This window comes from Salmo salar, unplaced genomic scaffold, assembly GCF_905237065.1.
Source record: "Salmo salar unplaced genomic scaffold, Ssal_v3.1, whole genome shotgun sequence".
Lineage (NCBI taxonomy): Eukaryota > Metazoa > Chordata > Actinopteri > Salmoniformes > Salmonidae > Salmo > Salmo salar.
The window spans coordinates 1-115266 of NW_025547893.1; the positions used below are offsets into that span (position 1 = coordinate 1).

The 115266-nt window shown below is 44.3% G+C and overlaps 6 protein-coding genes and 1 non-coding gene across 14 annotated transcripts; 5 read left to right on the plus strand and 2 right to left on the minus strand.

Annotated features, from left to right (window-relative positions):
• Positions 1 to 1219: 1219 nt before the first annotated feature.
• LOC106575859 (indian hedgehog B protein) lies at positions 1220 to 5065 on the plus strand (the record flags this gene model as incomplete). The annotated part of the gene is given in 3 exon segments (XM_014152561.2): positions 1220 to 1481; positions 3608 to 3672; positions 3674 to 5065. Coding segments are annotated over 3 exon segments (984 nt in total), but the record flags the coding sequence as incomplete, so codon positions are not given.
• Positions 5066 to 5585: 520 nt separating this feature from the next.
• Positions 5586 to 50987, plus strand: bin1b (bridging integrator 1b). 6 transcript variants are annotated; one of them, XM_045711681.1, is made up of 19 exons: positions 5587 to 6102; positions 19240 to 19320; positions 19645 to 19699; positions 20978 to 21072; positions 21644 to 21739; positions 22652 to 22759; positions 23488 to 23580; positions 24095 to 24180; positions 24388 to 24463; positions 24564 to 24619; positions 27229 to 27267; positions 28991 to 29039; positions 30155 to 30346; positions 43588 to 43611; positions 47583 to 47981; positions 48368 to 48406; positions 48570 to 48623; positions 48845 to 48946; positions 49050 to 50987. In XM_045711681.1, exons 1-19 carry the CDS (start codon positions 6010 to 6012, stop codon positions 49149 to 49151), a joined length of 1839 nt encoding a protein of 612 aa, XP_045567637.1. In that variant the 5' UTR covers positions 5587 to 6009; the 3' UTR covers positions 49152 to 50987. The 6 variants fall into 6 exon arrangements, with proteins under 6 accessions (XP_045567638.1, XP_045567637.1, XP_045567640.1 ...); XM_045711682.1 differs by lacking the exon at positions 27229 to 27267 and having other exon boundaries at positions 5586 to 6102; XM_045711683.1 differs by lacking the exon at positions 23488 to 23580 and having other exon boundaries at positions 5593 to 6102.
• Positions 32327 to 32517, plus strand: LOC123732494 (U2 spliceosomal RNA). Its single transcript, XR_006763175.1, has one exon. It is a non-coding gene; the product is annotated as a U2 spliceosomal RNA (small nuclear RNA).
• Positions 50988 to 51958: 971 nt separating the features above from the next.
• On the plus strand, positions 51959 to 55954 carry LOC106573846 (tubulin alpha-1A chain). Its single transcript, XM_014149248.2, has 4 exons — positions 51959 to 52220; positions 52533 to 52755; positions 52854 to 53002; positions 54723 to 55954. The coding sequence occupies exons 1-4, from the start codon at positions 52218 to 52220 to the stop codon at positions 55701 to 55703; spliced, it is 1356 nt and encodes a 451-aa protein (XP_014004723.1). The 5' UTR covers positions 51959 to 52217; the 3' UTR covers positions 55704 to 55954.
• tba1a (Tubulin alpha-1A chain) lies at positions 51959 to 67921 on the plus strand. 3 transcript variants are annotated; one of them, XM_045711680.1, is made up of 5 exons: positions 51959 to 52220; positions 52533 to 52755; positions 52854 to 53002; positions 54723 to 55649; positions 67688 to 67921. In XM_045711680.1, exons 1-5 carry the CDS (start codon positions 52218 to 52220, stop codon positions 67736 to 67738), a joined length of 1353 nt encoding a protein of 450 aa, XP_045567636.1. In that variant the 5' UTR covers positions 51959 to 52217; the 3' UTR covers positions 67739 to 67921.
• A 1962-nt stretch (positions 67922 to 69883) lies between these two features.
• On the minus strand, positions 69884 to 109749 carry ptprnb (protein tyrosine phosphatase receptor type Nb). Its single transcript, NM_001173705.1, is given in 25 exon segments — positions 69884 to 70279; positions 70356 to 70728; positions 70906 to 70979; positions 71083 to 71147; positions 72276 to 72329; positions 73632 to 73798; positions 73875 to 73994; positions 74306 to 74383; positions 75032 to 75105; positions 76279 to 76426; positions 76874 to 77084; positions 77087 to 77154; positions 78528 to 78737; positions 81364 to 81428; positions 81661 to 81740; positions 86241 to 86440; positions 86442 to 86498; positions 86827 to 86861; positions 89380 to 89526; positions 93654 to 94008; positions 95443 to 95626; positions 97438 to 97543; positions 97922 to 98032; positions 101315 to 101365; positions 109468 to 109749. Coding segments are annotated over 24 exon segments (2808 nt in total). The 5' UTR covers positions 109544 to 109749; the 3' UTR covers positions 69884 to 70279; positions 70356 to 70656.
• A 1229-nt stretch (positions 109750 to 110978) lies between these two features.
• Positions 110979 to 114568, minus strand: dnpep (aspartyl aminopeptidase; the record flags this gene model as incomplete). Its single annotated transcript, NM_001139975.1, is given in 5 exon segments — positions 110979 to 111218; positions 111654 to 111821; positions 113319 to 113420; positions 113658 to 113697; positions 114406 to 114568. Coding segments are annotated over 5 exon segments (524 nt in total), but the record flags the coding sequence as incomplete, so codon positions are not given.
• Positions 114569 to 115266: the final 698 nt, after the last annotated feature.

Sequence of the window (115266 nt, forward strand, 5' to 3'; positions counted from 1 at the left end):
ATGTATACAGGGTGAAACAGTAAGGGCCTGTGTATATCACCGGCTTAGGGAAACTTGTGACCTAACGCACCCTTTCAGTCTGCAGAAGCTATATGTCACACTGTCTACATGTCCCTCAAATTGTAATCGGGACCAAGCCAGTTCTGTAGCTTTTTTTTTCATTCTTCCCCTCTAATCAGGGAATGATTTAGACCTGGGACACCAGGTGAGTGCAATTCATTATCAGGTAGAAGAGAGAACCAGCAGTAGTCTGGACCTCGTATAGGGTGAGATTTGAAAACCCCTGCTCTGTGTTTTCACAGTTATCACAATAAAGTAGTGTCATGTATCCTATTGTGAATGAGATGGTGACAAAAATAATGAGAAATTAAGCTTTAGGTGATCTGAGGGCAAGTGTGTGTGTGTGTGTGTGTGTGTGTGTGTGTGTGTGTGTGTGTGTGTGTGTGTGTGTGTGTGTGTGTGACACTAGGGAACGTCCAACACCCTCAGGGTCCTCAATAGGACCTCTCACCCTCTATTTGTTCACCCTCACCAGACCCAAGTTTGGGGAGAGGTGCATTGGCAGGCTGTTCATACCCACGTCTCCCTCTATCCTCCTGTCCAATACCCTCTAACTTCACACCACCCCTCTACCCCAATACCCCCCTAACCTCACCCCAACCTACCACTCCACCCTATCCCACCTACCTCTCCACCCTTTCTCCGGTCCCTAACTTAGACTCTCAGCCTCCTCTCTCACCACAGAGAGCAAACACCCAGGCTGATGAGACTGTAGGGGGGCATTGTGTGCAGGCCAGATGCGGGGGGGGGGGGCTGGTTTGTTGAACAGCCCCAGGCTTCTACATTGGTTGGATGGGGTGGATGACTGATGGATAGCTATAGCACCAGGGTTCTTTCTCAATTGGCTGTCATCGAATGCTTGTGTCTGGACTTTTTGATCTTCTCCTCCAAGGCCTTTTGAGCAGGAGGTGAGAAAAGAAGACATGAGGAATCAAAGAAAGACCATTGAGAAAGAGCTATGGACTACATTGAGATGGATGTGTAATCATTCTTTCAGCCATTTTAAGTCCATGAACTGTCATAAATGCACTTTGGATTACACACTGATGCATGAAGTATCACCCCACATCTCTAACACTCCTGTCTCTCTTGCCTCCCTCCCTTCCTTCCTCCCTCTCCTCCCTCCCATGACCCTTAAACCTTTACCCTTCCCGGGCAGCGCTGCAAGGACAAGCTGAACTCTCTGGCCATCTCGGTGATGAACCTGTGGCCGGGGGTGCGCCTCCGGGTCACAGAGGGCTGGGACGAGGACGGCCACCATTCTGAGGAGTCGCTCCACTACGAGGGACGGGCGGTCGACATCACGACCTCTGACCGCGACCGCAACAAGTACGCCATGTTGGCTCGACTGGCAGTTGAGGCCGGCTTCGACTGGGTCTACTACGAGTCCAAGGCCCACGTGCACTGCAGCGTGAAGTCGGGTGAGAGACGGAGAGAGAGGGGCAGGAAGGAGGGGAGGGAAAGAGGGCTGAAGGGGAGAGGGAGATTGAACAAGCATCAGAGAGAGACCGGAGGAAGGAGGAAGGAGGATGCAGCAGTAACACACTGTGCATGGACGTCTGTTTCACCTAACTGCCACTAACGAAAAAAAAACAACCTCTCACTCTTTCTCGGTACGTGATAATAGTGAAAATATGGATAGTGAATGATTTGATACACAGTGAATGATTTGAGAGGGGTTTTTGACTGCCTTCACCTTAACTGGACACACATTGGACACTTAGCAGAGGAGGGACAGCATCACCTCTACATTCCTTACTAAACATAACACTGAACCACTTGAAGACGTCCTTCAACTGTGGCCACCTCGTCACTATGGATCAAATCAAAACGGACGCCTGCTTTTTTTGGGGGGGTCACAGCTAGAGGGACATACAGCCGCTTTGGGGTGACTGACTTCTCAGCTTCTTCCCTAACCCCTTCTAACCCTCTTCACCGCAACTGTCTCTTGACCCATCTATGACCTGGCCTGTCCATTGTTGCTTAAAGCTTACATTTGGATCAGTAGAGTGACTCGCCATTAAGGGAGAGGTAGCTACTGCAACTTTATGTGGTCACTCACTCACTCACAACCCCCCTTTTGCTAGAAATTATTCCCTTATGTTACTGGCATGCTATGCTGCGGCAATATGTTGGTGCTCAGCGTTGCTTCAGTTAACTTTGTGTCTCTCTTCTGCTTCTTCTTCCTCCCTGATGTAGCCTCATTGATAAAGCCACAGATGTTAGTAGTGTAGCTAAGCGATGACCCTTGTTCAGGACTGATTTGGTTGTCAGGGGAACGGTATAGAACACAGAATAGAAAAACAGAGCAGAGACAGATCAAACTGTCTTCTCTTGTACTACGTGGTGCCTGAAATTATCTTTTCCCTCTGTCCTCTCTTTATTTATTTTCCCTCTATCCTCTCTTTATTTATTTTACCTCTGTTCCTTCTGTCTTTCCTACCCAGATCGGGTTGCGAGTCACCAGTCCTTGACTTGATCGGAAGACGGCACCAGGCGGCATTTTTATTTTTATTTTTTCAACTGAAACTTCAAACTGTGAAAAAGAAAAACCACTCAAGAAAGACATCTCTTCATAGACCAAGAAGTCTCATCTGCTGCTACAAGGGACATCATAATACCAAGCCTTCCTTGAAACTCCATTCTAACACTTACTGAGGGGCGGGGCAGTAGGTAGCCTAGTGGTTAGAGCGTTGGACTAGTAACCGAAAGGTTGCAAGATCGAATCCCTGAGCTGACAAGGTTCTGCCCCTGAACAAGGCTGTTCCTGGGCCGTCATTGAAACTAAGGATTTGTTCTTAACTGACTTGCCTAGTTAAATAAAGGTGTGGGGGACCCAAAAACTGACCCCAATACCAAGAGCACACAAGCGCTACCCAACCAGACCCCTACTAGATTCAGGACTGGAAAGGTGAATGAAGAAGAAGAAGAATGATTTACCAAGAAGGTGCCCCTAGATGCTGATCTTGGGTCAGTTTTGTATTTTCCCCACTAATGGTTAAGCTTATGATTGGGGGAACGGAAGCTGATCCTAGACCTGTGCCTAGAGGAAACTTCACCCCTGAACAACCAAGACTTACACCATACATTGGAGATGATGTGGAGTTTGAGGTTATGTTGGTGCAATGGGCGGAGTCTCGGTCCACAGATGATTAACCTCCACTTCCTGTTTCTCTGATCACTTGGCTGGACCTGGCCTTGGTCCTACCTTGCCCAGATATTTGTGTAGATAGACTTGAGACAGTCCCAACGTACCACATCAAGTTCAGCACCTTAAAAACACAAATGAACACAGACTTACACACACACAAACTGAGGGATGGAACACACACACACACATTCAAACAGCAGCTTTAATCTTTCAGCCAGCTTTAGTTTTTTCTGTGGAGTAGATGGAAATAAAGACGCTAATATTTACTGAAAGGGCGGAATATATTTGCTATGCGTAGACTTACTGTGTACCTACCCACCTCAGAGAATGCATTGTTTCACAACCTATTCTCTCTCTCTCTCTCTCTCTCTCTCTCTCTCTCTCTCTCTCTCTCAGAGCACTCCGTTGCCGCTAAATCAGGGGGGTGTTTTCCGGGAGGGGCGTGGGTGACCCTAGAGGATCGGGGGTCAAAGGTTGATCCAGGAGCTGCAGCCGGGTGAGCGAGTCCTCGCCTCTTCAGGGAGCGACGGCAGCGGAGAGCTCGTTTACAGCGAGGTCCTCACCTTCCTGGACCGCGACCCCGCAACCCGGAAGGAATTCTACACCATTAGGACAGAAGGCGGGGTTAGCCTGTCACTCACCGCTGCCCACCTGCTGTTCGTGTCCGAGGGAAACTGCTCTGAAGGGGCGGAGCCAACTCCTGGTAGTATGAGGACGGTATACGCCAGCGACGTGCGGCCGGGACAGTGTGTGCTAACCACAGTGTCTGGGGAGGGGGTTGGAAAGGGGGAGGAGGGGAGAAAAGGCGTGGGGCATCTCTCGCGCATCTCCCGGGTGAGTGTGCAGGAGGACAAGGGCGTGTTTGCACCCCTCACCCGCCATGGGACGCTGTCGGTGAACGGCATGGTGGCATCGTGCTACGCGGTGGTGGACGGGCATGACCTCGCCCACAGAGCCTTCGCCCCGCTGCGCCTGCTGCACCGTTGGACTGGCTCCGCTGGCGGACATTTTGGAGACACCGGGGTTCACTGGTACTCCCAGTTGCTGTACTGGATAGGCAGTCTGCTGCTGGACTCTGGACACTTCCATCCCTGGGGACTGGCTGACCCAGGGAGGTGAGACTCTAGATGGGGAAGGAGACTGGGAAGGAAATGAGGAAGTAATGTAACTGGCTTGGTTGGGAGATATGCAGACCAGATGACCCACTGGACTGATGCCCCATTGGACCTGACTATAAATGGGCGGGGCTTACCTTGTTCTCGAGTCTAGCACACTGATGCAGAGGGCGGACTCTCAGGAAAAGGGTGGGGCTTGACGACTGACCACCCTATTTCATTGGAGAGAGGAGATTGAGCCATGAATGAATCTGGACAGACAGACAATATGTGTTCTCTCACACCATAGTATACAAATCATTGTGACCCCTGAGGAAAAAATACAAATGGGTGTGTCCTCTTCACACAGATGGGACAGGTGGGCCTTGTCGTGTCTGTGCGTGAGACCATAGTTTCTAAAGGGGAGAGAGTTTGTTTTATTTAACATTGAGAAGTGTCTCATTGAAATCAAGCTACCATTATGAGGAAAATCTAAAGCATTTTCTTTTTTGATCTATTTTGATCGTTTCATAGTAAGATGTCCGTAACACAACAGTCGGCACACAACTATGATGTCGCAACTTGGCAACTGAACGAAAGTATAGGCTTCATGAATAGAACATATCTAGAGGTATGATATTTTAAGGCAACATTTACTGTATTTTATTAAAGCGATGTCTGAAATATTTATGATTTTAATATTATGTATAATGAGATATTTAAAGATTTATTTTTTGAAATTAAATATTATGGAAATGCTGCTGGTTTTGTTGCCTATTATAAATCGCAACACTGCAACTATCTTAGCTGTAGATATGGACCCAAGCAACAACTTTAAAGGCTGAAGCCATAAAAGTTATATGAAGGCTTCATAAAGCATTTAATTAGATTGTTTCTTAAGTCTTGGCACAGCTTCTCTTACTGCCATCTACTGGTAGACAATGATACTCTACGAGGGTGATAGAGAATTCCACGCGATAATACGCTTCTATGATCTCAATTTAACTTCGCTGCATCGGTGAATCCCATTCAAACCAAGATGCAGAATACACATATGATAACGATGACATTTTGTGGCCACAATGACATGTAACAAAATGTAGCCTACAGATGGCCTACTTTCTCTCAGACTATATAACTGTTTTAAATCATAGATGGTAGACTGTTAAAAATACTTCATATGATTCAAGGAAATCATAAAGTAGAAGTCTATTCGCAGCAGCAACACCAGTTGCAGCCATAACAGTTGGCGAGTCGGCTAAAAGGTGTTAACTACTGTGCCTTTAAGAGGGTTGACGAGCAGAGGGGAAATGTAATCGCTCCATAACGGGCCAAAGGCTCATCAATTGACTGACGAGCAAGAAGGGACGATTTTCGGATCTTTGCTGCATCAATTCGCATCTTGCAGCGTCAATTGCCAAAAAGTTACTTTTTGTCTTTGTTTTTACACGTGGGACTATGTTGTTAGACTACCTGAGTTGATTAGATTACGTGTTGCACCTTTAAGAAGCAGTCATCGGGATTACAATTACGCGGTACCCACACCGTTATCGAGGGCTTTTACGCAGCACGGAGTCCTGGGGAGTCCCTCGCATCCGCCCATACCCTCCCTCCTGTTCGACAAGTTCTGGCCCGTTCTTTCATCACACCAGTTTACATCCCATATCTGTTTATTGGGGATTCGGAGCAGTAAAGAACGGTACAATGGCTGAGGAGCAGGGAAAAACGGGGAAAGGGATCAACACTGGGAAACTGGCCACCAACATGCAGAAAAGACTTAGTAGAGCGCAAGAAAAGGTAAGCAGGTAGACTGACGTGAACTGTTACCCACTTTCACACTACGGTTTTTTCTCCATTGAAACCGCACAGAGTGCATTCAACTGGGTACTGTGGCTGTCCAGTTCTACACCCAGCTTTCCATCTAAATGTCAAGCCCGCTCCGCTATTTCTATTTGCGTTCTCGGCCTCATTTGTGAATCTAACCCGTTAGTTTTGACAGGCAGCAGGGGGTTGGGTTATTGCAGGAAGAGCCGAATGCGCAGACAAATTCAATTGCAGACACACGCATGCTTATTTTTCTAACCGGTTGTCTTTGTTCTGTCCAAATAACTACTTTGTTACAATGCAGTGTTACAGTATGATGTTACAATGTAGACTAGCCTATCCAGTGCTCGCAGCGAAGTGCAGGCTATTGCTAAAATTGCTGTTTTATTTGACCTTTTATTTTTACTTTTATGTGTCTAGTCCTGGAAATGTCCTCACTGATTGAACTTTGAAATTGTGTGCACGATTATTAATTATGAGTAATTACATGATAGTGTCAGAATAACATTTTCAACGAGACTTTCTGCTTTCCAAAGCCGAAGTTCTCCCAAGTGAAGCAGGCAGGAAATGTTGTCTAGTCGGATGACTCTTTGCCTAAACCCTGGGGCATTAACGACCATAACAACACCAGACTCTGGCATACAACAGGAAGCTCAGTCAACTGCAAGGGGGGAAATAAACCATGGAGCAGACAGACCTAGCCTCGTCTTCTCTTCAGCTCTAGTTTACCACAGTGGGACACCTCGGTTTCGGTTGGAGAACAGGCTTGTCTACAAATCCAGATGGTCACTTCCTGTCATGTCCTCATTATAGGAATGGTAATCCCACTCCTGTCTATTTGGCTTGGAATGAGAATCTATGGATAGATGCTTGGCCCCTAGGATGGGGAGGGGAGTAGGGATGGAAAAAGACTGGCTGAGTGTGACTTGGCATTCTTCAGTGTTCTTGTGTGTTTGTCCGTCTGATAATGTGTATACGTACAGTACATAGTGTGTTTGAGAGAGTGCTTGCCAGCCCTCCTGGTTTGACCTTTGACCTGGAGTCTTCTGGCATTAACCTTCATCCCCAAGTCAGCAGTAGAGCTATTTCAGGAGTTTGAATCAATGCCTGAATGAAATCGATAACTTGAAACGTAAACAAAAAGGTAAAAGGAGTTTTGTTATAGGGAATGAGTTCTCCTGGAATGAGCTCGGTTTGAGTTGACGCGTCTCAAGAGGGGAAGCAACATTTGAATCACTTCCTTGTCACTCTCACCTGAAAAACTTGAATATGTTTCTGTCCCCACCCTCATTAACCATCTCACTCCTCAACATCATAGACACTATTCTTGTTACCATACAGTCAAGTCTCATCCATTGCATCGGCTATTAGAGTGAGAAAGACAAATGTATTTTCCCCTTCTGCCTTACCCCTTCACCCTGCCACCAGCTGTCTTCTCTGACCAGTAACTCTGTCTGCATGGCTGGTGGGTGGTGGTCACATTTAGATTCCACTTGGTAGTTTTTGGCTTGCTATTGGCTCACCCCTCCCTAGTGACTGACCTAAAGTTTCACCAGTGGACGGAGTGGAGGAATCTAGAGGACGCTGTCACTGGGAGCCCATCGTGGTTGTCATAGTGATGTCATGCCAGCCCGCGCCCTCTGAGGGTAGACACAACGAGCAGCCCAATAATGACCCATGCAGTAAAGCATGATGGGAGAATTCCTCCTGGGGAATCCGGATGTGTCTGATCGGTCATGTGGTGGTGGTGTCCGTTTGAAACCTGACGGCCACCCTGTCTCATTCAGAAGTCCGACACCCATGCACTTTGAATACACTGACCTCTGCACCTCTGCCACCCCAGTTATGACCCTATGCTATTCACGTAGTGACAAAACCTCCCAGACCTCCGGAGCCCACCCTCATGTCCCTGAGGCTCAAAGCTTCCCTCCCTCCCTCCCTCCCTCCACCACAGCTCTGCCTGCACACCTGTCCATGCCCTGAAAACCTCTCTGCTGGACTGGGGGGGGGGGGGTGTGTGTGTGTGTGTATCTATGAATAGCAGTAGCTCACAAGGCCTCCATCTTCTGTCTAATGTGTGTGTGTGTGTGTGTGTGTGTGTGTGTGTGTGTGTGTGTGTGTGTGTGTGTGTGTGTGTGTGTGTGTGTGAGTGAGAGAGACAGGGGTGGTGGTTGGCACTGGCATCCCAGTCAGGCCTGAGGGGGTATTTTGGGTCTGAAATTGAACACCGGTCAGCAGCAGCAGGCATGTCTCAGGCTTCTGTCAACACCTAGTAGAGCAGAAGGAGAGGAACACACCTTTACACACCAGATCCACTTCTGCAGCACACACACACAGTAAACCTGTTTGGCTCCTGGTAAATCTCTCTCTTAAGACCCAGAGAGGCCTAATGGAGTGTGTCTGGGTGTGTGGCACTGCAGCGGAGATTCCCTCTCCATGGATTCCTCTCTACTGGGTAAGGAGAGAGATATAGTAGAGCTGAGAGGGGTGGAGAGAGGGAGAAACAGAGAGTTGGGGAAGGAGAGGTGTGAGAGAGATGGGGTTGAGAGAGAGAGAGAGAGAGGGGGGAGGGGAGATAAGTGACGGTACACACAGAAAAATACATCACACACAGTCCCTCTTATCACACACACATACACACAGTAAACCCGTTTGGCTCCTGGTAAATCTCTCTTAAGACCCAGAGAGGGGCCTGATGGGGTGTGTGAGTGGGAGAGAGAGAGACTGTGTGAGGGAGAGAGAGAGAGACTGTGATGTGTATTTTTCTGTGTGTTCCGTTACTTCTGGTAGTTGGTGGTGGAAAGTAGCACATCTCTTTGCACGCCACGTGGGGTCGGGCTGTTACACTCTGACCTGGGGACTAAAATGTCAACCTTCGGTCAGTGAAGTCAACTGGTTGATTCAGGGCAGCTACAGTAAAACATTCTATCCAGTTTGGCCTGTCAACAACTCCTGTGGTGAATTACCACACTGACAGATCTAGAGGCTATACAGTTCAACCTGACGGAATATGGAACGGCGTCCAGACTCTGGATGAGTCTTGTGGTGCTTGGTTGGTGCTTGGTTGAATCAGTCCACAGCAAGGAGAAATGAGTGTGTAACATTCTTTTTGAATTAGTCAGAACATCACCTCAGGGGGGCTTGGTTGACACGTGGAGAGTAGAATGTGCTGGTCAGTACTCGAGATGTTGTCGGGAGGGAGAATATCACTGGAAATAGTGATACCGTTGCTTTAGGACCTTTAGTTTCAACCTTGCCACAGCAGGTGCTGCAGACAGTCTAGAACGTATAAGAATAGACCTCGGGACTTCCCCATCCTCTTAACATATGGAATTTCTGACCACAGAAGTAGTGACTCACTCAGTGTTGAATGAGACCCCGAACTCACGACAACTACGAGCTAAGAGTCTGTGATGAAATGTACTCCTGAAATGTACTCCCGGGACTCATGATCTGTACAGCTTACAGTAAGGCCCCATGCCTGGTGTTTAATCACTGCCGGAGTTCTTTGAAGTCCTTGGCAGTCTTCTACTGTACAGCCCCTCCCCTTCCTGCTATTTCCCCTTCCTCTCTGCACTCCCCCTGACAGACTGCTGCTCATCTTGTTTAACGGGATTGTTCACTTCTTGCTTTAAAAAAAAAAGTACATTATTTTCGACATACCTAGACACCCCAACTATTTGTAGGTTCTTTAGTATGTTTTTAGCATTTGGAGAATGCAGCAATTCTAGTGGAAATTGATTGTCTCAGTTAGCGGTTTCAGGCCAAAAAGTAAACTATCCCTTTAAGACTCAAGTCCTCCTTATGGTGGGGGTCATGGATAGAGTTTCTTCCTGCTGCACCCACCCATTAGACATTCCACCAAAAGGTTGTAACTTCTGATCTCAGGGGCATGGTGTTAGACAGCATGGCAGTTGGCCAAGGGGGCAACTTTACAGGAGTTTTCATGGGCTAAATATGGGGGATGATGACACGGTATAAAGGTATCACAGGATCCCTGAGGTCAAACAAACCATCTGGTAGTTATCTGGTTGTGTTGATGGCATTGGGTCAGGCTAACCTCACTCACAGAAGATAAGACGTCTGTCTATGCCACTACAGTAAACCAGCCCACAAGGCTGCTGTTCCACTACAGTAGACACTACAGTAAACCAGCCCACAAGGCTGCTGTTCCACTACAGTAGACACTACAGTAAACCAGCCCACAAGGCTGCTGTTCCACTACAGTAGACACTACAGTAAACCAGGCCCCAAGGCTGCTGTACCACTACAGTAGACACTACAGTAGACACTACAGTAAACCAGGCCCCAAGGCTGCTGTTCCACTACAGTAGACACTACAGTAAACCAGGCCCCAAGGCTGCTGTTCCACTACAGTAGACACTACAGTAGACACTACAGTAAACCAGGCCCCAAGGCTGCTGTTCCACTACAGTAGACACTACAGTAAACCAGGCCCCAAGGCTGCTGTTCCACTACAGTAGACACTACAGTAAACCAGCCCACAAGGCTGCTGTTCCACTACAGTAGACACTACAGTAAACTAGGCCCCAAGGCTGCTGTTCCACTACAGTAGACACTACAGTAAACCAGGCCAAGGCTGCTATACCACTACAGTAGACACTACAGTAGACACTACAGTAAACCAGGCCACAAGGCTGCTGTTCCACTACAGTAGACACTACAGTAAACCAGGCCCCAAGGCTGCTGTACCACTACAGTAGACACTACAGTAAACCAGGCCCCAAGGCTGCTGTTCCACTACAGTAGAAACTACAGTAGACACTACAGTAAACCAGCCCACAAGGCTGCTGTTCCACTACAGTAGACACTACAGTAAACCAGCCCACAAGGCTGCTGTTCCACTACAGTAGACACTACAGTAAACCAGCCCACAAGGCTGCTGTTCCACTACAGTAGACACTACAGTAAACCAGGCCCCAAGGCTGCAGTACCACTACAGTAGATACTACAGTAAACCAGGCCCCAAGGCTGCTGTACCACTACAGTAGATACTACAGTAGACACTACAGTAAACCATGCCCCAAGGCTGCTGTTCCACTACAGTAGACACTACAGTAGACACTACAGTAAACCAGGCCAAGGCTGCTGTACCACTACAGTAGACACTACAGTAGACACTACAGTAAACCAGGCCCCAAGGCTGCTGTTCCACTACAGTAGACACTACAGTAAACCAGCCCACAAGGCTGCTGTTCCACTACAGTAGACACTACAGTAGACACTACAGTAAACCAGGCCAAGGCTGCTATACCACTACAGTAGACACTACAGTAGACACTACAGTAAACCAGGCCACAAGGCTGCTGTTCCACTACAGTAGACACTACAGTAAACCAGGCCCCAAGGCTGCTGTACCACTACAGTAGAAACTACAGTAGACACTACAGTAAACCAGGCCCCAAGGCTGCTGTACCACTACAGTAGACACTACAGTAAACCAGCCCACAAGGCTGCTGTACCACTACAGTAGACACTACAGTAAACCAGCCCACAAGGCTGATGTTCCACTACAGTAGACACTACAGTAAACCAGGCCCCAAGGCTGCTGTTCCACTACAGTAGACACTACAGTAAACCAGGCCCCAAGGCTGCTGTTCCACTACAGTAGACACTACAGTAAACCAGGCCCCAAGGCTGCTGTTCCACTACAGTAGACACTACAGTAAACCAGGCCCCAAGGCTGCTGTTCCACTACAGTAGACACTACAGTAAACCAGGCCCCAAGGCTGCTGTTCTACTACAGTAGACACAACAGTAAACCAGGCCCCAAGGCTGCTGTACCACTACAGTAGACACTACAGTAAACCAGGCCCCAAGACTGCTGTACCACTACAGTAGACACTACAGTAAACCAGGCCCCAAGGCTGCTGTTCTACTACAGTAGACACAACAGTAAACCAGGCCCCAAGGCTGCTGTACCACTACAGTAGACACTACAGTAAACCAGGCCCCAAGACTGCTGTACCACTACAGTAGACACTACAGTAGACACTACAGTAAACCAGGCCAAGGCTGCTGTACCACTACAGTAGATACTACAGTAAACCAGACCCAAGGCTGCTGTACCACTACAGTAGACACTACAGTAAACCAGGCCCCAAGGCTGCTGTACCACTACAGTAGACACTACAGTAGACACTACAGTAAACCAGGCCAAGGCTGCTATACCACTACAGTAGACACTATAGTAGACACTACAGTAAACCAGGCCACAAGGCTGCTGTTCCACTACAGTAGACACTACAGTAAACCAGGCCCCAAGGCTGCTGTACCACTACAGTAGACACTACAGTAAACCAGCCCACAAGGCTGATGTTCCACTACAGTAGACACTACAGTAAACCAGGCCCCAAGGCTGCTGTTCCACTACAGTAGACACTACAGTAAACCAGGCCCCAAGGCTGCTGTTCCACTACAGTAGACACTACAGTAAACCAGGCCCCAAGGCTGCTGTTCTACTACAGTAGACACAACAGTAAACCAGGCCCCAAGGCTGCTGTACCACTACAGTAGACACTACAGTAAACCAGGCCCCAAGACTGCTGTACCACTACAGTAGACACTACAGTAAACCAGGCCCCAAGGCTGCTGTTCTACTACAGTAGACACAACAGTAAACCAGGCCCCAAGGCTGCTGTACCACTACAGTAGACACTACAGTAAACCAGGCCCCAAGACTGCTGTACCACTACAGTAGACACTACAGTAGACACTACAGTAAACCAGGCCCCAAGGCTGCTGTACCACTACAGTAGACACTACAGTAAACCAGGCCCCAAGGCTGCTGTTCCACTACAGTAGACACTACAGTAAACCAGGCCCCAAGGCTGCTGTTCCACTACAGTAGACACTACAGTAGACACTACAGTAAACCAGGCCCCAAGGCTGCTGTTCCACTACAGTAGACACTACAGTAAACCAGGCCCCAAGGCTGCTGTTCCACTACAATAGACACTACAGTAAACCAGCCCACAAGGCTGCTGTACCACTACAGTAGACACTACAGTAAACCAGGCCCCAAGGCTGCTGTTCCACTACAGTAGACACTACAGTAAACCAGGCCCCAAGGCTGCTGTACCACTACAGTAGACACTACAGTAGACACTACAGTAAACCAGGCCCCAAGGCTGCTGTTCCACTACAGTAGACACTACAGTAAACCAGGCCCCAAGGCTGCTGTTCCACTACAGTAGACACTACAGTAGACACTACAGTAAACCAGGCCCCAAGGCTGCTGTACCACTACAGTAGACACTACAGTAAACCAGCCCACAAGGCTGTTTCTTACTGTTTAACCGATGAAGGCTAAGCGGCGCGCTAATAGCGTTTCAATCAGTGAGTCACTCGCTCTGAGACTTGAAGTACCTTGCGTTGCAAGGGCCACGGCTTGTGGCGCGAGAACGATGCTTCGTGGGGTGTCAGTTGTTAATGTGTGCAAGGGTCCCTGGTTCGAGCCCGGGTTGGGGCGCAGAGAGGGACGGAACCTACACTGTTACAGAAGCACCACTGTTATTCATTCTGTGGTGCAGGAAGTGCCACTGTTGCTTGTGTCCTAGACGAGAGGAAAGCCCTGTGCCATCAGGAAATGCCACTCTTGCTCAATGTGTCCTAGACTAGAGGAAAGCCCTGTGCCATCAGGAAGTGCCACTGTCTCTGGCCTGGGTCATTTTCATTTTCTGACAACTATGGTGTTGCCCCTACTCTTCTGGTTTTTCAGATCTGAGAGGATTGGACAGGCTAAATCAAAATGGCGGAGGCTACAACATACCCTTTGGGAGAACCAGGCAACGGCATTGACACAGAGTGATTGATTATACCTACCCAGTCTTTTCAGATCTGTCAATACTGTCACGGTCTTCTTCAGTGATAAAGCCAAAGTGTCAGGGCAGGGGTAGTGTTCAATAGGGCACACCGTAGCAAAAAATGCAACAAGCGTTTCCGATTGGACAAGTTCAGATAGTACCTTGATGTTTCAAAACGTTTTTTATTTTTCCTGTTTTGTGCCTACTGGACACAACCAGGCTCTATGGCAAGAGGCTAGGGAGTGAAATGGAACCTGGTCCATAACTGTGATGTCCAGGAAGTGGTGATCATCATCCCCTGGTCCCGTGTGGGCCAGTCCTGGGCCAGAATTAGGCAGCCAGGTGGCTGGGGTTAGTTATAGCTGTGTGGTGGGAGGAGTCAACTGACCAGATTAGCTGGTGACCTTGGCAACATCCTCTGTTGACACAATGACGAGCCAAAGAGCTCGCTCTGACGCTCTCTCAGGTCCACAACAATTTCAGTCCTCTCTTTCAAATTCAAAGGGGCTTTATTGGCATGGGAAACATGTTTACATTGCCAAAGCAAGTGGAGTAAACAAAAGTGAGAAGACGCAAAACAAACTATTAAAATTGAACAGTAGATATTGAACTCAAACGTTTAAAAAAAAAGAGAATTTCAAGTGTTATCAGTTCTCTCTCTCTCACAAAATTACATTTAAAATGTCTTTATTGGCATGACAATGTACAGTACCAGTCAAATTTGGACACCTACTTATTCAAGGGTTTTTCTTTATTTTTACTATTTTATACATTGTAAGATAATAGTGAAGACATCAAAACGATGAAATAATGTAACCAAAAGTGTTAAATAAATCAATAACTTTTCTATTTGAGATTCTTCAAAGTAGCCACCCTTTGCACACTCTTGACATTCTCTCAACCAGCTTCATGAGGATGACATGCATTGCAATTAACAGGTGTGCCTTGTTAAAAGTTAATTTGTAATTTCTTTCCTTCTTATTGTGTTTGAAAAGTGGCTCTCATGAGGATCGCCACAGGAATGGAAGACCCAGAGTTCCCTCTGCTGCAGAGGATAAGTTCATTAGAGTTACCAGCCTCAGAAATTGCAGCCCAAATAAATGCTTCACAGATTAAGTTAAGACACATCTCAACATCAACTGTTCGGAGGGGGCTGCGTATCATAATGACATGCATCACCAATGCAGCCATATGTCTACAGTATGATGTCATTACTGGCCTAATGGACATGTGCCCCTTGACATCATACATCTGAAGCAGAGAATAGCTAAACTCACACATCATTTACATAGTGATGAACTAGCTATATATGTTCTCAATTTAAACTGATGCACTAGATCATGTATATGAGGCTAACCATAAGATGTTCTACATGATGTTTCTGACATGAAATTGTTTAGTGCAAATCCAACCCTTTGATTCTAGGTACAGGACTGTACATGGAAATAAGGAGCTGGCAATTTGTGGGGGAATTAAAAATGTCAACGGAAAATAATGTGTTGTGCGTTGGGGGGAGCGTTGTAATTCTACCTCGTTTATTTTCTGAGAATGATTTTAGACTACAGAGACAAAATCAGAAGGTCAATGGCATGGAGGAGGATTGCAGAGATGTTGATAGGGAGAGAGATTTGCACAATGTTTGCAAGTGAAAGCCACAATGTCCTTTACCCAAAGTATCCATTCATGTCCATGTAGGCCAATGTATTTTACAGGAAGTGAGTTATAATCATCAGTGCCACGACACAAGTATAATGAAAGAGCCATAACCATAATCCAGTTGGTAGCATATTACATAGGAAATTCATGCTTAAATGTGCTGCATGGTCATTCAGACGTCTGCATAGGCTTTGCACCATTTACGGTGATGGGGCCTCTGCAGAAGTAAGGGCATTTATACTTCTTACTCTTCGCAGAGCAGTACAGAGCTGTTGTGGAAGAAGTTGTCAAGGAAGTCAGTTTGTTTATACAGGACCTCCCGCCCCCACCTACCGTCAACCAGTCATGTCAATGCGGAGCTATACGGAGCCATCCGCATTGTTACTAAATTTGAGTGGCGGAGCTTGATTTGACCTCTGCGTGCCTCCGGAGGCGTCACACCATCCGTACAACATTCACGGATCAAGCATAAATTGGCTCTTAGTTTATCATTTATAATGTGTGTTACTGGTGATTTCTATCCTTTGGTGGGCAAATTTCACAATTGAATTGACTCAACACATTCACAAATGGTGGCTTCGATCACAGTTTTGCGATCGAAGCCGTGTGGCTCAGTTGGTAGAGCATGGTGTGTGCAACGCCAGGGTTGTGGGTTTGATTCCCACGGGGGACCAGTACGGAGAGAACAAAAAAAGAATGAAATGTATGCATTCACTACTGTAAGTTGCTCTGGATAAGAGCGTCTGCTAAATGACAAATGTAAATGTAATATAGGTTGCTTGAGGTTCATAGCTAACAAGCAGCACAAACAAACATTGTTGTGCAAATCTCTCCTCACCCAACACCAAAAATCAATGCAATTGTCCTTCATACCTTATGATTTTGTCTCTGTATTCTGGGAAATCCTATAGAATTAGAAATCCAGACACAGCAACAATTTGGCTTTCCTCCATCTTTTTTTGGTTTGCCCGGAAATAATGACAGAAGGAACTATGTTTCATGAAGGGAAGACTTTCAAGCAAACATCTGCTCCTCACCTGATTTTTCAACGACAGCGGTGGCCGCGTGTAATTTGCATAAAGTAGAGCTGAACTTTTTCTATCGCTCCGCTAGCAGGGTTCATGCCGCTAACCTTCCCAAATCCCCTGCGCATTGCTCCGCGTGCTCCCTTTGAAAATGAATGGGGCGGAACTTCGTCTGGCGAATTCGGAAGTAGTGGAAACGGTACGTTACTTCTGCCTCATGCACCAAGTCATGTTACTCCTATGAGCAGAGAAAGTGAAATGTTCTTCTATATTAAAGAAGACAAGCCGCAAATAATAACACAAGCTTAACGAAATGCGCATTTTATGGCTTATAAACCTGTTGAACAAAGTGTTGACAGTGCTGAATAACAACTTAAACACGAACTTATAAAAACTGTAGCTCTTTGTTGTTTTCGGAGAGTCTCTCGTAGTCATGGTTTTAAAAGTTTAAAATCTTTGTTTGAGGCTTCTTTAAACAGTCGAGGCGCAAGGAAACTGTGCATATACGGTGATCTGAGCTATCTGATTGGCTAGCGGTAGGCCTGTAGGTGCACTTGATTTACTATTTGGTCCTGCCTGGTAGGCAGAATTCTACCTTCAGACATGAAATGGTTCAAAATGGGAACACTGCCTTCCCGGAAAAAAATAGGACACAAGGCATTATTGTTGTGTTTTTCAACATTTTCGATCAGTAACCATGGTGAAATAGTTTGCCATGGTGTACTGTCGATTTTAGGGCCATGTAACACTGCAGTTTGCTTTATGCTTGTGTTTCCCAATAGGTAATGTAGTTTTGTTTTGACTGTTGTAATTAGGTTTATTCTGATTGATTGGTTGTTCTGGTCCTGAGACTTCTTTCAGTGTGTTAGTGAACTCAGCCCCAGGATCAGCTGGATGAGGGGACTTTTTTCTCTTCCTTTACCTTGCATATTTTCCTCTATTTCCTTTCACTGCCCTCTAACCTCTACATTTGTACATCCATCTCCCCTAGTCATCAGCTCTTCATTGCCCCATCACTCCCCAAGTCATCAGCTCTTCATTGCCCAATCGCTCCCTCCTTTTCACTTCAATGTAATGCTTACTTTTCTATTCTTCTCCTCTTTCCCCCTCTTCCTTCTTTTAATGATGAAAGCTCTTCTAAAAGCTGACGTCTGCTGTTTTCGTTTTCTATTGTTTGAATGAGTCAGAGGTTATAATGTTAAAGAATGTAGAAGTGAAACTTTAAGGTTTCAGTTTCTCAGAATCCTGGACTTTCAATGGAGATTTTCTCTTGAATGGTTTTTAGTGAAGGACTATGCTCAATCTGGGTTTGGGAAACTGACCCTGAACAGAAGACACTTAAGCCTTGTTCACACTGCAGGCCTTAATGCTGAAATCTGTTTTGTTTTTCAAATCTGTTTTGGAATACTGACTGTCCAAACAGCAAGTGACCAAATCAGATTTGTTTGTGTTCAGACAGCAGTTATTTGTTGACATGGCTATGCTAGTTGCCATAGTAATGACGGGTGTGTGCGCAGTGGTGTAGTCTGATTGGTGGTGCTTGTGCTTCCTATCACTCAGAAGTTATGTAACAAGTTGTGACAACAATAGCTCCCAGTTGTTTTGAATGTTCAAATTCATAGTGGAAGAACGCTTAAAGCCTCAGAATAAGATGATCCAACTTTCAAAACAAGTGGTTTTTGGCTTTCCTCCTTTTTTTGGTTTGGCAGTCAGCGAGCTAGCTAGCCACAGCAGTCAGCAAGCTAGCTATGTAGCTGTTTAGCTTTCTAGCACATTCATTTGTCTGTAAACAGTTAACAAGCTAGTTAGCTACAATGTCATGTTCTTGTCAAACTGTCAACAAAGTAGCTAGCAAGCAACAAGATATGCCAAATAAATCTAAAAGCAACGTGAGGGCAAATAAATCTGATTTGACCGTTAAAGACAAGTCGCATTGCCTACGAAGGTGGTTTGAAATGTGGCTTGAAGTATCCGATTCCATGTGGCTTTTGGCTGTTCAGACTGGAGGAAAAAAAACAGATTCAAATCAGATATGCAAAAAAAATTGTATTTGAGTAACTTCAAACTGCCAATGTGAACAAGGCTACAGTAATCCCCTCCACAAATGAATTATTTTCCTGTGAGATGAAAAATGACATTTCACAAGCCCTGTTTTGAAACTGAAATGTGCTTTATCAGGGTAGTATACAATATTTAGTGTCATTTAGAAAATTCCACCAGAGCGAGTCAGAGTTGAACAGCTTAACGCTTCAAAGTTCTCCATGTTGAACTAGGAGACGGACACACAGAGCCTTTGGTGTGCTTGTCAGCTGGTCTCTGCCAGAGACAGAGGAGACACATGGCTTTGACAGCCTGCCTAAAAATAGACAAGTGTATTACCAGTTATATACTGTTCCTCCAAATCAATTGGAAAGATATCATTCATTTTTGTAGGTCAGTAGATGTATTATTTTACATTTATTTAAGCAGGGCGTCGCCATTAAGACTAGGGTCTCTTTAAGTAAAGTATTACTGTGTATGATTATTGACTGTGCTCTCCCAGGTCCTGCAGTAGCCCTGTAGTGCTCATGTATTCACCCAGGGATGTTTTGTCTTTCTGGCAGGTCCTTCAGAAGCTGGGTAAAGCTGATGAGACCAGGGACACAGCGTTCGAGGAGGGTGTGGCTAACTTCAACAAGCAGATGGTGAGAGTCCCGCCTCTTCCAACTCTTTCTCCTCCCGCTCTCATTGAGATGGTGAACCCACTGTTGTGGCCCAATGTTCCCTCCCCTTCCAGCCTACACACGCACACACACACACACACACACACAAACGGATCCATGACTGACCTGAACCGTACTGGGCTGGTTAAGATAGTCTTTTCACAATATCCTTTCCGGTATGGTCCCAGCAACTAGGTTGTATGTGTAACCAGGGCAGCACAGTACAGCTTGGCTCCGTTTGGTTCAGTAATGTGAAAATGGCATCATGCTCACAATCCCAGTCCAACCCATTGTTGTATTTTCCAGGCCGAGGGCACCAAACTGCAGAAAGACTTGAGGGCCTACCTGGCAGCAGTTAAAAGTAAGAAGCATGTCTTTCTGTGGTGTGTGTGTGTGTGTTTTTAAAAATATATATATATATTTCACCTTTATTTATTAACCAGGTAGGCTAGTTGAGAACAAGTTCTCATTTACAACTGCGACCTGGCCAAGATAAAGTACAGCAGTTCGACACATACAACAACACAGAGTTACACATGGAATAAACAAACATACAGTAGAAAAAAGAAAAATCTATATAAAGTGAGTGCAAATGAGGTAAGATAAATAAATAGGCCATGGTGGCGAAGTAATTACAATACAGCAATTAGACACTGGAATGGTAGATGTGCAGAAGATTAATGTGCAAGTAGAGATACTGGGGTGCAAAGGAGCAAGATAAATAAATACATACAGTATGGGGACGAGGTAGTTGGATGGGCTGTTTACAGATGGGCTATGTGCAGTGATCTGTGAGCTGCTCTGACAGCTGGTGCTTAAAGCTAGTGAGGGAGCTTCAGTGATTTTTGCAGTTCGTTCCAGTCATTGGCAGCAGAGAACTGGAAGGAAAGGCGGCCAAAGGAGGAATTGGCTTTGGGGGTGACCAGTGAGATATACCTGCTGGAGCGCGTGCTGCTATGGTGACCAGTGAGCTGAGATAAGGCGGGGTTTTACCTAGCATAGACTTATAAACGGGGAATGGCACCTCCGTACCTTCAGGCTCTGATCAGGCCCTACACCCAAACAAGGGCACTGCGTTCATCCACCTCTGGCCTGCTGGCCCCCCTACCTCTGCGGAAGCACAGTTCTTGCTCAGCCCAGTCAAAACTGTTCGCTGCTCTGGCACCCCAATGGTGGAACAAGCTCCCTCACGACGCCAGGACAGCGGAGTCAATCACCACCTTCCGTAGACACCTGAAACCCCACCTCTTTAAGGAATACCTGGGATAGGATAAAGTAATCCTTCTAACCCCCCACCCAAAAAAAGATATAGATGTACAATTGTAAAGTGGTTGTTCCACTGGATATCATAAGGTGAATGCACCAATTTGTAAGTCGCTCTGGATAAGAGCGTCTGCTAAATGACGTAAATGTTAAAAAAATGGAAATGTATAAATGTGTGTGCAGGTATCCTGTAACTTTATTATTAGGTATTACAGTAATATCTGTCAGTTTCGGTCTTGTCTATTTTGGGAGCGACACAGTTGTAGTGTTCACACACACATTAATACACACAGACCTCTTCCTGTTGTAGGTCCAGTTTCATTTGTTTTTGGTCTGTCTGTCTGTCTGTCTGTCTGTCTGGCCTGTCTGTCCTCAGCCATGCATGATGCGTCCAAGCGTCTGCAGGACTGTCTGGCGGATATGTACGAGCCAGAGTGGTTTGGCAAGGAGGAAGTGGATACCATCGCAGAGGTGAGAGAGACTAGCACGGTTGGTGTGTGTGTGAGATCTATGGGAATTCAGGATGAAAGACTACCTGTTCCTCTGTGAAAGAGGTGTACAAAACTTCAGAGGTTGAATTAAATGTATAATTGAAAATGCAGAAAGAACATGAGAACTTCAGATTAATTCTATTGGTTGTTTGAGTAAAAAGAGAATAGAAAAGGGAACCAGTGTCTAGTTTCCTCCCTCCATTTCATCACTGTCACATTCACTTCTTCTCCCTGCAACACATACTCCTCTCTCTCTCACTGCATGTCTCTTTCCCTCCATCCTTCCGTCTGTAGGAGATGATAGAGAAGGAGATGGACTATTGCATGGAGGTAAAGGACAGCTCATTCATGACTGTGTAGACTGGTGATGAATGAGGACTAGTGGGAATAGCTGTGGCCTACACTAGATCTATAGCTAGAAGACATGGCACTAGTTTCAGACTAGCTCTGAACTGCACTGTTAGTGGAGCTGTTATTGGGGTGGGGGTGGGTGTATGCGTGAGTGTTTGCATTTGTGAGTGTGTTGTTTGACTCAGCTGTCTGTATTGTAGGAGACAGACATCCTGTGGTCAGATTACCACGACAAGCTTGTGGACAATTCCATGATCGCCATGGATACCTATCTGGCCCAGTTCCCTGACGTTAAGGTGTGTGTCACTGCAGTCAGGTGCTCAGTGTGAGGGTGTGTGTTTGGCCCTTTTGTGAAAAATGAAGCTCCATAATAAATAAAAATAAATATGTTTTTATAAAAAATTTATAGATTTTTCACATTAACAAACAGAACAGACTACACATACTGGTACCGAGGGCTCTAACAGGCTACACATACTGGTACCGAGGGCTCTAACAGAACAGGCTACACATACTGGTACCGAGGGCTCTAACAGAACAGGCTACGCATACTGGTACCGAGGGCTCTAACAGAACAGGCTACGCATACTGGTACCGAGGGCTCTAACAGAACAGGCTACGCATACTGGTACCGAGGGCTCTAACAGAACAGGCTACGCATACTGGTACCGAGGGCTCTAACAGAACAGGCTACGCATACTGGTACCGAGGGCTCTAACAGAACAGGCTACGCATACTGGTACCGAGGGCTCTAACAGAACAGACTACGCATACTGGTACCGAGGGCTCTAACAGAACAGACTACGCATACTGGTACCGAGGGCTCTAACAGAACAGGCTACGCATACTGGTACCGAGGGCTCTAACAGAACAGACTACGCATACTGGGCTCTATACAATCCATATGGTGGAAGTTCAGAGTTACAGCGTGATTTAAAATGTAATGGTAATGTTCCTCTGTTTGCGGAGACTGCATTCATGGTAAACACTGCATATGTCTGCTCAATAGGAAATCACCTTTACATTTCTGGTGCGCAATCTTTAACGTTTCAGCGATCCTGATTTAAATGGAGCCCTGAAACAGCTCAGTTCCCTGACCAGTTAGAGGATACATCAATACATACATTTGATTAATTGGTTCTCAAGAAGCTGCAGCCTTCTATCTATCAGTGACTCTGTGGGTATGTTTGTCTGGTGTCTCTGACCAGGCACGCATCGCTAAGCGGGACAGGAAGATGACCGACTACGACAGTGCGAGGCATCACTTTGGCTCCCTACAGAAGGGCAAGAAGCAGGACCAGGCCAAGATTGCCAAGGTAAGATGGTCGCCCACTGCATCGTTTCCTGGGTTCATTACGGTATCACACTGCTGAGCCAAACCAAGTGAGCCAAACCAAGCTGAGCCAGCTGTACTGGGATGGCCTGGTTTTGCATCCACCATCGTTTAAAATAACAAATAATATATGCCATTTATCAGATGCTTTTATCCAAAGCAACTTAGTCATGGATGCCTACATGTTACGTACGGGTGGTCCCGGGAATCAAACTCACAATCCTGGCGTTGTAAGCGCCATGCTCTACCAACTACAGAGGGCCAGCATTTCTGGAACCTTCTTGGAAGGAACAGAACAATGTAAAGAGAAAATATCCAGGCCAGTTCAGGTCGGCTCTATAATGTGACTCAGTCATGACTCTATAAAGGCCTTAACAAAGCTAATGCAAATACCCCCATTATGATGTCTGATGTCAGTAAGCAACATTCTGTGTTGCAATTTTGGCACGGCACGTTTTGCTATGCTTGCCACATGCTCCCATGGGCTTAGGCTATACAAGTTGAAATAAGCAACCAATCAACCTACTGGGGAAAAAAGTCTCATTAACCTGTTTTTCATGTGTGTGTGTTTGATTGGGTGTTAGTTAATGTACAATATGGAAATACTCTTGCCCTATTTCAAAACTCTCTCAAACCTGCCTGTCTGAATGCTAACCTGCCTGTCAAACTATTTGTCTTGCCTTCTCTCTGTCCGTCCGTGTGCATGGCTAGCCGATGTCTCTTGTGGAGAAGGCTGCCCCAGGTTGGGCCCAGGGGATTCTGTCTGCTCATCAAATAGCTCAAACTAACCTGACCAGAAACCAGGTGACAGATGTCTAATTAACCCCTGTCACACTTCACCCTGACCCCGCCATGCCTTCAACACTCACTTGTCAATCACCCATTCTGAGTTCTAATTCCTAATTCTATGCCACCATGCCCTAACATTCTTGTCTGCATTCCATGTCATTCTTTAGTTTGATTGTAGATAATGCGCTTTCTTTTGAGTAACATATACTAACAAACATGATACTGTAGAATTGTTCAACCTCTGTGGATGTGTGATGGTGTCTGTACAGGCAGATACTAACATTGTTTAACCTCTGTGGATGTGTGATGGTGTCTGTACAGGCAGATACTAACATTGTTTAACCTCTGTGGATGTGTGATGGTGTCTGTACAGGCAGATACTAACATTGTTTAACCTCTGTGGATGTGTGATGGTGTCTGTACAGGCAGATACTAACATTGTTTAACCTCTGTGGATGTGTGATGGTGTCTGTACAGGCATATACTAACACTGTTTAACCTCTGTGGATGTGTGATGGTGTCTGTACAGGCAGAGGAGGAGTTAGGGAGAGCTCAGAAAGTATTTGAGGAGATCAACGTAGATCTGCAGGATGAGCTTCCACAGCTGTGGAACAGGTGAGACTTCTCCACCCTCTCACTGATGCTACCAGGCTGACACAATCTCCTTCCCTCTGTCTTTCTGAAGAGCCACCCACTTACAGCCACTGTTATCACGTTCTCTCTTCCACATGTCATCACAGATAGTCAGACACACATACACGCACAGTGTTGCCAGCCACCATGTTAACATGTTCTCTCTCTCTCTCTACTCTATCTCTCTAGTCGTGTTGGCTTCTATGTTAACACATTCCAGAGTATGGCTGGATATCAGCAGAGGTTCCACAAAGACATGGGAAAGGTGAGAGGGAGAGCTGGGTGCCTACCGTCAGTACATGGGACTGATTGATAATACATGTCTAGATTGATTCATTTACCTCCTCCAATCTTTCTGTTTGCAGCTGAACCAGGACCTGAATGATGTCATGACCAAACTGGATGAGCAGAGGCTGGCCAAGTGAGTGAGACTTTGACATAATACCAGTGTTGCGAATACCAGTGGAGTATTGTACATATGATAGTGTTCATCTGTGGCATAGCTGTCCACTTTGCCCCACTGTTATATGTACCTGTAAAATCTACCTCTGTCTGGTGCATCTTTTAGGAACTTTATGGTAATTCTAGAGAAATGAGGTCCAATGCATACACAGGGTTGGGGAGTAACGGATTACATGATGTCGTGTCTTTGGCATCATTAAATTGAAGATGAATCTTTATAAAAAATTCTCTAATTATTATTACGTGATTAAACTACTTAATCATGTAACTGTAATTAACTAGGAAGTCGGGGCACCAAGGAAAATATTCAGATTACAAAGTTATAATTTTCCTAATATAACTTTCAGATATTTTAATATCTGATCACTTAGTCTTCTGATTAAGGAATTATTCTTTACCTCACGTTAGTCTCATTCCAAACGTCATAAATTGTTGGTTATCTGCACGAGCCCAGTCTTCACTATGAGTCATCCATACATCAATTGTCTTAAAATCATTTATTTACTAAGTACTCACAGAAATGCATAACAAACAGTAGATATGGTTAAAAATTAATTATAGGGGAATATGCCCTAGTGGTCTAAACCGGCATGGCGGCTTGTTAGACAGAGGGACTGATAAGAGCGCGAAAGATAAGAGACACTACAAAGTTGATAATTATAACAATTGAAGTGCTAAGCCTTTGCATGTGAACGCTCACTCATTCGGGAATAACTGCAATCAATATATATATTTACGCTCAGGGTGTCGTCGGGATCTCTGTTGAAAAGTTTGTTTCTGTTGGAGAGTTTGTCCGCCCTCTCTCTCTCTCTGTGTCTCTCTGTGTCTGTCTGTCTGTCTTGGTTAGAATGGATAGTTCAGAGTGAAATTCATTCATGTCGTTATAGGATAGATGTTTCGGCGGTTGTCGGTCTTCGCGTTCAATGATACCGAATTCCTAGCTGCAGACTAGTAATTAATATCAATGACTTATTCTGTCGGTATCGATAGTCTAAGAGTTTAACCACGTGGGATGGTTAAAAGATTCAGCAATCTACTTAAACCTTATTTCCCTCTATGATAGAGGTACTGGTCTCGTCTCAACCCTTAGCCCTCTCATAATTGAGGTAAGCTGGTCTGGTGATAGAAAACCCAGGTGGGGGTTTTATTCGGAACATAGAAAAGGCTGTCTCATGACGCCAGGTCCTGTCTGTGTCCCTGGGGGCGTGCCAAGGACTTAGTGAAACTTTAAACAGAAATACAATTCTCTCACATTAACATCATTACATAGCACCACATCATTTCACAAACAGTATCATCCCCACTCATTCACTCCATACAACAATTAGATGTAAGCCTCATAACTGAGGCTATTGTATAAACAGCGTTATGGTAATGTGGCCGTATTGCTCTCATGAGTTTCACAAAATTGTACCAAACGGACCAGTTCGTAGCTAGATTCTTCACCCATCTTTTATACATTCTCTAGAACATGAATATTGTTCGGACCTCCAGTTCTGTGAGGTGGAAGAAATTCCTTTGTTCTCTCTATGAAACTCACTCTCTCTATACTGTCTGGCCCTGAGGCAGGATTCTCCTCCAGGAATTTACGACCTCTCTGACCACAGCAGCCTGAGTGTAACAGGGAGAGAGGTAGGGGCATGGTGCAGAGAGGGGGAATAGTGCTCGCTGTACCCAAAGAGGGCAACGTCATGACGATGACGACACACCAAATGTGTTTGATGGATTGCGGGAAAAGAGCAGGAATAGGTTTTTGTAGGCTACAGTCCAAGCTATGTCTTCCGATGGTGTGACTGCTGTCGGCATCCAAAGATTATCCAACTTGAAAAAACGCTTGGAGGTAAGGATGACAGCAGTGGTGTAGTCTAATTTGATATGGATATCACTTATTATTGGTCAAAGCATGCCATTCCATGAGCGCAGCATTTATTTTTCAACTCGAATCAATGAGCCCAATCAGTCCGCCATGACAACACAATCATAAACAACAGAGTAGGGCTGGCTAATAAGTCCTTAGTTTTGGTGCGCATATAAAACAATTTGGCTAATCTATACTTCCATATTTTCAAGTCCTATTCTTTGAGATCAAGAGGTATAACATTGATTGGAATGACTGGAATTCTGATAGAATTTGGTTTATAATGTAAGGATATAATTGAATCTTATTATTATATGTAGTAGAAAGTGATGGGTTAGAAGAAGCCTACATAACCAACCAATAAAGTAAAATGAAACATCCATATATGGCCAGTTATGTAAACTTTTACAATGATTTATCCTGAAATAGATGTCGTTCAATTGGCAACATACATTTTTGTCTTTTTGTAATGCCTCTTAAGGGGAAATTAATCGAAAAGTAACGGAATGTAATCGGATTACGTTACTGAGTTTGGGGTATTCCAAAAGTTCTGTTACTGATTACACTTTTGGACAGGTAACTAATAACTGTAACAGATTACATTTACAAAGTAACTTATCCAACCCTGTGCTTACACATTCTAGTGAGGAAGTGAAATGACTGGCTGAATATAGAATACTGTAGAGTAAATTACACCCCCCTCCCCACAGAAAGGCAGGTAAAGACTGGAAGCCTGGACCCAAGAAGAGGTAATGGACCTGACTGGGAGTGACCAGTGTGACAGTTTATATGTGCCTGTGTGTGTCCTTCTGCATGGTGCAGTTAGATACTGACTGAGAATAAAGGACTTGTTGGAAACTACAACTCCCTACTAATGCAATTAGATGATTGGTTATGTTGTGGAGATAAACTCCTACTACATCACGATTGGATAAAGAGCTTTTGGAGACTACAACTCCCTACTACATCACACAGTTCAGCATGATCTGGTTTATAAAGAGCTTGTTGGAGACTACAACTCCCTACTACATCACGGATTGGTAAAGAGTTGTTGGAAACTACAACTCCCTACTACATCACACAGTTCGGCAGCACTATGTGCACAATGAACTCAGAGAAAAAAAATAAAAAAATAAATGGAATTCAAATAATTGAACTGAAGTTGTTGAATTAGTTGTTTAAAAACCAAAAAATAACCGGCATTCCGGTTAATTGCACAGCACTAGTCTCTCTGCATGGTGCAGTTAGATACTGAGTGAGAATAAAGGATTGGAGGACTCAACACAGGATATATACAGACCTTTAGTTGTCCAAGTGAACCGTCATCTGTCAAGTAGTGCATGGAGTTCTGCTGTGTGCTTGGACATTCATGGTGTTCTTCTAGTTCTCAGTCTGAGTGTCCGTGTGTTTCAGGTCAGGCACTCCTCTGCATGACCGCAGCATGACGTTTGAGGAAGCCTTGTGTTGTGAGTTGGTGTCTCATGCCGCAGCAACGTCCTCAAATAGTTTTTGCTCTGAGCTGTGTATTTGTGGAGTACTACGCACGGTCTTGTTATATATTAATAATAAAGAATGGTTTGTTTGGCATATGCTCATTCTCCCTGCTAAAATGAGGCTGTATACACAGATCATTAAATATACTTCTCAGCCCCCTGCTCCCATCTTGTGGTCTTGGTGGATGGTGCAGACTGTTGACTACACACAAATACATCTAGGTTGTGTTCAGTAGGGCACACCGTAACAAAATGTTTTGTGACAAAAATAACGAACGTCTGTGTTCTTATCGGACAAGTTCAATGGTAGTACCAACGCATTTCACTCAGTTTCAAAATGTTTTCTCTTACGCACACCAGTTGACCCTGTTCTGCTTTCCCATGGTGATACAGGGGGACAGTGTGTGCTAAAAAAACTAATCGGGGCAGCCGCCACCAGATAGTCAGACCTTCACCACTGTGGATGACTGAAACTGATAAGCTGCTACATCTTTGCCCGTTGTACTATCATCTTAGTGAATCGCCCGCACGTTGCTCCAACACAACTGAGGTCACTGTCCCCCCTCTTGTTCTCTCTCTCCTCCTCTTCCCTCTCTCGTTCTCTCCTCCTCTTCCCTCTCTCGTTCTCTCCTCTGCCCCTCTCTCGTTCTCTCTCTCCTCTGCCCCTGTCTCGTTCTCTCTCTCTCCTCTGCCCCCTCTCTTGTTCTCTCTCTCTCCTCTGCCCCCTCTCTCGTTCTCTCTCTCTCCTCTGCCCCCTCTCTCGTTCTCTCTCTCTCCTCTGCCCCTCTCGTTCTCTCTCCTCCTCTGCCCCCTCTCTCGTTATCTCCTCCTCCTCTGGCCTCTTTATTTTCTACTTTCTCCTTCCTAGAAAAATAAATACAGTAAAATGTTCTCTCTCTACTGAACACAACCAGGACATCTTCATCATGGCATGACACGGGAGTCAGTCAGTAATTCTCGCTTTCTCTCTCTTTCCCAGTGAGGCAGTTGCCACCAACCACAGCGTTACCCCAGACGCTGCACCCAAGGTAAGGTTCCCTCATACAGGGGCTGTAACGTGTCTGACTGTCTCTGTGTTTGTCTTGAGTGACTGGGGTTTGTGCGTTGATGAATGAGGTCATTTTCAGAAGCGTGGGTCAGAAGCGTGTGTGTGGAAAATCTTGAGTTTAGGGTCTGTTTTAAGGTCTGTAACCCTCAGGAGTATTTTTAAGGTGTTGAATTCAAAAGGGTGGAAAAAGGAGAGGACGGTACAATTGCGAGCACACACACAGTCACTAACATTCTCTTCAGGAAAACTCTCAAAGCGAGAGATGAAACTAACCCAGAGCATGTTGATTGGAGAGTTTCTCTCCATTGGTTTGATAGAAATGGGCTTTTCTAACATAGACACCGCTTACAGACTAGGGCTGGATCCAATCCATGGCGTGTTATAGAGCAGCACATTGCCTTACAGACTAGGGCTGGATCCAATCCATGGTGCGTTATAGAGCAGCACATTGCCTTACAGACTAGGGCTGGATCCAATCCATGGTGCGTTATAGAGCAGCACATTGCCTTACAGACTAGGGCTGGATCCAATCCATGGCATGTTATAGAGCAGCGCATTGCCTTACAGACTAGGGCTGGATCCAATCCATGGTGCGTTATAGAGCAGCGCATTGCCTTACAGACTAGGGCTGGATCCAATCCATGGCATGTTATTAGAGCAGCGCATTGCCTTACAGACTAGGGCTGGATCCAATCCATGGTGCGTTATAGAGCAGCACATTGCCTTACAGACTAGGGCTGGATCCAATCCATGGCATGTTATAGAGCAGCACATTGCCTTACAGACTAGGGCTGGATCCAATCCATGGCGCGTTATAAAGCAGCGCATTGCACTTGATTTCTAAAGGTAATTTACGCTTGAGCCAACATGCGCAGCGTTTACCGTAAACACAATCTCCAGGAATGTCAGGGAAATTGCCTTGAAATGGCGCATTGTCGTCTGTCCAGAACTGCTCCATGACAAGCCTTGGATTGGATACCGGCCTAGGTAACAGTAACCTACTATTACTAGTGTGCTGGTGTGTTTTACTAACCTGTGTGCTGTGTCTCCCTCACTACTGTTGCATGTGTGTACATACTTCCGTGGACCCTCCAGACGAGGCCGGCGCCCCCTGGACCCGCCCCTGTACGCCCGCCCCCCAGCCCCAGACCCTCGTTGACTCCAGCTCCAGACACGCAACAGGACATAATCTCGTTCGATGGCGAAGCCCTGGTGCCCGACGCTAACACAACCGCACCATCACAGGCAACCGCACCGTCACAGGCAACCACTGCATCACAGCCGCAGGTCAGAGGATGTCATAATGTCCCCTCAGGCTTCCATCAACATCATACCCTCAGTGTCAACTCAGACGGCTCATAGGTTCTAGCCTAGGGATGGTCTGGTCTCCCACCTCCTCTTCCCCCTTGTTTTCCTAGGGATGGTCTGGTCTCCCACCTCCTTGTTTTTGGTTTCATTCTCTGGTCAGTCCTTCACCCTCTTCATCCATCCTCTCCTCACCCTCTTCATCCATCCTCCACCTACTTGTTCACCTGCCTATCCATATCTCTGCAACTATTACAACTGGTAACACCACACCAGTCATCTCCAGGACCTTCCCAGTAAAATGTCCCAGTAATCCCAGTGCTTGTCTTCCTCCTCGTGTGTGTGGCAGTGTTTGGCCCCAGCAGGGTTTATTAACCTGCTCCATATGGACCTGGATGTACTATTGCAGGCCGCTCTCCGGCACTCAAAGTTGGTGTGTCTCCCCATTGGTCAGGCAGCAAGGTGTCCGGATTCAGGGGTCAGTCAGACACAGGCTTGTGGTCTTGGTGGTTTAAACTCTTCCCCTCGTTCAGTGCACAGTCTTTGCATGCTATGCATGGATTCACTCAATGCATGCAAGGGACGAACTGACAGCCTTCCTCACATGGCAGTAAGACTGACAGACCGGGGACAGACAGACACACTGACAGGGTACAGACAGACTGACAGACAGAGTACCTCAGATTTAAAGCTGCAATATGTAACTTTTTGGGCGACCTGACCAAATTCACATATAAATAAGTTATAGATCTTTCATTGAAAGCGAGTCTAAGAAGTGGTAGATTTGTTCTATGTGTGCTATTTCTATGCTTCCCGTTAAGTTCAGTCCAACCACCAAATGTGGTTAATGTAGGGCTCATTAAATGCGGTTAATTTAGGGCTCATTAAATGTGGTTGGTTAATGTCTCATCAGGCTCAGGTAGCATCAGGTTGGAATTTTCATGCTGATCAAAGCTCTAATCAAATCCAGATATTTATATGCTTTATGATGCTATATGAATGTCACTTTCGGTTTCCTGGCGGGAAATACCCCAGAGAAAACATATTTATTCTCGGTTAATAGCGGGTTACCCGGGAGAAAAGTGATTTATTCTCGGGAGGAACATTTGTAAGATACCGGGATAATATTCAACCCTAATGCACATACAGGTTGATTCACAAGACACCAACCAAATAACTTACATATACAGTATTTTCATTAGGCCTAATGGGATATAACATTTGTTGTAGTGACTGAGTAAGCTTAATTGTAAAAGTAACCCTAAAAAGTGCCATGTTTTGTACAGTTTATTATGTGGAGGACACATTTAGGTAGCCAGGACCATATGCCAAGACCGCTCCTGCAGTCCAGTGCCGTCGTTGAAGTTTGGTCTCTAGTAATTTAGTTATCATACAAGGCTTTACAGACAGATATAAAAAAACAGACTATTTTAATTGTTCACATTATTTGCATTGATTGTATTGAAGTCAAGTGGTTCAACATTCAAATGCAGTTTCGTGCACCACACAGGACAGCTTGGAAAAAGCGACGGTCGGTGGAACTCTGTCGCCACCAAGTGGACAGTTTCTTCAGTTCCGTTGTGGCAGCAACGCTACCAGAGATATTTGATACAAGATCAAATGTTATGTCACTATTATTATTAATCTCCAAATTGTTTCCCCCCACCCGTGATATATTATTACTCAAATTTAGCTGTTAATCTGGTTTTATTTTAACAACGCTTTCTCTCATTTCCGATTGGAGGGCGGATGACCACGTGACTTTGATTTTACCAATTTGTTACGTTGTAACAGTCAAACGTGGCTATTCCTGACTTTGATTATCTCCCAATCCATGCCACCATTTCTTTTAAAGCATTATCTTTGATATTTGGTGGAAAGTTTACAGAGCTCATTTTGTTGTAATCATAGTCGAATTTGACGTGTCGGAGAACGGCACCTTCCTCCCGAAAGCATTGCGGTATCGCTTCTCGGCCTTTTGGCTAAGATCAAGTGTAGTATCTGTTCTTATCAGTTTAATATCTGATACGTCCCCTATCTGGGGACCATATATTAAATTGATTTTTGGAACAGGGAGATGGAATAGGGGCTTGCTCCGTCCACTCCACGCATCGACCTGGTATTGCAGTACCTCCAGGAACGGTGCACCCCTGTCATTGTAAAGATAAATCAAGTAGAGGTAACGGAGTTGCTTAGGTTTAATTCGTTAGGATCATGATGTTTTTCACATTTGCGAAAGTTGACTGATAGCTGAGGTGAGTGCTGCGTTAATCTTCTAATCAAAGTTTATTCTTCATGTGTATGGATAAACGGTACAGTGAAATGCTTACTTGCAAGCTCTCCTCAACAGACGCATTATCAAAAATATACTAGCTAAGTAATAAAGTAGTAAAAAAAAAGACAATTGTTATGATTGGAAATATATACATATAAACTATGAAATGTGCTAAAGTCATGCACTGGTAACATGGACTGCCTCACATACCAGTAAAACATATTTATTGGGCCTAATAAAGAAGTCAATTAAATGGTATTTCAAAAAAATAAAAAGTGGCATAAACACAACCAGTCATGATATTTTCATCTGATTTGTCAAACAAATCACTTCAAAATGTAGGCTACTTTTGTGCATGTTCTTCCACTCCAAAATGATTTCAGCATGTGAACTGCACGTATAACCTATTATTATTTAACTAGGCAAGTCAGTTAAGAACACATTCTTAATCACAATGACGGCCTACCAAAAGGCCTCCTGCGGGGGCTGGGATTAAAAATATAGGACAAAACACATGATAAGAGACAACACAACACTACATAAAGAGAGACCTAAGACAACAACATAGCATGGCACAACAAAATAGCAAACTAGTGCCATTTGTTGAATGTAAATAGACATGTGTAACAGAACACCAAAAAATTTGCCTAATGAGGTTCAGCAATTGCCATTGATTGGGTCTACATTAATTGATGCGCCTTGCTGACAAATTGACCTTTTCTGTAGCCTGAAAAGTCCTAATGTGTCTATGTCATGTATGTAGCCTATTGGATAAGGGCGAAATCATTTAGGCTTATTAAATGTGGTTAATGTAGGGCTCATTAAATGTATTTAATGTCTCATCAGGCTCAGGTAGCATCAGGTTGGAATTTATGCTGATCAAAGCTCTAATCAAATCCAGATATTTATATTGTTAGGTTCTAAATAAAGAGTAAAAACTCAGTAAAATTCAAACCGTTTATTCACCCAATGGGTCAGACTGCTGAACGGAGCAAGACATGTTCCCACCAGCACACATGTTATGGATGTATGTAATGTAATGTTATATATACCCACCCCAATTTAGGTGAAGGCTCCTCCTACTCTTTAAGCATTAACTTCTGATAGATAGATGTAAGTGATGTGGGTAATAAACTGTTCCTTCTCCCTTAATGTGACCTGACCTGGGCCCCCATTCCTCACTAATCCACAGCTCTTCACCCTTATCAGTGATTGCCTTTAATTTACTCAGTAACAGTCTAAGCCCCTGGCTCATATCCAACCTTAATTGACTCTACCATATACATTCCTCCTACAGATACCCATTAGCTTCTGGTGTAGAAACCAGACTGTGGCCCTTCTCATTTCCATAGGATACCTGATGATGAACAATATTTCAAGTTTAGAAGTCAGAACCCTTTTGAACATTACCTTCACACTGTTCATCATTTATATAAACTTGGAAATTACTTAATGAACAATGATAATAAAACATGATTTAACATTCACAGTTGATTATGTTTACAAATCCAAGACTTGTGGCCTCTGTTCTATAAATCACACTATGCACACTCTTATTTCCATCTCTCGTCAGATAACAGAATGACATTTTGACTTTCTCCATTTTAGCTTCTGGTTCCTAAGAGAGTTATAGCATAAGACTTGAAAAGCAAAAAGAAATACAAAACATAACAGTATTAATGTGTTAAGCTATGCATAATTATATATGCAAAGAAAAACCAAAGTTTGATAACATGACAATTCCCACTCTCTCTTCACCTGACTCTATGCCTTCAAGATACTTTTCTGCTGGGTTCCACAAAAATAAAGGCCCTAAAAAACCTCCTCATGCTTTCACCCAGTCTTCCCCCGTCTGGCCACAGGTTCCAAGAGGTGTTCTCAAGCCATGTCATTTTCACTTTGCTCCCCATATCCTTCCTCCATGGCCATCATAACATTTGATCTTGATCAGTCGGTGGAACTCTGGCGCCACCAAGTGGACAAAATCTTCAGTTACGTTGTGGCAGCAATGATACCAGAGATATTTGATACAAGATCAAATGTCTCATTATTATTAACTCCAAATTGTTTCCCCCCACCCGTGATATTATTATTCAAATTTCTGTTAATCTGGTTTTAATGTAACACTCATTTCCGATTGGAGGGCGGATGACCCATGTGACTTTGAACCTAGCAACTTTGTAACAGTCAAGTGGTTACTGCCGACGTTGATCAAATCTATGCCACGATTTTTAAAAAGCATAATCTTTGATATTTGGCAGAAAGTTTACAGATATCATTTTGGTGTAATCGAATTTGACGTGTCTGAGAATGGCACCTTTCGATAGCATTGCGGTATCGCTTCTCCGCCTTTTGGCTAAGATCAAGATAAAGATCGAGTGCAGTACCCAAGGGATCCTCAAGGTGGTGCGATGGCGTCGTCGGCCACATCAGTCAGCGGCCGCTGGACTGAAGAACATGCTGCGGTTTCAAGGGACTGGAGAAGAGAATTTGATGGAAAGAGTTCGTTTTGGTAAGGAAGTTCTTTTTGGACCTCTGTCTGACAGCAGAAGATGTGCACTGTCTGCAACAGAACACACCCGAGAAGTTTTATGATGTGTCGTTCTACACCATCACCCGGCTGGAGGAGGTGAGAGAGGGCTCTTCCGTGCGAACGCGACAGCACCCGCCCCAGTGCTTTTCAAGTTGAGTCCCTATGCAGGCACACTATGAGGGTGCTAACGGTGCACATGTTCAACCCCTGGGTCACCGAAGAAACATTAGTGTGCTACCTCAGCCGGTACGTGACCATCTTGCCAGGAGTGAGAAATATTAAGGACGCCCTAGGCATCTGGACAGGGAAGAGGCAGTTCCGTGTGCTGCTGAGGGAAGACGAGAGCGGCCATGATGGCTACCGCCATCCTCCTGCCTCTTTTACTATCGGTGCAGACAGGGGCTACCTCATGTATGCTGGACAGCCTCGTTTCTGCAGGAAGTGCAGCACGTATGGGCACCTCAGCCGATGCCAGAAACTGTGGGACTCTCGGTCATGTAATGAGGGATTGCACCGTGCCCAAACGCTGCAGTCTGTGCAACTCAGAGGACCACCTGTTCCGTCACTGCCCGAAGGCAGCCCCCTCTTACGCCAGAGCGGAGAGCGGGAAAAGAGAGGTGAGCGGGAAAAGAGCGGAGAGCGGGAAAGATTAGGGAGAAGGCATGGAACTACGCGCCATTGAGGAGGTTGTGGATGAGATAGTGATGGAGAGAGAACGGCGGGAGTCTGAGGAGAGCGGGAGTAAGGCGCCATCATCTCCCGAGGAGAGCGGAGAGGCGGACAGGAGTTGGAACAAGCAAGTGGAGGAGGCTAAGGGAGAGACCACCGCGCCCTCTGCTCCAGAGAGCTGGACAACGGTGGGAGAGAGGAGGAAGTGCTCTGTCAAAAGGAAGCAGATGAGCCCTGTTTCCCCACTCGTTCGCATGGAGGCGACGGAGAAGTCCGCCATGGGGGGGAATCGCTTCAGTTGTTTTGCGAGCGGGAAGTCGGAGGAGAAAAGCGAGGGAAACCCGGGCAGCGCAGAGGAGACTCTGCTTTCCCAGTCAGGCAGCTCCATCGGCAGCAGCGGTCTTGCACCCAGCGGTGTCCCAGCACCCACACAGACGGAGGGGGAGCAGTCTGAGGAGGGCAGTGTATTCCCGACCCCTATCTTTGAGGACAGTCCTCCCGCCGGGGACCATCGGTTCCCAGACAGGCCTCCTAATGAGGAACTGTACTTGAAGTGAGTCTTGAATATAATGTCATATTTAGATAGTTGTCCGTTTCCCTCCTTATCCCATGTCGTCCATTTTTAACCTAGCTAGCATTAATGTTAGAGGGCTTAGGAACCCAGTTAAAAGGGCGACTGTTTTTTCCCATTTGTCCTCCATTTGCTTTTCTGTGTGTTTTTTACAAGAAGTACTGTAACAACCCTGGGTTTATAAGCGCGGAAATCGACACTGCCGCTCGAGCATGCTTTTGCGGCACAGTCGATAGCGCGCCGGACTTCGGGCTTGAAGGTCGAGGGTTCGAGACCTGCTCCTTGCTGTTTCATTACATTGGTGTCGGAAGTGATCGGACCTTGCATCCACGACAGTGCGCGTGCTCGGCCGGTGAGCGCGTCCCTGTAAGACGTTGAGTCGCAAGCTAGCGCGAGGACGCGCTCTTTGAAAGGAGGGAGTAGTGTAACGACCCTGGGTTTATAAGCGCGGAAATCGACTGCCGCTCGAGCATGCTTTTGCGGCACAGTCGATAGCGCGCCGGACTTCGGGCTTGAAAGTCGAGGGTTCGAGACCTGCTCCTTGCTGTTTCATTACAGTACATTTAAAAGATCAAAATGATGTGGAGAGGTTTACGCGGGAATGGGTTCAGGGAGAGTCGAGGTGGAGTGTCGGCGGGGTGCACTCTACAGGGGTCGGGGTGCTATGTGGGAACAGGAAGTTAAAAATAGTAGGAAGTTTTTCGGCAGTACACGGGAGGGTTTTAGTAGTAGATATAGATTGGAGGGGTAAATGTTTTCGATGTATTAATGTATATGCACCACCGACACCCAAGGAAAGGAGGGAAATGCTTAACGACCTAGACGCTATTTTTATGACAAACAGACAGGTGTTTATGGGGGGAGATTTTAATGTGTCATATGACCGAGGTAATCTAGGAGGACATCTTGTAAAAAGACTAATAGAGAAATATAATTTGGTTGATTCTTATAGAGTGGCGCATGCAGATGATCCCGGTTTCACCTGGGGAAACAGCTGGGGCGCGAGGAGCCGCATAGATTATATGTTTGTTCCGCGTGGACTCGGTGTGTCCTCTGCGCGCGTCACTCCGGTATTTTATTCAGACCACAGTTGCTTGTCTGTGACAGTAGAATTAAAAACAATTGAATTTGGAACAGGGTATTGGAAAATTAATAACGACATTTTACATGACAAAACGTTTGACACAAGATTTAGGTATTTAAGGGCTGTGTAACAATGAAATATGTTTATTCTACTGTCATAGAGTGGTGGGAGAGCACAAAATTAAGAATCAAGAATTTTATTCAGAATTTTTGCAAAGATAAAGTACGTAATAACCACATGAATTGTATAAGTTGCAGAAGGAACTAGAAAATCTGCACATCCAAGGCAACTTGAATGGTGGTGGTTTAGATAAAGACACATTGTGTATCCTGCAGAAAAAGCAGCATGCCTTTTTTGAAAAGAAAGCTCGAGATTTCATTTTTAATAGTCAGCAAGATAAATGGGAAATGATGAGAAGTGCTCTGCATATTTATTTAAACAAATTAAATCACGGGGAAAGAGGAGGACTATTTCTGCTTTATTGGACCAAGATGGGGAGATGGTTGAGGATGGAGATGGCATGCTTGGTGTCGCTACACACCACTTTTCTCAGCTATTTCAAAAACAAACAATTGATTATGAGAAGGGGACTAAATGCTTGGATGTGCAGATACCTTTTGATATTAGAGACCAATTAGAAGGGGAATTGAAATTAGATGAAATGTATATGGCACTGAAGAGCATGAAAGATAAAGTACCAGGTGTGGATGGGCTCTCTAAAGAGTTTTACATCGTTTTTGGGGATTTAATTGGATGTCATCTGTTGGAAGTGTTTAGAGTTATATTTGGTTTGGAGCATATGGGAGGTTCGATGTGTGAGGGGGTAATCTCTCTACTTTACAAAAAGGGAGACCCCAAGGCACTAGCAAATTGGAGACCTTTAACAATGTTGTGTGTTGACTATAAATTATTAAGCAAAGCCATAACTAATCGCCTATCTTCTGCCATGGCATATGTTGTTGGTTTAGACCAAACATGCGGGGTGGTGGGGAGAAAAATAACCTGGAACTTGCAATTGACAGAGACGTTCAAGCATATTTAGAGGAAAGGCACCTGCCAGCTATTACTGTGAATTTGGACCAGGAAAAAGCTTTTGACATGGTAAACCATGGGTTTTTATTTAGAGTTCCAGAAAAATTGGGATTTGGAAATAATTTTGTGAAATGGGTAAAAATTCTTTATAGTAATGAGGGTAGCTGGGTAAATATTAATGGGAATATTGGAAATGTTATCAAGCAATTACGAGGTGTCAGACAGGGGGACCCTCTATCTGCTCTATTGTATGTTTTATATATTGAACCGTTCGCATGCGCAATTAGGACAAATTACAACATCAAAGGCATAAAATTACCTGGAGGGGGTATTCTAAAAATGTCGCAATATGCGGACGACACAGTTTTATATTTACAAGATAGCCTCTTTCAAGCTCAGGTCATCAAAGTCATTGATGAATTCTCTGTTGCCTTTGGGTCGAAGACAAACAAGAATAAAACATATGGGACAGTGGAAATGGAGAACTGATAGGTTATGTGGTTTGACTGTGTGCACAGGACCAATGGTAGTGCTCGGGATATCTTTCGGAAATGAAATTAAAGATGACATGTTTAATTGGGACTGTGGAAAGTGAGGCGACTATCATTTAGTGGAAAGGTGTTAGTGCTGAAGGCGGACATTCTGCCTTCATTACTTCACCTTGCCTATGTGTTTCCCATGCCGGTGTCTCTAAGAAAAACTTTCATACGGGTACTGTTTAATTTCTTTTGGGGGGGGAAATGAGTACATCCGTAGAGATCGGATGTACCAGCCTATAGAGGCTGGTGGAAGGGATTTCCCTCATATTCCTCTCAAGCTAGATGCGTTGTTCTACTCAAACGTTTGTTGTCTTTTGTACACAAATGTCAAATTTTAATCAAATTCTGGCTGTCCGTACCGTTAAGGTTCATGGTGGAGTGGGATAATAGTAAGCCAAAAGCTGAAATTATCCCATTACATTTTAAGAAAATTGTGGAATGGGCAAGGAAAACCCCTGTCTGCAAGGTAAAAGAAAATGTAATCAACCACAGATTGCTATACGCGAAATTGATAGAAAATTGTCGTCCTAGAGACCGATTACCAATATCGCCTTCCACAGCAGGGGCGCAAGGAGCCACATAGATTGTGTTTGTTCTGCATGGACTCGGTGTGTCCTCTGCACGCTTCAATCCGGTCTTCTATAATTCTGACCACAGTTGCCTGACTGACAGTAGAATTAAAAATAATTGAATTTGGAAAAGGATACTGGAAAATGAATCACGGCATTTTACATGACAACACATTTGAGACAAGATTTAGGTATTTTTTCCAGGGCTTTTTAATGATGAAATCCTTTTATTCTACAGCCATGGAGTGGTGGGAGAGCACAAAATTACAAATCAAGATTTTACTGCAAAATTATTGCCAAGATAAAGTTTATAATAAATAAATATTTGTATAAGTTGCAGAATGAACTAGAAGATTTGCACATCCAAGGTAATTTGAATGTTGGTGGTTTAGATAGACACATTGTGTATCCTGCAGAAAAAGCAGCAGTCCTTTTTGAAAAGAAAGCCCAAGACTATGTTCAAAAGTCAGCAAGATAAATCGGATAATGATGAGGTGCTCTGCATATTTGTTCAAAAAAATTAAATCACTGGGGAAAGAGGACTATTTCGGCTTTATTGGACCAAGATGGGGAGACGGTTGAGGAAGGAGATGGCATGCTTGGTGTCGCCACCCAGCACTTTTCTCAGCTATTCCAAAAACAACATGTATGAGAAAGGGGCGACTTAAAAATGTGTGGATGTGCAAATACCTTTTAGATATTAGAGACCAATTAGAAGGGGAATTGAAATTAGATGAAATGTTTATGGTACTGAAGAGCATGAAAGATAAAAGTATGAGGAGTGGATGGACTCTCTAAAGAGTTAAGTCGTTTTTGGGGATTTAATTGGATCTCATATTTTGTAAGTATTTAGAGTTTTGTTTTTGGTTTGGAGCATATGGGAGGTTTGATGTGTGAGAGTTAAGATCACTACTTTAAAAAAAAAAGAGACCAAGACACTAGCAAATTGGAGACCTTTAACAATGTGTGTGTAGACTAGAAATTATCATATTCCTTTCAAAGTAGGTGCGTTGTTCTACTCAAACATTTGTCTTCTGTACACAAATGTAAAATTCTGTCTGTCCGTACCGTTAAGGTTCATGGTGGAGTGGGATAATTAGTAAGCTGAAATTATCCTATTACATTTTAAGAAAATAGTTGACTGGGCAAGAAAACCCTGTCTGCAAAGTAAAATAAAATGTACTCAACATTCTATATGTGAAAGTGATAAAAAATTGGCATCCTAAAGACAATTACCAATAGCACCTTCCACCTGGCTACGTACACAATTAAAAGGTTTAGACAACAGACAAATATTTTAATTGGCTTTTTTTTCTTTTTTACACGTCTTCCGGTCCATTCAACATTATGATCATAATTTGACCCTGAAACATTTTGTCCCAGGGACAATTGTTTCGCAATTAAAACTATTCCCCATGTTTTATGGGAATGTTCTTTTGCCCAATTAGTTAGAATTCTTTTAATTTTTTTAATAGATTGATATTTTAAATAAAAATATTATGAAGGTGTAGCCAAATTTGAACCAGAAAAGGTGCAATTATTAGAATGAGTGACTCTGGTGTCCCTTATCAAGACCAAACTTGGGAGGCCAGATGTCGTGCGGTCAAAGACACCCACAAGTGGTCACAGACAGGATTTGTTAAATTTATAAAACAAGAAATTGTGGGGAAAAGAAATACAATTAGAAATAGTTAAGTGGGGCATCACATCCGTTAAACATAGCTGGAAAGGGATATACCCTTCATTGTAAACGTTTTTTTATAATAGCGTATATCTAAAATTGTATTCTGTAATTTACATTGAAATGCAGGCTAAGCCTTTGTAAATATTTGATATACACTGGTTTATTCAGAGTTCACTTTGGTAGATGTGATGTTTTGTATTGAGTAGTTTTGTATTTGCAGCTTTTCGGAGATTGTTAGGAGGCAATGTACTGGTCTCTTGAATGTAGGCTATAAGCTAGTAGGTTTTGCAGAACACAATTTTTGAGGTATTTGTTACAGTTAAGGTGCGGTTTGATACTGTTTTTATAAATCCATGTTATGTACAAAGTTATGCACTGAATGTGTACTTGAATGTGAAATGAAATATTACCCCCCAAAAAAAATCTGTTATCAGTTCAATATCTGATGCGTACCATATATTAAATAGATTTTTGGAATAGGGGCTTGCTCCGTCCACTCCACGCATCGACCTGGTATTGCAGTACCTCCAAGAACGGTCCACCCCCTGTCACTGTAAAGATAAATCAGGCAGAGGCAACAGTTGATTAGTTTTAATTTGTTAGGATCATGATGTATATTGTATTTTCACATTTGAACAAGTTCATCTCAATGATGGCTAGATAGTGCTGGTCAAGTCGGTTTTCTAATCAAAGTTTGTCACGTGCATGGGATACAGGGTGTAAACGGCACAGTGAAATGCTTACTTGCAAGCTCTCAGTGCTATACGCATTATCAAAAATATACACATACCGAAGTAATAAAGTTGTTAAAACAAACAATTGTTTTGATTGGAAATATATACACAAGAAGAATGAATATACAGATAAACTATTAAATGTGCTAAAGTCATGTACTGGAAACATGGACTGCCTCACATACCGGTAACGTTGTCTGATGTCATTATTTGAAAGGCCTGCTATTTCCATAAGACTCAAATATATGCGATTGAAATGTATACAAGGTTTGTAACTCATCTGCCTGTGTTAAAGTAACTATGTCTGTTTATTCTATTTCTATGATTTCACACTGCACTTTTTCAAGTGACAAACTTGAAATAGTGTACCAAGAGTTATTCCTTCGCTTACGGCATATATACACAATACAGTCATTGGCTTACGCCGAGTCTCGGAAGCTAAGCAGGGTCGGGCCTGGTTAGTACTTGGATGGTACACTGCCTGGGAACACCAGGTGCTGTAAGCATTTCTGTCCAGCATGGTGTACTCTTGTACTATTTAATCAGGGAGCAACTGTCTTTACGTATTACAGTTTCTCTCAATCGCCTACAATAATTTTTTTGGAACAATGTCGATTTTCAAAACCGTCAACAAGCAACAGAACTTTTGAAAAACAGTAAATGCTTTTTCAAAATGTAGTTGTCTTAAAACAAAAACATTCCTAAAAATATATATATATACCGGCAAAATTACAAATGCATTCATCAAAAGAACGACTGCCTGTCAAAATATTAACTATACTTTTCTCTTGAGTCCAAGAAGACAAGACAAATAGTTAGTCTGTCTTTTAAATATCCCAGTAGATCCGTGTGTGTGTGTGTGTGTGTGTGTGTGTATATATATATGAAATTTGTAGTCACTAAATCATTATGATCAAAACTGGAAGTACAACTATCCAAAGGTGCAGAATTATGGGTAATTACTAACCTTTTTATGCATATATCACCAAACAATTTCAAACATCAAATTTGATTCCTGATAAATTAAATAAAATAAGCACATTGTGTGCATGATTCATTCATGGTATCACAATCCAATTCCATGTATTCAATACATGGAATTCAATACAAATTTGCTCATAGTTTTGTAGACTTTCCATTGGTGTACAGAAACGCAATCCACAATAGAAATCAGTAAAGCTGAATACAATGGGGCAACACAACTGATATGAATGTATAATCCTCAATCCACACCAAAGCAAAGCTCTATAATGGAAGGTCACATGTAGGAGATGACATAGGAGTCAGCCAAAGTTACTTAGAAGTAGCCCAACTTCATTCTCTACATCTCTGAAAGTGATATTGTCAGGACGGAGCATTTGTAAAATAACAGGAAAATATTCCACCCTAGTCTGGTGGTTAAAGGTGTTTAGCTGAAACCTTTATATAAAGTTTATAAAGATCTTCCCTAGTGTAGTTCCTAGTTGACAGTTGCCATGTTTACACAGCATTTTCTTAACTCGTCTGGTCTCATCTATTATTGCCTCACGGAAGGCGGCTTCCTGGGACTCATGGGAGGTAAGCACTTCCTGTATTTTTCCTCTCCAGCCCTCCTGATTGCTCTCCCATGTTTGGGAAGAATATACGGTGGTAGGTTGGACGTGGAAGGAAGGCATTACGCGAGGGCTGCGACCTGTAAAGTGGCCAGTTCGAATCCAAGTTGAAACTTTTGTTTTGCAACTATACCCAACATTCTTAAATAATCACATTTATAGTAAACTGACTGACTGAACAAAAAAGCTTTAAATATGTGACAAAACAATTCTGGTGCTTCCCTCCCTAGTGACACAGTAGACTAGGCACTGGGATATAAACCAGAAGGTCACAGGTTCTAATCTGGGCAATACCATTTGGCAACTTCTTATAACAAGCATAACTTTGTCTTACAGGATTGTTCCCCGTTTCTGTTTTTAAAATCTCCAACATTAGTGAATCATAACATATTAATATAATTGTATAGAAGAGGAAGTCGAGGGTCTGAATAACAGCTCCATCAAAATTAGCAGAATACTTATGGTTCTATTCAATCTTTACAGATAGTGTAACCAACTTCACATAGCCCCCCTGAAGAAGGCACATGGACACGTCAGGGTGACTCGGTTTTTATCTGAAGTAAAACGTTCACTGCTCTCAGAATATCTCTCTGACTCAATCCACAAAGTGATCGTATAGTATACATGCGTTGTGTTTAGAAAATAACAAAAATACAGAAAAGTGACACATGCCCTCAATGTGAAGTGCTATTAATCTATAAATACAGAGCACAAGTACAACCCTTTTTATATAAAAATGTTAAGGTAGTAAGAAAATAAACATAATATTTCAATAAGTCACCTGCTAGCAAATCACCTGCTGGCAATAGCTAGCGTGACATTCTACTGCAGTGTCCAACGGTGCTAGTTAGCTCGTCTTTAACATGGCTAGCTAAGCCAGCAAAAACTTGGTTAACTTGCTGAAATAGGCCTTCAATACATTAACGGCAAAATAAATATATACATAGCCACATTCGCTATTGACTTTAGGATATATGAACCAGTTTTCCAAAAACACTATTGTGTTATACAGTTTTTATATAGAGAGAAAAGAGACACGAACCTGCTCAGAATCTCTCTCTCAGACTGAGGAGCAGGCAGACCAACTTCCCAAATAGGGGAGAAGCACTCAAAACCCACTAGTTGTTCTTTCAAAGAAAATAATACAAAAACGGTAAGTCCGAAGACCTCTCATATTACCAACCTTACTACAATGGCAGCAAATATTTTTATGAATTCAGTAACACATAATGAAAGGAAGCTATTTATATCACCCTTTTCCTGAAGTAAATGGTTTCACCCACTACTCTACCGCGAACTGCGGCGTTCTTTGATGTCTACATTGCCGTGAGGTTGATGGAACCTCTACATTTTCAATTTGTTACAATAGCAGGCTTGAAATGTAAAGGTGATTTCCATTTGAGCCGATATCATCAGCGTTCACCGTGAATGCAGTCTCCGCTAACGCGGGACATTGCCTTTAAATTTCAATCATGCTGTAAAGCAAGGTCGACCGATTAATCGGCAGGGCCGATTAATTAGGGGCGATTTGAAGTTTTCATAACAATCGGTAATCTGCCTTTTTGGATGCTGATTATGGCCGATTACATTGCAATCCAAGAGGAAACTGCGTGGCAGGCTGACCACCTGTTACACGAGTGCATCGTCAAAAGGGCCTTGTGGCTGCAATGAGCCAAGATAAGTTGCTAGCTAGCATTAAACGTATCTTATAAAAAACAATCTTCACATAATCACTAGTTAACCTAGTAATATCATCAACCATGTGTAGGATACTAGCAATTTTTTCGAGGTAAGCTGAAGTTCGGAGCCGAAGTCTACACCCCTTCGTCGGTCATTGGTCAAGAGTAGGGATTCTTCAATGAAGTGTTTGCTATTCAACGACTTGTTTTCACATGTTTTTTCACTTGAGAAATGCTGCACCAAACATCATAGTTAGTACACAATATTGTGACACTAAGATCTCCTCGGCAAAAATGTAAAAATTAATGACAGATTTGAGTTCTTAAATTAATTCTGACTACTTTGAGGAAGTGTATACTGGCTACGGAGTCTCAAGATGGACAAACAGTACTATTGCCGCCTTTTGTAGTTTTTCATGCGAAGGTCTTTTTAAGGGAGTATGCAAACACTCGTTCAGTTTGCCTAGCTAAGTTCGGCTAACCGCCAGCCGAAACCGTAGCATGCGGAAGCCTTTAGCGGCAAGCGGACGAGCAATATCCACTGTTGTAGTATGGATGAAGCCTCAGATGGAATAACAATTTATTGAACTTTCATAGCGCTATTCATTACATAAAAGAATCTCAAAGCGCTTTAAAGCAACACAAAAAAATACAAGCAATTTAGAAAACCTAATTCATGAGACGGTTGGAAAGTTCATGGCTTGAGTGATCAAAGGGGGAGAGTAAGCAAAGAGTGCTCCTGAGTGGCGCAGCGGTCTAAGGCACTGCATCTCAGTGCTTGAGGCATCACTACAGATACACCTGGATTCGAACCAGGGTATCACAACCGGCCATGATTGGGAGTCCCATAGGGTGGCACACAATTGGCCCAGTGTCGTCCGAGTTTGGCCCGTGTAGGCCGTCATTGTTATTAAGAATTTGTTCACTGACTTGCCTAGTTAAATATATATATATTTTTAAAGATGGTCTCGGCCGCAAGGTGTCATCAAGGTGTCTCGCCGTCCGTGTGGCTTCTCCAGTTCATGGACTCCGTAGTAGCTGTAGCTAGGTTTCACTACTACCAAGATGACACACGCACTTGGGTGAAGCTACGTCAGTCACGTGGCGCCAGAAAGCACACAGCATTTCAATGATAATTCAAGAGTAGCCTTGTAACTTAGTCCGCCTTAGATCCTCATCACTGCACACCTCAGCTGTCTTGCTTCTCTCCATCCTCAACCTCCGGACAAAACGGCTGGCATTCAAATCAGAACAATTGCCAGCTGACATTAGCTAGCTAGCTGACAGTTAGCTAGCTTGCCCAGCAAACAAATGACTTGCCAGCTTCAGTCTTGAAACTCTGTGGTTGATTCTAATGATATTGAACTATATTAATTGTTAAAACAAAAAGTGTGCATGGAAAAAGGCCATAAATGTATTAATTATACAGATATTTACCAAATGTACAGTAGCGCTCTGCCTAGGCGACCTCCCTGTGCCATGGAAACCACGGAATGTATAGCTAACTCAATCTGGCTAGCTTTAGAAAACCCTGAGTAGGTCTAGCTTGCTTCATAGGATATAAAGATTGTAGAGAAATTGTTATTTGCATCTAAAGGAAAAAGTCTCAAGACTCTCGAAAACCAAACTATTCTTAGACTGCCTCTGCTCAGGTTGATACACTGATTGGGATCAGGTGTGACAGCAGTAGGGTGAAAGTCCTGCCTTTGGTGTCAAGGGAAGTTAGGTCTGATTGGCTACTTAGGTGGATTAATCAAGGAGTGACCTGGGGCGCGTTCACAAGGACGAAATGTTTTGGGACGTTCAGATAGCATGTTTCTATGTAGAACAAGTAGAATAAAGGAATCACGTCGGCTCCATTCATTGCATTTATATCTACAACGTTCGAATACTGAATGTGGCCCTGGGCATTTGGGATAATTGTTTTTAATTTGTACTTTTATTCAATGTTCTAGGATATTTCCTTTCAAGCATTTTCTTTGAAACTATTAATAGCAATAGGAATGTTCTTGGTTAGCTGGGTACCATATTCTGCGGACACTTGAATGGCGAGCTGGTCTCTGGCAGCACTCACAGATCTCTCTCTTGGTCTGTTATCCCTTATCCTACAATTCCTGCTTGGACCCATGACCCCTTTATGCACTGTGGCTTTTTGTCATCAAACCGTCGGTCCCATTCCAAATTCTCTGTTGCCCCACCCACGTGCACCTTGGCCACCCCTCTACCTGCCATACTGCCTCGCCCCTTCCCTCCTCAGCCTGAACCCGAGCAGCCCCCTGCAGCGGAGGAGCCCCAGCAGAACGACGACAAAGAGTCCCAGGAGGCCAAGGCCGGCTGGGAGGAAGACGAGCCTGCAGCCAACCAGGGTGGCTGGGGCGATGATGAGACTGGGGCCGCCCCGAGCTGGGATACTGAAGGGACACCGCAGGCTTCTCAGGCAGGCTGGGACCAGGATGTGACCCAGACTGGGCATTCTCAGGGTGGCTGGGGCGATAACGGGGCCCTAGGGGAAGAGGCTGCAGATGATGCCACTGATGGACAGGCAGGCTGGGGTGATGTGGGTGCCCAGGCTGGGTGGGCAGAGGAGCCAGCTGCAGACGGAGAGGTGGGCTGGGCTGACTCTGGGCAGACTGGCTGGGCTGACTCAGAGCAGAGCGTGAGTAGGCGGGGAACGAGGAAGTACCGTAGGGGAGTGTAGATGTGCTATAGGTAGTGCTGGTAGATGGACAGGAGGTTCATTACAGTAGTGATGGGAGACCAAGGCTTCAGAAACACGATGGACAGCTGGGTGTTGATCGCTGACTGGGACAAACAAACACCCTGTGAGTACCCCATCTGACAGGAGGTTGATCAAGTTTCAGTCTCCCATCTTTAGGATCCGTAGATAGATGGCATGGCTGTTGTGGCGGTCTGATGGTGGCACATGTTGACAGATTGTGCCCAGGGAGAGAGTCTTTGTGCCTGTGTGTATGTATTTCTCTGTGGGATGGGAGAGATGCATGTCCATTGGGAATTCTCACCTCCCCTTTCGCTCCCTTTCAGACTGACACTGCTGTGGCAGCCGCTGCAGGGGCTGCAACCGTAAGTACTGGAGTAAATGAGCCATTCATATACAGTGCAAACATTGGGTCCCTGGCATATCACTCACTCTACAGTGTGATGTAACCATTGTAGAATTGATTGACCACTTAATACATTTCTCAGTATCAAATGAAGCCTTTTCTCTGCTTATTTCTGAATCCAGACTGCGGTGACCAATGGGTCTTCTGAGGTGCTGCCGGCTGGAGTCATTTACAAGGTGAGCCCTTCGCTTGTCTTGTTTCTAGAGGACCATAGAGACAGCTACTGAAAAGGGGTTGTTTGCACACCTAGTTCCAGGTTCATGGAGGAAGAAAACTCCAGCACACTAGTATTTTTCCAATATTCTGCCAACAATGGATCTTGGTTGTTGTGGTCAGTATATCTTAAATCAGGTAGCAATATCGCTGTGTGTGATGTCAACAACAACAAAAAATTCAGGTCAAAGCCATGCATGACTATGCTGCCACCGATGGAGACGAGCTGGAGATGAAAGCAGGAGATGTTGTGCTGGTCCTGGCCTGGGAGAATCCTGATGAGCAGGTCAGTAGCCAGCCGCATTCTACCCCCATTGAGAACTATAACACGTTTTCACAAGTGATTGGGTTACATCCTCTGATAACCATGCTGTTTGTTGTGTGTGCAGGATGACGGCTGGCTCATGGGCGTGAAGGAATCTCATTGGCTGGAGAACAAAGACCTCTTGGCAAAAGGAGTCTTCCCTGAAAACTTTACCCAGAAGTTGTGAGCCGGACATCCCATCCAACCTGCACTCCCACTTCCCCTCTCATCCCCCTTCCCCTCTCCCGTCCTTTGGGACATCTGCCAGGATAGAAACAAACCAAAACCACATCATCTCAATCCTTGACCCATGTATCAAATGTGCTGGTATATTTTAGCAGATTCGCACGATTATTGTTTTGATTTGTTACATTTGACTACGTAATGTATGTGTTTTTGCTAATGCGGTCAGTAATGTATTTATGCTAAGCTAATGTGGCCAGTAGAAACAAAGAGTATGCTAGTTTCAATGAAAAAAGTAATGGATGTCAGACTGCTTGAACACCTTTTGACATGTCATGTAAAAAAAAAAACATTAAGAGTTGCATGATCATTATACTGTAGTCATTTACTTTGTAACAACATCACACCCCTAGACAGAGATTGGGACTGCTCTGGTATCAGCTCTCAGTCCTTCAGTTCTGACTGTGATGAGATGAATAATGTACTGGTACTGGACCAGAACCTTGGGGTACACCGCACCAGATTAAAGCAATGTGACCTGGGTCATGTTTGGAAGGGTACTCTACAGTAAAACGTTTTGCAACGGGAAAACATAAAAATCTCTGTTCTTATTGGACAGTTCAGGTAGTATACCTCCACATTCACCCTACTGGCTCTGTTGTCGTTAACTCTTAAGTCTATACTTTATGTCTGTATCAAACTTCAAGTCACTATTATTCTATTTTGCCCAATGAAATGCAAAAAGACCCAGTAGCTGTTCTGAAACCATGTGACCTGTTTAATGTACCATTTGCCCCTGAGAAGTGGGCTCCCTAGGCTGTCGCTCTGCTAAGATGAATGTTTTATCTATTGTACTGTCCCTCTCGCCACCTTTGTATTGTACTGTCCCACTTGCCACCTTTATGTATTGTACTGTCCCTCTCTCCTAAGCAGTAGTTGAAGGGAAATAAAGGAAACCCAGCCTTTGCTCTCTCCCTTTGAGAGAAATCCCTCAGAGATGTGGTCAGGAGTCAGGACACACATCAGAAACAGGCTGCCTGGATCTGTGTATTTTTCTATCAGTCCCTCTCCTGTGAAAGAGATTCCTGGGACATGTGTTAGGGAATGGTGTGCAGAAGCCCTGCAGGGTTGCAACCATATACATGGAATCCATAGAAAGGGCTTTGAAGTTGAAACCTCTAGCCCGGGCAATTTGACTGGTAAACTCATGTGTGCAATGGCTGCCAGTCCACCCACTATGCCATCATTGACTTGAATGAGGAAGCCTGTTCTATGGATTCTATTTCTATGGTTGCGACAACTTTTGTGAAACACTGGATAACTAAAGCAAGAGCATAATATGCCCTCAACTCTGTGGTATTGGTTTCATTAGAACTCAGGTTATGGCCTGGCTCTGAGTGGAGTGAAGCCTGTCGATAATGGCTCAATCATAAAATCTACACCTAACTGTCTGTACTACAATATGTTGATAAGTGCTGGAGGCGAGGGCTAATTAACAAACCGCATGTTCAGAAGATTTTTAGAACTGTGGTCAACGTTCTGGTCAAAAGTAAGGCAACTATTTATGGGTGTCATACAATGTTAATGTAACAAACCATACAAGTATCAAAGAGCCCTGAAACAAATAATCTCAATGTCCACCATGTGCCCTGCTGAAAACCAAAGTTAAACTCAGTCAAATTAAGCCTATGGGATGTACTGTGTTCAACTCCTAGATATAGCTGAAAATCAACACCTGTGTGAACACACTGACTGTATGTTAAAAATGTCTCTCAGTGGAAAGTGATCAAGCCTGTAACCGACAGTCTTCTTTACAACATTAAAGATGGGTTCAACACCAGACACTGTGGCCTTCATTGTTTCACCTGCTTTACACCTGGGGGTTTGAACACCTCTGCATGCAGGCTTGTATGGTGATAACCTAAACAACATTTTCACACCCTACTGATCACACAGCAGAAGACCAATCAGACAGCTGCCCCTCACTCAGGGACTACACCTACATAGTAATGGTCTGTGCTACTTTATTATAACACCAGGAGGCAGTGTGACTTGCCAGGCCTTTACGGCAAAGCATTGTAATGGCGGCCAATAGCAGGACTTGCTTAGTCACATTCCTCTCATGACATCATTGCTGCTTCTGTGGTGAATATACAGTATACTCTGTTAGCAGGTGCATGCGATGGAGATGCTTCCAGGACTCAGACTGGCTCCCCTTTCAAGCCATGCCTCAAACAATCACTACGGATTCAGTGACATAAATACATATTTCTTAACTCCCAAATAAGTATAGGAGCATCCCCATGAATTCATTCATTTATCATATGAAATGGATAAACAAGTCAAATGTTTTAAAACTTGATAATTTTGTAAACAAACTAATTATAAATGATTCCCTGTGCCAATGAAGGAGTCTGAGTTAGAAGGTCACCTTGGTGTAGCCGTTACCTATGGTGCCGTTGTTACCATGGGATACAGTCAACGAAGCATGAAACACAACAGAACCCTGCCAGGCCACAGGGACAAGGGGAGGGAGTGAGGGCGGGGAAGGCAGCAACTTTGAATAACAAATGGCTCAAACAGCAGGGGCTATGGGGGAGGGGATCAACCATCTTAAAGTGCCTAATTCCTAAATTCCTTTGTTAACGTACCCATGGTACTGCCACTAACATAGTATGTGTATTTTCTCAAACATTTGTTGTGGTACAGGTTGTTCTTTAATGTTTAGGGATTAAATTACAGTCCCCTTAGGAACCTTTTGTCCTATGTAAGGTGGGGCTGGTCGGTCGGTTGGTCAGAGTTACACATTATCATCCTGGGTAGATGGGGAGGAGTTATTGATGTGCGGCAGGGCTTGTATGCAGTGTCTCCTCTCGAGCTGAATGATTGGCTTTCCTCTTCCCAGCCCAGAACTCCGATCGACCAAACACATTTAACCCCTTTGTTACCAACAACAAAGCTTGTTACCAAGGTGTTCGCTAATCCTATAAATACAGACGAGCCGCCACCAGGGCACACGAGCGAGATTTCTGACGCAGATCCTTAACGTCGGCCTGAAGAAACTGCAACAATGGTAAGCATCTGAATATTATGTCTCCTGCTCCCTTCATGCAGCGCTCCCATCCTTTGTTTCTTCACTACGACTCATGTCTCTTAAAACAGATCTGCTTCTTGTTTCATTGCCTTGATAGATCAAATATATATGGTTAGAGATATAATTGAATATTGATACTGATAATGTTACTGAGCAAATTTAGAGAGACGTTTAGCTGTAACATTAGAAATGTTATTTAATTGGTTGACCTAAATCCTCCCAAAAACCGTAACCTAAAGATGTGAACATTTTATTATGGCTAATGGTTTCAATTCTGTCCTTTCTCTGCAGCGTGAATGCATCTCTGTCCACGTCGGCCAGGCAGGTGTCCAGATGGGCAATGCATGCTGGGAACTGTACTGCCTGGAACATGGGATCCAGCCTGATGGACAGATGCCCAGTGATAAGACAATCGGAGGGGGAGATGACTCCTTCAACACCTTCTTCAGTGAGACTGGGGCTGGTAAACATGTTCCTCGTGCAGTCTTTGTAGACCTGGAGCCAACCGTCATCGGTAAGTTGACAAACAATTTACCTAATGACATTCACAATCTCCATATATTTACAGGTTAAAGCTACAGATATTAAAATGTCAATTCCCCATGTCCACAGACGAGGTCCGCACAGGTACCTACCGTCAGCTGTTCCACCCTGAGCAGCTGATCACAGGCAAGGAGGACGCTGCCAACAACTATGCCCGTGGTCACTACACCATTGGCAAGGAGATCATCGACCTGGTACTCGATAGGACTCGCAAACTGGTAAGACCCAACCTAGTCATCTTTCTAGGTGGATGTACCGTCCATCTTTGATACAAATATATACGGTTTGTAACGCATTCCTCCCTGTTTCTTTCAGGTAAGAAAGAACTGGTGAGACTCATACCATTTTAAAGCAAGGCCTTGTGTTGACACTAAATGTGGAAATGCTAATAAATACTAGTGGAGTGGATCAATACTTCTATATGATATCAATAACGTTTGATATCGATGTGAGCAAGGCCTATCGTGATATCGGTTTATCCTTATTAAGCAATAAGGCCCAAGGGGGTGTGGTATGTGGCCAATATACCACGACTAAGAGCTGTTCTCCTGCACGACGCAACGCGGAGTGCCTGGACACAGCCCTTAGCCGTGGTATATTGGCCATATATCACAAACACCCCGAGGTGCCTTATTGCTATTGTGAACTGATTACCAACGTAATTAGAGCAGTAAAAATAAATGTTTTGTCATACCCCTGGTCTGATATAGTACGTCTGTCAGCCAATCAGCATTCAGGGCTCGAACCACCCAGTTTATAATTGCTGTTAACCTAGATTATTATGTAAAAGGGCATACATGACTGTTGCTGCAGACACAAAACCCGCTCACAGGTTCAACTTAGCTGGAGTGCGTCTGAGTATGCTATTTGAGAACTTTCTCTGTTGTAAAACATCCCACGTATAAATACGGTAATGTACACACACTTGAGGGTAAAACATTATTTTTGAGCAAAATAGTGTTTTTTTTAAACAAGTGCAAACTTCATGGAGCAGGCCATTCAAAGAGTTGGTTTGATGGTACCCTCTGATGTCCTCCCCCTGTGCTTGCGGGAACAATAGAGAACAAATGAGGAAAGCACCACCACGCCACTTGTGCCATGTCATGAGGATACCTGGACCACCTATTGAGATGTGCCTTTTGTTAAAGGCGTAATATACAGAAATCACTCTGTCATTTCCTGGTTGCAAAGATAATAGTTTGTCACATAAACTGATATTAGGCAAGCAATGTACCATATAAACCGACATGAAATACATTTTCAATAACCAGCTGTTTGAAGCTGTTTTTCAAAACCGTAAGATGCAAAAACTAAAACTTAAATGGGAAGCATAGAAATAGCGCACATAGAACAGATCTACCGCTTCTTAGTCTTGCTTTCAATGAAAATGACAGGCAGGTATCCTAGTGGTTAGAGCGTTGGACTTGTAACTGAAAGGTTGCAAGATCGAATCCCCGAGCTGACAAGGTAAAATCTGTCGTTCTGCCGCTGAACAAGGCGGTTAACCCACCGTTCCTAGGCCGTCATTGAAAATAGGAATTTGTTCTTAACTGACTTGCCTTGTTAAATAAAAGTAAAAAAAACATTTGTATATGAATTTAGTCGGGTCGCCCAAAAAGTGACATTTTGCAGCTTTAATTCAATCATGTAATAAGTGGGGTGGAGAGGAGACTTCAACGGGCTGCCCATTCTATTCAAACTGGTTGTGTAGGATGATTAGGACTCCTGGACATTCACACCTGGCCCAATAGGCAACCAGCGAGCAGTCTGAACTTCACAAAGCCGCGGAAATGTATTCCACACAGTTGCAATGTTATTCAGTCAAACTAATATGATATCGGTTCGAAAACGTTCAACTGATATGGATATTGATTTTCCATATCAGTGCCCATCACTAATAAATACATTTCTTACATTTCTACCTTCTGTTTCTTTCAGGCTGACCAGTGCACTGGTCTCCAGGGCTTCCTGATCTTCCACAGCTTTGGAGGCGGCACCGGTTCTGGGTTCACCTCCCTGTTGATGGAACGTCTCTCTGTCGACTATGGGAAGAAGTCCAAGCTTGAGTTTGCCATCTATCCAGCTCCCCAGGTGTCCACTGCTGTGGTGGAGCCTTACAACTCCATCCTGACCACCCACACCACCCTGGAGCACTCGGACTGTGCCTTCATGGTGGACAATGAGGCCATCTATGATATCTGCCGCAGGAACCTGGACATTGAGCGCCCCACCTACACCAACCTCAACAGGCTGATTGGTCAGATCGTCTCCTCCATCACCGCCTCCCTGCGTTTCGATGGGGCCCTCAATGTGGACCTGACAGAGTTCCAGACCAACTTGGTGCCCTACCCCCGTATCCACTTCCCTCTGGCCACCTATGCTCCAGTCATCTCTGCTGAGAAGGCCTATCACGAGATGCTATCAGTGGCTGAGATCACCAACGCCTGCTTTGAGCCAGCCAATCAGATGGTGAAATGTGACCCACGTCACGGCAAGTACATGGCCTGCTGCCTGCTCTACCGTGGTGACGTTGTGCCCAAAGATGTCAACTCTGCCATCGCCACAATCAAGACCAAGCGCACCATCCAGTTTGTGGACTGGTGTCCCACTGGCTTCAAGGTCGGTATCAACTACCAGCCACCCACAGTGGTCCCTGGAGGAGATCTGGCCAAGGTCCAGAGAGCTGTGTGCATGCTGAGCAACACCACCGCCATCGCTGAGGCCTGGGCCAGGCTTGACCACAAGTTTGATCTGATGTACGCAAAGAGAGCTTTTGTGCACTGGTATGTGGGAGAGGGCATGGAGGAGGGAGAGTTCTCAGAGGCCAGAGAGGACATGGCAGCCCTGGAGAAAGATTATGAAGAGGTGGGTACTGACAGTGTAGGGGACGAGGGGGAGGAGGAGGGAGAGGAATATTAAAAAGTAGTCAAATGGTAAAGAACATCTGAAGAACAACAGGGAACGAAGAGGAGGATATGGGGGAGGAAGAGTAGGATGTTAGGATCTATAGTCTCAGCTTTACAACATGAATGTTGAAACTACACAAGTCTTATTGTCAGCCAGACACAGTTTTGACCAAATTGAGAATAATAATAATTTTTAACCATCTATTTCTTTGGATATGAATCCTTCCTGTGAAAAAATAAAGCATTCATTGTCAACACCCAAAATATTTCTCTGTGTCATGCTTGCTCAAAACCAATTTTTCTGTAATGTCAATATATAAACCCCCTACCCTGTCTCATTCCACAGCTGTTGTTGTGCAAGAGGTTCTGCCTTGAGGGTAGTCAGTCATACGGTATCAAACAATGATCTATTTGAGGTGGTAGTGCACCATCAACCGCCACACACTGGTGTTAATGGTGTCCTCTGTCTTTCCTGAACTTCGGCTTAACTTCTCCATCCAGTCCTGCTCCAGCTGTGGGAGTGTTTGGTTAAGGCTGTTGAGTGCTGTAAACACACCACTTTTGGTGAAATGTAGTCAGCTCACACTGAAGCCATCCAACTCTCAGGTCTCTACTTCTTATGAAACAAAGCGCCAAGCTCAGCTGACACACAGCTGTAAAACACTGACTCCTGAGAAGAAGAAGAAAAAAATTGGCAACTAAGACAACCAAATGAAAACGTAGATACTCATTGATGAAAAGTCAGCTGTGGCTACAGTATCTGTGGTTATACATTGCCCAACACTTGCTTACATCCAGTGTATTTAACTTCTTGCATCTAGGCGTTCCGCCAGCGGGACCCCTAGCCAACAGCCAATGGAACAGCAGGGCGCGAAATTGAAAACATCAAAAATCTAATAATTTCAATTTCTCAAACATATGGCTATTTTACACCATTTTAAAGATACACTTCTCCTGAATCCAACCACGTTGTCCGATTTCAAAAAGGCTTTCCAGCGAAAGCGAAACATTAGATTATGTTAGGACACCACCTAAACAAGAAAAGCCACACATCTCCTTGTTAGGAAAATGGCTGTGTCACAAAAACCCCAAAATCCAACTAAAATGAAGCACTAACCTTTGATGATCTTCATCAGATGACACTCCTAGGACAGCATGTTACACAATACATGTATGTTTTGTTCGATCAAGTTCATATTTATATCCAAAAACAGCATTTTACATTGGCGCGTGATGTTCAGAAAATGATTTGCCTCCAAAACTTCCGGTGAATGTGCACATTCATTTACAGAAATACTCATCATAAACGTTGACAAAATAAATAACAATTATTTAAAGAATTATAGATATACTACCTCTTAATGCAACCGCTGTGTCAGATTTCAAAATAACTTTACGGAGAAAGCACATTGTTCAATATTCTGAGTACAGAGCTCCGCCATCAATGCAAGCTATACAGTTAGCCGTCAAGCCACGGCGTCATCAAAACTCTAAAATACTGTTATAAATATTTTCTTACCTTTGCTGATCTTCGGCAAAATGCACTCGGAAGGACTCCCACAAGAAATGTTCATTTGTTTGATAAAGTCCATAATTTATGTCCAAATACCTCCATTTTGTTGGCGTGTCCAGAACACTATTCCAAAGGCACGAGACGGGGGCGCAAATCAATAGACGAAAAGCTCAAAAGTTCCATTACCATTTGTAGAAACATGTCAAACACTGTTTACAATCAAACCTTAAGGGTGTTTTTAACATAAACAATTGATAATATTCCAACCGGACAATAGCGCATTCATTACAGAAGAAAAATTAAAAATGCTATCCATGCGTGAATGCGCATGAAGTAACTACATGACCTCAGACGGTCCACTGCTTGAACCGGCTGTTATTCGGTCAAAATTCACCATAGAAGACTCAAACAACTTTGTAAAGACTGTTGACATCTAGTGGAAGCCTTAGGAAGTGCAAGTTGACCCCACAGACACTGTAGTTTCAATAGAAAATGGTCTGAAAGACTACAAGTCTCAGACTTCCCACTTCCTGGTTGGATTTTTCTCAGGTTTTTGCCTGCCATTTGAGTTCTGTTATACTCACAGACAACATTCAAACAGTTGTAGAAACTTAAGAGTGTTTTCTATCCAAATCTATTAATAATATGCAAATATTTCACTCTGGGCCCGAGTACTAGGCCGTTTCATTTGGGTACGTTTTTCATCCGGCCGTGAAAATACTGCCCCCTATAGCGAAGAGGTTTTAACAGCTAACAAAACCTTAGTGGTAGAACCATAATAATTTTCACCACACTCAAAAGTAAAACAAATACTGCTGCGGTAATGCCTTAGAGCTGTGAATTTGACAGCATGAATTGTAAAACTACACAATATTGATGACAAGAATAAAGAATTTAGTTGATATATAATATGCTCTTTTAATAGACAAGCATTTTTATAAATATTACATATAGTTAGCCGATCCTTTGAAAGGAAATACTGCTTCCCTGGCAAACAATGAAGACTTCTGACCACACACACACCAGATAAACTAAGAACAAAAGCACATGGTTTCAAAAAGAACAACTTGGGTGAAGCCAGCTGTTCACATTCTGTTATAGACAATAGGACTATAGACAGAGCTCTCAAATGACACCTGCTTTACGGAAGACAGACGCTGAGGTTTTCCCTAGGCGCCCGCTCACCTGAGGACATTTGCATTGTAAATGAATCTCTACTACCATGGTGACCATAATGATCTCCTGTAACAACAGCCTATTCAGGTCACCATGGGGAGGTATCCATTTTCTTTCCTCAGGGCAATGGGACAACATGACCTTAACAAAATGGATCCTCTTTAGTTGGAAAGAGTTTGAGCAGTAAATGTGTACAGTGTCCTCTAAGGTAATAAATTAGTGAAAACCATTCAAACAAGAACACAAAATATCTTGAAACAGACTTTGTTCAGAGTGCAAAATACATTTTAAAATAGTTATTTTTCTTTATAACTTAACAGGTTACATTTTACTTGTGAAATGTAACGTCTATATGAGGGGGGCAAGGCAAGTAAATGTAATAAATATAGGTCTTATTTCACAAATACTGGACAGGTCAAGGTTACTGTTCACCCATCCTAGACTTAGGGTAGCAATTAATATTATTTGTCTTTGTCCCTGTTTCAGTTAAGAATCAAAGATGGTATCAGCTTATCCGAGTTCTCCAGTTACTACAACAATACACCATTGTTGCCTAGCAATCCAGCACGGTTAAAAAGTTGCTCCATAAGCCTTTACATGACAATATAAAAGATTCCCCGAGTAGGCAACTGCATCAAGAGAGTCCGAGAGTCTGAAACATGGTGAGAGCGTTTTCTAAAATCGAATGTATGCTTGCAATTTAAAAAGTTAAAATATTTAAAAGACAAATATTAATTTTGTAAAAGATTATGATTTTAGTAGTATTTTCATGTTACGTTTGTCATCGTGAGGCAATTAACTATAGACTTATCATTAAAAAAAACTCACCAGGCCATAGCAACCTTTATATGAAATAATTCAATCAAGAAACAGAAACTAGTTTTCCTCAAATTAGTCCAGCAATAGTTCAGCTGTTTCCACCACAACTTGTTTTAAAAAATCATCTTCTGTAAGTGGCATGTGACTTGAGTGATTATTTTCTCTCTCTCCAGGGTGAATGTATCTCTGTCCACATTGGCCAAGCTGGGGCTCCAATTGGAAATGCATGCTGGGAGCTCTATTGCCTGGAGCATGGGATCCAGCTGGATGGACAGATGCGAAGTGAGGGGGAGATGACTCCTTCAACACCTTCTTCAGTGAGACTGGGGCTGGCAAACATGTTCCCCGTGCAGTCTTTGTAGACCTGGAGCCAACTGTCATTGGTAAACAGGAGGCTTTTATTAACAGCTGATGGAATTTGACAAAAAGCATACGTCAATAGTAGTTTTATAAATGTATTGTTGTCTCCCAATAGATGAGGTACGCACAGGTACCTACCGCCAGCTGTTCCACCCTGAGCAGCTGATCACAGGCAAGGAGGACGCTGCCAACAACTATGCCCGTGGTCACTACACCATTGGCAAGGAGATCATCGACCTGGTACTCGATAGGACTCGCAAGCTGGTAAGACCCAACCTAGTCATCTTTCTAGGTGGATGTACCTTCTATCTTTGGTAAAAAAATATATGGTTTGTGACACATTCCTCCGTGGTTCTTTCAGGCTGACCAAGGCACTGGACTCCAGGGCTTCTTGATCTTCCACAGCTTTGGAGGAGGCACCGGTTCTGGGTTCACCTCCCTGTTGATGGAACGTCTCTCTGTCGACTATGGGAAGAAGTCCAAGCTTGAATTTGCTGTTTACCCTGCTCCCCAAGTTTCTACTGCTGTGGTGGAGCCTTACAACTCCATCCTGACCACCCACACCACACTGGAGCACTCTGACTGTGCCTTCATGGTGGACAATGAGGCCATCTATGATATCTGCCGCAGGAACCTGGACATTGAGCGCCCCACCTACACCAACCTCAACAGGCTGATTGGTCAGATCGTCTCCTCCATCACCGCCTCCCTGCGCTTTGATGGGGCCCTCAATGTGGACCTGACAGAGTTCCAGACCAACTTGGTGCCCTATCCACTTCCCTCTGGCCACCTATGCTCCAGTCATCTCTGCTGAGAAGGCCTATCACGAGATGCTATCAGTGGCTGAGATCACCAATGCCTGCTTTGAGCCAGCCAATCAGGTGGTGAAATGTGACCCACGTCACAGCAGTACATGGCCTGCTGCCTGCTCTACCGTGGTGACGTTGTGCCCAAAGATGTCAACTCTGCCATCGCCACAATCAAGACCAAGCGCACCATCCAGTTTGTGGACTGGTGTCCCACTGGCTTCAAGGTCGGTATCAACTACCAGCCACCCACAGTGGTCCCTGGAGGAGATCTGGCCAAGGTCCAGAGAGCTGTGTGCATGCTGAGCAACACCACCGCCATCGCTGAGGCCTGGGCCAGGCTTGACCACAAGTTTGATCTGATGTACGCAAAGAGAGCCTTTGTGCACTGGTATGTGGGAGAGGGCATGGAGGAGGGAGAGTTCTCAGAGGCCAGAGAAGACATGGCAGCCCTGGAGAAGGATTATGAAGAGGTGGGTACTGACAGTGTAGGGGATGAGGTGGAGGAGGGAGAGGAATATTAACCTGTTGGGGATAGGGGGCAGTATTTGCACGGCCGGATAAAAAAACGTACCCGATTTAATCTGGTTACTACTCCTGCCCAGTAACTAGAATATGCATATAATTGTTTGATTTGGATAGAAAACACCCTAAAGTTTCTAAAACTGTTTGAATGGTGTCTGCGAGTATAACAGAACTCATATGGCAGGCCAAAACCTGAGAAGATTCCAAACAGGAAGCGCCCTCTCTGACCATTTCTTGGCCTTCTTTGTCATCTCTATCCAAAACAAAGGATCTCTGCTGTAACGTGACATTTTCTAAGGCTCCCATAGGCTCTCAGAAGGCGCCAGAACGTTGAATGATGACTCTGCAGTTACTCTCTGAAAAACAGTAGCGCATTTGGTAAGTGGTCGATCTGAGAACAATGAGACGGGTGCGTGCGTGCACGTGAAGAGTCCATTTTACTTTCTCAGTCTTTGAACGAAAACAACGACTCCCGGTCAGAATATTATCGCTATTTTACGAGAAAAATCGCATAAAATTTGATTTTAAACAGCGTTTGACATGCTTCGAAGTACGGTAATGGAATATTTTGAAATATTTTGTCACGAAACGCGCCGGGCACGTCACCCTTCGTTACCCTTCGGATAGTGTCTTGAACGCACGAACAAAACGCCGCTATTTGGATATAACGATGGATTATTTTGACCAAACCAACATTTGTTGTTTAGGTAGAAGTCCTGGGAGTGCATTCTGACGAAGAACAGCAAAGGTAATCCAATTTTTCTTATAGTAAACCTGAGTTTGGTGAGTACCAAACTTGGTGGGTGTCAAAATAGCTAGCCTGTGATGGCCGGGCTATCTACTCAGAATATTGCAAAATGTGCTTTTACCGAAAAGCTATTTTAAAATCAGACACCGCGGTTGCATAAAGGAGTTCTGTATCTATAATTCTTAAAATAATTGTTATGTTTTTTGTGAACGTTTATCGTGAGTAATTTAGTAAATTCACCGGAAGTGTTCGGTGGGAATGCTAGTCACATGCTAATGTAAAAAGCTGTTTTTTGATATAAATATGAACTTGATTGAACAAAACATGCACGTATTGTATAACATAATGTCCTAGGAGTGTCATCTGATGAAGATCATCAAAGGTTAGTGCTGCATTTAGCTGTGGTTTTGGTTTTTGTGACATTATATGCTAGCTTGAAAAATGGGTGTCTGATTATTTCTGGCTGGGTACTCTGCTGACATAATCTAATGTTTTGCTTTCGTTGTAAAGCCTTTTTGAAATCGGACAGTGTGGTTAGATTAATGAGAGTCTTGTCTTTAAAATGGTGTAAAATAGTCATATGTTTGAGAAATTGAAGTAATAGCATTTCTAAGGTATTTGAATATCGCGCCACGGGATTCCACTGGCTGTTGACTAGGCCCAGAGAGGTTAAAAAGTAGAGTAGTCAAGCCCGAAAAAAAACCCATCTGTAAAGAACACCATCCCATCTGTAAAGAACACCATCCTATCTGTAAAGTAATTTAATTTCAGGAATACATCAAGCCCTACTACAAATACATTATGAATTTACATTCAAATAAACCATGCATTTTCATGAGACTCCGTTTCTACTCTGAATAGTATTTTCCAATAGCACAAAGCTAGCGTACTTTGTTGGTGACCAACACAGCGCTCAATAGTTTGCAAATGTGGAAACAATCCATTCATGAACGCATCTCTCCCTCTCCTCTTCATAATTTGCATGTTTTGAATTGCACAAGCCATGTCTTGAATAAAACACCATTGTCTTATAGTGTGAATGATAATCAGCATTGTTCTCCATTCACTCATCACCATATGAATGCGACTTGTATTAAAAAAGTAGAGCTACTCTTACACTAGGCTATCGCCTGATCATCACAAGATAACTTGTTTTATAATGTGAACAGACAAGAGGAAATCCAGAGGCTGACGATCAGTCAAACAGAAGCTATTCATCACAGCCCTATGCTACAAAATTCATCACTATGAGTGGCTTCAACAAGTTACTAAAACAACATTAACTGTCATTCAATAAATTCTCGCAAACTAGGTAGGGAAGCTACAAATGGTATTTTACATTTTATTTTTCAATCTTGCATAGTCCTAAAACTGACTGAAAATAGTTGAATCCTTTCCATCTAACAACAACCCTTATCACTGTATTTAAAGTTCAATGAAACACCTCATCCACCCACAACATGTATTAAAAAGTTACCCCTCACATCACAAAGTTTGATCAAAATCTAGTAAAATACACAGTGTACAAAACATTAGGAACACCTGCTCTTTCCATGACAGACTGACCAGGTGAATGCTATGATCCCTTATTGGGGTCACCTGTTAAATCCACTTCAAATCAGTGCAGAGGGCAGGAGACAGGCTAAAGAAGGATTTTTAAACCTTGAGACAATTGAAACATGGATTGTGTATGTGTCATTTAGAGGGTGAATGGGCAAGACAAAATATTTAAGTGCCTTTGAGCGGGGTATAGTAGTAGGTGCCAGGTGTACAAGTTTGTGTGTGTCAAGAACTGCAAATCTGCTGGGTTTTTCACACTCAACAGTTTCCCACGTGTATCAAGAATGGTCCACCACCCAAAGGATATTCAGCCAACTTGACACAACTGTGGGAAGCATTGGAGTCAACATGGGCCAGCATCCCTGTGGAACGCTTGACACCTTGTAGAGTCCATGCCCTGACGAATTGAGGCTGTTATGAGGCAAAATGGGGTGCAACACAATATTAGGAAGGTGTTCCTAATGTTTTGTACAATCAGTGTATGTGATTGAGTTGAAATGTAACTAGGCTCGTCTTCCAAATGTTTAGTTGGGGCAAAAAACAAATAGCTAATTCCACAGCAGTTCAGTCTTTGTAAATCTGACCTTACAATTGTGTTCTCTACAAAACCAGGTTAACAGGGTACTTAAAAAGATGCCATCTCCAATATTTACTATCATTTAAATTAATGATATAGGCCTACACATCGATTCTTAAGTGTTACCAATATAACTTTAAAATGCCCCTTGAGCATGAATGAAAAAATACATTTAGGATTGTGACAAATATTTCTTACTTTAAAAAGATTACTTTCGGTTTAGGCTACTTCTCAGCTCTTTTGTTCCCAGTAGCAGGTATTATATGCAAAGTTGCAAGCCCCTCCCCTGTGTTTTGAGTAGTTTCTTTCCCTTCCAGTAGAGCCAACTTCCATTCCCTGTTCTCTACATTAAATATTATATTAGTGATAGTGATTATGAAAGATATTAGTCATCCCACTATGTAACATCTGCTTGTCAACCTTTTTTTGCCCGAGGAGCATTCCTTTGGGTTATAGAGTCTGTGTGTGAAGTGTGGACTGCGCTTTGAAAGCAGAACTACAGCTCTGACTCTGTCCCTGAAAAAGATTAGCAGCTTGCAGAGGAGCCGCCCCTTTTTTTGTGCTAACAGTCGCTCCCGCCAAGAGAAAATAATACAGCTTCCTGCATCCCCCCTCCACCAGACAGTATAAAAACCCCACCTTGGCCCCCTCCCCCATTACAGCCTTCATTCTCCGAATCCTCAACGTCGGCCGAAGGAAAGAAATCTGTCAAAATGGTGAGTGCCGAGTACTGCAGTTGATTCTGAAAAAAAATAACTACATTTTAGACAAACAGTGAGAGAAGTAAAAATGTCCTTGGATTGAACATTTGTACATTTTCGGTCAAATATATAGGGGTATATTTATTTCTAGTTTGTTAGTGTTTGATAGCTATACACTATCATTGGCTAATGTTACAGGGTTTTTTTATCTTATAGATAGCATTAAAAGCCACGCTGCCGTTGTTGGATAGGCTGTGGGTTTGGGTGCAGTGGAGGAGACGGACTCAGCACTGTGACGAAGGGGACTCAGAGCATGTGGGGCTGACGCCAGAGAACTGGCACGGTTTCCTCCACCAGCGGGAGGAAAGCACACTACAGTCAGAAGCACTTGCCTCAATTTGATGTAGAAATGAATTTTCAAGAACAATTATTCCATTTGTTTGGGTGGAGGGGTATTTACAAAATTGTTTACGTGACCATTTGTTTTGGCTAAATGCCATTTTTTTGTACTTTCCTTCTCGAGTAATAACAGGGGAGGGGATATTTGTATCTGGGTTGAGCAGTTATGAAGAAAAAAAGAGGTTTGAGTATGTTCTAGAGGACACAATCAGATATCCTGTCTGTGCGTTACACAAAGCAGCGCGCTTTGGCACTGAGGGCAGAGTGGGGAGTGGCCTGCCGGGCTATGGATTTGCCCCCTGTAGCACTGGGAGTTCATAACTGCACTGCTGGTTTCATTGGAGAACGACTGCCCCCTCTCATTGAAGACAGGGTTAGTTCAAGACCGACCGCAGTACTACAGGCATTGTTAGCAGAAAACAGGATTCCCCCATTATAATGAATGGAACAAACTGCAATCATCCTGGTCAATCTTCCTGTAAATAAATGTTTTTTTGGAAAGACAATCACGGTACCAATAATTGGGGTTCACACAGCTCAGTCTCTGTGGGGCTGCAGTAATAACCCTCATATGACTCAGCATTCAGCTGCTCAAAGCTTCACAGCCTACAGAGGAGCAACCCCACCCTTTAACCAGCTGTCGTTGGGCTAATATAAGATTTAAAGATGGGACAGGTGTTAGACACAGTAAAATGCCAACTTTCACTATTGATTTATAATAATTTGTATCCTAACAATAGGACTACTGATTTGCAGTTGGTAAGGATGGTGCTTGTTGCCAAGCAGCAATGACATTGAATCCCTGGCCTATGATCGATTCAGATATCTAAACTGGGACAGTGAGAGAGTATCATTGGAAACTGTGGGCTATATGCATGTGACCAGTCTGCAGCCAGGAATCTAAAACGGAAAACAAAGGAAAGGACCAGAAATAGAAGGTCCTACCTTCATCATGAATAGGATTCACAGATGACAGGGCTGATTTAATTGTATGTATCATTTTCAGATTTTCTTCCACAGCCAGTTCCATGAATAACACTTGCTCTTATTCATCCAACAGAGCTCTTCAGAGTTTGTGGAGGTGTAAGCGGTTTCTTGGCCACAAACAGTTTGGCCTGTGCCTAGAGCCATTCATGAATTGTAGTGTCAACATTTGTCTTTTGTGTTTGATTGAATAACACTAACAGATAGGATATCCATGAAAATTCATCAGTTGAGGGATGACGTTTTCTTGACCTTGAGCTTCATGAAGGCCATAAGTTGACATCTCTGTTTCTCTGCAGCGTGAGTGTATTTCTATGCATGTCGGTCAGGCCGGAGCCCAGATGGGTAATGCATGCTGGGAATTGTACTGCCTAGAGCATGGGATCCAGCCTGACGGACAGATGCCCAGTGATAAGACAATCGGAGGGGGAGATGACTCCTTCAACACCTTCTTCAGTGAGACTGGGGCTGGTAAACATGTTCCTCGTGCAGTCTTTGTAGACCTGGAGCCAACCGTTATCGGTAATGCACCTATCCTCAATCACAAAATGTAAAACATGCCTAGTAATATTTTTAGTTTGTTATTTTTTTAGCCAGTATTTATACTTTAATTCTAACTGGCTTTCATCCTGTCGTTCCACAGATGAGGTACGCACAGGTACCTACCGCCAGCTGTTCCACCCTGAGCAGCTGATCACAGGCAAGGAGGACGCTGCCAACAACTATGCCCGTGGTCACTACACCATTGGCAAGGAGATCATTGACCTGGTACTCGATAGGACTCGCAAACTGGTAAGATCCATTTCAAAGCTAGGCCTTGTGTTGACCTTGTACTAAAACCAAAAGGTATACATTTGAATGAAGGGTACATTTCTTAATTTTCTTCCCTTTGTTTCTTTCAGGCTGACCAGTGCACTGGTCTCCAGGGCTTCCTGATCTTCCACAGCTTTGGAGGAGGCACCGGTTCTGGGTTCACCTCCCTGTTGATGGAACGTCTCTCTGTCGACTATGGGAAGAAGTCCAAGCTTGAATTTGCTGTTTACCCTGCTCCCCAAGTTTCTACTGCTGTGGTGGAGCCTTACAACTCCATCCTGACCACCCACACCACCCTGGAGCACTCGGACTGTGCCTTCATGGTGGACAATGAGGCCATCTATGATATCTGCCGCAGGAACCTGGACATTGAGCGCCCCACCTACACCAACCTCAACAGGCTGATTGGTCAGATCGTCTCCTCCATCACCGCCTCCCTGCGTTTCGACGGGGCCCTCAATGTGGACCTGACAGAGTTCCAGACCAACTTGGTGCCTTACCCCCGTATCCACTTCCCTCTGGCCACCTATGCTCCAGTCATCTCTGCTGAGAAGGCCTACCATGAGCAGCTGTCTGTTGCTGACATCACCAACGCCTGCTTTGAGCCAGCCAATCAGATGGTGAAATGTGACCCACGTCACGGCAAGTACATGGCCTGCTGCCTGCTCTACCGTGGTGACGTTGTGCCCAAAGATGTCAACTCTGCCATCGCCACAATCAAGACCAAGCGCACCATCCAGTTTGTGGACTGGTGTCCCACTGGCTTCAAGGTCGGTATCAACTACCAGCCACCCACAGTGGTCCCTGGAGGAGATCTGGCCAAGGTCCAGAGAGCTGTGTGCATGCTGAGCAACACCACCGCCATCGCTGAGGCCTGGGCCAGGCTTGACCACAAGTTTGATCTGATGTACGCAAAGAGAGCTTTTGTGCACTGGTATGTGGGAGAGGGCATGGAGGAGGGAGAGTTCTCAGAGGCCAGAGAGGACATGGCAGCCCTGGAGAAGGACTATGAAGAGGTGGGTACTGACAGCATCGGAGAAGAGGATGAAGAAGGAGAGGAGTACTAAAGGGAGTAACTCCTGATCTGCTGATGTTCCATTAATATAGTGTGCAAGTAGTAAGAAAACAACAAAACGGGTGTAACAGACTAATATTGGAAATCATTCCATAGAGTAAGCACATTCCACCCAGCTACAAGAAGAACCTTCCTGCCTCACATCAGCCAGTTTGAATAAAATATGAAAATAAAATTAGTGTCTTGTGTTTATTGGATGAAACCTCTTGGTATGTCAACATGAAGTAGCAGATCTTTCTGACGCGTTGATCACAACGACAGCGTAATTTCGCAAAATAATATGCAGCATCATCAGGATGTGTGGAACAAAAGTTCAACATTCCCCTTCTGCTACCATTTCTGTCAAGTCGTCTATGTATACAGTTTGAAACATATGTTCAATAAACCCAACGTATGCACCACACAGAACGCACTGCAACTGCCTCTGCAACGCAATGCTGCAAGGCAAATGCAGCGTTCCATGGGAAATGAATGTACTTCTGGTGTACCAAAAAATATAATGACGCTGTCGGTGTGATCGAGGCGTGAGGTGATGTGCCAAGCTGAGAAAAAGATTCAGCATACAACTGTAGGACATTTTAAAGTGAGCAGTTTCTAAAGTAGGTGGTAGGCCAAGCTATACGGAGCTGCAAAACTTACAAGTTAGACATTTAGAGAGGTTTACTAAACCAGATTTGATCAAACACTAACCCTCTCGCATCTCCCCAGATGTTTTCTGACCATACAACCTTATGCTACTGCATGCTATAGTACAGCTCCTGTACATCAAAATGCACTCAAGTTATAATACTGTATGCTTGAAATGTATGGAATTCACATTCATTGGTAAACAATCTCCACTTTGAAAAACAACCCAATCCTCTTACTGAGCTCTTCACTGCCTTGCTAGCAGTGAAGAGATTAAACATGCATTAGGGCCTAAATGTAAACAGCCTTTCCCTTCTATGGTTGATTGAAGTGATGGTTATGCTGCATCCTCATGTTAAATCCCACTTTGTTAGACCCTCAAAGTCAAAATATTGCTGTCTACCAAACCCAGTATCAATAAGAGGACTTAAAGTATAGGCATATATCAGAGAAAACAATAACCCATTGTTTTCGCGGATTCTGTGATTATCTACCTTATGGCATACACTCTACACATTTTCTAATAGTGCTTTCGTGACAACTGGTGCCGTTCAAAAACAACTGGGAACTCCCAACTGGGACCAACTGGGAACTCTCTGACATCTGACTTCAGGGCGTTCAAAACAACTGGGAACTAGGGGGGAAAAAACGAGCTCCGACTGGGGAAAATCGAACTTGGGTAGTCTTTCTGGAGCTCCGACTTTACCGACCTAAATATAACTGACGTCATGATTTGACCTCGTATTTTTCCCAGAGTTCCCAGTTGTTTTGAACGCGGCATTGGGAACTGGGGACAAAAACGAGTTCAAATCATGACGTCGGTGATATTTACGACGGAGTTCAAGAAAGATGCCCGATTTGGAATTACGAGCTGGATGACCGCTCAAAACCGTTTTCTGAACCGAAGCTAGTTTCCCCACCTCTTGCTATCAGATTATAGTCGAACGTAAACTAGACTGGACAATAAAATACATTTGAGTTGCATTGGTTTTTTTTCACCAAAGGACAATACGACTACCATGAAATTCGTCAGGAGACAATCTTAAAAGTACACATTTTCGCTAATTCTTTTTGTATGAAGGGGATGCTATGCCTGAAGTTAGCTAGCTCTTCTAGCTAACAGCAGAGGTGTGGCCTCCCTGGCGCGCGATATGCCTTCATGGCTGGCCAAAACTTTTATTTTAAATTGAATCAAAGGACTTCGTGGTTGAAAGCACATTTATATTACTGTAACGTTATTAATGTTCATAACACTTGGATTGGATGACTTTGTCAGCATATTGGGATGAAACCTTACCTCACACTAGCTCTCGTTGGCAGGTGCCACCCTCGTGATAGGAGAAGTCAGACAGTTTGCGCGGCAAATAGGACACGTGCATGTTTGAAACCAATTTGACCCCATGAACGATTGTGATTGGTAGGACTTGAATGTCCAAATGACCCAAAAATTCAATTCTGAACAATAAATAAGTAAACATTGAAAAAATTAGAGAAAACAGCACTCAGTCTATTAAGCATTTGCAACACACACATCAACGTTTATTAGTTACCACACAAAGTTACAAAATAGGCATTTTTCATATTTTAACATTTTTTGTTTATTTTTTCTGGTTTGCTTGAGGTAAACAACAACAATTGAACAAATCATTTACAACAATCTATATGGCACAGGAAGAGAAGAGGGAAGTAATGGTTAGTCATTTTACCCAAAGGGTTAGTAAAACACGAGAACATGGAATGTTAATGAGCAGGGTTTGAGATTTGGGTAAATTGTAAACAAATACACTCTGAGGAGCAGGGAGAATCGGAGAGTGACAGCTGGCAACCCTTCTTGACTCACATCCATCCTCAATCACCAACCACAGCCGAAACATTTGTGATGACACTCTCTGAAAAGGACATAGTTCTTTGATGTAAAACATTAAAATATTATGATTTTTATCGACCTTTGAGAGAGAGAACAATAAGCCATCTCAGCTCACCCCAATAACCTGGAAACCGTTGACAAGGGGACTCGTCAGAGGACATGTATAGAAGATGACAGAAACACCCTCTTCCTCATCCCCACCACCACCAAAGAGAATAGCAAGAAATCGAAGGCATCATTCAAACAGGAGAGAAAGCACAAAGAACAGCTTGGTCATTCTACACCATATTGTAGAGAAAAGGTGAGGTAAGACACAGTTGATGATTGAAGATATAATTCCATGGCGCAAGGGAAGGATCATTGAGTGGGGGGGGTCTGTGGTACAGGCATGTAGGCAGGTCTGAATCGAGTTGGTTTCACTGGGGCAGGGCTTTCAGGATGGCATTCACCTCCTCCGCCACAGCGGTCAGGGCAAACTCAAACTGCTCCTGTAGGGAAAATTATCATTATGTGATTTAAATTGAACAGTGAATATATAGGTTATAGTCCAACCTTCAATTGTGGATGTGCATTATGGTCTGATGACACAATGCATGTCATGTTTGGGAATTTATCCACCATAGATGATATACTATACATACACAAGGTTGTGTTTATGACAGTACCTTGGTGCGCACCATCCCTGGTCTCTGGTCACGGACGTGTTCCAGGGTAGCAGCAATGTCAATCTCCTTCACTCCTGAAATAAAAATTCAACTTTAAGCCAAAAATGCATGCAGAAAACACTCCTATACCAAAATCATACACATACATACACGGAAATGGACAGGTAATATGCTTACCCTTGGCCATGCGGTTCAGAACCATGTCAATCAGGATGTAGGTGCCAGTCCGGCCTGTACCATCACTGTGTAGGAAAACATGAACATCTTAACATTAATAATAGACCAAACCACTGACTGAACAATAAACATATCAACTTACAACTGTTGTTTGCTGAGGAGGCTGGTGGGAGGAGCTATAGGAGGAAGGGCTCATTGTAATGGCTGGAATGGAATCAATGGAACAGAGTCAAACACGTTGTTTCCATGTGTTTGGTACCGTTCCATTGATTCCATTCTAGCCATTACAATGAGCCCGTCCTCCTACAGCTCCTCCCACCAGCCCCCTCTGGTTGTTTGTTTCCTGCTGTGTTTTGTGTATGTAATGTGCAAGCTGTGCCAAGATTTCTCGCTTGTTGGACAATAAATGTCAATCTATATTGCATGCATGATTTAGTCATAACACCACCATAGATAATGGAGTGTATTCAGAGAGGAAGAGGCGAAGTGAGAGGGAGAACTCGGCCCAAAATCTCTGTTCCCCAGCAGGTGGCGTTTTTTCATTTTTTTCCGCTCACCAAGCAAGGAGTTTTTGTATGGCGGTCAATGAATGTCGAATCTGGTCAACAAAAAATGTAATGGTTCATTTGATCGAATATAAGTGTTGTAATTCTTAGGTTGTTGCGCGTGTATTGATATAAGTAGAACATGTGACATCCAGGCAACTTTATATCGAAGTTGTGCCTGTGCTTTGCGGGATCTTTAACCGTTTTACACTTCAACGGGATAGGGACATCCCAAGGATCCCAGCTAGCAAATACCATTGCGGTTGTTCACACGCGTATCTGCCCTCTCATTTGCTAGAATTACATTTTTACGTGTTAGTCATTTAGCAGACACTATTATCCAGAGCGATTTACAGCAGTGAGTGCATACTGTTTTTGTAACCCTGGTGTTGCAAGCGCCACAATCTACCAACTGAGCCACAGGGGTCAGAAGGGTCCCACCTGTCTTGCCTCGTCCCGACTGTCTTCCATTTTTTAAGACATTTATTTTCATTGTTAGGGCGGCCAATAGAGCATCTGGGTCAATATAGTGGAACATCTGTGCTACATTTCCACTCTCTCCGACACCTGAGCCAAGCAGCATCTGAAAGAGAATGGCGAGGTTCTGCCACCGTGTGGACAAAAGTTGTGTTGCAAATGTTGGTTTACCTGCAGTGTACAATGATCGGACAAGATCTGCCTCTGTAGCACTTATTCACCTTTCTGTGGAGATGCAGAGAGAGAGGGGGATCAAATATAAGTGAATACTGAATGAATAGTGAACACTGATGGAGAACATATAATCATGCTTGACATTGGCAAGTCATACAAACGTCAGACAAGCTAAAATGAGGACGACAACACAAATCCTAACTCGATTGCAGCCGTGTCCTAATTAATAAAAATGTTGTTTACATTGCAGATGTTGCATTGCATCAACCAATGGTTGCGTGCCAGGTCATCCGACTGTGCAGTTGGGCATCAGACTGCGTAATCATACGATGTGGCTCGCTGATCTTTTTTAAAGACCTATGCAAGCATTAGATCTGGCAGCAATATAGTCACACTGGAACGCAGCCTAGCGGTTCTAAACAAGCAGTCAGTGTGTATTCAATATGGAGGAAAACAGCCCTGTTTGAAGCTCCACTCCAGTTTAACAATCATTATAGGATGAAAATAACTTTTAGATAAAGAGGAGCGTTCGCAGCATAGTGATGAGGAGGAGAGTCAAAAGGGTGAGAGAAATGTAGACAGAGAGAGTATAAAAAAGGGAGAGAGACGAGGGAGCAAAGGGGTTAGGCGATGGACCTCCTGCTGCAGCCACACCTGTCCATGATCATTTTTGTGACTATGCAACTGGACCCAGACTACTAGCTGCAAATCACAAAGATGACACGGACAGATATGTAAAATATCATGAGCCCGCTGACCTCCATCGCAAGATAGATGTGTGAGAGCAAAGAAGAGGAGGGACAGAGGGAGTGTCCAAGGGAGAGATGTGAGGAGGGATTGAAAGGGAAAGAGAAAGGCTAATTAAGTAAAGACAACACACACACACACACACACACACGAGAGAGACAGAGCGAGACAGAGAGAGGGTAAAAGGAAAGAGAGCAGGATGGATGAGTGAAATGACACATGTTTTATATGTTTTGGTCATCCCATCATCTAGTAGGGATCAGATGAGTAAAATGGATTGAGGATTATAAGGAGTTGTGGACAGAGAAAAGTCTGTGAAACTGACACTGTTGACGAGTGACAAAGGAATTTGAGACCAAACAAGATAGGAGCATGGTCTGGCAAAACCATAGGATGCATCATATAATAAAATCCCTTCCAAACCTTAAAATGTCAGACATTCTGTTGTCCTGTATATCTGGGTTGTGTTCATTATAGCATGCAATATTTTAAAGTGTTTTTGAAACGGAAAACGAAAATGAGCAGTAGTCAAACTCCCTGTTTCAATCAATTTTTCCCCCATTTCATGCCTAGTAAACAACCCTGCGTTCAGTGTCCATGCGGTACCTGCGGAAGTCCAGTAGGGTGCGTGTGGAGGTGGGGATGCCCTGGGCAGGCCAGCTCAGGAAGTGGAACTGGGTGAGTGTACGGGTCTCCTGGGTCTGGACGTTCTTCAGGTAGAAACTACGAACCAGGAAGTCATTGCACCAGATGTGCTCCGAAACCAGGTTCACCTGATGGACACACAGACCATTGTTACAGATCAGGACAGACAGACAGACACACACACACACCGAGTCTCACACACACCTCATAGATGTGGTAGAGGGAGGATCCCTCGTCAGGCCAGTAGCGATCACACTGTTTCTCTCCGTCCTCAACCAGGGCTGTCATCATCACTATCACCGTGCAGCCATTCTCCCAAACCATCTATAGAGGAACACCATCACACACACACACACACACTAGAACATGTAAACATAGAGCTTGGAGACCAATAACATCATAATGTAGTCCATAGTGTAATCTTCTTTCATCATCACATCGGCATGTGTTTTGAGTGTTGATTTATGTGAACAAATGTTTGTACACATTATATGGTTCAAGTTAGGGTACATTCTTAAAACATTTAGATTAAAGCAGCAGCAGCAACAAATTGTCATTCTTAAGGGACAATAAAGTTTTGCATTTGAATTGTATTCATATTACGCACATATGAATACTCATCCGGAGTGACTGACCTGCCAGAAGTCGGAGATGGTGTGAGACAGGGGCCCTTGGGTGGCGATGTATGTTGGCATCCGGGGGTCATGCTCGATCTAGGGGTCACAGAGGGGATAGGTCATCATGGGTCACCTCCTGGCGTCCACAATAGAGGACACTATGGACACTGGTGGTCACCGTGGCGATGGTTCCATTCACTGACCAGTGGCATTTACTGGGCGGGTGAGTGGATCTGCTTCCCAAATGGCACCCTATTCCCTATAGAGTGCACTTCTTTTGAGCAGGGCTCATAGCGCGTCAAAAGTAGTGCACTGGGTAGGGGACAGAGTACCATTTGGGAAGCATTATGGGAGAGATTCCACAACTAGTGTTCCAGTTTGATCAATGGAGGGTGGGTGTCGGAGACGGCTATAGGGCCATAGGTGGGACCAGGGCCGTATTCAGAAAGAGTCTCAGAGTAGGAGTCCTGATATAGGATCAGTCTTTTAGATCAAAATGACAGATCATATGGATCCTAGATCAGCACTTCTACCCTGAGGCACTTTTCTAATACAGATCAGAGTGATATATAGAGAAGGCTTTGGGTGGGGATCTATCCCTATGAGCACAAGATGTTGAAAATACATATTTTTGGTTGCAAAGACGTTGAAAAGATGTCTTTCAACCAATTTTGCTCACTGGGATGGATTTGAGTTAACCAGACAGGTACCATGGTGACAGCGGGGATCAGGATTACTTCTTACTATGGTGCTGGCGTTGATGTAGTCAGTCCTGGAGGGGTTGTTCTCCGCCTTCATCTTCACCCTGGAGTGATCATCTGCAGCGCAAAGACACAAAACACAAACCTAGGATCATGGAGGCCACCTGGGTGGTTTAACCTAGGATCACGGTGGCCACCTGGGTGGTTTAACCTAGGATCACGTTGGCCACCTGGGTGTTTTAACCTAGGATCACGTTGGCCACCTGGGTGGTTTAACCTAGGATCACGGAGGCCACCTGGGTGGTTTAACCTAGGATCATGGAGGCCGCCTGGGTGGTTTAACCTAGAATCACGGAGGCCACCTGGGTGGTTTAACCTAGGATCACGGAGGCCGCCTGGGTGGTTTAACCTAGAATCACGGAGGCCGCCTGGGTGGTTTAACCTAGGATCACGGAGGCCACCTGGGTGTTTTAACCTAGGATCACGGAGGCCACCTGGGTGGTTTAACCTAGGATCACGGAGGCCACCTGGGTGGTTTAACCTAGGATCACGGAGGCCACCTGGGTGGTTTAACCTAGGATCACGGAGGCCACCTGGGTGGTTTAACCTAGGATCATGGAGGTCGCCTGGGTGGTTTAACCTAGAATCACGGAGGCCACCTGGGTGGTTTAACCTAGGATCATGGAGGCCGCCTGGGTGGTTTAACCTAGAATCACGGAGGCCACCTGGGTGGTTTAACCTAGGATCATGGAGGCCGCCTGGGTGGTTTAACCTAGGATCACGGAGGCCGCCTGGGTGGTTTAACCTAGAATCACGGAGGCCGCCTGGGTGTTTTAACCTAGAATCACGGAGGCCGCCTGGGTGTTTTAACCTAGAATCACGGAGGCCGCCTGGGTGGTTTAACCTAGAATCACGGAGGCCGCCTGGGTGGTTTAACCTAGGATTATGGAGGCCAGGCCACCTGGGTGGTCTAGCTGGTGATGCCACCGGTGACCCTCAGCATACAGTCTGTGTGGGTTTAATCTGACCCACTGTCATTTTGACTGGATCTCCTCCTAACTTTCCTGTCTGTCCACTTTCCTAGCCTGGTCTCAGATCTGTTGACATGACATGTTTGGTGAGAGATTGACAAGGAGCAAAACATCCCAAACAGCTCTGGGACCCAGGCTATCACTTTCTGTTCAACAAAAATCACCCAAGAAAATACAAAGGGGAAATAAATCAAGGAGGAGATGTGGAAGAAAGGAGGGAAGAAGAAGGAGGAGGATGAGGGGAAGAAGAAGAACTTACAGGGCACAGAGTCAGGGCAGCGGTTCTTCTTCAGGTTGGTGTCACTCTGGGCCACAGACATGGTGCTGGGTTCAGCCTGGTAGGAACACAGGGCCTCCCACTCCTTCAGCAGACGGTCCTTGTTCTTCAGGTGGTCCTCCATGTAAGCCTGTGGGTTAGGAGGACAGAGGGGGCTCTCAGTACTAGGATGACTCTTACTTATATAATACACTACACTTTTCCTCTGTCAATGACTTCAACTGGATGAATTGTCTTTTAGAGTCTGATGGTTAATGTGTATTTAATTGTCAGTACTACTGGGACCTGGATTCAAATAGCATTTGTTATATTTAAAATATTTTTAGGGTTTGATTGAGCCTACCTGCAGTGCCAGGTGGGTAAGATTTGCACTTTTGGGACTAGTCCATTGGTTCCATTGCGCAAAGCAGCTAGGCAAGTTCAATCAAGCGCAGCAAAAGTATTTGATGGAAAACAATAACTATTTTAACCCAGGTGTTAGTCCGAACAGCGGTAGAGATCTGAGGCTGAGTAGGAATAAATGAATGAATGAATAAATGAATGAATGAATAGAGTAAATGTTCAGAGTGACACTGACCAGGATCATGTGACCGGTGGAGATGTCCATGTTGGTCTGCGCTGGTTCCTCACACCAGGAAGAGGTGCTGCTGTGGGAGCTCGGGCTGGGCTGGGGTGCGTCGCTGGGCTGGGGCGCGTCGCTGAACTGGGACGACACACTGCTCACCCTGGACGTGTCCGTACCTCCTCCTCCACCAACACCTCCTCCACCTCCTCCACTAGCACCCCCACCCCCGCTGCTCCTGCCCCCTCCTGACGCTCGAAGAGTCCCCTGGATCCCATGTGCTGACGACACAGGTCCTGACAGAAGGAGATGGGGACCATGACAGTCAATGGGCTTTCTATGGACACAATGTATTACTAAATCAGGGATCAATGTCCCGTGGATACAGTCACACTGGTAGTCCTGGGATCAATGTCCCGTGGATACAGTCACACTGGTAGTCCAGGGATCAATGTCCCGTGGATACAGTCACACTGGTAGTCCTGGGATCAATGTCCCGTGGATACAGTCACACTGGTAGTCCTGGGATCAATGTCCCGTGGATACAGTCACACTGGTAGTCCTGGGATCAATGTCCCGTGGATACAGTCACACTGGTAGTCCTGGGATCAATGTCCCGTGGATACAGTCACACTGGTAGTCCTGGGATCAATGTCCCGTGGATACAGTCACACTGGTAGTCCTGGGATCAATGTCCCGTGGATACAGTCACACTGGTAGTCCTGGGATCATTGTCCCGTGGATACAGTCACACTGGTAGTCCTGGGATCATTGTCCCGTGGATACAGTCACACTGGTAGTCCTGGGATCAATGTCCCGTGGATACAGTCGACCTGGTAGTCCTGGGATCAATGTCCCGTGGATACAGTCACACTGGTAGTCCTGGGATCAATGTCCCGTGGATACAGTCACACTGGTAGTCCTGGTATCAATGTCCCGTGGATACAGTCACACTGGTAGTCCTGGGATCAATGTCCCGTGGATACAGTCACACTGGTAGTCCTGGGATCAATGCCCCGTGGATACAGTCACACTGGTAGTCCTGGGATCAATGTCCCGTGGATACAGTCACACTGGTAGTCCTGGGATCAATGTCCCGTGGATACAGTCACACTGGTAGTCCTGGGATCAATGCCCCGTGGATACAGTCACACTGGTAGTCCTGGGATCAATGTCCCGTGGATACAGTCACACTGGTAGTCCTGGGATCAATGTCCCGTGGATACAGTCACACTGGTAGTCCTGGGATCAATGTCCCGTGGATACAGTCACACTGGTAGTCCTGGGAAGTTGGGGTCTGCAGCATGCACAGGTTTCTTTCAATACATCTCATGTCTCAGACTAGTGAATGCTTGTGCAGGTTGAAAACTAAAGAGTGAATGTGTTCATGTTGGACTGTTTGTGAGTTGTCTTTTTAGGGAGTATTACACTGTGTTGACATTGGTGAAGAGAGGGAGACATAAGAAAACTAAGATATAGCGGCTGGACAAACCCATGTATGATAAATACTTTATTGATCCCCGAGGGGAAATTGGTTTGTCAATCATATCTCATCGAGCAATGTGCTGTCTGTCTGTAGTCTACAGTACTCCCACCTGACTTGGTCCTGCATGACTGTGAGGTGTCAGTTGATGGCTGGGCCTACTTACCTATGAGTGTGTGCACCTACCTGGTACTCCTGGTGTGTAACGCTGCCTCCCTCTGGCCCCAGGCCTAGCTTCTCAGACGCCAGGCGGTTGGTATGGCGACGCAGGCAGACGATGGTCATTGTCGCCACCAGGATCCCGCAAACACAGGCCACGCCCACCATGGTCATGAACACCCAACGGGAGCCATCTCGGACCCGGGTGGCCTGAGGTAAGCCCCGCCCATCAGTTCTCTGTCGTGAAGGGAGGTGACAGAGACAGAAAGAGAGAGAGAGAAGGAAGGAAAACTAAATTGTTAGCTGAATATCTCACTGATGAGCCAATAAAATAGCTTTTGAAAGAGTGTTTATTGGTTAGTGGAAGGATGAGACTCTGGTTCTTTAGAGCCCCACTAATGTCCTGCAACAGAAGAATTGATCAAAGTTATTATTATTGAGGAGGTGGATGAGAGAAAACCTCGGTGGTGTTCATTAGGGTGAAAATTTTTTGAAACAGAGTGAAACGTCCAATCAGAACAGAGATATTCACGTTGCGAAACGTTTTTCTACATTGTACCCCACTGAATGCAACACAAGTACTGTTGCAGCCTGACCCCCAATCATTTATTCTCTTTCATCTCTCATTCTCCTCCCTGGTTGCCACGGTTGCCTCTCCTGCCCTCCTGACCTCTCTTTCCTCTTCAGAGGCCCCAGGAATGTGCTGAAGGATTTGGGGGTTGGGGGATGGAGATATAGTCTGAGACATTGGTGTAGGGAGGGGTGCTATAGTCAGACATTGGGGTAGGGGGGTGGAGCTATAGTCTGAGACATTGGTGGGAGGTGCAAGTAGACATTGGGGTAGGGGGATGGAGCTATAGTCTGAGACATTGGGGGGAGGGTGCTATAGTCAGACATTGGGGTAGGGGGTGGAGCTATAGTCTGAGACATTGGGGAGAGGGGGTGGAGCTATAGTCTGAGACATTGGGGGGGTGGAGCTATAGTCTGAGACATTGGGGTAAGGGGGTGGAGCTATAGTCAGACATTGGGGTGAGGGGGTGGAGCTATAGTCTGAGACATTGGGGGTGGAGTATAGTCAGACATTGGGGGGGCCTGAATATGATAGTCTGATAGTCTAAAGGGGCCGAAGATGAGAGATGGGAGAGAAAAGGGGGGAAGGGGAAGAAAACAGAAAGGGGGAAGAACCGAATGACCCGTTTCTGGAGACGAGTATTAAGATCTCTCTCTGGACATGAGGTGAATTTACCTAACTGACATCAGGGGATGCAGGGGTGAGGGGTGGGTGTAGGAGAGGAGAGACGGAGGAAGGGGGCGATGGGTGTAGGAGGGGAGTGAAGAAGAGAGGGATGGGTGTAGGAGGGGAGAGAGGGAAGAAGAGAGGGATGGGTATAGGAAGGAAGGGAGGAAGAGACTGATTGATTTAAGGCAACAGAGAGACCAAGAGGTTGCAGTTTAGATGGAAGACAACAGAGAGACCAAGAGTATGATTCAATAGAAGAGTAGCATGAGGAGTACAGTAGATAGACTCCAGATCATTCCATTACTGCAGACATTGACTTCTGTCACTGTGGCAAGTGTCTTAACTCAGTTTGTTGTTGCCAAAAGCGATATGCAACTTCATTCTTCACTATTCATCACACTTGTGAGTGATGCAAACAGAGCAAACATAAGGCCTAACTTTTTTGTTGTTCACTAAATAAAAATGGAATAGACAACTAGAATTAAAGGGTTTTAAACTTAGATGACACACACTGGTACATTTGTGTGTCTTTGCACAATTTCAGACTTCCAAGAGAAATCTAATGGACATTATTGCAGTATTCTTATAATTCAAGAGAGGAGAGATTGCCAATGTGAAATTAAACAAAATGCAAACAAGATACAGTTACAATGTGCACCAACACTAATTACTGTAACCCGATATAGGTCCCCTTAAATGGTATAATATTGATAGACGTGTCCTCAAACAGATTAAATTCGATAAATGTGTTATTTGTTGTACGTTCTTGAATATGTTGTTAAAATCTTCATTATGATTAAATACCCAGATAAACCAAATCATAATCTTTGACAACGAATCATGCGACTATCCCACAAACACCACGCGGGCTGGGCATCTCGTAGATGTGCGTGCGCTATGCCGGCAGAATCTGATGAAAAAGTCTAAATTAACAGATAACATTAATGCGTAAGCAATTTACAAATGGCAACTAAATCGTAGACATATTTGAAGTGGAACTAAATATAACTATTATAGAATCAAATTAGGCCTATAAGAAATGCAATTCGCGACTTGGGCCCATAATAACGAATAACTCTAGACAAATCTACCATTCAAAAGTATGAATAGCCTATTATTATGCTAAATATAAGCGACACTCACCCAACATCCACCTTCCGTGAAAGAAAGGCGACTTGACTTTGATAACGCACAAAATAAAATAAGATCTGTCTCTTGCTTTCCATAATGCGTTTCTAAAGTGGAGAATAGCGCATCATTTGATTGAATTTTGGCGGCAGTGTGACCTACTAGCTCAGGCCCAGGGACGATATGAGACGACCAAGAGAGGAGTGGTGCGCGTGACCAATATGAATTAAAGAGACAGTCTTGTGTCTTTCGGGAGCGCGCACGTTTCGTTCGATCGCAAAATACGTATGTCATATCAAAGGATTTTAGGCATTCAGGCATTTCCGGCAGGGGAAAAGAGTTTGACGGTGAAAATGCACAGAAGGACGCACAGAATATTGATGATGAATGCCAATAGATTCTAATGCAAAGAGACCCCCGTGTCCCTCTCTCTCACACACACACACACACACACACACACACACACACACTAAATGCAGCATAACATGCTCTTACCTCACCGACACCTGTCTGCAGGATCTTCAGAGCAGTTTCAGATTCCAGAAAGTTCTTCTCTGCAACTAAGTAAATTACAATATAAAATAGTTGCCATCTTGCAAAAAAGTAATATTCTTGCTATTAAATATTAAAAAACACCAGAGTGGCTCAAAAATCTATTTTATACCCCTATCTCACTTTTTGTCCAAGTGTGTGTGTGTGTGTGTGTGTAGATATTGTCTTGGTGGTTTACACAGAGCAGCGGGACATTGGGTCAATTTGACCCCGTCTGACCCCAGTAACAGGTCCACTTACCGGCTTTCTCTGCCACGTCTTCAGCACTCAGGTTCTGGCTGTTGGGCCGGACACGGAATGTCAGGGCAGGCCCCACCACACTGTAGAGAGACAGACAGGAACATTCCGTCAAACTATTGATTGATATAGCTGGGGCCGGGAGAGAGAGAGGGGTGGTGGGATGGTGGTAGGAGCAGGAGGACTGGGGGGTGGGGGGAGCCTTTATTTTGGGTGTGAATAAGCCCCAACAACGACTACCCCGAACACTTTATTTTTCTTATTATTTTTCTTAGGGGGTGGATCAACTTTAATATTGCAGATAGATTGTTGCTTCCATCAATGTAATTGTCTGCATCATTTCCAATCCCCCATATATTTTTGGGGGTAAACATACATACATACATACATACATACATACATACATACATACATACATACATACATACATACATACATACATACATACATACATACATACATACATACAGTACAGTACAGTTGAAGTCTGAAGTTACATACACTTAGGTTGGAGTCATTAAAACTCGTTTTTCAACCACTCCACAAATTTCTTGTTAACAAACTATAGTTTTGGCAAGTCGGTTAAGACATCTACTTTGTGCATGACACAAGTCATTTTTCCAACAATTGTTTACAGACAGATTATTTCACTTATAATTCACTGTATCACAATTCTAGTGGGTCAGAAGTTTCCATATACTAAGTTGGCTGTGCCTTTAAACAGCTTGGAAAATTCCAGAAAATGATGTCATGGCTTTAGAAGCTTCTTATAGGCTAATTGACATAATTTTTGTCAATTGGAGGTGTACCTGTGGATGTATTTCAAGGCCTACCTTCAAACTCAGTGCCTCTTTGCTTGACATCATGGGAAAATCAAAAGAAATCGGCCAAGAGCTCAGAAAAAATTGTAGACCTCCACAAGTCTGGTTCATCCTTGAGAGCAATTTACAAACGCCTGAAGGTAACACGTTCATCTGTACAAACAATAGTACGCAAGTATAAACACCATGGGACCACGCAGCCGTCATACCACTCAGGAAGGAGACGCGTTCTGTCTCCTAGAGATGAACGTACTTTGGTGCGAAAAGTGCAAATCAATCCCAGAACAACAGCAACGGACCTTGTGAAGATGCTGGAGGAAACAGGTACAAAAGTATCTATATCCACAGTAAAACGGGTCCTATATCGACATAACCTGAAAGGCCACTCAGCAAGGAAGAAGCCACTGCTCCAAAGCCGCCATAAAAAAAGCCAGACTAAGGTTTGCAACTGCACATGGGGACAAAGATCGTACATTTTGGAGAAATATCCTCTGGTCTGATGAAACAAAAATAGAACTGTTTGGTCATAATGACCATCGTTATTTTTGGAGGAAAAGGGCCGAGGCTTGCAAGCTGAAGAACACCATCCCAACCGTGAAGCATGGGGGTAGCAGCATCATGTTGTGGGGGTGCTTTACTGCAGGAGGGACTGGTGCACTTCACAAAATAGATGGCATTATGAGGAAAGAAAATGACGTGGATATATTGAAGCAACAACTAAGACATCAGTCAAGAAGTTAAAGCTTGGTCGCAAATGGGTCTTCCAAATGGACAATGACCCCAAGCATACTTTCAAAGTTGTGGCAAAATTGCTTAAGGACAACAAAGTCAAGGTATTGGAGTGGGCATCACAAAGCCCTGACCTCAATCCCATAGAAAATCTGTGGGCAGAACTGGAAAAAGTGTGTGCGAGCAAGGAGGCCTACAAACCTGACTCAGTTACACCAGCTCTGTCAGGCGGAATGGGCCAAAATTCACCCAACTTATTGTGGGAAGCTTGTGGAAGGCTAGCCCGAAATGTTTGACCCAAGTTAAACAATTCAAAGGCAATGCTACCAAATACTAATTGAGTGTATGTAAACTTCTGACCCACTGGGAATGTGATGAAATAAATAAAATCTGAAATAAATCATTCTATCTAATATTATTCTGACATTTCACATTCTTAAAATAAAGTTGTGATCCTACCTGACCGAAGACAGGGAATTTTTACTAGGATTACATGTCAGGAATTGTGAAAAACTGAATTTAAATATATTTGGCTAAGGGGTATGTAAACTTCCGACTTCAACTGTACATACATACATATACACACTTTTGTTTTAGAATATACCTTTATTATTCCCCACAAACCCTACCACCACCTCCCCCAATTGGAGTAAACTAATAAACAATAACACTTAGGCTTCTACCTTCAGTTTATACATATTACTCACATTTTACAGAACAATTTTACAATAGTTATATTTTGTTTGTTTGTAGTCCTTCCTCTATTTCTGATTTCCTCAACTCCTACGTCCTCTCTCCTCCGTTCTGCCTCACCTCCTTTTGAAAAAATTCAAAGGTGATCGAGGAGAGGCAATGTGGATGAAAATGCGCTTGAATGAAATGAGACTCTCCTTCTCCACTTGCTAATGACGTTTACAGGGTGGATCCCAAAATAAATGTGTAAAGAGATAAAAACAAACTAAGTTAGTTGTGCAAGACATGTTATAGATAAAACGATAAGTAGCATTTTGTTCTTAAACATGTGCATGGTTTTCTCCGCCAAAATAAAAGCTGATTCAAAAGGGTTGTGGCAGATTTCCAAACTTTTCCACGAAGGACTCAGGTAGGATCCAAACGATTATCCTCGATGAAAGGTGGCTATCGAGGAGGGAGGACACTTCCATTCACCTAGCAATGAATTTACATCTCCTCAACCACTCATCGGTTTCCGGGTCACAGAGGAGAGAGGACGGAGGAGAGAGGACGTAGGAGAGAGGACGGAGGAGAGAGGGTGTAGGAGAGAGGACGGAGGAGAGAGGACGGAGGAGAGAGGGTGTAGGAGAGAGGACGGAGGAGAGAGGGTGTAGGAGAGAGGACGGGGGGTGTAGGAGAGAGGATGGAGGAAAGAGGGTGTAGGAGAGAGGACGGAGGAGAGAGGGTGTAGGAGAGAGGACGGAGGAGAGAGGACGGAAGAGAGAGGGTGTAGGAGAGAGGACGGAGAAGAGAGGGTGTAGGAGAGAGGACGGAGGGTGTAGGAGACAGGATGGAGGAAAGAGGGTGTAGGAGAGAGGACGGAGGAGAGAGGGTGTAGGAGAGAGGACGGAGGAGAGAGGGTGTAGGAGAGAGGGTGTAGGAAAGAGAGTGTAGGAGAGAGGACGGAGGAGAGAGGGTGTAGGACGGACTTTTGCCCAAATGAGAAAAGGCCACAGAGGGAGCTCCACCTAGCCGCCACACCCGAGTTTGAGCTCAGTCGTCAAGCAGTAGAGGAATGGAGTATGTTGCCGTTGATCATAGAAGTACCTGAGCTGAGATGCCCCCTCTACACTGAGATGCCCCCTCTACAAATCAAATGCATTTATAAAGCCCTTCTTACATCAGCTGATATCTCAAAGTGCTGTACAGAAACCCAGCCTAAAACCCCAAACAGCAAGCAATGCAGGTGTAGAAGCACGGTGGCTAGGAAAAACTCCCTAGTAAGGCCAGAACCTAGGAAGAAACCTAGAGAGGAACCAGTTTATGAGGGGTGGCCAGTCCTCTTCTGGCTGTGCCGGGTGGAGATTATAACAGTACGTGGCCAAGATGTTCAAATGTTCATAGATGACCAGCAGGGTCAAATAATAATAATCACAGTGGTTGTCAAGGGTGCAACAGGTCAGCACCTCAGGAGTAAATGTCAGTTGGCTTTTCGTAGCCGATCACATTCAGAGTATCTCTACCGCTCCTGCTGTCTACACAGAGATGCCCCCTCTGACATGCCTGCAGATGCCCCCAGAGCCCCGTGACGAGATGCGCTGCACTGAGATGCCCCCGCTGCACTGAGATGCCCCCGCTGCACTGAGATGCCCCCTCTGCACTGAGATGCCCCTCTGCACTGAGATGCCCCTCTGCACTGAGATGCCCCTCTGCACTGAGATGCCCCTCTGCACTGAGATCTTCTGATCCTCTCATTTTACATTAATACGTTATTTGACAATCAGGACGATGCACATTTATTAACATTTCTGTAAATGTGCCAGATTTAACCAGCCAACTAATTATCATCTGCTTATTATCAATTAGCAGCCAGCTAATTGTCATCTCTCCTCATTGGACCAGTCGGCCAGTGGGCCTCTATGCCTATAGCCTACCTGATGTTGATGAAAGAGCCAGTGGAGAGTGGGATCCTCTCAGCCAGGAGCCCCAGCAGACGCACCCCGTCGTACAGACTGAGGGGGCTGCGGAGAAATACACATGCATTCATACACACGGACACACTCATACACACTCATACACACGGACACACTCATACACATGGACACACTCATACATGCATACACACAGAGCACTGAAGAAAAAAGCAAAAGCACAAACACGTATACAGTACAACTGCAAGCAAAATCACAAACACAGATACACACACCTGCAAACACACACAAACACAAACGCTTACATACACACGCTTACATACACACGCCATGTACAGTCAAAGACTCTGAGACAGACGCGTAGACAGACAGACAGATATACGCTCCTACACCAACATTCCAGTGTTTATGAACATTAGGGTTAGAAGACCTTTGGTTAGTGACGATGTAGCCGTATTCCTCCTTCACATGTGTGGTCCCTCCTGCTGGTTCTTTCTTCCCCTGCGTCTCTGTTTTCACTGGGGCCCCTGGCTCCTTCACACTGGCTCCCTCTGTGGCAGGAGGGGCCCCTACGGTGGGAGGGTTATCTGGGGAGGCTTGGGGCCCAGGGGGCGGGGCAGGAAGGGAGGTGGGGGGCATCTAGCACGGGAGATTTGTCCACCTTGTGTGTCATGGCCCCCTCAGTGATCTGATGAGGAATAGGAGGAGGCACCAAACACCTTAACATCCATTATAATAGGATTTAATAAATACATGTTTTATTTGAATATTACTCCAGGATATGTAAAATAGACCACTGATTTCCTCAGATTGTGGATGTTCTGCCACTTACTGTTTGTTAGATGCAACGACAACAACCAGAAAGCCTAATTATTGCCATTCAACATTTACTGTAAATGCTATTAACATTGTATAAAAAGCAATACATTTTAAAAAAAAAATCATATTGTTAAATAAACAACACGAGCAATAATTGAATTTGTAGAGTTTTACTGGACTGTTTTATCTCAACTTACCTTCTTATGTGGGGCAGCACTGTTCCGGTATTTATCTGAAAAGCAAAGAATAACGATTCACATTACCTGACACACAGATAATAATTGTTTCAGTATCTGTAATTGTCACGGTGTAAATCGTCACAGTATAATCCTACCACAAAATGTCACCTTTTTCAGTCTCATTATTATTATCATGCCATTTTGTATAAAGATACTGCAGGTATTCCTGCAGTGTGTTGTGGTGCACAACGTGACGTCCTTTATTATATCACAGTATCTCATTTAATGAATGATACTAGTGACATATACAGTAGTCTCGCCTTTTGAGTCCACAACTTGGAAGGGTCTTTCTGTGTGGTGAAAAGACTGTGATTTCAGACAACATTTCAGTAAGGTGTTTTCTGTAAAGTGCTGGACCAGTGAATTACACTACCGGTCAAAGGTTTTACAACACCTACTCATTCAAAGGTTTTTCTTTATTTTTTACTATTTTCTACATTGTAGAATAGTAGTGAAGACATCAAAACTATAAAATAACATATATGGATTCATGTAGTAACCAGAAAAGTGTTAAACAAATCAAAATATATTTTCTATTTGAGATTCTTCAAATAGCCACCCTTTGCCTTGATGATAGCTTTGAAGATTAACAAGCTTCATGAGGTAATACCTGGAAGCATTTGGCCCTTAAAAGTAAATTTGGTAATTTCTTTCTTTCTAAAGACCAAGTCCATATTATGGCAAGAACAGCTCAAATAAGCAAAGAGAAACAACAGTCCATCATTACTTTAAGACATGAAGGTCAGTCAATACGGAACATTTCAAGAACTTTCAAAGTTTCTTCAAGTGCAGTCGCAAAAACCATCAAGCGCTATGATTAAACTGGCTCTCATGAGAACCGCCACAGGAAAGGAAGACCCAGAGTTACCTCTACTGCAGAGGATACATTCATTAGAGTTACCAGCCTCAGAAATTGCAGCCCAAATAAATTATTCAAGTAACAAACAGATCTCAACATCAACTGTTCAGGGGAGACTGTGTGAATCAGGCCTTCCTGGTCGAATTGCTGCAAAGAAACCACTACTAAAGGACACCAATAAGAAGAAGAGACTTGCTTGGGCCAAGAAACACGAGCAATGGACATTAGACAGGTGGAAATCTGTCCTTTGGTCTGGAGTCCAAATTGGAGATTTTTGGTTCCAACCGCCGTGTCTTTGTGAGACGCGTGTGGGTGAACGGATGATCTCCGCATGTGTATTTCCCACCGTAAAGCATGGAGGAGGAGGAGTGATGGTGTGTGGGTGCTTTGCTGGTGACACTGTCTGTGATTTATTTAGAATTCAAGGCACACTTAACCAGCATGGCTACCACAGCATTCTGCAGGGATTCGCCATTTGATGCGTTGCACAAGGCATCACCAGGGGGAAACTACCTGCCCTCCATGACACCTACTGCACCCGATGTCACAGGAAGGCCAAAAAGATCATCAAGGACAACAACGACCCGAGCCACTGCCTGTTTACACCGCTACCATCCAGAAGGCGAGGTCAGTACAGGTGCATCAAAGCTGGGACCGAGAGACTGAAAAACATCCTCTATCTCAGGGCCATCAGACTGCTAAACAGCAATCACTAACTCAGAGAGGCTGCTGCCTACATTGAGACCCAATCACTGGCCACTTTAATAAATGGATCACTAGTCACTTTAAACAATGCCACTTTAAGTAATACCACTTTAATAATGTTTACATATCTTACATTACTCATATCATATATATATATACTGTATTTTATACCATCTATTGCACCTTGCCTATGCAGCTCGGCCATCGCTCATTCATATATTTAAATGTACATATTCTCATTCACCCCTTTAGATTTGTGTGTATTAGGTAGTTGTTGGGGAATTGTTAGATTACTTGTTAGATATTACTGCACTGTCAGAACTAGAAGCACAAGCATTTCGCTACACTCGCATTAACAACTGTTAAACGTGTATGTGAGCAATAAAATTTGATTTGATCCAATCTGGTGGGACTATCTTTTTTTTTTCAACAGGACAATGACCGACACACCTCCAGGCTGTGTAAGGGCTATTTTATCAAGAAGGAGAGTGATGGAGGTTTGCATCAGATGACCTGGCCTCCACAATCCCCCGACCTCAACCAAATTGAGATGGTTTGGGATGAGTCGGACCTCAGAGTGAAGGAAAAGCAGCCAACAAGTGTTCAATATATGTGGGAACTCCTTCAAGACTGTTGGAAAAGGATTCCAGGTGAAGCTGGTTGATGGAATGCCAAGAGTGTACAAAGCTGTCATCAAGGCAAAGGGTGGTTATTTGAAGAATCTCAAATATAAAATATATTTTGTTTTGTTTAACAATTTTTTTGGGTTACTACATGATTCCATATAAAATTTCATAATTTTGATGTCTTCACTATGATTCTACAATGTAGAAAAGAGTAAAAATAAAGAAAAACCCTTGAATGGGTAGGTGTTCGAAAACTTTTGACCCGTAGTGTAGGTCTGGTGCTTTGACAGGGTTCAGCTGCATGCCTGCGCTATGACAAACCTGCTGTGTCGGTGCCCAAGTCAGTAGCACTCTCCATCTGCAGCTGTTTCAGTGCTGCAGGCAGGTTGGCCAGCTGTGGAGGGGTTAAGTCCTTCATATCGATGCCATAGTGGCCCAGGAGCAGAGCCAGTTTCAGCAGGGAGTCATCTGAACAAACAGACAGGGTCATGCACAGTTAGAGGGGAGAGGTCAATAGGCAGGTGATGAAAAAAGTACAGGCAGGCCAGACATTAGGCATCCAGTGTGTCAGCCACAGCAAGCAAGAAGATTAAAAAAATATCCTATAGACAGGGGGGGGTTAGAACGATTCTAAGGGGGCCAGTCACAGGGGCCCTAAAAAATATTACAACATTGGGTAAAAAAAAAATCTATATTAAATGATTAACCTATCATCATTAATATAATATTTTATTTACAATGTACTAAGAAACTAACGAGTTTCTTTTTCTTTTCTTGTTTATGGCAAAAAGTAAACATCCAGAGAGCCTCTGTATTGCCCAACCCCCCTCTATTTACATGAAATGGTTTGATCCTGCCCCCAGGACCTTTTGACAGGTCAGAATTCACAAGGCACTACAGAGGGTAGTGCGAAGGGCCAAGCACATCACTGGGGCCAAGCTTCCAGCCATCCAGGACATCTATACCAGGCGGTGTCAGAGGAAGGCCCTAAAAATTGTCAAAGACTCCAGCCACCCTAGTCATAGACTGTTCTCTCTGCTACCGCACGGCAAGCGGTACCGGAGCGTCAAGTCTAGGACCAAGAGGCTTCTAAACAGCTTCTACCTCCAAGCCATAAGACTCCTGAACAGCTAGTCATAATGGCTACCCAGACTATTCGCATAAAATAATACAATTTGATTTGAAACCAGGCGTGATAGGTACTTGCTAGCAGTGAATTGCGAGTGACAAGTGGCTTCCAAAAACGAAAAGAAAGAAAAGAAAGACAGGAGAGAAAAAGGGCGACAGTATGTCACCCAATTTTTTACAAAGGAAGGTGGGTGTAGACCGTGAGTGGTGGAAATGAACCTGTTAGCTTCGTCCATAGTGAAATAAGCTACTTTCGCTCCCCTAACATTAGTTACTTAATATTATCTTCACAGAAAATTCTGAGTGTTTACATTCTGAGTGTTTACATTCTGAGTGTTTACATTCTGTGTTTACATTCTAAGTGTTTACATTCTGAGTGTTTACATTTCGCTCCTCTTTTAGCCGACATTTAATCAATGCAGGCAAACTTTTAGCAAGCTATTCATACTAAATCAGTTGTCCCTGCCCCTGCCTGGTGCCAGGCCCAACAGAAACAGCTTCAGGCTCAGCAGCCCTGTCTCCCCATCCCCCTGAACCAGCCCTGTCTCCCCATCCCCCTGAACCAGCCCTGTCTCCCCATCCCCCTGAACCAGCCCTGTCTCCCCATCCCCATCCCCTTGAATCAGCCCTGTCTCCCCATCCACCCTGAACCAGCCCTGTCTCCCCATCCCCATACCCCTGAACCAGCCCTGTCTCCCCATCCGCATACCCCTGAACCAGCCCTGTCTCCATCCCCATACCCCTGAACCAGCCCTGTCTCCCCATATACCCCTGAACCAGCCCTGTCTCCCCATCCCCATACCCCTGAACCAGCCCTGTCTCCCCATCCCCATACCCCTGAACCAGCCCTGTCTCCCCATCCCCATACCCCTGAACCAGCCCTGTCTCCCCATCCCCCTGAACCAGCCCTGTCTCCCCATCCCCAACCCCTGAACCAGCCCTGTCTCCCCATCCCCCTGAACCAGCCCTGTCTCCCCATCCCCATACCCCTGAACCAGCCCTGTCTCCCCATACCCCTGAACCAGCCCTGTCTCCCCATCCCCATACCCCTGAACCAGCCCTGTCTCCCCATTCCCATACCCCTGAACCAGCCCTACTCCCAACTGAAGGAGGTGAGCAGCCTTGTGTTGAATGACATGTCAGTTGGCATAATTGCAGGTACTGCAATGCATTGAGGACAGGAATGTGATTCTCCAGTCAGGAAAAATCTCACTTGACACAGAAGCAGCCAATATCAGAGCCTTAAAGGAAGAGATGCAGTCTCTTAGAAATGGATGGGAGTCTCTCCTGTCTGAGGCAACACTGCAAATGGATGATGCACCTGAATTTAGCAAGAAACACAGCCGCCAGAGGAAAAGGAAGAGATTCCATGATGAGACCTCTCAAGAGACAGTTCAGGACAGTGCAGCAGCGGTGTTTCGGAACACTGTGTTTTTTACTGCTATGGACAACATCATAAGTGACTTGGACACTAGGTTCCACACCACTGCAAAACACTTTGAATCTTTTTCTGCTGTTCTGAAAGTTGGGCAGATTAGTGAGGGTAAAGTCCCTTCTGTGTGCCAATCACTGATCATGAAGTATTCCAGAGATCTTACACCTGAGTTTCATACATGAAGTAAGACACCTGAACACTGTATCTGCTGACACTTTCCCCCCTAACTTGTCCCCTCTTGGTCTCCTGAATGCAATCTGTAAGATGCAGTTCTGCAAAGCATTTTGGAGAAGTGTGCATTGCTTTACGTATATTTCTGGTGACGAGAGCTTTCAGTAAGCTAAAACTGATAAAAAACTATTTGAGGTCCACTATGTCCCTGGACAGGCTTTGCAGTCTTGCCATGCTGTCCATTGAAAGTCAGTTAGCAAGAAAGCTGTACTGCAAAGACTTGTTCAGTGACTTTGCTAGCAAGAAGGCTCGGCGCTGGGCCCTTGGTAAGTAAGGCTGAACAAGGGCCAGTGATAACTGTTAAATGGCATGGCTATGGATATTGGATCACTATGTCAGGATTCACCTAGCGGTCATGATTTGGGGCTGTACAAATATTTGATGTATTAGAATAATTGATTATGCTTATGTCATATTAATAGAAGGGGAGGGGTTATAGGGTCCTAGACTACAGATTAACAATATATACATATTCATTATATAGTTTTAGAATTGGTCCACAGTTGTTTGCTCTTTCTTTCTCTCTCTTATAAAGAAGACCCATCTTAGAAATGTGTGACTGAGACAGAACTCTGCAGGGGAGTGTGGGAGATAAGAGACTACTCAGACATTCCACAAAAAATCTACTTTGGGGAGGGGACATTTATTGCCTAGCTTTTAGATAAACACTGAAACTCTCTGTTTGTACAGCTGTGGACGCAGGGTTTTGGTCTCAGGAGTAACATGCGTGCTGTCTGCAATTGCATTAATAAAGATTTTTGAATGATTTAATTAAATATATTGTCATAATGCTAATTTCACCAATGAGCCAATGATGATTGACAAGGAGGAAAGGAACGAACCATAACAACTACACACATGATGCCCACAGGCTGAGAACAAGATATATCTCAAAGTAATGGCTGGATTGCCATAAAATTCGTTGTGCACAATCAAGACTCCAAGTGGAAGAAAGTTATTGATTTGGTGACCTCTTGACCTTTCCTCTAGCGCCACCATCAGGCCTTTTCATTTCCATTTTGTTTTCCATTTGTACTTTTCCAGCTGCTTATTTCCTAGTTGGTATGTATACTTAGTTCAACAATCTGCTGCTGATTTGATTATTTTGTTTGTTATATTATTCTATCGATGATAACGTTAATTTATTTTAATTGAAAAGGTTAATGTATATTTAAGTTGTGTTTATTTTAAGTTATTCATTAATGTTAAGAGAATTTTCCATTGAAGAATTTTCCAAATAAAATGACACTTAGACTGTAAAAGATGGCCTTTAGCACATTTCTTATAGAGGGTATCAGTCTTGCATTAAATAGTGAATTCCACTGTATGCAGAATGTTGCATGCATGTCTGCACAGTGTTATATTTTCACAGCTCACTGTCAGTAAATATTGGACTACAAGAGAGTTGCAAGCCTGCAAAGCTAGAGTTATTTAAAGCTTTCAATGGGTCGATTGGGTTCTGGAGGTGTGTGGTTACAGCAATTGCGCAGGGTTGGTGTGGCCTGTGTTGGTGGTGGGGCCCAATGTGATATATTTTCATGTGGCACACACCCACCCACCCACCCACCCAGTGGAGGCTGCTGAGGGGAGAACTGCTCATAATAATGGCTGGAACAGAGTGAATGGAATGGCATCAAACATGGAAACCATGGAAACCATGCATTTGATGCATCTTTGATACCATTCCACTGATTCTGCTCCAGTTATTGCCACGAGCCCGTCCTCCACCAACCTCCTGTGACACACACAACACCCCAAATACCCCACCCCCCCACACACACACTGACTGCCACACACTCACCATCCAATCCAGCCAGCGATCCATAGTCCTTCTGAGCTTTCCTCTGCGTCTGATCCAGCTGCTGCTGCTTGTGGACCTCCACGTCCTGCTGGGAAACGTAGTTCTCTGCATAGTCCAGAGGGAAGTCCAGGTCCTGGTACAAGGGAGAGGTAGAGATCGGTGCTGCTGCCCCACGGTGGCGGGAGGTCGGCTGGGCGGGGGAGGAGAGGTACAGGGAGACCAGGTCCTGGAGCACCTGGCGGTCTCGGTCCTGGGGGCGGGACCCTTTACCCCCGGCGTGAGAAGAAGGGCGGGGGAAACCACCACCCTCCAGAGAGTTAAGAGAGCGCTCCTCGTCGTCCTGGTAACCATACTGCTGCTTAATAAACCCATAAACAGACACAGAGATGCCCTCTGGGAAAAGGAATTGATACAATCTACTGTATTTGTATTTATTATGGATCCCCATTAGCTTCCTGGGGTCCAGCAAAATTAAGGCAGTTTATACAATTTTAAAAACATTACAATACATTCACAGATTTCACAACCCACTGTGTGCCCTCAGGCCCATACTTCACAACTACCACATATCTACAGTACTAAATCCATGTCAACGTGTGTGTATAGTGCTTATGTTATCGTGTGTGTGTGTGTGTATGTGTCTATGTTTGTGTTGCTTCACAGTCCCCACTGTTCCATAAGGTGTATTTTTACCTGGTTTTTAAATCTAACTTTACTGCTTGCATCAGTTACCTGATGTGGAATAGAGTTCCATGGCTCTATGCATTTTTATTTATTTTTTAATTAAAATGTAACCTTTATTTAACTAGGCAAGTCAGTTAAGAACAAATTCTTATTTACAATGACGGCCTACTGGGGAACAGTGGGTTAACTAACTTGTTCAGGGGCAGAATGACAGATTTTTACCTTGTCACCTCTGGGATTCAATCCAGAAACCTTTCAGTTACTGGCCCAACGCTCTAACCACTAGGCTACCTGCCGCCCCATGTAGTTCTGTACACCTCCCATAGTCTGTTCTGGACTTGGGGACTGTGAAGAGACCTCGTGGCATGTCTTGTGGGGTATTATATGGTATTTATCTACAGTGTATTTATATCATAGTATCTATCTACTGTAGATATTAAGTGTATTTACACCATACTACTCATAGTTATATAGTATCTATCTACAGTGTATTTATATATCATAGTTATATAGTATCTATCTACAGTGTATTTACATATCATAGTTATATGGTATCTATCTACAGTGTATTTATATATCATAGTTATATAGTATCTATCTACAGTGTATTTATATATCATAGTTATATAGTATCTATCTACAGTGTATTTACACCATACTACTCATAGTTATATAGTATCTATCTACAGTGTATTTATATATCATAGTTATATAGTATCTATCTACAGTGTATTTATATATCATAGTTATATAGTATCTATCTACTGTAGAAATTAAGTGTATTTACATCATACATCATAGTTACATGGTATCTATCTACTGTACAGATGAAGTGTATTTACATAACACTACTCATAGTTATATAGTATCTATGTACTGTGTATACATTCTTACACACATGAACTATATGTGGTAATAGTAGTTATGTGTGTATGAATGTATATACAGTAGATAAATACCATATAACTATGAGTAGTGTTATGTAAATACACTGTAGATGTGTGTGTGTGTGTGTGTGTGTGTGTGTGTGTGTGTGTGTGTGTGTGTGTGTGTGTGTGTGTGTGTGTGTGTGTGTGTGTGTGTGTGTGTGTGTGTCCATTCCCACCTGGCGGTAAGGGTCCAGAGTTTGCATGTGGAGGGACTGGGAGGCCTTTGAGGGATCCACGATCATGTAGTCCAGGTAACTCTGCATCAGGTCTGGGTTGGGATCGTCCCCTTGAGCCTTGGTCCTGGAGCTGGGAGGATACTGCATCTTGGAAAGATGGGCATTCTGCACAGGTTCTGAGGACCTGAGAGATACAGTGTGAATGGACAATATCAGAATAAGGCCAACCCCTTAGCACTTGCAGACCCTCATAGGGAACATAGCTTCCCTCACTCACAAGAACTCAACTTCCAAGTCATCCTGCACCTGTCTAAAAATGGCTTACCTCTAATGCAGGAGTATTTGGCTCCAGTCCTCTGAGGATGGCTTCCCTCTACTGCAGGAGTATTTGACTCCAGTCCTCTGAGGATGGCTTCCCTCTACTGCAGGAGTATTTGACTCCAGTCCTCTGAGGATGGCTTCCCTCTACTGCAGGAGTATTTGACTCCAGTCCTCTGAGGATGGCTTCCCTCTACTGCAGGAGTATTTGATTCCAGTCCTCTGAGGATGGCTTCCCTCTACTGCAGGAGTATTTGATGCCAGTCCTCTGAGGATGGCTTCCCTCTAATGCAGGAGTCTTTGACTCCAGTCCTCTGAGGATGGCTTCCCTCTACTGCAGGAGTATTTGATGCCAGTCCTCTGAGGATGGCTTCCCTCTACTGCAGGAGTCTTTGATGCCAGTCCTCTGAGGATGGCTTCCCTCTAATGCAGGAGTCTTTGACTCCAGTCCTCTGAGGATGGCTTCCCTCTACTGCAGGAGTATTTGACTCCAGTCCTCTGAGGATGGCTTCCCTCTACTGCAGGAGTATTTGACTCCAGTCCTCTGAGGATGGCTTCCCTCTACTGCAGGAGTATTTGACTCCAGTCCTCTGAGGATGGCTTCCCTCTAATGCAGGAGTATTTGATGCCAGTCCTCTGAGGATGGCTTCCCTCTACTGCAGGAGTATTTGACTCCAGTCCTCTGAGGATGGCTTCCCTCTACTGCAGGAGTATTTGATGCCAGTCCTCTGAGGATGGCTTCCCTCTAATGCAGGAGTATTTGATGCCAGTCCTCTGAGGATGGCTTCCCTCTACTGCAGGAGTATTTGACTCCAGTCCTCTGAGGATGGCTTCCCTCTACTGCAGGAGTATTTGACTCCAGTCCTCTGAGGATGGCTTCCCTCTACTGCAGGAGTATTTGACTCCAGTCCTCTGAGGATGGCTTCCCTCTACTGCAGGAGTATTTGACTCCAGTCCTCTGAGGATGGCTTCCCTCTACTGCAGGAGTATTTGATTCCAGTCCTCTGAGGATGGCTTCCCTCTACTGCAGGAGTATTTGATGCCAGTCCTCTGAGGATGGCTTCCCTCTACTGCAGGAGTATTTGATGCCAGTCCTCTGAGGATGGCTTCCCTCTAATGCAGGAGTCTTTGACTCCAGTCCTCTGAGGATGGCTTCCCTCTACTGCAGGAGTATTTGATGCCAGTCCTCTGAGGGCCACTTTTTCTAACAACATTTGAGTCTGACTTAGTCTAGTTGTGCTCTATGTCAGACTCTCAGTGACAGTGACTTACTGTCTGGTTAGGTCACTCATCAATGGGACCACAATGGAAATAAGTATCTGAATGAACTGTGCTATCCCGACCACGTTTAAAGAATATACATGTACTGTGTGTATACGTTTTTAACTGACAAATAAAACCAACCAATCAATCAACTACCAGTGGAAGAGAGAGACGCAGAGGCTGTGGCCTGTCCCTCGTGGACTGGATTTTAAACATCTCTTCTCTAAACTCAAAGATCTGCTTCTGGGGTTTTCTAACGGTCTCTTCCTAATCTCATAACCTTTCCTGGCTGCTATTACAAAACAATTCCCCCATTGAGTCACAGACCTTCCCGTGAAAATCTGCAGACAATAAATGGAACAGATGTAATTATAGATCTGCTTTTAATTATAGCCAACAGAGCAGGAGACTCACTGAGACGAGGGGTTGTCATGACGTCCAGACGAGGGGCGGGTCAGTGAAACACGGCTCAGCTCCTTGCGAATGACGTACTGGGTGATGTCATCCTGCCAGGACAATCCTGCACAGGCATAGGCCGATACAGATGTCAATCACAGTAGTCATAGATATAACCTGGTAACTTGAGGAGTGTGACCTTATAGAGCCCTCAGCCCTGTTGCCGTGGTAGCAGATGAGACCTGATTATCTGTTCATTATCTTTACCACCATCACTAAGGTAACAGTTGACTTTTACAACCACACTCTGAACCTAACAACCTTTGTGGGAATGGGTTAGTGAGTATGCATGGAGTATGGATATGTCTATATGTGGCTGTGTGTGTGTGTGTGTGTGTGTGTGTGTGTGTGTGTGTGTGTGTGTGTGTGTGTGTGTGTGTGTGTGTGTGTGTGTGTGTGTGTGTGTGTGTGTGTGTGTACATGTGTGTGTGTCTTTAATTACCTTGCATCATCAGTTCCTTGAGCACTTCCTGTAGTCTGTGCAGCACAGGCACTGACACCTCATACAGAACCCTCTCCTGCTGGGGCAGCAGACACTGGCCAAACAGTCCATCTACAGAATATAGAGAACACATCAGAAAATCAGAACCAAAGAACCTGGGCCAAAATCATACGAATAAGAGAACACTCAGAACCAACAGAACCCTCTCCTGCTGGGGCAGCAGACACTGGCCAAACAGTCCATCTACAGAATATAGAGAACACATCAGAACACATCAGAACCCAACAGAACCCTCTCCTGCTGGGGCAGCAGACACTGGCCAAACAGTCCATCTACAGAATATAGAGAACACAGCAGAACACATCAGAACCCAACAGAACCCTCTCCTGCTGGGGCAGCAGACACATCTACAGAGCACAGAGAACACAGCAGAACACACACATGCATGCATGCACACAAACACACATATGCACGCGCACACAATTATGGTGATGTACTATGGTGATGTTTGTGTGTTTGTAGATGTGTGAGTGGGTCTCGATGAGTCATCGCCCAGCTTTATTCTCTCTCTCACCCATTTCTCTCTCTAACATACACATGGGGGAGAGACACTGCCGTCAGCTGGGTGATGTCACTGTTGCCATGGAAATGGTGGGAAAGAGACGTGATTGGTTAAGAGCAGGTTGACGGAGAGAGGCCGTATGTTTACACACCGATGCTCAGAGTGTGCCTCATCGTACATGAAGGCACACATGCTCAAACACACTCGCAAACACATTTGCACACATGCAGTTCTGTAGACAAAAATCAGGAAACACATGACAACTGCCATTGAGTTAATTGAGTATGAATAATGTAGTATTTCCTATGAGACAGTAGACAGCAGAACACCTGCCCATCACAACAGTTGAACTGGTTATCGTCATTATATGCACGAAGTCCCAAATGGCACCCTATTCCCTATATAGTGCACTACTGCCCAGGGTCCATAGAATAGGGTGCCATTTGGGATGGACCCTGGAACTGGGGAGCAAATACCATTTCCAAGACAGGATGTGACTGATTACAGATTAAACAACAGAGTCAAGAGACAAGGGGGTGAAACAAGGGGGATGAGACAAGGGGGGTGAGACAAGGGGGATGAGACAAGGGGGGGTGAGACAAGGGGGATGAATGAAGGAGGGAAGACATAACGGACGAGGGGGGAAGGAAAGAGATACAGGGTTCAATGTGTGCTGTAGGTTTTACTCTTAGCGGACTGTTTGTTTTAATACTGGGTGTCAAACTCTAGTCCTCCAACGCAGAGAGGAAGAGGCGAAGTGAGAGGGTTTACTCCACCCAAAGTCTGTCCAAGAAAATAAAACCAGGAAGTGAGGAATTTTTGTATGGAGATCAATGAGAGAGTGTGGAATTTGGTCAACACACTTTTTTATTGCTAATTTGCTACGTGAGGCTTATTCGATCGAATAGAGGTTCCGTAATGGTTAGGTTGTTATGAATGAACTGACATAAGTAGATGTATGTAGCATTTTGGCAACTTTATATGGAGTTTTTCCTGTTGTTCACAAGCGTATCTGTCCTCTGATTGGCTAGAATAGTGCCACCTTACACAAATGACTGATGATTGGTTGAGAGAAATTGATGATAAAATGATTGTGGGGGCTGTCTTGTTAGACTTCAGTGCAGCTTTTGACATTATTGTGTTATGGCTTTACACCCCCTGCTATAATGTGGATAAAGAGTTACTTGTCTAACAGAACACAGAGGTTGTTCTTTAATGGAAGCCTATCAAATATAATACAGTTAGAATTAGGAATTCCCCAGGGTAGCTGTTTAGGCCCCTTGCTTTTTTCAATTTTTACTAACGACATGCCACTGACTTTGAGTAAAGCCAGAGTTTCTATGTATGCGGATGACTCAACACTGTACACGTCAGCTACTACAGCGATGAAATGACTGCAACACGCAACAAAGAGCTCATTTAGTTTCAGAGTGGGTGGCAAGGAATAAGTTAGCCCTAAATATTTCTAAAATTAAAAGCATTGTATTTGGAACAAAACCCTCACTAAACCCTAAACCTCAACTAAATATTGTAATAAATAATGTGGAAATTGAGCAAGTTGAGATGACTAAACTGCTTGGAGAAACACTAGATTGTAAACTGTCATGGTCAAAACATATTGATGCAGTAGTAGCTAAGATGGGGAAAAGTCTGTCTATAATAAAGCGATGCTCTGCCTTCTTAACAACACTATCAACAAGGCAGGTCCTACAGGCCCTAGTTTTGTCACACCTGGACTACTGTTCAGTAGTGTGGTCAGGTGCCACAAAAAAGGACTTCGTAAAATTGCAATTGGCTCAGAACAGGGCAGCATGGCTGGACCTTGGATGTACACAGAGAGCTAATATTAATAATATGCATGTCAATCTCTCCTGGCTGAAAGTGGAGAAGAGATTGACTTCATCACTACTTTTATTTATGAGAGGTATTAACATGTTGAATGCACCGAGCTGTCTGTCTAAACTACTGGCACACAGCTCGGACATACATGCATACCACACAAGACATGCCACCAGAGGTCTCTTCACAGTCCCCAAGTCCAGAACAGACTATGGAAGGCACACAGTACTACATAGAGCCATGACTACATGGAACTCTATTCCACATCAAGTAACTGACGCAAGCAGTAAAATTACATTTAAAAAACAGATTAAAAAAACACCTTATGGAACAGCGGGGACTGTGAAGCAACACAAACATTGGCACACACACACACACACACACACACACACACACACACACACACACACACACACACACACACACACACACACACACACACACACACACACACACACACACACACACACTAATTTAGTACTGTAGATATGTGGTAGTGGTGAAGTAGGGACCTGAGGGCACACGGTGTGTTGCGAAATCTGTGAATGTATTTGAATGTTTTAAAATTGTATAAACTGCCTTAATTTTGCTGGACCCCAGGAAGAGTAGCTGCTGCTTTGGCAGCAGATAATGGGGATCCATAATAAATACAAATACCTGATCTCGACTCCTCCTGCCTGCCTGCCTTCCATCTTTGAGGACATGTATTTCCATTGTTAGAGCGGTCACTCGACCATCTTGTCAATATAATAGAAAATCTTCGTCAAGCGTCAAAGTCTCTTCCTGTTTCCGTTTCAACTTATTGATAAATTACTTGAAATGGAAACAGGAAGAGACTTTGGCACACGAGGACTAAGAATTTGACACCCCTGTCTTATTAAAGAACTGCCAACACCCCCTGGAGTGTCTGGTGACAGTGAGATGATTGTATAGTGAGACGACGTGAAGAAGATGGGTTAGATAGAGAGATGGTGTTATCATGTCATACTGACCATCTGAGCAGTGCTGGTCTCTGGGGCAGAGCTTCTTCTCAAACAGACAGCCTGAGAAGCACATGGAGAGGGGGAGGAGAAAGAGAGAGAGAGAGGAAAAGAGAGAGAGAAAGAAAGACAGAAAGAGTGAGGGGGAAGAACAGAGAGAGATAGAGAGGGAGGAAGAGAGCGAGAGGAGGAAGGGAGAGAGAGATTTTCTATTATTTCAGATTTTCTGGCAATTGACAATACGTCATGACAATAATGTACCCTTGAATTAAACTGGAGGAGGGAAATGAGAGAGAGAGAGAAGAGAGAGAGAAAAAGAGAGAAAAAGAGAGATAGAGAATTTAAGAGCCGTTAAATTCTACAACCACCTAAAAATAAGCGATTCCCAAACCTTTCATAACAAAGCCATCACCTACAGATGAATGAACCTGGAGAAGAGTCCCCTAAGCAAGCTGGTCCTGGGGCTCTGTTCACAAACACAAACACACCCCACAGAGCCCCAGGACAGCAACACAATTAGATCCAACCAAATCATGAGAAAACAAAAAGATAATTACTTGACACATAGGAAAGAATTAACAAAAGAACGGAGCAAACTAGAATGCTATTTGGCCCTAACAGAGAATACACAGTGGCAGAATACCTGACCACTGTGACTGACTATTGAGAAAGGTCGCCGTAGGCAGACCTGGCAATCAAGAGAAGACAGACTATGTGCACACTGCCCACAAAATGAGGTGGAAACTGCGCTGCACTTCCTAACCTCCTGACAAATGTACGACCATAGTAGAGACACACACAGTGCTTTCGGAAAGTATTGACCCTTTGACTTTTTCCACATTTTGTTCCATTACAGCCTTATTCTAAATTGGATTAAATAAAACATTTTCCTCATCAATCTACACACAATACCCCATAATGACACAGCAAAAATAGTTTTTTAGACATTTTTGCAAATGTATTAAAGATAAAAAACATAAATACCTTATTTAAATAAGTATTCAGACCCTTTGCTATGTTTCCATTGATCATCCTTGAGATGTTTCTACAACTTTAATTGGAATCCACCTGTGGTAAATTCAATTGATTGGACATGATTTGGAAAGGCACACACCTGCCTATATAGGGTCCCACAGTTGAGCAAAAACCAAGCCATGAGGTGGAAGGAATTGTCCGTAGAGCTCCGAGACAGGTTTGTGTCGAGGCACAGATCTGGGGAAGGGTACCAAACTATTTCTGCAGCATTGAAGGTCCCCAAGAACACAGTGGCCTCCATCTTTCTTAAATGGAAGAAGTTTGGAACCACCAAGACTCTTCTTAGAGCTGGCCGCCCGGCAAAACTGAGCAATTGGGGGAGAAGAGGCTTGGTCAGGAAGGTGACTAAGAACCCGATGGTCAGTCTGATAGAGCTGTAGAGTTCCTCTGTGGAGATGAGAGAACCTTCCAGAAGGACAACCATCTCTGTAGCACTCCACCAATCAGGCATTTATGGTAGAGTGGCCAGAAGGAACCCACTCCTCAGTAAAAGGCACATGACAGTCCGCTTGGAGTTTGCCAAAAGGCACCTAAAGGACTCTCAGACCATGAGAAAACAGATTCTCTGGTCTGATGAAAGCAAGATTGAACTCTTTTGCCTGAAGGCCAAGCGTCACGTCTGGAGGAAACCTGGCACCATCCCTACGGTGATGCATTGTGTTGGCAGCATCATGCTGTGGGGATGTTTTTCAATGGCAGGGACTGGGAGACTAGTTAGGATCGAGGGAAAGATAAACGGAGCAAAGTACAGAGAGATCCTTAATGAAAACCTGCTCCAGAGTGCTCAGGACCTCAGACTGGGGTGGAGGTTCATCTTCCAACGGGACAACGACCCTAAGCACACAGCCAAGACAACGCAGGAGTGGCTTCGGGACAAATCTCTGAATGTCCTTGAGTGGCCCAGCCAGAACCCAGACTTGAACCCGATCGAACATCTCTGGAGAGACCTGAAAATAGCTGTGTAGGGATGCTCCCCATCCAACCTGACAGAGCTTGAGAGGATCTGCAGAGAACAAATGGGAGAAACTCCCCAAATACAGGTGTGCCAAGCTTGTAGCGTCATATCCAAGACTGTAATCGCTGCCAAAGGTGCTTCGACAAAGTACTGAGTAAAGGGTCTGAATACTTATGTAAATGTGATATTTTAGTTGTTTATTTTTAATACATTTGCAAAAAATTCAAAAAAACTGTTTTTTCATTATGGGGTATTGTGTATAGATTGATGAGAGGGGAATTGAAAAAATATATTTTAGAATAAGGCTGTAACGTAACAAAATGTGGGAAAAGTCTAGGGGTCTGAAGACTTTCTGAATGCGCTGTATATCCCTCAGACCCATAAAGAATTTGAAAACAAATCCACATTTTGATAAACTCCCATATCTACTGGGTGAAATACCACAGTGTGCCATCACAGAAGCAAGATTTGTGACCTGTTGCCACAAGAAAAGGGAAACCAGTGAAGAACAAACACCATTGTAAATACAACCCATATTTATGTTTATTTATTTTCCCTTGTGTACTTTAACTATTTGCACATCATTGCTAAACTGTATATAGACATAATATGACATTTGAAATGTCTCTATTCCTATGGAACTTTTGTGAGTGTAATGTTTACTGTTAATTTTTTATTTAACTTGCTTTGGCAATGTAAACATATGTTTCCCATGCCAATAAATCCCTTTGAATTGAGAGAGAGAGAGAGGGGTGTGTGTGTGTGTGTGTGTGTGTGTGTGTGTGTGTGTGTGTGTGTGTGTGTGTGTGTGTGTGTGTGTGTGTGTGTGTGTGTGTGTGTGTGTGTGTGTGTATGAAGGAGGTAATGGGTGACCTTTACAGAGCTCCAATCTGCTCGGGGAGGAAACACGGCCAGATGTGACACAACACGGCTGTACACACTGTGTGTGTGAGTGTGTGTATGTGTGAGTGAGTGAGTTTGCATTCATGATTATGTGTGTACAGTATTACAAAAACAGAAACTGGGGACAGACTGGCCTAGAGGGCTGTCTCTCTGTGGGTAAAACAATATGATTCCCCAGACACAAAGACAAGATCACAGACAAGACAAGATGAAACATAAAGGAGAAAACAGAGCATGTCTGTCCGTGCACCAGAAATAGTATTAGTTGTCTTTCAAATACTTTAGCTGCATTTGATTGAGTTTGCCCGGCGCCGAGCAACGGAACAGTTCCAACGGTCCAAGCCTCGTCCATCTGGCACTTCAGGCAGGCTCAATCAAAGGCTCAAAGTATTTGAAAGAAGTCAGATACTATTTGAATCCATGTCTGGATATATCTGCCACATGATGACTAATACACACTCTATCCCTCCCTTTCTTCACACGCCTCTCTCTCTCTTCCTCTGTCCATCCCTCTCTCGTCTGTCTGCAGCAGTAGCAGGGGAGATTGTTGCCAAGCTAGAGTCCATCACAGACTGGACAAACCACTAGTGCACTGCCCCCGAGCCCCAAGAGCATGTCAATCAATCAACCGCATACAAAAATACAGACTATCAATGCCAGGGGGCTACATCATAGTACATCTCTTGTTCTAGTAATGAGTATAGCTGTATCCTGCATCTAAGATAATATACTTTGGCCCTGTATTCTAGACCTATTCTTGACTGTTGTACAGCACTGTGTTGTATCACGTATTTTGCATTCTGTTGGTGTGACCTTGTGATGTCATCTATGGCAATGTCCATTGTGTTCTACCTCAAGAAACTCAAGATGTGAAATAAGACCAATAAAGTGAAGTGAACTGGGTTGGAAGTATCATAGCAACAGTCATTTGATCAAACTGCGTGGCGTTATTCTCTGGGCTGTTTTGTTGTTATTTCAGCTGTTCAGAAATATGAGGGAGAGATGTAACACACAACACAAGTTTAGCAGGAATCTAGGATATCTCTGGGGAAGAGGCATGTGCTGAAGGCTGATTATGTGTATCCCACAACAGTCAATAAAAGCTACTACAGCAGTCAATAATTAGCACAGGGCTGTATCATAGCAACATTTGCTGCATTGTGCTGTATACATGCATGAGTCAGAGCTCCATAAACAAAAGAGTTCCAAACAGCATGGACATAATTATCACCTTGGATGTTTCCACCCCACACACACTTTTATGAATTCAATCCCAGAGTTAAACTCAGTCACATGACTGGGTGTTTCCTGTTCTTTCTCCACGGTGATCTGAGTTTGTTTTCCTCCATCTCCCTTCCCATAAATCTCCCTCTCAAACTCTCTCTCTCTCCCCCTCAAACTCACTTTCTCCCTCTCAAACTCACTCTCTCTCTCTCCCTCTCAAATGCTCTCTCTCTCTCTCCCCTTCAAACTATCTCTCTCTCCTCTTCAAACTCTCTCTCTCTCTGTCTCCCCCTCAAACTCACTCTCTCTCCCTCAAACTCTCTCTCTCTCTCCTCTTCAAATTCTCTCTCTCTCTGTCTCCCCCTCAAACACACTCTCTCTCCCCTCAAACTCTCTCTCTCCCCTTCAAACTCTCTCTGCTCTCTTTCTCTCCCCTCCCCTCAAACTCTCTCTCTCTGCTCTCTCACTCGCTCTCCCCTCACTCTCACTCCCCTCACTCTCTTGCTCTCTCTTTCTCTCCCCCTCAAACTCTCGCTCTCCCCTCACTCTCTCTCCCCCTCAAACTCTCTCTCTCCCCCCTAAAACTCTCTTCTCTCTCTCCCCTTCTCAAACTCTCTCTCTCCCCCTCTCAAAGTCTCTCTCTCTCCCCCATCAAACTCTCTCTCAGCCTACAGATGCGCTACCTTAATTTGACCCTGCTTCTCACAGCAGGAAAATAATCCTCTAGCAACAGGAAATTTTAATTATTATGTGGATTATAATTAATGGACATTTTTGTAGGGGTTGATACATTTTCCGCTGGTGCAAATCATGTGGAAATGACAAACTTTAGAAGCCTTTTAAAACCTTGAATACACTACAATTTGCAGGATATCTCTGCGACAACAGAGTGATCAAATTAAGATAGCAGATCTGTACCACTGGGAGTCAGGGCCTGGACAGAGGAAGTGGGGGAGCACTCTACAACACAAGGGCTATTTTTAAAGTGTTACTGCAACTACAATCATATCTGAAATGAGAATAAAATAATGGGCTATAAGTACAGGGATAGAGTGAGGACAGACACGGCATGTTGAGTTGAATAATGGTGAGTCTGGTGAGGCTTTGAGTCCATTTGAGTTCTCTTTTATAGCTTCAGATAAGAGTCTGAATATCAAATGGTACCCTGTTCCCTATGGGCCCTGGTCAAAAGTAGTGCACTATATAGGGAATAGGGCCCTGGTCTGAAGTAGTGCGCTATATAGGGAATAGGGCCCTGGTCTAAAGTAGTGCACTATATAAGGAATAGAGCCCTGGTCTAAAGTAGTGCACTATATAGGGAATAGGGTGCCATTTGGGATGCAGACTTATATTTGACAGATTTAAAGGGGTAATCTACAGTTGCTACATCCATTCTTGGACTCATACATTAATGATATGTACCCATTGATTCTTGAAGAATATAACTTAGAAATGCCTCATGAAAATGTTGTACCCCATCAGAATCCAACATGATAAGCTTGATTTACTCCAATGTGAATGTAAACAAACACTGTATAGCCTCAAAACATGGTTACAACTATCATCTGTATATAATTGATGGGCAGAATTTGAGAGTGGTTACATTTCTCCAGCCACCACATCCCTCAACTTTTTATCAAAACGGTGGCGGGGAGGACTCTTTGTTATTGTTTCAACTGTGGATGGCTCCTTTAATCTTCAGATAACAGACTTGTTTTTGTCCTCTGAGGTGTATATAGACAGATGGCCATGACAGGTGATGCTATGGGCTGAAATCACACACCATTTCCCTGTGTCTCACCTCTCACTGTCTGACAACCTGAGAAATGTAACACCCCACCAGATCTAACAAGTATCATATTCATAACCATCAGTACCACCGGATTTAAAGACTATCATATTGTGATTCATAACCATCAGTACCACCGGATTTAAAGACTATCATATTGTGATTCATAACCATCAGAACCACTGGATTTAAAGACTATCATATTGTGATTCATAACCATCAGTACCACCGGATTTAAAGACTATTGTTATGTGATTCATAACCATCAGTACCACTGGATTTAAAGACTATCGTTATGTGATTCATAACCATCAGTACCACTGGATTTAAAGACTATCGTTATGTGATTCATAACCATCAGTACCACCGGATTTAAAGACTATCGTTATGTGATTCATAACCATCAGAATAGGTGAGTTATACTTGATACATACACGTGTATATGCCTCTTCAGCTTTGTTAGTATTGTGCCTTAAACATGCTCAGTAAATTGGTCTGGTCATCCAACAAAATCTCCAAATACATTAGAATGTATGCAGTCCTCACTCATTCCTGTTTATTCACATGGGGGTGAAGCCATATGAATGAAGGATCCTTCAGGTTCTGACGACAGTCCTCGTGGTGAGTCACACCGATGGGGGAGGGGGGTATAGAACACAGTAGTACGCTACTATTGGTTTATTAGTTACCTGCACAATGTTAGGCCTAGGCCTACTGTTTCACTTCTGCTAACTCCACAAACCGGCATGTCAAAAGGAAGGCAGTCATAGCCAGTTAGATATGGTATAATTCTCCTTAGATTGACACAGCTGGAAATGAAGGAGGCAAAGCAATACCTTTTCCCCTAGTGTGATGAACTAACAGTAGTCAGGTCGACGTCTCACCAGAACGGAGTTAAGGTCAGTGGACAGGCAGTGTGTGTGCCTGCCAGTCTGCCTCCACAGCACAGGTTTAGCCTGCCCTACATCACCGAAATATCAAGCGGCCATCGACACAGAAACCAAGCGCGAACCATCAGTCTGTGTGCCGTCTGTCCATGGTTCTAAAAAGACTGGCTATAACCAACGCACATGCCATTGCGCCTGCGCGCTCATTTCAGCACCATGGACAGTGCGCGATTGATGTAAAGTTCGAGGTGGTAGGATTGGCTGCAGCTTGATAAACTGCCATCAGTAGGCTGGCTACATTAGAACAGGATCCAACTTTAGTAATTGAACTACTAACCAGCCTGGAGGGCGCGAGGTCTAACCAGCCTGGAGGGCGCGAGGTCAGTGGGTGGTTGTAATCGCAGTATTACAGAGCGGGCCTTTGTAAACCTATAATGACAGTGGTTGTTGTCATTCAATTTCATAACATTTTTTTATCCTTTATTTAACTAGGCAAGTCAGTTAAGAACAAAATCTTATTTACAATTGTCAGCTCGGGGATTCGATCCAGCAGCCTTTCGGTTACTGGCCCAACGCTCTAACCACTAGGCTACCTGCCGCCCCAAACATTGTGCTCACATTGTTGTTTAAACTTAGCGCAGGTCATTTTACACAAATCAAAATGACATCGTCATGTACAAAAAGCAAAAACACCAGACGCGTAGCCGACACAAAAACATAACCCTAATCTTCTGACTTCTGAATGACGTGAAGAAGCGCTCTCCCTCGCAGTTTTGTTTTTATTGAGCGCGCCGAGCCAAGGCGTGGGGCACAGCAGGCTATTACTGGTCCTTCATCCACTATTATTGCGGAGAAGAGCTATGATGAATCATGCCTATCTGACGCTGTTTTCGCAAACCCATCATTCAATCCAAGCGGAAGTCTATAGCCCCAAGTCACTATTCAAACCAAGTGTGTTGTGACGCAATTTCATATTTAGCCTACATAAATAGCCTCCAATAGCCTAAACAAACATAACTGACATCCAGAAATGTTGAATCACATCTGAATCTCTCAATTTCTTAACATGTGTTATGTATAAGTAAATGCACGTTATGTTTAGAACACTATACTAGTATTGCCTGCTACAATGCACAGAAAAGCAAAACAGTATGGTGAATGATACTAAAATAATTGAGCATATGTGGCTATATTCTTAGTTGCTATTCTGGCAAATCCAGTTTGAAGTAGCAGAATATGGCTCATGGACCCCGTCAATATATTGCATTGATTTACTCACTGTACGCTATTGCCTTGGCTGAGATTTCTAAATGGCTGTGTATGTAGACCTGTTACCTGCCTCGTGAGTGACTCAGTTCATTTTCTCCCTTACCGTATCTGCTTGACATCCCCGTCTGATAGCACACCGTCATCACACATAACACGCTCCATAGCCGCTGAGATCCCATGGTTTTCCCCAAGACAGACAGAGCTGTTCAGCGGTGCGTTTTAAACCCTCATGATCCGTGACAACTATCGAAGAGACTTTCTAATGCCGCACATCCACTCCGACTCCAAAGGACGTGGATTTTCGGCAGCAGAAGTGCACCAACTGTGAGTGCGACAGCAAGTGTTGCGAGAAATGTGTAAATCCCGGGATGCGCGCTGCTTCGGATCAGGAGCGGAAGGGGTTAGTCTTTCTGCATGGCTGGTTCACCTTTGGGAGATCCACCATTGCGTCATAGCCCACTGGGCAAAATGAACAAAGTTCAAGTAATTCTTACCATGTATTCCTCAGTTCCTCTAATTATACTGAAGAAAAAATATAAATGCAACATGTAAAGTGTTTGTCCCATGTCTGCTGAAATAAAATATCCCAGAAATGTTCCATACTCACAAAAAGCTTATTTCTCTCAAATTGTGCACAAATTTGTTTACATCCCTGTTAGTGATAATTTCTCCTTTGCCAAGATGATATACCACACCTGTCAGGTGGATGGATTAAGAAGCTGATTAAACAGCATGATCATTACACAGGTGCACCCTGTGCTGGGGACAATAAAAGGCCACTCTAAAATGTGCAGTTTTGTCACACAACACAATGTCACAGATGTCTCAAGTTGAGGGAGTGTGTAATTGGCGTGCTGACTGCAGTAATGTCCAACAGAGCTGTTGCCAGAGAACTGAATGTTAATTTCTCTACCAGAAACTGCTTCCAACCTCGTGTAACCACGCCAGCCCAGGACCGGACAGCTGATGAAACTGAGGAGTATTTCTGTCTGAAATAAACCCCTTTGGTGGGGAAAAACTCATTCTGATTGGCTGGGCCTGGCTCCCAAGTTGGTGGGCCTATGCCCTCCTAGGCCCACCCATGGCTGCACCCGTGCCCAGTAATGTGAAATCCATAGATTAGGGCCTAATGAATGTATTTCAATTGACTGATTTCCTTATATGAACTGTAACGCAGTAAAATTGTTGCGTTTAGATTTTTGTCAAGTATATTTGTCAACATTGTATGTTGTTTCACCACTGGTACTAGACTTGCTATGGAGTGTGGGCCAAACTCTTTCTTTGAATTGGAGATCCAGTGCAACATAAGAGGCAGCGGTTAGAGAAGCAGGCCTCAACCAGAGGGTTGCTGGTTCGAATCCCAACTCAAGACGGGAAAATCTAGTGCGGAAATGCATCATCTGCCATTGTGCCTTTAAGCAAGTTACTTAACCCCCTATAATTGGTCCAGGGGCGCAGCGGTGCCCATTGCTTCCAGCCTTTTGGGTTGTGTGTGTGTGATCTCTGTGAGCATATAGACAAATGTATGCTCTATATCCTATGACCTCTACGAATTAGTCAGTGTCTTTCGTATTAGAATGAGTCAGCAAAAACAAGGGAAGGAGAGAGGATGTGTAGATTAAAGATATTATTTTATAAACCATTTCAGTTCATCAGAAACATCATTTGAAGGATCTTTCCTTGCCTCTGAATGTGTGCAAAAAGTTCTGCTGTGGCACTGTGTCATGTGAGTATAGAAATAACACAGTGTGTAGAGAGACCCAGAGGAGGACATCTGTCTGTCCATGTTGTCCTTTCCCCAGGCTAGTCCACAGTCACCATGTCTCTCACAGTGGGGAAGAGCTCAAAGAAGCCCTGGTAAGAACAGACGGAAGACATATCAGCCCCTCATCATCATCATCATCACACACCAACATAGTGAGACATTATGGTTCACTATGTCTGGTCAGATTACAACACAATTAGACCCATAGAATGTACTGACTGTCTGATACCACTTTCACACTATCGTGCTGTTCCCAACCACACAGTGCTGGCTCTGATATTTTCCTTCCACATTGCCCAGCAACTACAGTAGATGCGCACCCAGGCCAGGCAGAACCGCTTGGCTCAGTTTGGTTCAGAGAAACAGCAGAGTTAAAAGGGTATCAGGGTGATGGAGTGGGTCAGGGTGGGGTCATTCCAAAGCCACATTTTCCTACTTGACAAGCATTCAAGGGAATTGTATTTTAGTGTACTTCCTGAATTGAAAACCCCAACCCTGGAGTGGGTTAGTACAGGGTCCAGTACCTTGAATAGGTTGGTAGACTGGAGCACTCCAGAGGTGCAGCACATCTCCCTGATGGAGTGCATGGCCAGCTGGGGGGCACCGATGTCCAGCACGGGGATCCCCAGGCGGGAAGACAGGATGGGGCCGATGGTGGTCCCACAGGGGCTGTCGTTACGCACCATCACATCCTGGGGCCACAGAAACAGGGTCAGGAGGGTAATGAATTAACTCATGCTTACTAGGTACAGTTGAAGCATCTGTGGAAACAATACACAAATGTACTGTTGCATTCAGTTTTATTGATTCCATTTCCATGTGCCATGGATGCTCATTAATCACTCAGGCATAAATTGGATGTCAGCTGTGTGGGGAAACTCAACATGTGTCAGAACTGGAAGTGTCGTTCCTGCATCTCTGCTATTTAAATCTGGTTTTACACCAGTCCATTCCTTCTGAGTCCACATGGGGGTGAATGAGTGCACACTCCAGGGAGGGAAATGGACCAGAGCCATAGTTTCACCAGGCACTAAGGTGAATAAAGTGTCCTTGTGGGAGCTGAACATCTTCATCATCTACTCTTAAGAGGCTCTCGATTTCAGTCTCCCTCTCCCATAAGCTTGGTTTAAATCCCCACTGCACTAAGGCTTCTGGTTTAAATCCCCACTGCACTAAGGCTTCTGGTTTAAATCCCCACTGCACTAAGGCTTCTGGTTTAAATCCCCACTGCACTAAGGCTTCTGGTTTAAATCCCCACTGCACTAAGGCTTCTGGTTTAAATCCCCACTGCACTAAGGCTTCTGGTTTAAATCCCCCACACTAAGGCTTCTGGTTTAAATCCCCACTGCACTAAGGCTTCTGGTTTAAATCCCCACTGCACTAAGGCTTCTGGTTTAAATCCCCACTGCACTAAGGCTTCTGGTTTAAATCCCCACTGCACTAAGGCTTCTGGTTTAAATCCCCACTGCACTAAGGCTTCTGGTTTAAATCCCCACTGCACTAAGGCTTCTGGTTTAAATCCCCACTACACTAAGGCTTCTGGTTTAAATCCCCACTACACTAAGGCTTCTGGTTTAAATCCCCACTACACTAAGGCTTCTGGTTTAAATCCCCACTACACTAAGGCTTCTGGTTTAAATCCCCACTACACTAAGGCTTCTGGTTTAAATCCCCACTACACTAAGGCTTCTGGTTTAAATCCCCACTGCACTAAGGCTTCTGGTTTAAATCCCCACTACACTAAGGCTTCTGGTTTAAATCCCCACTGCACTAAGGCTTCTGGTTTAAATCCCCACTGCACTAAGGCTTCTGGTTTAAATCCCCACTACACTAAGGCTTCTGGTTTAAATCCCCACTACACTAAGGCTTCTGGTTTAAATCCCCACTGCACTAAGGCTTCTGGTTTAAATCCCCACTGCACTAAGGCTTCTGGTTTAAATCCCCACTGCACTAAGGCTTCTGGTTTAAATCCCCACTGCACTAAGGCTTCTGGTTTAAATCACCACTGCACTAAGGCTTCTGGTTTAAATCACCACTACACTTTCTTCACCTCAGCACTACTTTGCTAGAAGATGTGCTCCTTGCAGAGTGGATTTAAGAAACAAGATCACAAACCCACGCAGTCCACAAAGCACACAGAGAAACAAGCGTGTATGAACAAAAATCACACACGCGCACACGCCAATTACCTGAAGAGGCACACCAACACGACTGGCGATCTCTCTCAAGATGGAGGCTGTCACAGCCGTAGTGGCATAGCGCTGGTTACTGTTGAATTTAACTACAGGACCCTGAGAGAGAGAGGACATTCAGACAATCACAGCGACTAGGACTTCAGATATTTGTATAGAAAACATACAGAAATAATTGTATAGCATGTCTGCCACAAATATTACACACAGGACCATCAAGACCATTTTACCTAAATCTAATTGTAGACATTCTTTGTAGAAGATTCCAACAATATGTCCACCAGTTCTAATGGGGGTTTTCAGTGTATTGCTGAGGGGGTAATTTGAGCTCTGTACCTTGTGGAAGGCTGGTCTGTGGTTGTCATCATGCTTCTCCCTAGGGTGAAAATGAAAGTCGATTAAAACTATAAACACAGCAAACATCTTTCAAATTGTCTTCTGGTCCCAGCCGGCACAAAACAAAAAACATTACAACAGCAGTCAATTATATATCTAATATGATATAAATATATAAATGAGACTATTAATCTACAGGCATACTGTACACTGACTGCTAGTTGGGATGTTGTTCTAGAACCTGACTGCTAGTTGGGATGTTGTTCTAGAACCTGACTGCACTGGCACACTTTCTATCATGGACCTAAAAACATTTGATTGGTGTAATAATGGGCTGGAGGGAGGTTCCACCATTAAATCCATGGCAGGAAGTAGACACTTTGGGAAAATTGTGAGAATTGAGATGCAACCACAGAGTGATTAACAGTGTGGTGTTTCTATAGGGAGTAGGGGTAAACTGACTGGTAGTTGGGGTGTTGTTCTAGAAACAGAGTGATTAACAGTTGGTGTTTCTATAGGGACCTAGTAAACTGACTGGTAGTTGGAGTGTTACTATAGAGACAGAGTGATTAACATATGGTTTCAAGGAAGTAGACACTGGGTAAACTGACTGGTAGTTGGAGTGTTACTATAGAGCACAGAGTGATTAACAGTATGGTGTTTCTATAGGGAGTAGGGGTAAACGGACTGGTAGTTGGAGTGTTACTATAGAGACAGAGTGATTGACAGGTTACTGTATGGTACTGACTGGTAGTTGGGGTGCAGGGCGTGGGCCATGTCGGCGCTGATCATGAAGGAGCGTGGCACCGCCTGCTGGAAGGCTGTGAGGTTGGTGGGGGAGGAGGACAGACGACTCAGGATCAGCTCTGTCAGGTTGGACGCAGCCCCCTGGGCGCTCTCTGACCCCACCTACAGGCCACAGGGGGAAGTGGAAGTGTTAGCACACCAGATGGGTTAGGGCTCTCCAAACCTGTTCCCTCCTGTAGGTTTATACTCCAACCCTAATTTAGAGCACCTGATTCTAATAATTAGCTGGGTGATAGGATAAATCAGTTAGCCTACAACTGGAGATGAAGTGAAAACCTACAGGAGGGTCTCTCTCCAGGAACAGGGTTGGAGTATAAACCTACAGGAGGGTATCTCTCCAGGAACAGGGTTGGAGTATAAACCTACAGGAGGGTATCTCTCCAGGAACAGGGTTGGAGTATAAACCTACAGGAGGGCATCTCTCCAGGAACAGGGTTGGAGTATAAACCTACAGGAGGGTGTCTCTCCAGGAACAGGGTTGGAGTATAAACCTACAGGAGGGTATCTCTCCAGGAACAGGGTTGGAGTATAAACCTACAGGAGGGTATCTCTCCAGGAACAGGGTTGGAGTATAAACCTACAGGAGGGTATCTCTCCAGGAACAGGGTTGGAGTATAAACCTACAGGAGGGTATCTCTCCAGGAACAGGGTTGGAGTATAAACCTACAGGATGGTATCTCTCCAGGAACAGGGTTGGAGTATAAACCTACAGGAGGGTATCTCTCCAGGAACAGGGTTGGAGTATAAACCTACAGGAGGGCATCTCTCTAGGAACAGGGTTGGAGTATAAACCTACAGGAGG

Bases quoted from the DNA above. Each gene is read 5' to 3' on its own strand.
- bin1b (XM_045711681.1), top strand. From the start codon at position 6,010: ATGGCTGAGGAGCAGGGAAAAACGGGGAAAGGGATCAACACTGGGAAA. The intron at 48,407-48,569 runs GTAAGTACTGGA...TTCTGAATCCAG, and splicing joins CCGCTGCAGGGGCTGCAACC to ACTGCGGTGACCAATGGGTC. The intron at 48,624-48,844 runs GTGAGCCCTTCG...CAAAAAATTCAG, and splicing joins CGGCTGGAGTCATTTACAAG to GTCAAAGCCATGCATGACTA.
- LOC106573846 (XM_014149248.2), top strand. The intron at 52,756-52,853 runs GTAAGTTGACAA...CCATGTCCACAG, and splicing joins CCTGGAGCCAACCGTCATCG to ACGAGGTCCGCACAGGTACC. The intron at 53,003-54,722 runs GTAAGACCCAAC...TGTTTCTTTCAG, and splicing joins TCGATAGGACTCGCAAACTG to GCTGACCAGTGCACTGGTCT.
- tba1a (XM_014149227.2), top strand. From the start codon at position 65,161: ATGGATTTGCCCCCTGTAGCACTGGGAGTTCATAACTGCACTGCTGGT. The intron at 65,248-66,157 runs GTTAGTTCAAGA...GTTTCTCTGCAG, and splicing joins CCCCTCTCATTGAAGACAGG to CGTGAGTGTATTTCTATGCA. The intron at 66,381-66,501 runs GTAATGCACCTA...GTCGTTCCACAG, and splicing joins CCTGGAGCCAACCGTTATCG to ATGAGGTACGCACAGGTACC.